We start from the raw sequence: 144,179 nt of genomic DNA, 5'->3' as shown, positions 1-144,179 counted from the left end.
ATTACAAATTTAATGCTTTGCTCACATGCTGGCTTCCTTTTCAACAGTTTGCAAAAAAATAGTTTGAAGAGAGAGGCTACTTCTGTTCCAGTTGTTCCCAAAGTTTTAGTCCTGCGGTTTCTGTGGTTGTATTATTGCTTCACCCCAGTCACTTGCATCCTTATTCCTTCTCCCTTAAGCAGTAATCCCTTCATTGCAAGCCTCCCTCCTGTCTGGACAGTGTGCACTCTTCACTAAAATTTTTGGCCACTTCACTATTATGCAACTGATTGTTTTCACCTCTGATTCCAATACAAAAGTATTAAAAGAGCAAGTATAGAATGGCCATGAGTTCTCTGTGTTCACAGGCCGTGAGCCTGCTTTGCTGTTCAACGTGGAACACTGGATACACAGGCAAGGAAAGGAACAAAGTCTATTACAAGAGATCACCAACGGTATCATACATTTAATAAATGAACTGGGTTCCATACACCAGAACAGAACAGTGTGTACATAATGAAGTGGAAAGTAAAAACACTACCTTTCTTGCTAGTTATTTTTTTCCCTACAGTATACCAAGTTATGCAATATATTTATAGGTTACTTCCAAAATGTTTTAAACATCTAAATTTTGCATTCCCTTGCATTAAAAAAATTACATATTAATTACTCGGGAAAGTTTCTGAATTCTGTTTAGCAGCAAATCTCCTTTCTTGATGGTTTCTTGGTACTGCCAATTCTTGCTATCAGGCCTAGGAATAATGAGGGAAAAAAAAAAGGGGCGGTTAGAACTGAGAATATGATTTATACCAAAGCATTAAACATTTCTGTAGTAAATGTCATCAAAATATATAGAATTCAACTGGTCTGTTAAAAACAACCTCTAGGAATTGTTACATACCTGTTAGTTTCTACAATCTCGTTTACTTTGTCTATTTTGCAGTGCAATCGCCCAGCTGCAATAAATCTTGAAAGCTCCCTAAATAAAGAAAAAAAGTTAGTTAAATCCTGTTTCACCAGGGACTTGTAGACCTAAGAGCACTGAAACTGCTGTTACACCTATGGATCTTCATCAGGTACCTTATGCATCCTTTGGAGATTGCACCCAAAAATAATCCTTTTAGTGACCTGAATACCAAACCTCTTAGTTCTTTCTTCTCAGGCCAAAGTGTTGTACTTGACTTAATAAAACTTATCACTGAGTTTTGTATCAACTACTCTTCAAATCCAAAGGCAGCAGTAATGCAGCGTGGCTATTTGGAATTTATCCTGAGGTATCTTCATGCCAGTCAATTAATTAGAAAAGTATCTCAGTAATATTTAATTTTTAAAATGCTTTTAAAAAATGTATTATTATTGTTTTGTTTATTCAACTGGTGGTCTACAGCACTGATGGTAGAAGAAAATATTCCTGTGCTCAACAGTAAGGTAAGTTACAACTCATAATAAATTACTGGGAAGCATAAGCATTAGCATGACTTTAAAAAATTACTTTTGAATTAAATGGTATTTGGTTTCTCTTGAAACACTTATTAATTTCTGAATATTTCAAGCAGTTTCATATTTCGGTAAGTCTTCAATGTTAGAAAATCTGAAACCTCTCTGAAACAAGAATAAGTCTTGTGAAAGCATTTGAAAATAATGTGCTTCATGTACACAGAGTAAAAGTTTCTCACTTCACTCACCACTTCGTTCTTATCATGATCTAAATCTGCTCGTTTTATTCTAGAAAATAATTTCAAATGGGGACTGCAGAGTATTTAAGTAAGTAAGATTTAAGTAAGATTTAAGTAAGTAAGATTTAAGTAAGATTTAAGTGAAAAATATCAGATCCTGTCCTCATAACAGAAACCAAGCAAAATGAGACAGGGAGACTGGCAGAGTACAAAAAAATGTGCAGACCCCCGAAGCTGGAACAGCTCAGCTTTTGCATAGCTGTGAATGAACTAAGCTGTCTAAAATGTAAAGTTTCCTAGCACATGGAGGTCAATAAATACAGCAATATAAAGAACAAAGTAATTAATAAAATACCAGCTTCTCATACTCTTCCATAGAAATGTAACTTGGCATATTTAGAATACAAGTGAACAAAGATTTTTACTCATAATGAGATCACCATAAATATTTAAAAGGTATAAAGGGGGATGTCTATGAACTAGAAAAGCCAAGGAACTTACTGATCTATGAATTCTACACTGACTCCAAAGGCTTCTGCCATGTACCCTAACGTCAAGGACCGGTAGGACTCGAGGAGCTGGCTGTAGGCGTGGATTCGCATTTCCCGTACGTAGTATCGGTAGTGAGGTGCAAACAGCCAGTCTTTCTTCATCTCTTGCTCTACAATAGCTGAAAAGAAAAAGAAAAAAGCAAAATAAAGGAAGTCAGTAATTTCTAAGAAATGTCATATATCATTTATGTAAATAAAACACACGGCATCAGTTAATAAGTAATAGGTGTGACCGTAACTCCATTGTATTCTTGCACTCCTCAGGATATGAAAGGGATTCTGCACTAACAGAAGTAAATTCATGTAATCTGTATCAGTTCTGGAACCAGGAGCATAAGAAAATGCAAACAATATTGTGGCAGAGCTAATGGGAGCCTCTAAAAATGGACAGCATCCTTCTTTTGGGGGGAGAGGGTTCACCTCGCTGACGCTGAAGGCAAGAGCTGGAACTGCTGCCCAAAGAGCTGGGTAACAAGAAGAATTCGGTATGTAACTTCTTGAAGAAACATTGTTACCCACTCCTGACACAACATTAATTTTTTGCTACTAGCTCTTAAATTAGTTACAAGGATTTCCGAGCACTGAAGTGATTTTTTTTCCCCTGACAGCGTTGGTTCTCAGCTTGGGATGAGGCTGGCAATAGGAAGATGCTGCTGTTTAACTCAGTCTCATCAGGCCTAGCCTTCCACAAAATCAATTGTGGATTGATTTTCAATCCTTGATTTTTCTAAATATCTCATTTTCTTGTATTCTCTCACAGAAGAGAAACAAGCAGTCTGAGAACCGGCAAGAATGAGGGTTTTCTGAAGAGCTTTTCTTTGGTGTCACCCTTTTACACAGCAAGCTTTCAGATCTTTCCTGATCTGGCTCTTCAGGTAAGATGGTGTTTCATAGCCATTTTCAAAGTGCTTTTCACCTAATCAGATGTGACCTTTCACAAGGCTCATTGGATGAGAAATTTGTCTTTCTTTCTTTGAAAAATCAAAGCCAAAAATTTTAGGTCACTGTTAAAAAAAAATCTCTACAGTTTGTTTTTTCTGCACATAGTTCTAATTCTAGACTGTAGCTACTCCACAAAAGTTGTGTATGATCCGAAACAAACTCTATAGTTTGTTTTCTCTGCACGTAGCTCTAGTTCCAGACTGTAGCTACTCCACAGAAGTTGTGTATGATCTGAAAGAGTGTTGAGGGACACAGCCCAGGCTTACCTAGCGACTGGAAAAAGGCTGCATACCGACACTCGTAAAGAGAGAAGAGATACTGCCGTACAGCTGGCAAACTGTGCAAGGCTTCCAGGATCTCTGCTCCTTTAATCACCTGAAAGCAAACACACATCTTTAACCACCACCCCTTTCAGCCTCGAGATGAACAGCTTAAGGAAAGGCTCTGTCAGGTTGCACCAGTGCTTCCATGGGCTTTTCTCACCTTCTCCCTCAGGTCAGGCCTGTCCAGGGCAATCATGCTGACATAGACAGTGTATGTTACAAATGTTTTGTAATCCATCAGTTCATAGGATGTAAACGTGGAAACTGTATCAAGGAAGAGCTCTGCTGCTTGTTTGAAGTCTCGAATGGCTACACAGTAAAGGCCCTGGTACACCTTGAGACGGTTTCTTCTGTCCCAGTCTCCTCCTTCTTCTATTAGACTTAAAATAGACCAAAGAATATTTACTTGTGATAAATGTGTCATGTAATAAGTTATATGAAACAAGTACAAATCAACTGATACCATGAGATCAGAGAAAGAATAACTTGGTTTATGTTACAGCTTGCTGAAACATCCCAGGCTTTGTACACCTGTTGGTGTAGGAAAGTGGCTTCCTTGGGACAGGAGAGGCCAGAGGCTTTTACACAGTGCAAGTTTCAGCTGACAGAAAAAGTTTACAGCCTTTTCAGCTGTGACAACAGTCTCTGTGGATGTGTAGGTAAATATTACTGTCAGCCTGGACTGTGGCAACAGATTTCCACTGCCTTTGCTACTAAAATCAAAGCTGCAGTATAGAAAAAAGATACAGGTTGCCACTTTTTAAGGATCTGCACAAAACTGGTGTGGCTGTAAGAAGGGCAGGGATGAGACAAAACTGCTGAGAAGGCAACACAAAATATCCCTGCCCGAGAACAAGGGAAGTGGGAACCTCCTCTGCCTTGGTGTCTCATGGCAGCAGCAGAGAGACTGGAACCACAGCTTTCTACAGGAACTGCTGAGGTTCAAAACACTGGGAGCACAGAGACACTGAAGCTACCAGTGGCACCAAAACACACCATGCCACTCCTGCTTCAAGAGGGAAAGCTCCCTCTCTACACAGCCAGCTGGGTGCCACTGGGAGCAGTCACATCCCAAGTGGGAGTGGGAGCTGGACTACAAATACAAATGGAGCCAGCTCCTAGAAAACAGCTACCACAAAATCTTAACCGTTCTCTTCCCCCCATAAAAAAATCCAGGAGCAGGAAGTGCTCTAAAACAAAATAACACCCACCCATCACTCTAATTCTCTCTCACAATAGTCCAAGTCATTTCTGGACAGAAAAGTATTTATCTTCCATTTCTTTTGTTACAGCTTGTTTCAAAAATGCTTTAGTTCACTCAGACAACCCAAGCAGTACCTTTTTGCCTTTTCAATGTTCCTTGTGATGAGGTCATTGTCCATATAAAACAAGCCAATCCTTAGCAGGTAGAACACGATATCCAGGCGATGTCCCAAGGCCACAGTTTTGTCGTAAGTCTTGCGGAATGCAGTCAGAGCTCCCTCCTGGCAAAACAGTATTTGCTGCTGTAAGAATGTTAAAAGCACCCAGAACACTCACAAAATACCTGTTGTAAGAACTAGTGTAGTCCCCCACTGGTAGTTGTGAGTTTCACATTATGCATTCTGAATAATCTTAACGTATCCAAGTATAAATCAAGTTAGAAAAGCTGTTCCTCATGTATCTTTTAAAGCTGAAGACTATGAAAATCTGCTCTGAAACCTGAAATTCAGCTGCACGGTCTAAATAGCTTGGAAAAGTCTAAAGGTGTAAGGAAAGTAAATAACGGTGTCTGCAAACTTTTCCCATTGTCAAGAAAAAAAATTTTCTTTCAAGGACTGTTTTGCTTCTAGATAATTTATATTTCAGTAAGACCTTCCCCTGTCTGCCAGCCATGTGTGAGCTGTGCCATAGAGAAAATGCTCTGCAAGTCCCCCAGCGCTCACTGGGACCTGCCCAGCTAACAGGGTTCCCATGCAGTGTTTTCTACGAGTCCATAAAGCCTCTGTGTCACCAACCTTGTCCCCAATCCTGCACAGGTACTCAGCCTTGGCCATCATTGCATCCCGGATTTCGCTCTCCCCCAGGATCTTTTCTGCATCCTCTAATTCGTTGTCAAGACGTTTCAGTTCCTCCTCATTGGCTTTCTTCATTTTGTTCAGCAGATCCGTGTCCATCTGCCACTCAAGAGACTTGCACAGGGCTTCGTAGTACGGAGCCATGTCTGAAAGAGAAGCAGGAAGGGTTCTGCTGTTCATTGCTGCAACAAGAGTGTGTTTGCTCCTAAAAGGACAACAGGACTGTCAACGCCAGAGATGTCCCTTCTGTGACCAGGTACCTGCTGAATCCAGACACAGCACAGCCACTGTTCCTGCAGGCCTTGCCCCTCATGCTTCCTTTCACTGATCCTTTTTCATCACTACTCTTTACACTGCTCCCATTTGCACTTTCCCTGCCTTGCACTGGGGTGGCCTCACCTCGAGTTCTGGGGGCAGTTTTGGGCACCACGATACCAGAAGGACATTAAGGTGTTAAAAGGCATCCAAAGGAGGGACATGAAGATGATGAAGGGTCTGGAGGGGATGTATAAGGAGCAGCTGAGGGCACTTGGTGTGTTCAGCCTAGAGAAGAGGAGACTGAGGGGAGATCTCAAAGCTGTCTAAAACTTCCTCATGAGACAAAGTGGAGGGTCAGGCGCTGATCTCTGCTCTCTGGAAACCAGTGACAGCACCTGAGTAAACAGCACGGAGCTGTGTCAGGGGAGGTTTTGGCTGGATATCAGGAGAAGGTTCTTCCCCCAGAGGGTGGTCGGGCACTGAACAGGCTCCCCAGGGCACAGCTCATGGAGCATTTGGACAATGCTCTCAGGCAGAGTGGAGCATCCTGTGCAGGACCAAGAGCTGGACTTTGATGATCCAAGTGGGTCCCTTCCAACTCAGGATGTTCTGTGACTCTCTTTATCCCGCTGTGAGCACAGCAGCCCGCGGTGCTCCCCGCACAGCTCCTGCAGTCCCAGCAGGATGTAAGAGCTGTCGGAGCTGGGGACAGGGCCCTCGCCCTGCCCCGCTGGGCTGTCCGTGTCCCGGGGGAGTCGGTCCCGGGGCAGAGCGGTGCCGAACTGCGGCACAACTCCCTGCCCGGGGATCCATGACCACGGACGGTCACACGGCTGCTCCACAGACACACGGTCGGAGCCGGGGCCGGCGAGCAGACAGACAGACCCCCCCCCACACGCACAGAGCCTCCCCAGGCCCCACTCACTGTGCAGCCGCACCGCCGCCATCAGCTCGTCGCGCGCGGCGGGGTCGGGCGCGCGGGGCCGCAGGCTGAGCAGGAAGCGGAGCTGGGCGATGCGGAGGTCGGGGTTCTTGGGCAGCCCCTCCTCCTCCAGGTTCTCCAGCGGCATGGCGGCGGCGGGACGGGGGCCGCGGGGCCGGGGCTCGGCAGGACGGGCGGCTCTGGGCAGCGGGAGGGCGGCGCGGCGCAGTGACTCAGCCGCGACGGGCGGAAGCGGCCGCGCGTTTCCGCCGCGCGGCGCCCCCTGGCGGCGCGGAGGCCCCTGGCGGCGGCGGCGCGGGGCGGGCCTGGCGGAGGGCGGCGGGGACGGGCCTGGCACTGACGCGGCGACATGGGGACACAAACACGGACACAGCCGCTAAATCGCGGAGTCACAGCCGCAGGTTGCCCAGGGAAAAAGTGGAGGCTCCATCCCTGGAAGTGTCCAAAGCCAGGCTGGAAGGGGCTCCTGGTCTAGTGGCAGGTGTTCCTTCCTCATGGCAGGGGGTTGGAACTGGGTGATCTTCAAAATGCCCTTCCAACCAAAACCATTCTATGATCCCAGAGCACACGGTGCACGGCTGTGTTCAGACAATTCTGGAATGTTTCTAGCGAGGGACGCTCCACAGCCTCTCTGGACAATCTGTTCCTGTGTGCAGTCACTGCACAGGAAAGTTTTTCCTCATCTTGAGGTGAAACCTCCTGTGCATCGCTTCGTGCCCGTTGTCACTTGTCCTGTTGCTTGGCAGCACTGAGCAGAGCCTGGTTCACCTTCTCGGCAGCCTCCCTGCAGACGCTGGCAGGCAGTGATGAGGTGCCCTCTCAGTGGTCTCTCCTCAAGGCTGAACAGGCCTGGGAAGGGCCTGTCTGGTGTTTGAGCACAGGGGTAGGACACAGACCTAGAAGGGGTCACAGGAGAAAGTGGGTCTGTAGCCTTTATTGTTTCAGAAAGGAGCTCGAATGTGTTACACCAGAGCTTGTGCCTCAAAACAAGTAGATGACAAATAAAGGGGGCTCTAAACATCCCTGGTTTCAGTTATATTTCATCCAGGACGGTGGGAAGGTCATTCCTGACTCTGGCCTGTGTTCATCTACTTCTCATTTTGCTTTTCTTGATGTTTGTCCATCTGTTTGTTAGATATATTTGATTTTGTCTCTCCTGACCTCACACAGCAAACTGTGTGTGACCTCACACAGCGCTGCCAGTGCTGCAGTGTGTCCCCTCCCTTGGGAATGTCAAGTGGAGACGGTGGCAGAAGGGCTGGGTGGTCCCCACATGTCCCCATGGCCCTGGTCCTGCCCTGCTCTCCCTCCTCACCAGGGCTGCCCACAAATTGTCTGTGCCATATGTTACGGATGGGACATCGCCTGTGCCTCCATAGCCCTGTGTGTGGAGTCCTTGAGGTTCATCCCCAGTTGATACCTGAAGTCAAACCCTTTTTTTATCCTTACAACTCCATCTATATCAGCCACTGTATTCTCTTGGAAGCTGGCAATGGGATAAAAACATAGTTGGTGCTTTTGGAGTGGAACACGGCTGGGTGGTTGGGCAGGCACAGGGTGCTTGGCTCCTGCAAAGGGCATTTTTGCATGCCCAGGGCTATCCTGTGGGATGCAGGATCCCACCCAACCTCCTGGACCATGCTTGCTGAGCTGAGCTCCTCCAGACACGTTTTGGTGTTATTTGTTGGAACTGGGGTTTAAGTACAATACCGTTGGCCGGTGCCTCTGTTTTGGAGTTGTACTTTGCATCTGGGTGATGGGAGAAACAGTTCCCTTGACTGTTTTGGCACTGTGTATTCCCAAGATTTGCTTCTGTATATTGGGCATGAATTATTGAGGAGATTGCTGGAAGAAACAGTTGCCTGCTGTGTTTTTGATAAGTGCTAGTATTTTTTACATTGATTCTGACTTCCCCCCCTTCATTTATTGGCTTGTAGTTACAGTATTTTAGAATAAAATAAAGAGAAAAGTGTGTTTTAAGTCGGGCAGTTCCTTTGTTTCTTTAGGAGCAGTCATTTTTTCCTTTGTCTTCTGTTTCTCTTTTGGAGCCACAATCACTTTTGTATCGATTGCACAAGGAGCAATGGCTTTGATGCTTTGCAGGGAACAGCACGCTGATCTCTTGCAGCAGTGTTTATGTTATTTGCCTCTTGGCCTTTGCATTTGCTCACAGGCATATTAATTAGTTTTATTTATGACAGACATTTTTAGGCATCTTGCATGGTTGTTTATTTTGTTTTTTACATCTTGTCCCCAGCTCTATTCCTTAGGCAGCGTGCTCTGGAGCTAAGGAATGCTGTTTATTCTTTGCATGCCTTCTTTGGGAAGAAAAGGATGGTTGGGGTTTTTTCTGCTAAGTAAGGCTGATGTTCCAAGTGCTCAGGCATTGCACACACGGGTCAGTGTTGCTTGTGTGAGTGGCTGAGCTGGGATTAGCTCACAAAAATTGAAGACGGAAAAAATTGAACCAGCTCCAACATACAGTTATTGCAGACAGTCCCTCCAGCGACGGGTGGAAGGTGGAAAGAATGTGCAGTTCCCTTGTAAGCAGATAACCTGGCTGTCACCGTAGCTCTTTTCCTAATCCCTAATAAAGATTGGTTTGCAGCCACAGCTGGAGGTCTGCCCTCTTCCAAAATTCACATCATTCGTAACCATTATAGTTCTGGCCATTCTCACTGTCCATAGAAACACCCACACCCTGTCAGCCTCACTGGATTTGTTATCCTCAGCTCATTGTGGCAGTAAAAGCCACAGATTCATTATGTACTGTGGGAGAAAAATTTCTTCGTTCTCCCATTTCTGGATTTGCCACTTTTTAATTGGCTAAAAAATAAAGTGCTAGGTGTGAGAAGAGTAAGGGAACTGAGTTTTAATTTTCCTGGGTTTAGTTATTACTGAAATGTCGTGTTTTGGTTTGTAACCATATGAAACCTAGTTAATTACCCCACACAGCATTTATTGCCTGTAAATATCTGCCTGTATTTTCATATTTATGTGTATTTCAGCAGTAACAGGGAGAAAAGGATCTGGGTACACACATGTGACATTCATTACTAAATGTGGAAAAAAAATTCAGGGAGAATACTTATGTCTCAAATATTAAAATGATGAAATAAGACCTTGTGGTGACCATAATTTAATGTGGTCTTACAGGATTCAAAAGGATCCAAATATTTTTTCTTTTTCAAAAAGGGATCTCAAATGATTGTTTCCTTCCTTACAAGATGCATCAGGGCAGTGAGGAGCCCTGTGAACATCCCTAGTATCTCTTTCTTGAAGAGTGACAGTATGGATGTGCTGCAGGTAGGTCCAGACCCCTCGCTGCCCTGGTGATCCTCACATGCATCAAGAGCTTTGTTTACTCCTTGCAGTTTCCTGGGTTGGACACATCTGGTGTGGTCAGTGCCCCAGACAGTGATCATGGGCATCCCACATAATGCCACTCTCTTTGTTATCATTTTTGTAGCTGTGGGAGGCCACAAACAGGGCTGAAATGCAACTGCAGATTCCAGATCTCCTCCTTCCCCAGTAGCAGCTGTTAGTTACTAAATGCTACCCAGAGCAAGGTGGCTTTCTATGCATCTGTGTGATGTTGTTCCTGCTTGTGTCCTGGCTCTTGGAGCCGTGCCCAGGCCACCCCAATGTCCAGCAGGACAGTCAGACACAGAGTATCCAGCTGCAGCTGAGCTGCCACAAGGTGCCAGTGTTTCAGAGCAGTAACTACACGGTGTCTCTGCCTTCTGAATGCTTTGCTGGGCCTTTCCCCCCTCAGGGTGACAAGTGAAGCCCTGCTTCAACAGCATTCAACATTGTTGAATGTTGACTGACGTCTTTGGGGACTGCCAGCCTTCTGCAGGGCCACAGACCACCCAAAACCAGCTGTGTGCCCTCCACAGCCACTGCCTGGTTTGCAGACCCCTGTGTCCAGCCAGACACCGCTTTGCTGCTGGCAGGGATGTATAACATACCCATTATGGCAGTGTCAGGAGCTGAGTATTTTGCTTGCCAGTGTCATCAAGGGAGCCAAGGACTTTGTCACCAATCCCTCTGCTTGTCCAGCCCTGCTGAGTGCAGGGGCTCCTCTCTCCCAGCCCATAAAGGGATAAGCTCCCATCACTCAGGGTATGTGGCACTTTCCAGCAGCAGGTCACAGAGTGCTCCCCTTTCCTCTCCAAGGAGGTCCTGCAGCCCTACCTGGCTCTCCCAGGCCTCAGAGACAGGAGCCACCTTGGCACTGTGAGCATCCTCTGCCAGCAGATCAGGATCTGCTGCAGGACCCAGGATTGCACCCAAGTGCTGCCGAGTGACTTTAACTCCCATTGCAGAATGCATGAAGGGCCCTGGGAGCTGTTCGATCTGTCCATGCTGTAAGAAAAAGCTCTGTGTGCACAGCCACCATGCTGTGAGCTGCAGGCTCACCTCAGCAATACCAATTATGCTTTCATACCTTGCTGTCATGCTCAGGCATCTTCAAGGCCGGTGCATTTGTTTCATTTGCAGGGCTGGTTTAACTGAACTTGGGAAAAGATGGCACTTGAATCACGTCTGGCTTCATTCTTCGCCCTTCAGTAGTGGAAGTGTTGACAGCAATACTCACAGTGGCACTGTATAAGCATACAAGTGTTAGGCATTGATTTCTTCTGAATAAGCTCCTAGAAGTTGCCTGTTTTCCTAGGTAATTATTGTTGGCATAGGTATGGCTGTTGTCTCAGGAAGTCTGGCTCTCAGAAACTACGGTCTGTTGTCAGCAGGAAATGAAAAGCACAGGGTCGAGCTCTCTGCTAGTACAGCTCCATGGGCTGTCTGGTGTTAAACAAGCCCTGGCATCACCATAAGAACAGCTAGAAAAATGCCCTTGGAGTGGGATTTCTGCATCTCTTGAACTTCTCTGATAGTCTTTTGTCATCCTTTCTGTGTTATCAATTGCATCTGATCAGTCAAGTATTTGTTTCACAGCAATTAGTGTCTTTTCTTCCCTTGCATATTTTCAAATCAGTAAATCCTTGTTTTGAAGGACAACATTTTACGTAGTGTCCAAATTAAGTCTTTTGCAGCATTAGAGTCAGGGCGTTCCAACAAACAGACATGCTGGGAGAGTTTATTACCCTGGGAAGAGAGGGCTCCTGCATCATTACTTAGAGATCTGAGAAGCTATTAATGTGTAATGGCCATGAGAAATCAAACTGACAGGTAGGGGCAGTGGAGGAGCCTCTTCCTTTGCTCCAAACCTCTGGCAGCCCTGGGTGCAGGGAAGGGTGATAGCATACTGCTGCCTGAGGCTGGATATATTTAACACCATTGCCTCAGGAAATCTCAGGGGAGAGTCTCTTTCTGAACAAGTGAGAACCCAGTGGATTTGGTGCCATGAAGACATGCAGCAAGTGACAGCTAATGGGTGAAATGGCTGTAATGGGGAGTGGGAGAGAAGTCTGCTGGAACAGGGGAGTGAAATCCTGCTCAGTGTCTGTCCCATCATCAAACCAAGAGACACTGAAATGACATATATGGAGATGTATAAATATACACACACAGAAATGTTTTATGCTTGAGCCTTTTGTTTCAGATCCTGTGTTCCAGCTCGCCTGTTACAATGCAGAAAGGAGGGTCCATGGGAGATGGTAGCCTGCAACCCTGAAATCAAAGTGAGGTCTGTTTGTTGCATCTTGTCTCCTAAGTATCAATTTAGTTTCAGAAAACAGATACTCTAGACCAACCCACTGATGTATTTGTTTAATACACAGCAACAGCACCCAGTATTTCCCTGATAAATGGTGTCAATATTATCACAGGCTGGTGCTGGATCTGGCCCGCATAGAGCACAAATATTGATACCTCCTCCAGACTGATGTGACAGTTTTAGGGGGGTACCATGCATAGGATAAGGTGTGCTGCTGTTTAAGGTATCCTATTATGCGTAGAAATCCACAAATCTGCATTAATTAGGTGGCTCCAGCTATGTGTCAGTGTCTGCCTTTGTTTTTTGGGTAATTTGTGCTGTACACTTTCACCCCATGGTTACTTTTATTGTATATGGATCCTTCTGTTGGGCACTTCTCTGTTGACTATGATTACTACCACATCAACTGAAAACGCTCCTGTACTGTATAATTAACTTTATCTGCTTTGCTACAATGCCTCTCACTGGTAATTACACACACACTTCAGCTCTTTCACTACATTTTTAAGAAGTGCTGATTACTCTTGCCCAGCCTCTGTCCAAACTGGAGGGGTTTTACATGCCTAAAATGATATTGTTTTCCTTTCAGCAGCCCTGGCATAATCTGGATATTGATTGTAGTACATATAATGTGATCTTTAAATAAACCATCTGTTTGGAATACCCTAGGGTTTATAAGTGCTGGTGGCAAAAAGCTTGTTTAAATCCTCAGGTTGTTGGTGGATTGATGTGATAGTTATTAGTTTACTGACATAATTTGAAATGAATAGCAAGGAATTTGAAATCTTTCAGTCACTTGGGAAGCTACTCCATTTTCTTCCTCCTTAGCTCAGCCCTCTCAGCCTTCCCTGCTCTTCCAGAGTGACTTTTGTCCTTTGATGATTTTTTTAAGCCTGTTTTTCTCAAGTAATAGTCTCATGCGATTACACCCTCTGCCATCAGCCTGTGTTTCTGTGCTCTAATGCCTTTGAAGCCCTTGGTCAGCTTGAACCAAATCTGATCGATGTCATGAGCTCTTAGTAAGGTCCAATTCCTCAAAGGTACGTGAGATCAGGGAGGGCAGATCCAAACTGGGAGGATTAGCCATTCTGCTAACCCACACCATCCTGCCCTGCAGTGAGGGGATTCCTGTGCCTTTTGCTCAGCTGGTGCTTAGGGAATGTGACCAGCAGTGAAGATTGCTGCGTGGCCATTGCAGGGTGCATGGAGGGATGGGAAATACATAGGAGTGAGGAGCAGAGGAAGGAAGAGCTGGGAGTGTCACTGTAGTAGTGGGGATGGGGCAGAGTGGGGAGAAGGGATACGGGATCCATGGAAAAGCAGCCTTTATCCCTGACTGCTCACATAGCAGCAGCTGTCACTGTAATTGCAAATATTGATGTATTTTCCACTGCTTCTCTTCAAACACACAGCCTGGGGTTTTTTGTTTGGGGGTTTTTTTTCACTCTTTATAACACAAGTGATTTTCACATCATGCAAGGAAAAGCACTTGGCTGAGAAGTGTTGTGTAATTTCTATTGAGATCTCACAGCAAACCAAGCACACATTTATTAATTAAGGCAAAGGGTGTTTGACACAAACAATAGTGTGATGATTTAATATTGTGTTGTCTTCTAAAATAAACACAGCACTGAAGTGACCACAGTCTGAACATCCTGGTAAGTTCAGAGGACAAGGCATTTCTTTAAAACATGTGGGAATTTAGCTCTGACTGTTTCTGCAGACTGTTGGAATACCTGGAGAGCACCTGCAAGATGCCCATAGACTTGAACACCAGTTAACCTGAGGAAGGTGCTCTTGTTTCCTTCTCCTGAGTGCACCTTTGAGTCCCAGAACGAGTGGGATTTCAGGGTACACACAGTGCCATGCCCTTGTGCCCAGGCACTGATCTCCCTAAATGTTTTGATTTTACTAATGGGCAAGTTGCTAGCCTGAGAAACTTAAGTTTTGGTGAAAAAAGCTGGATTGTTACTTTAGGGGATTTAATGTTGTTTTTAATAAGTGAGCAGAAAATTCAAACCATCTGGAATTGAGAGTCTATCTCTGTGCAGTGCTAGAGGATCCTCCTCAACTGATGGAAAGAATTCTGCCATTGCACAGAGTGACTTTGGGAATAAGAGAACTCAGGTGCCCTGAAAGAGAAATATCTCCAGTGTATTTCTTTCTTTTATTTGCAAGACTAACTCTGCTTTCACAAAGTAGGAATATCCTTCACCTAGTAGAGGTGAAGAAAACTCTCCAGATGATTTACATGAAGTCTCAAGATCAAACCTTCAAAGGTCAGAGAGAAAGGCCTTAAGCAAGGAAACTGTGATTTAACCCTCTATAAATGCTACTGTTATTAGTGGCATTACGTCAATGTAGGTAACTCCTGGTTGCATATTTAATCTTCCTGAGCTGTGACTTGACATTACCGAGTAAAAAATCCCATTTTGGTATCTTTCTATGTTGCAACCACTCAGAAGTAAAGAAACCTGTGCCTCATGGTATTTCATAAATACCTGGTTCATGCCCTGTAAAGCTCTGACTGGCTACAGCATCCAGCTTCTGCTGCTGTGCAGTTTTCCTCCTGTCCCCACGGCACACTGCTCTGCAGCTGGGGCTGTGTTGAATTCTCTCTCCCTGTAGCTGATTAGAATTGCCTCTCAGCTAGTGCTACTATTCTCTCCATTTCCATTCTCCTCTCCCTTGACCTTCCTCTCCTCTTCTTTTGCTCTCTGGACCTTTTTTATCCCCCAGTTCCTTGCACTTGGGAGTAGCAATCACCTCTAGTGAATGAAATGGTTCTGCTGTTGCCTCCTTTTGGGGTGTCACTTGAGTTACTTATTGATTATTAAATTTTATATGGTGTGAATATGATCAACTATCTTGGTTTGAAAGACAGGTGTGTTTGCCTAGGAAGGTGGGAACCTCCCTTGAAATGGAAAATATGACCCCCTTCCCTCCAAATTACTATAACTTTGAAATTAAGGGGCTTTCAGGCAAAGATATAGAAATAGGAACAACAGTTCTTTACGAGTGTGCAGATGTATAGCGAGGCAAACCCACAAAGAGAGCCCCGGCAGCCCCAAAGAGAGCCCCAGCCCGGCCCGGCCTCGCCCGGCCGCAGGCGCGTTCCCCTTCCGCGCAGTTCCGGGCACGGCCAGCAGGGGCGCTGCTGGCTCCCGGCTGGACACGGGGTGCGATGATTCCCCCGCGCCTGCAGGGGGCGCTGTGGCGCGGGCTCGGCCGCCTCCCTCACACAGCAATGGCGGGCACAGCCGGCCGAGGAGATGGAAGAAGGCGCAGCAGCAGGACCCTCGGAGCGGACAGCAGAGGCAGGCACACCCTGCAGAAAGGTAACCAAAAACTCCGCAGCCTTAGCTGGAGCCGTGGGGGTCGGGTGCACACGGGGTGGTGGGTTAGAGTGCAGCAAAAAAGCCCGAGGCAGCGCGGAAAGCAGCGGGGCTGGGCAGCGGCAGCCAGGCTTCTCCATAGCAGGTGCCGCGCACACACGGGGAGGGGGTCGGGGTCCCAGGTTTTTCTCCTAAGGTGCCCAAATAGATGGTGAGAGTCCTTTCCAGTCAGATCGGGTGTTAATAAGGTCCCAGTGCAACGGCTGCTTGCTCTGTACCGGGTGGTGGCAGTGAATTCTCCCTGCAGTAAGCAACAGCTCCACCAATTCCGAGAGCGAGACAGAGTTTGGAGCTGTGCCCAGCCCTTTCCCCCCATGTTGTAGATGTCGGAATGTGCTTGCCACACCCCCAGACCAAAATCTCACAGTATTTCTGCCCTTCCCAAGGGAATGCTCCTCATCTATAGTGCAGCCAGCTACACTCCTCCCTCTCCCCCTTAGATACATCTTTTGTCTCTCTTAAGTACGGGTCGTTATTATCTCTTAGTAACATGTGGAACATAATTCCATGAGAGAAAGAAACATAAGGAAAAATCCTAACCCCCATCACTAACCTCTAAAATCCCCTCCACAACTCATGTGAACCTGCTGCAATGCCAGAACACCTCTGGTACTCACCTTGAAATATTTTTGTCTTGCCTGCTGAAACATGGTGCTTGGCACTTACTAGGGCATATATACAATTTGCTGTTGCAGGATTATTCCTGGTTAATTCACTGTTTACTCCAGTGTGGCACAAGAACTGGGGTGGGATTATCCTGGCCCCAGCCAGCAGCAAATACTGCTGAATGATGTAACATATATTCTGCTGCTTCTCACATCTTCCAGCTAACACTTTTCTCTGTTACAACACAATTCATTCCTCTCCAGGTGCATAAACCACCCTTTAATGTTTTTCCGGTGTGGCCTGCATGACAGTACCTCCACATCTCACCTGCTTTCCTCTGTGTTCACGCTGAATCCTGCCCTGTCATTCCCAGCACCATTACATGAGGTTGTACCTGCTGCTCCACTTTCTGGACTGGCACCCCTGCTCCTTCCCCTGTGCTTGCAGCTCCTTGTACCAGCAGTTTTGGCTGGAAGAATATCCCTGGATGTGCCACCATCTGACCGGCACAGGGAGGTGTTCCTCGGAGCAAGGAAAAGGCACTTTGTGAAATGCAGTTTGCTGCTTTTTTGAGCAGAGACGAAGGTGTCTGGTTTGTGGCCATCTCTGCTTGCTGGGAATTGCCGACTGCCTCCTGTTGGCTGGAGGCTCTCTGGCACAAATCCATTCTGCTGTCGGGTGCTGGATCTCACCCTCTCTCTATGTTTTCTGGTCACAGGCATCCTTGGGCAGATGCCATTTAGACACTGGTCCAGCTCATCAGACAACTTGCTTTCCTGCTCAAGGCCTTGGACTTCAGTCAAGTTAACCTCTGAGAAACCCTCTCATCTTCAGCTGGATGCAGGAAGGATTTCATTTGTGCTGCTTTTTTTCCCTGTAATGTATATATATTGCGTATGCACACTCTATGTACTTAAAAATACACACTCTGTGCTCCATGTAATCACACACACATGCATTAGTTTATCTGTCTGTCTATACATATGTGTATTGTAAATCTTGTAGGAGTCATACTTGCACTCATTTTTATCTCAGAGATTTTTTTTTCCTGGAGTGTTCCCTGAGCCACAGTTTTGTGGTTTGCCCCATTTTTCCTTTTAAAATCCATTTTCCAAGAACATCTAAAATTACTAGGCTGTTTATTCAGTTGCCTTTTAATGTCTAGAACCTTTGCAAAGAAATATTCCAGAGCAGCTATTTTCAGCTACCTTTTTCATACCTACTTGTGTTTTGTGCTACTTGTAATTTCCATGACAATTATCCCCAGAGTTAGAGGCAGCCTTGCCCTCCATTGCTGTTTTGCAAAGCAGCCATTGCTCTTGCTCATCTGAGACTCTGAGTGCAGAAGTTCATGTTTAATGTAAGTTTTTATTTCCATAGCTTCTCTATATCCCACTAGCACTTCTTGGGTTGTGCAGGTTGTTGTAATATATACTGCATCCTGCCTATTTGCCATGGGAATGATCTGGAGGGCAGAGACATCCCATCCTCAAAAGGAGAAGCATAACCTGGTGGTGGAAGTGGACACATTGTCCACAGAAGGACTCACACAAAGCATTAGCTTCACCTGGTGCAAGGTAACCCACTGCCCCACAGTGCAGTGAAGCCAGGTTTGGTTCCTGGTAGGATGGAAGAGGAGGGTGGGCACAGTGGGTTTGTGCCATGTGTGGTGCTGGTTTGTGCAGAACCTGAGCCCTGGCTGCCTCCTGCCCCCCATTCCCCAACACCAGCTCCCCACCGGGCACAGCCTCTGTTTGGCCACATCCTCCCTCCTGGGCACAGGATGCCACTTTCTTCCTGCACAGTTGTTCAAACATGAAAATAACGTACTTTTAATATTTTGAACTGTATACTGTTCAATATATATTCCAATATCTTTTAATGTTGTTATCATTCTGGTGTTTTTCTCCCGTTCATTCTCCTTTTCCTGTTTTCCCCATCCCACCTCTAGTGACTCACAGCAGTTTTTGAAGTGCCCAGCAGCAATCCTTTGATATATTATCCTTATACATTTCCTTATTATCTTTATCTATTCAGTCTGGTACATGTAACTGACCTTTCTGTATGATCTACTCTCAATCCTGCCAGTACCTCCTCACCCTTTCTGTGCATCTTTTTTTTTTTCTTTAGTTGACTGTTTCCTTCCAATTTTCCATGTGCTGCCTCCTTTCATTCTTACCTACTTGCATCCTTTCCACCCACCACCCCCAGTTTCCTCTCCTGAATCCACTTAAGTGTAATCTAAAACATACTGCTTGAAAGTGGAAGCCCAGAGAAATATTTGCTCTGGCTCTCACTAGCACCTCTCAATGCCAGTGAGCTCTGGGACAGTGGATTCTCAGCCCTGCGGTAAAATGAGCTTTTCCTGTAAGTTTAAAATTTGATTCTTTCTCACAAACTACAGTCAAAGTGATTGTCAACTCAAAAAGTACCTTTTAACTAAATCCAAAGGAATGCATTCAGAGCAGATTTTTGAATTTCCACATGATAAAACTAATTACAATTAGCAGCTTGTTACTGAAACAGAAGACATCCAGAATGCCACAACATTTGAAGTTATATCTTAAGGAAAAAGCACTGATCAGAGAAAAAAGCTTCAAAGTCCAAACTGATTATCTTCTTAAAGAGTCTTAATTGTTTGTAAGATAAATGGGAATGAAGAACTAGAGGAAAGAAAGCTCTTACAGAGAGAGTGTGATCTTCCACAGCACATGAGCTGTGAGTGATTCAGTACTGAATAGCTCCAAATTACCAACCCAGCCACCCAAATGGCACCACTGACCAATGGACTGACTTGGCTTGGAGGGTGGCAAGGGAGACTGAGAGCTCCCATTTCAGGTGGCTATGGGATAATGAATGCAGCTGCTGGTTACTGAGAGCAGCTCTTCAAAGCTCCTGAAATGGTTGTTCATCCTTGTATTTGCTGTTACTCATCTCATCCTTAGTCAGATGAAATGCAGGGTTTTGCAGTCATGTGGGGTGAATTGCTGGCTAAGTTCCTTGACTTGTTCCACTGGATGCTGGAGGTGATCTGCATAGATGCACTTTGTCTGTCTGATCCTTGCACTGTGTATTGCTCACTGTGAGATCCAGCCCAGCTGCAGCAGGGTTTGAGGCAATATTCCTTGTCTGATGTGCCTCACCAGAGAAATCCCCTTGTGGGTACCTTTGGAAGTAAGGGGTTAACCTCCCTTTCCTGAGGATCACTCGTGTTTGATGTTCTCCTGTCCCCATGCTCTGCTCTGTATCCAGCCCCAGCTCCTTGGTACAACCTTGGAAAGAGCTCCATTTCCAAAATGCCCCATGCTCAGGGCTGTACCCAGCAGCACAGCAGCTGGTTGTGCCAGGATGCCCAGCTGGACTCCTCCATGGGCAGTGAGTGGCTGGTTGCCTGATTTGACACCTCTTCCCAGCTCAGCCTGGGTTGTTGGATGGGCTATGGGGAAGTACAAGCAGTAGCAGAAGAAATTAGAGGAAAGAAGGAGTGGAGGACCAACCTGTACATTGACCAGCCCCTACCATGCACCACAGATTTGTCTCAAAGCATTAGCCAGGAGTGGGGCTGGGACCCCTAAAAAAAGGGCTAGGGTGAGTAACGGGGAGACAAGGAAGAGAAGGGGAAGGTAGCCAGGCTGGTGAGGTGGGCCTGGAAATTGCATCTGGAACTGAAGCTCCCAGACTGCATCTTTCCCTCTGTGGTTGGACTTGCCACAGTGCCCCAGGGATGTGGATTTTGGAGGCAGTCATGCCTCTTCTCGAGCTGGGGTGTTTATGGCCTGCTGTGGTTTTGGCACACAGTTGCTGTTTCTGCTTCTCCCCAGAGGCATGGTTTGGGTATGAAGGTTCCCTGTGGCACGGGGGTCTGCTCCCAAAGTCTGAGGGCTGCATGGGCATCGTCACTGGTGACTTTTCCAGAATTCCTTTCTAATGAAGATGGAGCCAAGGTATGGCTGGCCTGCAGTCCCTTCTGTTGGTACAAGGCAGCTAATATTTTATTCCAAGTTGGCCTAATGATGAAAATGTGCTGGACACTGGAAAGAGATGTCTTGAGCACACAAAGCAGCTTACAAGCCTGAGAAGCAAGGAGGGAATTTTTCATTTGGCAGAATAACATGCATAGCGAGCACTCTTGTTTTTAATAAGCTCACAAAGCTTTCTTGAAAGCCAGGGATTTTTTTTCCATCCTGAACACATGAAGTATTTTCATTTCATAATGAATATATGTTACGTCCAACTTCCAGAAAGCCTTTCACATGAAAAAAAAAAAATAGCGAAGAATATTTCAGATGCTGAAGTGAACAGGGTGTAAGTAATCATGAAACAAAATGCTGGAATATTTGCTCTGTGCTCAGAGATTGTGTGGCATCTTGTATTGTCTGAAACAACACCAGATAATAATCGTAGGTGCAAATCTCTCAGACTGGGGCAACAGGGAGAAGAGCCAATCTCTGTGTCTCCATAGAGCTGGAAGAAATTTCAGATATTTCTGTTTGTCTGCAGAACAGCTGGGGACTTCTCAGACATGAATCTAATTAAGCATATTCCTTGCTACAAACACTTCAAGTCCTATTTCTGAGATCCAAATGTCTTTCCGAAATGAAGCCGTAGGAATATTGCTTTCATGCAGCCTCTTTTTTCTAATTGGGTCTGGGCAAAATTAAATTACAGTTATAAGCTCAGAGGAGAATTTACTGAAGTCAATAATATTGATTGATATTTGGGTATCAGCATAATGCCATGCATTAGTGGTAGCTGAATTTAATCCACAGGCCCACGAGGGTTGCCAGCAGCAATGTGGGTATTGGATTGGACAGGCTGGGTGACATTTGACATGCCAGGTGACATTTGACATGCCTGGTCCCCTCCATCCAGCGATGGGTTCCTCCTCACCCACCATTTGGTACTAGTGCCTGTTCCTGCCTCCTGCCCTGCCCTGGGTTTGCAGGTGGTTGGGCTAGGACCAAACTCAAATATTAAACCTTTTTTTTTTTTTTTTTGTTCCATCTGTTTCCCAAATCCCAAGGTTTAAAATAGAGCATTTATTTTCTCAATAGAGAAAAGGACTTGCCACAGCAAAGGGCTTAACTGGAGCCACTTCATTCTGCTGGGATGTGAAGTGGTGCAAGCCCGGCTGCCTGAGCACAGTGTGAGCAGCTGGGGCTCCAGCCTGCAGCATGTCCCTGCTCCCTCTGGCACTGGGCATCCCGACATCCTTCAGCTGTTTTCATGGCACAAAGCCCTCGTGGCACAAACTCTCCTGCATGGCTCTGTGGACTGGCTGCTCATCCAGTAAGTATGCCCAGAACACAGGGCAACAATGCCCAAATCAGCCCTGCCAGCCCCTCGATGAGACCCTGCAGGAGCCCCAGCCCCACTACAGCTCTGCAAACCATTAACTTCCAATCTGCAGCCACTTTGTTTTAAACTTTGGGTTTCAAACCAATTCAGAAAAGAAAGAACATTCATTCCTGCTTGCTTTCTTCTGCTTGTTTTGTGGCACAAGATTGCCACTGACTTCTCTGCTGCGTGTGGAAGCCCTCTCTGGAATTCTTGCAGATTTGAAGGAATCTTTTCCTGCTGATATTGCAGGGAATACACTAATCTGAGCAAAAATCCCAGTATTGATGTATTCATTAGAGTCTTCATCTTTTTCTTACTGTATTTACTCCTCTCTTAATCCAGCTGAAGCCAAGCATGACCCTTGCAGGAGGCTGGTCCTAGGCTTCAGGTCCTGCTCTCTGATGCAGGTCACAGCCATGGCAAAGCTCATTGGCAAAGCCACATTTCCTCAGACCATCTCATGCAGCTGGAAAAAACAGATAAGCTTTCAGTCACATAAGCTTGGGTCTCTTTATATGCAAAGTTATTTGTCTGTGCTCCTCAGAGAGTTTGATTTGTGTTCATTTGCATGTACCAAGTATAGTGAAACCCAGTGAATTCTCCTGACATGTTTTCACTCCTGCAAGAAACATGATGGGAAGTGGAAGATACAATCATTTCCCTCCCTAGTGGCATCAGTAAGTATCACACATATCAGAGTAAACCTTTGACATTTTTTCCAACAGTGTGAAATTTGCTTGAAGATGCTGGAAAATGAGTTATAGATGTGAAAGCAAGTCTTGGAATATGAATGCAAACATGTTAACCCTAAAACCAGTGTAATTTGCTTTTCCTGAAATCCTGGTTTGTGGAGCTGGAGGAGCTGGCAGGGAGAACTCCCACCACAGAGCCTGGGGGTGAGTAAGATGTGGGACAGAAATGAGACATGAGACAGAAATGCCTTTTGCTTCCTGAGTAGTGATGGATAGCTAAATCCTGCCCAGTGATCCTCAGGGATGCACCCCAGCAGTGAGGGGGGTCATCACTTGGGGGTGCCTGAGTGGTGTCAGGTGTACTCCTGCCCCAAAACTGGGTGCAAACTCCAGTGTCATTGTGGCTCCTGAGGAGAGCTGCCCAGCAGCTTTGCATGAGAAAAAAAATACACTTTTCACTTAGCTGAAAAGATAAAATCCCCTAGGTGTTGCTGCAGTATGATCATCCACCTGTGAAAGATTTCAGGAAAGATGCAGGTTGGTCGGAGATTTGAGGTGCTCTTATGGGCAGAACTGAGCCTTTGATGTAGAATTTAAGTCAGGACTCTTTTATGTCTTACAATGTGACTGGTTTAAGGGTTTTTACTGCAAAAACTCCCCAGTAGGTTTTCAGTGACATCTCCCCCTGACATGCTGAATTTGAAAGGCACACTAGGGTAATGATTTAGGATTTTCCATGCTTGCATTTGGGATCTGTCATGTTCTGATGGTGAAACCTCATCCTGGTAGAATAACCACATTTGAGCATGGCACATCCCACTCAGTCCCTGTCTTGGGGATGGCTTATTATCCCATACTATTTTTAGGGTTTTTGATCTGTTTTGTTTTGTTTGTGCCATGCCTCTACTGCTGCTCTGTTTTATTGCTACGCTGGAGCTGTTTCACCTTCTGCCTGCCAGGAGGTCCCTCAGTCTGGGTACAGCTGCAGACTTTCTGCTGCCTCTCGCTTGCTGCCCTGAGGGAGACCACTCTGCCATTCCAGCTTGCTGCTTTAAACGTTTTTTGCTACAGCCCCTTTCGCTGTCCAGAGGGGCACTGGGACCAGCTGTCCCTGTGAGCTGTAAAGGCAGCCCCCAGTTGTAAAGGCTGTGCCCGCCATTGCTGTGTGAGGGAGGCGGCCGAGCCCGCGCCACAGCGCCCCCTGCAGGCGCGGGGGAATCATCGCACCCCGTGTCCGGCCGGGAGCCAGCAGCGCCCCTGCTGGCCGTGCCCGGAACTGCACGGAAGGGGAACGCGCCTGCGGCCGGGCGAGGCCGGGCTGGGTTTGTGGAGGGGGGTAAGGTTCCACAGTCTCAATAGTTAGCATTTGTTCAATTATTTGTTGTTAATAAACAGTTGATTTTCTTCACTTTCACCCCCTGTTATCTATTTCTCTCATTGGCAGAAGAAAAAAGAGATATTGAAGCCCTTTCTCCTTAGAGGAAATGCTCATTCCAGGGCATTTCCCCCTGAAATTTGTCTTGAAACTGAGACAGTCCCCTTCTGCCTCCTCCATGGATATGCACAGGGCAGCAGTGAGCAGCAGCAGCAGAACAAAAGCTGAGAGACACAAGAAATATTGTGCATTTTAGGGAACAGACTAATTGTAATCCAGAGGAATTGTTGAGGCAATTACACTGTTCAAAGTGGTTTCAATGCCTCTTAATAATTTCTTCTGCATTATCCTCTTGCTCCCTTGGAGATGACCAAGACAGAAGTTGATTGCAACTGCTGCTTGTGAGAGTGCAGCGGTTCCTTGGGAGCCATTAGGGATACGGCATCTGCTGGAGTTGCCATGGAGATGCCAAGACTGATTGTAAGCCAGGTGAAGTGCTCCTGCTGCTGCTGGCTCATCCCTCCTGGGGGACATGGCCACACAGCCTGACACTGGGGTGGGAGGAACAGCAGCCTCAGCCTGAGTACTTGTGCTGCAGGGAGGGATCAAAGCCAGGTGCTGGTGGCTGGAGCAGGACCCATCACCAGAGTGGTGAAGCTGTTGGGAGCAATACAGACATGTTTGAGATTTATATTTGCAAAAGGAGATTGGCCACAGGAAGGGTTTGCTACACCAGATCTCTGTCCCAAATATCCTGGGTCCAGGTTCTCTCTGGTTGGTCTCACTGACCTGGCCAGGAGTTGCTCCAAGGGAGCTGTGGCTGTCACTGGGTGTTCATACTCAGAGGGGGAGGAGGTAACTGCTTTTGGGGTTGTGTTGTAGCAGTGAGAAATCCTGTCTTTCAAAATCTGGCAAGCAAAGTGTGACTTGAAGTACAGTCTGAGTATAAATTAGCTGTGAACACATTTGTGTGTGGCGGAGGGAAGGTGGCTCTTTGGCAGCAGGTGGCTTGGCTTGCTTTTATGCAACAGATAGTCTGTCTTCACTTAATAAATAGATAAAAGGGTGATGCAGTTGACATCAGGCTCATCTATTCTGAGATCTGGCATTTGGGAACATGGTTTCACTGTCTGGATTTGCCTGGAAGCATGTACCATTTCACAGGCAGGAAGGTCCTTCACTGTTAATAAATTCTGACTGAGATTTCATTGCAAGATAAGCAGGTGCCCTCTGTGCCCCAGCTTTTCACTGCAGCCACTGCTTGCATTTGTGGTTTGCCCAAAAAATCAGATTTGCACCCAGTACTGCCCTCTCCTTTCAGGGTCCAATTTCCAGACCACTGGGGCACTGACTGGGATGTACCTGCTCTGTGGATGCCATTATTTTATACACATCCCACTTTTTATCTATCTATCTATCTATCTATCTATCTATCTATCTATCATCATCTCTGTATATCTGCATATATATATATATATATATATATATATATATATATCCTACTTTATAGATATCCTACCCTGACACTATGATCACCTTCTTTGAAAGTTTAAAACAGTTCTTACATATTTCAGGCATCAGAATGAAGGTCAAGAATCCTTTTTTTTTTTTGCTCTTCTTTTGAGAATGGTAATGGAAAAAAAAATATTACCAGATATGAAAACAGGGTCAAAAAGCTGCAGATAAATGGGACAGAGCATCAAGTGAAGTGACAGGAGACCTAATTACAGGATTGAAGCTGTGGCATGAAATAGGTAAAAATCTCCCAGGAATTTGTATCTCCTTTTCTTGTTTTTTTTTTTTTTCAAAGAACTTTAAATGCTCTTTTCTTTTCTCACCTGAGCCTTTTAGAAATCAGTATATTTTTAGCTCAAAGTTGGAGACAAGGACCAAATGGCCTTGGCATAAAATGTTTCAGTTGTCCAAAAACAGTTGGAGAGGTGTTCGCATTTCCCTCCTGGTATTCAGGACTGGGTGACTGACCTTGGAAATGTGGGTGAAGTCAAGGAAAGCCATTGGGCTTTTTCCCTACCATTTTAAATTGGAGTTTATAATCACCACCACCACACATCCAGTTTACTTTATACCAGCTGCTCATTTCATGTGCTTAATTTAGAAGGGGAAAATACTGTGGCACCAAAATATTATACCATGATTGCAGCTGTCAGTTCATCCTTGCTGTGTGTGGCTGGGATGGGCCATGTGGACCTCTGGTGGGAGGTGTTCCATGGCAGGGGAAGTGGAACTGGATGATCTTTGAGGTCCTTTACAGCCCAAACCATTCTAAGATTCTGTGTTTGCAGGGTCATGTTTGCACACCCATTCATGCCCAAGTGCCTGCCCGTCCAAAGGTTCCAACTTGCTGGTGCAAGTGGCATTTGACAGCATAGATGGGTCAGCCAGCCACAAACATCAGAAATTCAGGCTTCTGAAATAGAGACACACAGACTGAGGGAGGAAATTAGCAATCAGGTTAAGGTGGAGAAAATGCCCCCCATGCCTTGTGCTGTGTTGAGAGAAGAATAAGAAGCATGTGCTCTGCAGGTGGGCAGAGGCCTGGGAAGATGCTGGTGGGCAATGCATTTGCACAGTCCTGTGCTGGGAAAGTGATGGTAACACATCAGTGAGAGGGAAATATTAAATTGTGGGTATGTAGTGTCCTCCCACTGCTCCTGAGGCTCCTCATTTCCCAAGGTGCCATGAATAAATAATGCAGTATGAAAATACAGGCAAGGTGTTTATCAGGGCTGTTAGATGGAAGCACATCTGGAGCTGATTTGGAACTGGCTGTTCTGCCTATGGGTTAATGTAGTGGCTTTTGGGAACATCACCTCTCTGGAAAACCATGCATGCTGGTGGGGAGAGGGTATCATGCTGGTCCCAGAACATGCTTATCTTTAGGAAAGAGTGCTGGGAAATCTTTCTTCACTTTGGTGAAATGATTACTGCCTTATCATTCAGAGCTTGAGGGATATATCCATGCTGTTATTATAATACATTATTTCTTCACAGTTCCTTGTATAAATGATGGAGGCTGTGATGTCTGTGTGTGTATGTGCAGGAGAGAGACTCATGCCTCTGTAAATGAAAATCTATCTGTTTTCTGTGCGGGAGGTGGATGCTCAGAGGCAGAGGCTGCTTGCTCTGGTGGTCAAAGTGAGCAATGGTCAGTTGAAGGTGTAAAGCTGCAGGCACCAGGAGGGAGGAACTTGCTGTACCTGTTTGAGGACAGAGATGTGGCTCCTCTGGCAACCTGCCAGATTCTAAAGCTGGCCAAAGCAGCAGCTTGGGGTACCTGGGAGGTTCCCTGTTTCTGCTGCAGAGCTTGTTGCTGGTTCTGTGGGGAGAGAATCCAGATGGAGACAAACAAGGGCCATGCTGGGGTGCTTACACCACTGTTCCAGTCCACAGAACAGGACCTTGGGCAGCCTCCTCCCGCTGGCTCATGGAGAAACACTGGCCCCAGGACAGACCCTCAAACCAGTTTCTTTATTCCCAGCAAACCTGGGGGTTTGAACTCCACTTTGATGCCAACAGACAGGGAACCTGCTGATGGTGCTGGAGGAGATCCACATCCCAATCCTCCCAGTCTCTATCCACACGTGGAGCTGGAGGTGCCGTTTTTGTTGGCAGCTGGGCTGAAGTCTTTCAGGCTTTAGCAACTTCCTTAATGACAAGTGAGTGGGTCAGTGGGGATTTATTGGGAGATGGAACCTTCTCTGCCAAGAGCAGAGTGACAGCCCCTCACAGAGACCCAGAGGAACATCATGAGCTCTCCATCTAGCAGGTTGTTAAAAAATAATTTTCATGAGAAAGCAGAAATCCTGCTCTTAGAAAGACTGTGTCACTTGCTAACCAGTGTTTTCCATTTCCAGCCAACCCATGTCACGTGGAGGATGCTCTGATTGTCTTGCCAAAAGATAGACCCAGGCCACACCAAGGGGAAAGTGTTCCTGTAGGCACCAGCACTTTTTTGTTTTTATAATGAACAAAACCTCAGACTTCTGGGGTCCATATGTGCAGGGACAATGGCACATTTTCCTCTCTGGAAAAAAGATTTACCTCCTGGAGAGGACCCTATTCCCAAGCACTTGGTGCTTACAGCATCTCTGGAAGTGTTTGATCTTGGAGTCTCACTTGCTGCCTTCAAGCCTTGGCACAAACTCCTACTCAATTTTCTATTATTTTTGCCCATTCTTTTGTTTCATTCCTCATCCCAGTTTTCTCCTGTACATGTGATTGAATCTAATACTGTTCCCTGCCCAATTATGGAGATCTGGAATATTGCACTGAACTCTGATTTTAAAACTGTCACCTGGAAAAAAAAAATGCATTACACGTGGAAATAAAATCAAAATTTAAATTTCATTGAAAGGAAAAATGAGGAGTGAGCAATTTTCATTGTAATCTTCATGTCTTAAACCAATCTCACTATTATAGCAATAATTTTGGCTTGTTTTGACCTGAAAGAATCAAAGTCTTTCTTTTCTGACAAGGCTGACAGATGCTTTGACTGATGACAGCAAAAATCAGGTCTTTTAGTCTAAGAAATGTTACAACATGATTTGCATACAAACAGGGACTGAGACAAGCTCTTGAAAAATCTCTTGCACTTGCAAATCCTGACATTGGAGATGAATAAAAGGAATTTTATTCCCTGAGCCCAGTGGATGCTCAGCAATAATGACATTGTCATAAACATTGGTTTGAAACTCCAAATTATGAAAGTGAAACTGGGAGATTTTTGCCTTTTTCCCCCTAGACAGGCTCTCCCCACCCTCTCCCAGCTGTTAACAATCCAGGAGCATTAAATGCAGGGATCTCTGGGGCTGCAGTAAAGCCCTGTGGGGAGCCAGGCTTGTTTGCTCCAGTTCTCTGTGCATCCCAAATCTACTTCTCCTCTTTGTATCTTTTGCTGTAAACAATTATGTTCATAAATATGCAAAGATTTGCTTCCTCTGAGCAAAACCCTCTACTGTCACAACTGGGCCAGGTTGTGAAGCCAGGCACATTTATTCCCAGCACTGTGAATTCCAAAATGAACTGCTAGAAGGCCAAGTGTTGGGAGAGGAGGCTGCTCTAGTGCGCCTGCCCAGGGGCTGCCTTGCTGTATGCCCAGCGAGGAGAAAGCTTCTCCCCTTCCCCTTTCACTTCCTCTTCTCCTTTGCCTTTCTGCTTTTCTCTTGCCCATTTATTTTTCCCTTTTGCCCTTTTCCGTTTGCATTCCTTTTCCTTTTCCTTTTCCTTTCCTTTTCCTTTTCCTTTTCCTTTCCTTTCCTTTTCCTTTCCTTTTCCTTTTCCTTTTCCTTTTCCTTTTCCTTTTCCTTTTCCTTTTCCTTTTCCTTTTCCCCTTCCCTTTTTTCCTTTCCCTTCAGGCTGGCAGACCCACCAGTGCTGCCAGCTGTGCCATCTCCACTCCAGGTTGGGGCCATGTCAGCACTTTCGGAGGGTCTTATTGAGGTTCCCCACACTCAAATGCTGCTGTGCTGAGACCTGGTCTTCCTGGCATATAAAAAAATTGCCATTTCATCCATGTGTTACCCAAGGATGAAGTTTTAATTTAACTCCTCAGTGGTGGGTGAGCAGAGGGGCGTAAAGCTGCAGGGGAGGCACAGGGCAGCATCGCATCTATTGGACCAAAATCTTGAAAATTTTCATCTAAGCCACGAGGATTTTGCAGTGATGCTCCCTGAATCCCCTTTGCTCCCCTGTGGCCACATGAACAGTGAGCAGTGTGAGATGCAAGTGTTTCACTCAACATTTTAAAACTGTTTGCTACAGGAGTCTACGAATTTAGTAAAACTTCCTAAATATTCACAAACTGCTCAGCAGGCACATGATGAAGGATGGAGTGGATTGAGGGAGCAGGATTTACTATTTTGAAGAGTCATCACATAAATTATTCAGCAACCCTAATGTGCCCAGCTGTGTTTACTGTCCTGGGCCAGGAGCTCCAGAGGCTGCTGCTCCCAACAACGAGCAATTTTGCTGCTTTGGCTTTTGGTGGGGAGTGAAGGTCAGACCTAAGCCAGGCAGATGGAGCAGGAGGATGTGGCGGGTGGGAGGGCTCATTGGAAGCATCTGACAGGAAAAATCTCCATTGGGCCAATATATGAATGGCCTCTCCAACAGGCACTCTGTGCATTGTGAATGAGCAGTGATAATTATAGAATTGCAGTGGCTCCAGATGTTTTGTGTATGTTTCAGTCTTCATTTACTTGTTTTCTGTGCCGAGTTACTTGGGATACTGAAAAATGTAAATAATGAATATGTGATGAGCAGCAAGAATGAATCCCTGCCCTGCCTCCCTCTTCCAATAAAGCTAATTAATCCAAGTACCAAAATAAAAACTGCTTGAGTGTGCTCCAGCATCAGCCATGAAAGCATTCTCATGAGCAGATAATTGACAATTAAGGCCCAACTTACAGAAAAGAAGAAAAAAACCCAAGTTGTATAGAGCTAAAGTTCTAAAGAATCTAAGGGAGGAAACAACTCTGATAGAAATTCCTGGCATGCAGTGCCAACAAAGCTGGCTCAAACCCTGAGCCACTGGTTTAAATCAGAACTCCTTTGCCAGCCTCCTTCACCCCAGATTTTAAGTTCCTTGTTGTTAAAAGCATGATTGTGGTGGAGGTTTGGACATGGGGAAACTGAGGCATGGAGCACACCCAGGCTGGCAGCCGAAAGGATCCCTGTGTTTGGGGTGGGAGTGGATTGCCTGGCTGGGTTTGTTAGAGAGCAGGGCATGTGCTGATATATTCATTGCCTAATGCACAGCCAGCCTGGCTCAGGCTGGCTTTCTCCTGGGTGTTGGTATGGCATCCCAGTCCAGAGGGCTGTGCTTTTGGCTGCAGGAATTACATGGGATATATATACATATACATATATACTGTGATCTGATGTGTGCTCTTCAGAGTGTAATGCTTTATTTAGACTGAATTAACTTGCTTCACAGGGCTTTGTTTATCCATTTTAATAAATCATCTCTTTCAGCTAAATCTTGCCTTAAGAGTTGATCATATCCAGAGCCTCTAAGAGCACAGCAGATATAAATATTTGCTTTTACAAGGGGAAAACTCTCCTGAGAATGCTTTAGCAACTGACTGGGTTTGCCTAGAACAAGGGAACGTAATTTGCTGAGTGCATAATAAGAAGTGAAGAAGCAGAAAGGTGGAGCTACCTTTGGTCACTGACCCAAGGGCCAGTGTCCCATAGGTGGGTAAAGCCTGTGACCTGGCTTCCTCTGCTCCTCCCAGCTGAGGATGAAGCCTGGCTGCAGATGAAGCTGATGCTTTAACATGGAGGGAACACACAGCACAACACTGAAGTCCATTGTTGAGGGGCAGAGGCAACAAATTCAAATAATTTGAACTTTAATTTTTTTCCCCCTCTTCAGAGATTCAGACAAGCATTCTTGTCATTAGAAATGACTATAATAGTGTATTCCTTCCTTCCTTCCTTCCTTCCTTCCTTCCGCAACTTCCGCAACTTCCGCAACTTCCGCAACTTCCTTCCTTCCGCAACTTCCTTCTGCAACTTCCTTCCTTCCTTCTGCAACTTCCTTCCTTCCTGCCTTCCTGCCTTCCTGCCTTCCTTCCTCTCCCCTGCACTAAAATGTCACCACTTGTGGATGCTTTTGGAAAGGGGCCCCAGCTCTCCAGTGCCTCCTCTTTGTAATCAAACTGAATCTGAATTCCTAAATAGTTCTAAGGATCTAGGTTAAAAGTGTGTTGCATGGAAAAAAAAAAAAAAAAAATAACCTTTAAAATAAAATCCTCTGGAATTACTCTAAGTTAATGAGCTTTTCTAGACATGAAGGATGGTCATCTAATAGGTGGCAGATAATCTTCAGGAGAACGAGGACAGCCTAGATTTCAAGAATAGCGTAATTGTATGTAAATGCAAGGAACTGGGAGCTTTTTTTAGCCTGAAAGAGCAAAGTTCATCAGATACCAGGGCAGTTCAAAGCCCAGGAGCCCAGACTACCTGAGAGCTGGGGAAAGGGCACAGCAGCAGTGCCAGGTGGGTGCTGCCAGCCCATACTGCACAGGCATGGATTTTTAGGGTATCAAATTGTGAGGGTAAACATGTGTCTGTTTCTCAGGAGCAGTCGGTCTTTGCCAAGCTGATGTAATTTATTAACCCTCCACTCAGCAATGCTGTCCCTCTCTTCAAAAGCAACTGGGTTTTCAAAGCCAGTGAGTGCTTTGGGCTAGCCAGAGCCACTTGGGCCTTTAGCAAATGTGGGATTATCTGTGGATCATCATTTCCAGACAAGGTGCTGCTGAACATTTCTAACTTTACACTTCTGATCTTTCTGCAGAGGCTTTGCTCATCTCATTAATGATGTATCTGCCAGGTTCAAGGCTGTGTGGCTTTTGGCTTCTTGAAAAACAAGCCTTAGTGTGCTGGAAGCTTCTCTGCACAGTTTTAGTGGCTTTTGGGCCAACATGTTGTCCTGGGGCATTTCAGGTGTTGCAGGGACCTTAGGGAGCCCCCCATGTCTGCTGGGGAACATGGATGTGAAGGATGCTGTGCTCCCACCATCACACGCCTCACAGCCAAGTGTTTGATGTGAACCTTGGCTTTGCAATGGAAGTTAACACCAGCCCATCCCATGGTAACACTGGGTGGGTTTTGCCAAGGACTTTCTGGAGAAAAAAAAGGGGGATAAAAGAGATATTTTACAGAAGAAAATTGTGGTAGCAATAGATCTTAGCAATCAGATTTAATTATTTTTGTAAGCAACAATGACAGTGTGCCAGGCTGGCTCTGCAGCACAGCTGTCTGGAGGAGCCCAGCAAAAAGCTTCCTGCTTGGCCAAACCAGGGAAACTGCAGGTGACCCCAGGGAAACTGGGAACCACTGACACTCACCCCAAGCTTTAGGTGGTGTCACCTTCAGCAGTTCTGGAGACGCAAAAGCAAACGTCAGCACATGGGCCCCGCTTCCACGTGCAGTGGGCACAGAGAGGAGAATCAGCAGGGCCAGATGGCAATGGAGCAAGATTTTACAGACTTGTAGCTCCATCCCTCAAGCTCAGTGGGTTTGTCAGAAATGGTTAATCATACTCCAACTGGGCTAAGCAGAAAAAAAAAAAAAACAACCCAAAAAAACCCCCCTTCTATTTTCTTTTTCAATCACGTGCTTCAAAGTGTACTGGACTTCTGGAGCCCATATGAAAAATCAAAAGTGTTTGGAAGCTGCATTTGCCTTTATTGCTGAAATTTGTACCAACTCTGACTTTCCTAGAAAATGTGATCTGCCACTTTTCTGAGGTGCTGGTGAAGGGTCCATCCGAGGGGAGCATCACCCGAGAGACTCTTTTCTCCCCTGTTTTGTTGCCCATCTGTTCCAATTCCAGCACTGCTTTAAAACTGGAGTGCATTGCAGAGATGCAGAGATGCTCTGCAGTGAGAACGAAATTTTGAAGAGTTGCTTCCAGCAGCAAAACCATCATGTGAACAGATGCACTGTGCCTGGGATTTTAGTACAAAAATTGCATGTGCAGAGTGCTGCAATTCTGCTGCGAGGAGTCACTGAACTTGTTCTGTTACCCCTGGTGAGAGGCAGCAAGCAGGGAAAGGGGAAAGGCTGGGGATTAGTTTTTTACCATTTGCTGAGCAATCCAAGCTCCTGCTGCACAAGAGCAGCTCAGCTGTACCAGAGCTGACAGACATTGGTTGTGCTTTTAATCACAGACAATAAATTAAACTGTACATATTAAATTCCAATTAGATAATAACCTGTAGTTACAGTGTCATATTTGTTGTTGTAAGCAATACCCCTATCCAGCTTAACAGGTCTGTTTTAGAAAACATGGGAAAATCTGTGAACTTCTAAGAAAAGGCTGTTATTTATGCATTTCAGGTTGATAGTCTCCCCCAGTATGCCAAAGGCCCAGCAGGGATTTCAGCTGAGCTGTGCTGGCTTTTACCAGGTGAAGATTTCAAAAGCTGTGTGGATATGGCTCTTGAGAATATCCTTTAGTGGTGAACATAGTGGTGCTTGGTTGTTCTTGCTCAATGATTTTAGAGTTTTTTTCCAGCCTAGATGAATCTATGATGTAGCTTTTTTAACAAGAAGTAATGGGTCCAGATGTTACCACAGCAGGTCACCAACCCTGGGGAAGGTGTGTGGTGTGCAGGAGAAGCTCTTCCACCAGCTTTCCCTGCCCACCAAAACCATGCCAACGATGGAGCTGAGCTGGTTTTTGTGCTTTTATTGCAAGACCAGCTCAGTAAAAATCAAGTCTTCTACTCACAATTAACCAACACTCCTTAAGAGCAAAAAATGTACACAAGACTCTTCCCTTTGGATGAATATTTCCATTTATTCCAACTGGAAAAAACATTTTTTTAAATATATTTAAGTATCATTTATTTTTTTTTCTTTTTAAAGGAATAATAATTATCACATTGTCCTTTACAAACAACAAAAAAATTCCTAGCAATAGTCTGTGGTATGGAGACATCCATCTTCTAGATTTTTCTGCATCTGCTGCTTTGGGTAGGCATGGGGGTGTCCCTGTGTGTGCCCAGGGCTGCCAGTGCCATCCCTGCAGGGATCCACGTTCCCAGCGTGCAGGGAGGGGCTGGCCTCAAGGTGCAGGGACACCCTGAGGTGCCAGCAGCACATGGGCCGAGGGCAATACAGCTGGTTAAGCTCTCAGCCCTCCTGTGGCTCAAAGCCCAGCCTTATCTGAACCCCCACAGGTGCTTTGGGTGCCAAGAGCCCCTTTTGCAAACTTGCTCCTTTATGGGAAGCACTGGGACAACCTGGCCTTGGCTTGCAGCTGGGATGGCAGAACCCCAATGGATTAAAGCACACAGAGAACAAACTCACATCCACCAGAATACAACACAGCTGAGCCCTATGTAGGGGCCCTCTGCCGCAGCAAGGGGCTGGGCTGAGCCCCCCAGGGGACGAGCCCTGGCCACAAACAACCCCAGAGGGGCGAGGGCATCTTGCCAGGCAGGAGGGGCCCATGGGGAGCAGTTTGCAGGTGTTCTCATATGTCGTAGGCAGGAGGCAATACTGAGACTTCCACTTGGTAATGAACAGCAGTTAACCCAGGAGACTAGAGCACCATAAGACAAGTCTATATTCAAAACAACGTCATGCTGACATCACACAATTGCACCATTTACACTTTATTTACTCCAAATAATAGTTCAATGTTTAGTAACTTCAGCGTTCTCTACAGAGGTGTGAAATTCCTTCTCCAGCTTTGGTAATTTACAATGTTGCAGACATTTGGTAGTTCTGGTCTTTCCTATTTAGTAATAGTAATAATTTTAAAAAAAAGGCCCTTTTGCAGCTGTCAGAGGTTCCTGTATCTGACTGATGGAGTGTACCTGCAAATCATAGGCTTCAAAATGCCACTGAGGCTTGTCAAGATTTAATGAATCAAAAAACATTCTGTTTATTGACCAGGATCAAAACAAATAAACAGAAAAAAAGGGTTAAAACAAAAAAAAACCCTCAAAACCAATGAAAACTCAGACTCTCACTGATAAACTTAAGTGATGATGAAATGGAAAGGGGGTTCCAAAGTACTGTTTGGTTAGCTCTGACCAAAAACAATTCTGAACGTGTATGCATTTTCCCAGTGACTCCTAAGATATAGAAATTCCTCTGATATTACAAAATACAAAAATATTTTCTCCAAACTCTCATTTACATTGCATTTACAACAATCATGGAAATAACTTAGGCTCCCACACTGTCCAAGAGACAAATCACCTACCAACATGGCTAATGGAAAACAAAAATGTGGTGGAAAGCAAAACCTACCAGCAAACTGATGCTGAGAGTCAACAGTGGCAACCAAAACATACGGACAAACAGAGCTCAAGAGAGTGGCAGTATCTGGGAGAAGGAAGAGAAACTACTGGGTAAATATTACAGGCTAAAGTGAACTTTTAAAATTTTTATCTCCAAAGTTAGATGTGCAAAATATATTCACTGTGCCCAGGATTATGACTATTTATAGAAGCCGGTCTATAACCTTCTTAACAAATCCCTACTCTTCGGGCCTTTTTTTTGTTACAATAAAAGCACTTACATGATCTAAAACAGTGCAAGATCGTGAGTTAATTTACATTCTCCCAAGGTGCCTGGCAAGGATGCCATTAGGATATGATACAGTTCTTGCTCTTCTGTCTTTTCCGGCTGTGCAACTGTCCCCTGGCCCCCACCGTGGAAGACTTGGGCATGCTGTACGAGCCGTACTTGTGCAGCAGCTCCTCGCTGGTCACGTACCGGAGGCGGGCAGGCTGCGGGATCGGCTCCCCGAGGAAATAGCCCTCGTTGTCGGACTCCGAGGAGGAGGAGCAGGTGGAGCACCAGTCGTATTCGGCAAAGTAGGGCCCCCATCTCTCGCCCAAGTGGTTCTGCAAGGCAAGATCCGACACCGTCCGGGGACAGTGGCCGTAGACATCCCTGCAGGGACCCTGCTCCATCGTCTCCCTGCAGCTCCTCTGGTGCATGAACGGGTCGTAGTCGTCCCTGGCTCGGAGTGAGGGTCTCTCCTTCAGGCGGTAGCACTGCTCGCTGGCCAGGTGCAGGGCGTTGTCTGAGCGGGAGCGCCGGGAGCGCCGGGGCCGGTGCGGGCGGTAGTGCCGGTCGTCGTCGCGGAGCACGGTTCTCCGGCGCGTGCGCTCGCTCATGGGGGCGTGCCTCGGGATCTCCTGCGCCCCCAGCTTGCCCCCGGGCACCCCGCTGCCGTAGTCGAAGCTCTGGTGCATCCGCCCGTGCGACGGCCGCTCTTGGTAGCCGAGGGGGCTGGCGAGGTCGTGCAGGGTGGGCTCCATGTCCTGGTACTGCTGCACTGACAGCAGGCTGCGCACGGACTCGGCGCTGCGGAACTGCATGGAGGAGTTCAGGGTGCCCATGTTGCTCATCTTCTCCGAGACGTTCATGCCCGAGTCTTTGCTCAGGTCAGGCATGGAGAACCTGGAGAGGTGCTCCTGGCGCTTGGCTCCACCGTCTGCTGAGAGGCCTTTGCATGAAAAGGGCAAAGGGGGAAAAAAAAAGAAGTTAAGAAAGAGAATTTTCTGTCAGCCAAGATGCAGGGTGGAGGCTGGTTTTGGCCCAAGACTTTTGCTTTAAAAAGTAACTCAGTGGTATTGATCCTGTCCTAAAGAGCCCTTTTTAAGAGGAGGACTTTAATTTTTTTATAAAGAGCAGGCAGTTCCTCTGGGGAAATCACACCAATTTAAGGTGTTTTGAGTTGGATTCCAAGCTGCTTTTCACGACTTCCTTTCCCATATGTCTACACTGTCTGCGACTTGATAGGAATAACCAACGATGCCAGGGAGAAATCATGCGTCAGAGGTAACCTGAGGCCTCCTGCACACCGAGCTAACTAGGGTGCCATGATCCAGCACTCACACCTTCTGCAATGACAACACATTTTGGAGGACTAAACAACGTCAGTGGCAGATGAAAACACAGCCACTGACTTAATTCAGGGTTCTCACTATGCAGCACCTCAGAGGTCCCCTGAATGATACCCGTGGAGAGGCCAAAGCTGCAGCTGGGTTTCCCAGGAAGGAAGGAAACGCCCGAGCACCAGAGGGTCTGCTGGAGCTCCCTGTGAGCAGCAAAATAGTGGGAGGGTCAGACTATCCCTGCAGATATCCAAGGAGTTGTGCATGGGCAGGAGCCAGAAGCGTGAGCTCCAACTTGATGGGCTGCCCTGCTTGGGAATGTGACCCATTAGATCTCTCCAATGTGCCAGCGAGCCCTGAGCTCCTGCAAGGTGCTTTCCTTCAGCCCAGGAAGCCTTCACCTGGCGGCAGGGAAGAAGTGGGGTGTCTGCTCAGCACCTGCCTGTCAACAAGAAACTCAATGCACCCCACAGTGCCCTAGTCCTTGGCTTGTTTCATGGGTGTTTCCTGACTATTTTCTGACTATCTCCCCGTTGGCTTGACAACTGGCAGCAGTCACTGGTTGCATTGCAAGCTCAGGACAAGATGTTTCGCAAGTTATTTCAAAGAAAATCTGTTCCATCCCAAATCAAATGTGGAATGTTTGCTTTGGCAGCCTTCTCCCCGTCCCTTCTCCGACAACATCCCAGTGCAGACCCAACACTGTGCATCGTCAGCAGAATTTCCAACATGACGCACAGCCTTTATGCAATCACTAACCATTTATGACTTTGTAAATTAATTATAAAAAATAACAACCCAGCCCACAATTCAAGAATAAAGCCTTTTTTCCCTTAACAAAAGCTGCTTGCATTTCATCAAGAGCTTGGCTCCTTTCGCATTAGCTGCTGCTGCTAAACCTGAACAAGAACAAGGGTTGCTGTCACTAACCCCATTCATGAGCTGCTTCAGGGTTTCCTTGGGCTCAGCCTTGAAAAGATCAACAGAACCTGCAAAGCTGGACAGAGTCTTCCAAACCCTGCTTTCGGTGCCATCATGGAGAGCTTTAGCCTGGCCCTCACAGGGTTTGGTTTTGCTCCCCGAGTCCCAGCTTCTTTGCTTTTCTGTTGTTAATGGGGATGTTTTTGGAGTTTATGATTACAGAGGAAGGTAAAGTGAAGGCGATCCCTGAACACCACAAGAAGAGGGAGAGGCTGGGTTAAAAAGAAGGGAAAGCCATGGTTTTTTTGACTTTTTAAGTCAACTTCATGCTTACTTTTTTCCTCCTTAAGTCACACTGACTTTGAGTGAGCAAGCCCAACCCCACTCATTGCCCTTTGGAAAAAGCCCTGTGGATGGGCTTCCTGTCCCCTTTGAAGACCTGCCCACCCACACTCCACACTCCCATTATGTTTCTCCTTCTCGCTGGAGCTGCGATTTTCTGCCTGTGAAGCCAGTGAAGGCATCTGTCACATCAGGCACTGCTCCCCATGCACTGTGGAGGAGCCCAGCAGCACCTGGGGAGGGAAAAGCAACTTGGTAACATGTGCAAGACTTCCTGAAAAGCCGGAGCAACAGCGGGACTCTGCTGGCAGAGCTGATCACAATGAGAATCATGGCTGTTGACAGCCCAATGTGGCCTTAATCACATCTGTCAGACAATAGCTGACACCAAGGAAAATGAGCCCTCGGTGACATTTATGCAGCACTTCATTAAGGGAGCCGGTGCAGCTCTACAATAAGAACGAGCAACAGCAGTGCTGTGCAGAAATACAGCTCCAACACCACAGGATACTTCTGTGCCATCAACACATTGATTTTGGCAGCATCATTAAAAAGGGGCTGACCTTGCCTCACTCACAGGGGTGTGGCATGAGCTGGTGCTTTGCTCCCAGTGCCAGCCATATCAGATGGTACCTGTGTGTCTCAGCTGCCCCTCACAGCCATCTCCCTCCTCTGCTCCTGCATCCAGCAAGAATAAAACAAGTGTCTGGGCACAGGCTCTGGAGACATGGCAAGAGTGAAACAGTATTTTTGAATTAAACAAGACATATCTGCATCCTTCACATCACAGACAGGAATGATGTGGCCAAGATCAAGCAGGACGACCAGGAGGGAAACCTGTTTCATTTTGTGTAAAGCAAGATGTGATAAATGAGGTGCTTCGGCTTGGGAAGGGCACAGCCAGAGCTTCACTGCTTTAGTTGGTGCAGGACAAGTGTCTGCAGCCCCTCATACACCTCCAGCAGACAACCATGAGTGCTTTAGTCTCTTCCCCTTAGAAGACAGCACGGGGCAGTGAGTTCAGACAAGGATCCTGTGACCACATGAATGGCTCATGCTCAGAGTGCGAGGTTTAATCAGTCATGGGGATGCTTCTGGCTGCTCATTCAGACAGCTTGATTGTAATGAAGCACAAATATTCTGAGATCTTGATTCGCTGGGAAAATGCTGATTGTAAGAGGAATCCAGTACTGAACATGTCCATCGCTATTGCCAGCGCACAGAACTTGGGTTGATGGAACCTGTGCTCAGGAGGCTCTGATGCAAAGCCAGTCCAATATCCAGTGGCTTCATCTCTCCATATGACAGAGTGGAAAAGGCTCTATGCTGTGTCTTCCCAGGTAGACTGGGCAGGCTGCACATGCACAAGCCTTTTTTTTGGGAGCCCCGCTTGGAAGTGACCCAGCAAGCTGTGCAGTTGGGAGAGGGAAACTATCTGCTGAAGGTGACAGTGGAGGATTTATTCCACTCGCTCAGGAGCAAAGCTTTGCTTTTCCAGCTGAAGGCACTGAGAGCTCTGCACGGCTCTTATAGTGCCCACAGCAGATTACAGGTCCAGGATGCAATTCAGAATCCTTGCAAAACACAAAGGTGTCTCCAGGCTGAAGTTAACATTTATGCCAAGGCATCATGAGCAGGGCTAGGCCCAGATTAGTCTTTCTAAGGTCTCAAAATATTCCTCTATGGCTCTCTGTGGAGCCACAAGACCTCAGGAGGCATAGTGGGAACAAGCCAAAAGTGCTCCAGTCTGACCGCAGTGAGATCAGGGGATAGCAATAACCATTTGTCTAAAAAAATTTCATCTAGAAAACATGACCTGGGAATAAAGTTTTAAAGAGCAGAGGTTGTTTAGTCTAGAGGAGAGAAAGCTGAAGGGGATATAGTAACAACCTTCAAAGGCAGAAAAAAATGCTTGCAAAGAGGAGCAAACACATTACTCTCCAGGTCTGCTGACTCCTGCAACAAAAGTTTCAGACTGGAGAAGAAGAAAACCCTTCCTGTGTAATCACAGCAGAAGGTGACTCGGGCAGGCTCTGGCACCAGCGGGTTTCCCTGGCACCCAAAGGCAGTGGGTGCCCAGGCACATGCAGGGTGTCTCCAGATTCCTGGTCCCACACTGCCCTGGGTGGGGCGAAGGTGGCACCAACCCCTGTCTCCTGAGGTCATTTGCCATTCCAGAGCTACACCCATCCATGAGGCCCCATCTTCCTGAGCTGCCAGTATTTATGTGCAGCTGTTGCAGCTCCTGCTTAATGAAGTGTTTCATCTGGGAAGACAGCTAATAACCCAAGAGAGCTGCAGTCTGGAAGAGCACATGAGGTGAGACCCCACCATGCAGCCCTGACTTTCTCCCAACAAAGAAATGTGAGAATCTGTTTCCCAAGGCCATCCAAGGGAGCAGGAGCCCTGCGGTGTGGGATGGTTGTTACCATGTCACCAAGACCATTCCAAGGGTGCAAACCCAGGTATAACATGCTGACCCCACCAAAATTTACTTCTGCATGATGCTCTGAGACTCTGAGCACATCCACTGTTGGCTGCCCCAGAGGCTCATGCACTGGAAGAGATGTCACTGCTGCCTCCAGCACGGTGCTTCGGCCAGTGGCCGTCCTGGAGCCAGTCTGGTGCCAGCACCACAGCACACGTAGACACAGCAGGTTTTTCTGCTGCTGCTCTCCACTGCATGGGGCTGCCAGGCTCAGTATTTCACCCTGCAGCCATGGAAACATGTGCTTTTCCAATGGGCTCAAGGGAAAGCTGCAGCTCGGCTCTGGGTGCTCGATAAAGAAGTGGAGCTAGCTGCAGCACCAAGAAAACCAAGCAGGTTTCTGGTTAACATTCAGGTTTGCTAAGAACACCCTGTACCATCCCCTCTGAAGTCTGTCTCCACCCCTCCTGAGAACCATGTTTATCCCATAAACACTGCCAAGGGAATTAACATCCAAATAAGCAAAGCCACAGCACAAAGATACGCCTGGTGAACATCACCTCTACAACCTTGCCACAACAAAGCACTCGGAGGCGCTTCAGTCCCGCCGTGTGCTTTGCTAAACGGGGGCTGCAAGTTGCACGATGAATTATTAAAGCACTCGGCAAATGACAGCAGAGAGGCCCCGGAGAGCGCGTGGGCTGGGTGTGAGGCTGGGAATGGAGCCCCCCATGAGGGGAAGCAGCTCCCAGCCCCCATTAAATCAAACTCCCCGTGAAGCTGTGCTAACACGGGGTGAGCCAGCATCGCACTGCAGGAGAGCACCAGCCAGGGAATGCAAAATATCCTGACATAGGATATTGCAAACAACTAGGGCTATGCTGACGCTTGCTTCTTGCCTTAACATTTATCACAGCAGACACACACATCTGTGCATCACAGCTCTCACCACAGAGCCCCACAGAGGTGCCTGGCAGCACCAAAACCCAGCACCCAACCCCGACAGCCAGTGTTTAAATGCAGCTAGAGATGCACAGGAGGGTACAGCACAGTGTCTCTTGTGTCCAGTCCCCTATGCCAGAGCCTTCTCTCTCATACAGCACCAGGCATCCTCAGCACCCCTCAAACAGGGTTTATTTCAAGGTCAATCTGTAGAACTAAAAAGAAATTTAAGAAGAAACAGCTTGCACAGAGCTTTGTTTATAGCTCAGCCCTGTCTCACTTCTGAGCGACCTCAGGGCATGCAGAAATAAAGCAGAACCTTCATGTAACTGGAAATCATGGAAAATAAACAATTTGGGGGAAGGCACAGCCCCCACCAAGTGGGTCACAGTCCCACCAGCCTCCCATGGTATGTCCCCATGCGTGACCCATGACTGTCATTGGGTATTTCCCACCCAATCAGTCCTTTCCAGCTTGGTGGAAGAAGTCCCTCGCTGCTTGGAAAAGAGTTGGATTTTAACCTAGAAGTCCCCCTATAGCTCCTTTATCAGCACTCCAATCTCCTGCATCCTCCCCAGCTGATGGCCAACAAGCCATGTTGGGGATGATGCCTCCACCAATAACATCTTCCAGAAGTCAATTTTGGTTGTCCCTCTGGTTTGCATTACCCCACCTGCTCTGCACTGTCCATGTGTGACACTGAAGGGGTGAGGACGTGCACGAGGTTGGCCCCCGCAGCAGGCACACCAAACCTCCCACTGTTGAGTGGCAAAAGGTAAGTGAGGGGGAGAAGAAATGTTCCTGACAGCTTTACAGTGGTTTGGCATTGGGCCTTTGGGGTGGAAAACCTCTATCTTCACATCGGCTTTGAAATGATCTGTTTTGGATTAAGAAATGTTATACCTGTGCCTCAAAATTGCAAGAATTCCCCCCAGGGATCTGATCTTCCAGCTTGGAAGTAGTTTTGTGCTGGCTGTGTCTGGGAGAAAGAGAGTGATAAGAACATGGTGAAGAGCTGGGAGCCTCCTTTTTTCATAGAAAAACTCAGGAACAGCCAATGTTTCACTTTCTGGATTGCATAACTCAGCTGGAGCACTTGGGGCACCTGCCCCTCTCCAGCACAGGGGGAAGGAGACCAGCATCCAGACCCCTCACTGCCATCCCTGAGGGTGTTCAGGAGCTGCTCCTAAGCCCCCAGTGCAGGAGAGGCTGGCTTAATTAATGTCTCTCCAGAAAATATAATCCTGGTCCTTAGTCAGGGCTTGTTCTTACCCTCACTTGCCCTGCAGCTTTTAGCTCCTCTGCAGGCAGAGGAAGAAAAGGGACTGGAGACAGATGATGCTGCCAGGTCACTCTGCAGCTCAGACATGCAGGGATCAGCCCTGTTCTCTCCTCTTTCTGGTTATGTCACAGTTGTCTAGTCTGGAAAAATAAACTATTTGGGGCCTTTGGGCATCACACAACACATGATGACAAGCACAAGTGTGTGCCATACAAATGAAATCACATCTCACCCTGTAACAGCACCAGTTTAACATATTTTTAAACTGGATTTATGCCTGTTACAGATGTTCCCCTCACCCAAACTCATTTTCTCAAGGAATCCTTAAAATCTGTTTCTCCTTTTGCACACAGCAGTGTCACCATTCAATGTGACTTCTACCTCCAAAAGGCTCCTGGTCTCTGCAAGCAGCACACAAAGGGACTGTTCCTACAGAACAACATTTAGCCTGCAGGTATTTTCTTAAGTGGGCTATTTGACCAGCTGTCCTTTTGTGGAAATAACTGTTTGGAATCAGCAGAGTTCAGCTCCTGATTTCTAATTCCACTGCCAGGCACATGCAGTGACTGCAAAACCTTTCTGGAGGGAAACACAAACACAGGGAGCAGGGCTGATGGGCCAAGTGTCTTTTGGGAAGTGATTAACCTCTGGTAAGATCAGGCTTCTCATCATGAGAAAACCTTCCTGGACAAATTCCATCTTAGCACTGTCCCTGCTTAATGCAGGGAGCTACAAGGCAAACATTGCTACAGGATCCACTGGTTTTTGTTCTTGTTACTGCCATTAAAAAACCCCAACAATCCAAAACCCCCAAAAATAGACAATGGAAGCACAACATAAAAGATAATAGAAAATCAGCAAAAATGAGTTCTCTCTCAGAAAAGCTGAGAAATACTGTTCCCTTTTGCTTCTCCATCTAATGGCCACGTATTGCAGGAGGATACAGTCTCTAAGAAGCCGTAGCAGACTGGAGTCTGTTGTAGCCTTCAGCTGATGGCAGAATAGGGATTTTCAAATAGAAACGTGGAATGCAAGGAGAGATGCCCTCCACCAGCAGGAGACACTGCCCTTTGCCACTGGATGTGCTTAAATCCCATCAGCATTTGTGACAAATACACACGCACAAACCAGAGGACAGCAGAGACACTCCCACCTAATTCCAGCCCCAACACAGAGCACAAGCAGGGTCACAGCCACCTCTGCCACTCACATGTCTGCTGTTGCAGTACTGCCCATGGTGACAGCAGAGCACAACCCAGCACTGTAAGGGCACGTGCCCAGGATTAACATGGTGTCTCACCTCTTTACTAACCCGTGGGGAATTGGCTTTAAAGCGATTAAATAGAGCCTTTTGGTAAGGTAGAAACCTGGGGTCTTGCAGGAGATTGGGGTCACGTAGATCTTGACCCACACAATGGCTGACCATGAAATATTACAGGGAACAACATCTGCTCACGGCAGGCAGCCTTCCGGCCAAAGGACAGGGATTACTGCTGCACAGCCCTGAGTTATCTGCATTACTGACTGTATCTGGCTAATTAGCAGTTAAGTCTTAGTAGAAACATCACAGCAAAATCTGCTGCCAGGGAGGTACCAGCTTTTAACATGTGCTCTCCAGGTCAGGGACTGTTTGCCCTTCAGCTCCCTATAAAAAACAGACTGTTTTCAGCGATGCCATAAAACCTTAGATGGATGCGGTGTTAATTATTTCAAAGTGAAAGGTGGAGCAACTGCGCAGCATTGGTAGCTCAAAGGGACTTTGTATGTGGATGCCTGGGAGGTTCTGGTAAAGCAGAACTGGAGGATGCAGGGTGGAGGACATGGGGCGAGCCAGAACCCCAGGCTGTGGTGGGGGGGAGCTCTGTGGGGAGCTTGATCAAACACAGCAGGGAGTGCAGGGACAGGGAAAGCCAGGCAGCGGGACGCTGTGCCCTGACATCACTAGACCAAAAACCTGCTCTCTCACAGACCTCATCCAGGTCACCAAACCTCCCTGTCCTCAAAACACTGCCAATTAAATGGGATGATAATTGTGTCCTCCATAATTGCAGACATGGCCCTGGGGGAGCTGCCTGTTGCTGCTGCAGTGCCCCTAGCTCAGCTGAGCCAGCTCCCAGAGCAAGGAAAATTATTAGAACCTTACACATTAATAAAAATATTATCACCTCACTCTGCAGAGGAATGATGAACATTCACTGCAAGCCTCATCACGCTGAGCATCTGCTCCAGAAAGCTGGAACACAGCGAGACATTAAGGCAGTCACTGCCCCTGAGAAAACTCAAACTCTGGCTCTGTATGGTAGACAGATGCCTTTGGGAGGTTTCCCTCCCACCATTTTAAAAAGGGGTTTCTAAAATAAAAGGCAGAATGATTTTCACTTTGATATGGAGGCCTTGCCATATTTTCTGTGTCTTGACCTATATCCCCAATAATATGTTACACTTCAGCTCCAAAGCATGCAACAACCTCTCCACTGCTCAGGGATTGCTCATCCAAGCTTGGTGTTGCTCAAGACTTTTTGTACTGATGGGGTTTACACAATACAAGTTTTCAGGAACACAAGAAGCTTTGGAAATGTGGAGATTTGCTTAGGGAAACCCTGTTTTGGAGAGCAATTCCCAATTCCCTCGCCATTTCACATCTATTTTTCCTCTGTGTATATCTGAGACTGTTTAAGCAAAACCCTTCCTAGCTCATTAGCTTCTCCTCTCCCTCCCCTGCTTTTCCACTTGCTGGATAGGGAGATCCTGGCTGAAACAGAGATCATTTCACATCTTGGCATGGGGCTGGCAGCTTCCCTAAACAAACACACCAAACCCCAGATGAGGAGGAATGGGCACAGCAGTGCAAACCTGTCCATCCAGGCAGGGCAGAGCCCAGAACTGGGATTCAGGAGGGCTTAGCTCTCTGTGGACTTGGCAATCCTCACCACCCATTGACAGGAACCTGTGGGGGATCCTCAGGACCAGGCACAAACACCCCACAGGCCACTCCCTGCCAGCAAATAAGGCAGAAAGGCTCCATTTTGCAGGGGTTCAGATGCAGGACCTGGCCAAATCCAAGCAATGACTGGCTGGAACAGAGGAAAGCCAGGGGAGACGCAAAGAAAAAGCAAGGCAGCTTCTCTGGTGAACAAACCAGGCTCAGTATTCTCTTTTCTGAGTAGTTCTGTGCTGAGGGACATGGGAGCTGTGGTGGGCGAGCGAAGCAGAGCAGGCTGCAGGAAGGACAGAGCCTGCCCAGCGCCAGCTGCAGACCAGAGCCGCACACAGACACCTCCGTGCACACACACACCCACCCCTGCAGCCACGAGTGAAACCCAAACATGTTTAGGGTGAGAGGACTGAGAAATATGACCCTGGGATGTGCTCGTGAGAAACAAGCTCAGCCTGATGGGGCAAGCATCTTGCCTGGCTTTTCCCTGCAGTTTCTACCAAGGGGCTGGGGAAAAGGAATTAAAGAGCTGTGCAGAGAGGGGGAGGAACTTCTTTTAACTAGTCACGTGTTTGAGGACTGCATAACATTCAAAAGGGGTTAACTGGGCCTATTTCAAGGCATTCAAAAATATTTTTAGCTTGCAAGGGCAGCTGACAGCAGTCCTTCAAGTGCTGAAAACTGGAATCTGCCTCTGTGTTAGCAGTTGGCCTTGATTTTCCCCCTCTCTTCACAAAAGAGAGGATTAAAGACTTTGAAAACATTTGTTTTGAGCTGCACAGAAAGGCCACCTATCTATAAAGCTCTGCATTTGGTAAACAAGCAAGCAAATGGAGAGGAACTGTCAGGCTTGTCAGGACCAGGCAGACAAGTCTGTGTCACTGAGCAGTGGTCCCCAAGCTTGGTTACCCTCATATTGGGAAGACACCAGAACACAAGGGATTCAACTGCATGGAGGGTGTGCCGGGGTGGTCTCAGGGTGGCAGGAGCAGGGGTGACATACCTGTAGCATTGGAGAGTGCCAGGGACTCCATGGAGCCCCGGGGAGTCTGCTCGGTGGGTGTCAGGTCCTCTGTGAACTTGAGGGCACTGATGGGGTGACGTGTGCGGCACTGTGATGCTGGCATCCCACCCTCCTCTTCCTCTTCATACTTGGGGACTTTGACACTTCCTCTGGTCTCTGGGAAGCTCTGGTTGGACATGTCACTGTAGCTCTCCTGCGAGCGGAGCCTCCCTGAGTAGTAGTCCTCTCTGCAGTCCTGGATGAAGCTGCCACCATGGCTCTTCATGGCCAATGAGGAGCTCCTCTTTTGGTTGCTGAAGTGTTTTGCCCATAAATCCGACTGCGAGCCTGGGACCTGGGTGGGGTTATAGGAGGTTCTTATGTTGCACTGGCTGAGAAGCTGCAAGGGGGTTTGGGACTGGCTTTGCTCCATTTTGCCCCCATAGTGATAGAGCTCATCCCGGCTCCTCCACAAGTGGTCCCTGTTGAGGCTCGGTGTCTGGCTGGCCAGGCTCAGCAGATCCATCTGCAGGGACAGCGGGTCCACATCGGTGGAGAGGCGGTTGGAGGTGACCTGCAGCTGGTTGCAGGGGCTGCGCGCCCCCTCCTCGCCCTTCCCCTTGTTCTTGCCGATCTTGGCGCTGCGGCGGGATTCCTTGGCTCGCGCGCTCTGGAAAGCCGAGTCGGAGGAGTCGGAGCCGTTGGGGTCATCACCAATGCTGCAGGCCCTGGAGCAGAAGATCTGGCCCTGCTTGGGCAGGAAGGGCCGTCCCAGCAGCGACTTCTTGCACTGGGCGCAGCAGAAGCAGGTCTCGGTGGCGTGCCAGTGCTGGCCGTCGTATGTCATCTGGCCCTGGTCAATGCCTTGAGGGAGAAGATCACAGTGTCAGGGCCATCTAGCACTGCACTTAACACCTGCATCAAGGCCAGGCTGGATGGGCTCTTGAGCAATCTGGTCTAGTGGAAAGTGTCCCTGCTGATGGTGGGTGGCTGGAATGAGTTGACCTCTAAGGTTCCTTTCTATGACTCTATGATCCCCTGTGAGTGACATGCACTCAGCCTCGCTCTTGAAAGCCCTTTTTCAGGGTTTCTCTGATGCATGAAGTTAATCTCATTTTTAATTCTTCCCAATTCTAATTCCAGGCCTTTGCTTGGGAGTTACTCAGTGTTGGGAAAGGCAGCAGACCCATGCCTCAAGCTATTTTGTATTAAATGGGGATATTTCCGATCATAAAGCAAAGGAATGCAAGAAGTTCTCCATAAAGTCCTTGAAGTAAAAGCAATATGCTGCTTATTAAAAAAAAAAAAAAAAAAAGCCTCCAGCTAAACCGTAATGAGGAATTTGTGCTGCCTTGGTTAAGTATGTAACAGAGCAGATGACAACCCTGTCCCTTGCTGCTACTGTGGTCCCATCCTAACTTTATTTTGGCTTCAAAAGAGCTGGCCCCAGGGGTCGAGCACACACCCTTGCCTTGCACCCAGCCACATTTCCTGGGTTGCTTCACCAGGCCCCCCTTGGGTTCAGTAAAGGAATTGATACAGACAGTCTGTCTCCCTCCAGCCAAACCCCAGGGAGCAACATCTGCACAGTGCTCTCAGTCAGAGCTGTGAGCAAACCTCCTGAGGTTTCAATTATAACATTTACACACTTGTTTAAGCTGCTGCTCCTGGCTAAAGCCCTCGCTGCCTCTGTTCCCTAAGAAACTGCCACGCACAGTGTGGGCTGGCTGGCACGGCGGGTGCTACACCACATGTGCACAGCACGTGCCTGCTCACCCGCTGTGGGGCCAAGTGCTGCCAGGTAACTTATAAATGAGCAGTATGTTAATGGTCTGTTTTATTCCAAGCTAAATTAGGTTTGGTATAATCGGTTTTTTCCTCCCCTTATAGTGAGCAAAATGCTTTTATACAATGGGAGTGCTACACTTGTGAGCAAAAGAGAGACAAGACGGTGGGTGGGATTTTATCAGCTCCTTTTCCACTGCCCAAAGCCATCTTGCAGGGGAAGGAGTGCAGCCTCTTTACTCCATCCTCACCTACCAAACGCAAGCCTTACAAGGCTTCATCACATGCTTACCTCTGATTTATGTACCTTGTCAGCACAGTGCCTTGTTCACCACTATGAGCGACTTGCAGCAAAATGGTTGCAGTCCCTCCTTTGCTAGAAATGTGCAAATATGCACCAAGCCAGACATTTTGCCCTGAAAACCTGACAGTCAGCAGGCTCCAGTGGGCCAGCTGGAGTGAAGGACAGCAGATGGGGGAAGCGTAAGAGAAGGGACCATGCAAGAAACATTATCAGCTGCTTCTTCACCTTTCTGCAGCTGAGATTTTGGGAAGGATGTGCTGCAGGTCACAGTAGATGCATCCTCCAAGTGCTTCACTGAAAACCCTGTGTTTCCCCTCCCTGTGCCATCTGGCTGCTGCATGGGAGCAAAATGTTTGTTTTTTTTTTCCTCTGCAACATATGAAGTATTTGAACATGTGAGCTCACCTCCATGGCAAAGGAAGGGCTGTCTGCATGCTCGCTGTGCTCAGCCAAGGGGCAAAGAGGGCTGGGGAGAGCAGCAAGGGGCTTCCCAGCCCACCCAGCTTGGGGACAGCGAGCCCCCTGACTGAAGTGCATTTTAAATCACTGCTCTAGAAACATAAATTGACCCTGATGCATTATTTCTTTCTGTCTGAGAACATCTATCTGCAAGTTGATTGAAAAAGGCTCAGAAACAATAATGATGCCTAATGAACAAGCATCTTTTCTGACAGTAGCTCATCAAATCATGTGATCCTTTGCCAAGCTTGGATGGGAAAAATCTGAGTTGAAGAGCCAGGCTGTTTACAAGAAAATGAGATTTAAAGGGAAAAAAATGTGCCAGAGAAATTTTATTACGCCAGAGAAAGCTTTCCCTAGCTGCCATTGCTCCTGAAGTTGCCCTATGATAATCCTCCCCTCTCTGACTACCAAAAGGGATAAACAGCAGTTTAACCAAATAAATCACCATGTTACCTCCTTGGTGGGATGGGAGAGAGTCACAAGCACATTTGGTCGCCCCAGCCATGCACAGTCCTGCCCGCAGCCCCGCGGTGCTGTCAAGGACTTAAAGCACCAGCTCTCGTCAGAAGCAAGCTCCCAGCGGGGCCGTGCCCTCGCGCACGTACCGATGTGCTGGGCGCAGGTGTCGCAGTACTCGGCGTACAGGGACTCGAAGCAGCTGCAGCAGTAGGGCCTCCCGTCCTTCATGATGTAGCGCTGCCCCCCCAGAACCGTCTCGCACTCGAAGCAGCAGAAATGCTTCATGTGCCAGTGCCGCCCTTCGGCCTCAGTGCACTCGTCGGCAAAAATGATCTGCGGGAAGAAACGCGAGCGTGGAGAGGGGTTGGTCAGAAAAGGGACCCGGGATGCAGACGCCAATCTTTGTGTCTCCTACCCTGCATGGCACATGTGCCCCTTTGTTGGTGCAACCTCCAAATTTTACAGCTAACTCCCCCAGTCCTGCATGAGAAACTCCCATGGTTTGGTTTGTGGCAGGGGCACCCATAATTTCTTAGGAAAATCTATTAAAATGTAAATTCCTCAGAAGCATGTTAGTGCCCAGACTACAAAGTGTTAAGGCAGAGCTGCTGTAATATGCTTGTAAGCTCACCCATCAAACAGAGAGGTCGATCAGGGTAATAAACACACTTATATACAACCTATCGATCTGGTGGACTTCTGAAGAACAGAGCAGCCGCTTACTGGAACACATTTTCTCATCTCTGAAACAGGGACCTGACCACAAAGGATGAGAAAAAACACAAGGAAAAGTGGCAGCTCTCTAGAGAGGAGAAAAGATGGAGCTACCTTGGCTCCACATCTTGCTCCTACCCCAGTCTGGGTGTCTATAAAAGTGATTGCAGTCATTATGCTAGTGAGGAAACTGAGGCACAGAACGCTGTTAAGGATGAGTTGGAGAAGCAGCCATCTAAAATGTCTTCAGCAGATGCTTTCTTGCTGTGTCTTCTTCTCATCCCCACCCCATCTCAACTCCCAAAGCCAAGGGAGCCAGCAGCCCCAGATCTGCTCCCTGGTTCTCTACATTGGCACAGGGTACACCAAAAGCTTTTCCCTTGCAGATCCTCCTACCCCTGAATTACTGTTTCTCACAATTAGTACTTGATGTTTTAGGGGAAGAAAAGCATGCTGAAGAATGGGCTGAATGAAAGAATTAAACGAGAATTTGCAGGGATAAAAAATACATGAAAAAAAAATTAGCCAGCCTAAGCTACAAAGAAATAGATCCAGTTGAAAGGTTAGGGTTGTCTGTCACTGGTAACACTACAAATTTAATTGGACACATACGTCAATGCTCTTTATACTGAAGTGCATACAGCCTTGGATATTTACTATTACATGCTTACAAGGATGGGACATGGTATTTTATAGTACAGACAGTTTTCTACACTATGGTTTTCATAACTTTAAAAACCAGAGCAATTTCCTTCACAAGCCTTTTAAACAGAGATTGACACTTGAGAAGTGCTCAGAGGCGACTCTGTATGGTTTTCTATCTCAGTTTTGTATTCTATTTGTTCAGCTTCCTATAGCCTGTTAATCGCCTCTCTCAAAGCCTATTTCAGCTCGGCGTGTACTCAGACATGACCAACTTGTAAGAAATACAGCACTCATCCCACCAGGGGCTTCTTCTGGGGAAGTGGAGGAGAAGGGCAGATCACCACACCCAGCTGGGCTAAACACACAAAGCCAGGGGGCTGTGCTTCTACTGGAAACACTCATGGAAACCCCCCAGCTTCCTGTGTGTAGATGAGGACTTAAACTCATAACAGTCCTAGGCAGACTGCAACTAAGAATATCTGAAACCTCAGGAAAAGCTTGCTTGAGCCCTTGGCAAAGCCAAGCCATCGGTTTGGTGTGTATGCCTCCAAGAAAAAGTCAGGGATGGAGGGGAAATGCCACCCAACTCTCCTGTGCCACCCCAGTGGGCAGCAGCTCATGGTAGATGCTGTCTCCTACCTCATCGCATGCGGCGCAGCGGGGCTTGAGGCACTCGGCGTGGTGCCTGCCACAGTAGATCTTCCCATCCTGGTAGAAGTAGATCAGGTCAACCAGCAGCTCGTTGCAGACACTGCAGATGAAGCAGGGAGGGTGCCAGCAGACGCCGTGTCCTGCTCGTGAGGCGAAGACGGCCATGTCCCCTCCATTGATCTGGCCGCCGCACTGTCAGAAAAGCCGGGGATTAACGGAGACGTGTGAGTGACCCCACTGCCACCAACAGGATGCTCTCACAATCACTGCCCTGCATAATGCCAGGAGATGGATTGACAAGTCCATGTCAAATATCCTGAAAGGTGCCCTGACAGACCCCAGCACTCACACCTGGCAGGGCCACAGGCAGATGTTTCTTTCGTGTCATTAAATCATGGGATGGTGGGACTTGGAAGGGACCTGAAGATCATCCAGTTCCAATCCCCCTGCCACGGGCAAGGACACTTTCCACTAGACCAGGTTCCTCAAAGCCTCATCTAATCTGGCCTGAACACTTCCAGGGATGAAGTAGCCAACTTCCCTAGGCAACCTGTGCGAGTGCCTCAACACCCTCACAGGGAAGAATTTCTTTCTAATATCTCATCCAAACATGCCCTCTGTCAGTTTAAAGCCATTCCCTCTATCAATATAGGCCCTTGTAAAAAGTCCCTGTTCTGCTCTCATGTAGTCCCTTTAGGTACTGGAAAGGTTTTTAAGGCACCCCAGAACCTTCTCTTCTCCAGGGTGAACAGCCCTAGCTCTCTCAGCCTGTCTTCAGAGGAGATGTGTTTCACTTGAGTGATGCAAGTACCAGTTCATCAGCCACTACCCACCTGCTCACAGATGGCTCCTGTCATGGTTACAGGGAATGGCCGAACATTGCCTCTCCCTAAATTTTCCCTCTTCCTCTGGTTGCTGAAGAGTTTGAGCTCCCTCTTCTCTTCCTCATCCAATGAGTTGCAATAGCGAACCTAAAAAACACAAGTGATGCTCAGTGCCTGGGGTGTCCCTGGCTTGCCACCATTCCATGGGCCCTGCAAACCTCTGCCCTTGGATGTGGGGAGGCTGGAGAAACAATGGGCTTCAGAAATCTGGGGTTTGGTCAGAATTTCAAGAGGTTGAGATGAGAAAAAAGGGCAGGAGGATTGTTGCTCTTTGGGCGCTCAATTTGTAGAAAAGTCTTAAAAGTTGGGTTCTCAGAGTTGCACCCAGAGCAGCAATTGGACTGATGGTTTTCCTGCTTTCTCCATCAGCCTCCTGTGGCAGAGGTCTTCATAATATTACAGTGGCATTTCTAGAGCACAGACCCTTTTCTCTGCACAAAAGACAGAGTTCCAGTGACTTGTAAACTATTTTTCCAGCACAGGATCAAGCTTGCTCATTTGCAAAACCTCTGCATTGGAAGGTAATAAGGAAATAAGTAAAATAAAAGGATACAAACAATGAATGATGCAATTTCCCTGAAGCTTATAAAACTCTGAGGTTTTCCTGGCTATTTCCATCCTGCAGGCTTAGCTCTTGGCTGGTTGCTTTTCAATGGGGAATACAACTGAAGAGCCAGGGAGGTCAAATGTAGCACCAGCACACAATCCACCCTCCGTTACTTGGGAGAGCAGGCTCATGGAACTGAGCAGGGCTATTGACATGATCAACCAGCACACCTTGAATGTTAAAAGGAGTAAAACTGAGCATAAAGGGAAACTGGATCTAAAATCTGCCAATTTGCAGAAAATACACATAGACCTGCAAGTCCAGCTTGCAGGAAAACAGGCTGCAGTAGCAGCATTTGTGTGTATTTATTCTTATGTTTTTTGGCTGTCAGAGGCCGTAGGTTTCCAGCAGCTGCCAGGGAAGCAGGCAGGCAGGTTGGGACCCAAGGGTGTACGGGAAGAAGTCCCTTCTTTGTGCCTGGAGCTCCCCTCATGCTGACAGTGCTGTGCCCATGGCACCCAGCCACATGCAGGCAAACTTGTAAAAATCTGACTGAGATCAAACAAGTTACCTGCACGTATTTCCCAGAGCGGCTTCTTCAGAAAGCAGCATGAAAATAATTTTTTTGTTTACACAGGGAAATTTTGTGGGCTACCAGAAGCCAGTGTTCTCACTGGTGAGATCAAGACGTCAAAGACCAGACCCTTTTTGCTGCCTCACATCATTCCTGTGAGAGGTAAGAAGGTTTATTTTGCTCTGACTGGTTTTGACTCAACCTGCGGCCTCGCAGGCTCTCCCAGCTCGTGAGGCTCAGCCCAGAAAGCCCCTCCTTAGCACACTTACTCCCACTCCAAGGTGAGTCGGAAGCAGCTGGGAAAAGGCTTTTGCAACTTTGGATCTGTCTCTAGATAATCTCAACAGCATTCCAAGCCACTTTTAACAGGGCCTTGGCCTCCAAGGGCTGAGAAAATGCTTTTATTTCAGACAGCTGAAGAAACATGACTTAAAAAAAAATTAACTTCAGAAACAAACAACTCCCTACCGCCAACAATCAAAGCAGGAAGCAAATATGGCAACTTAAATAGCAACATGACCGAAATTCAAGTATATTCTCCTGAAAAGCAAAAGGAGTTGAGAAAGGAAAGCCACGCTTCCCACAAACAACCCCAGGAGGAGCGTCCATTCCCCACCCGCAGCCGTGCTGATGTCCAAGGACATTTTCTGGATACTGACCTCATTGTCATGTGGTGGCAGCTGGTGAAGAAGTTGCTTTATGCGAGATTTTTCCCCCGGGCTGTTGACATAGGGAACCTTGTCCTCGGGCAGGCAGCTGTAGTACTGGTGCACCTAGGGAGCAAGAGAGGGGACTGCAGTGGTGTTCCCTGGCCGAGCCCATGCCCCTGTGCCCGGCCAGCAGCCACCCCCTGAGGCAGCAAGCGCTGGGTCTTCCCCAAGATTCTGAGCAGGGAAACACTGCCAGGAACTGCTTCAGGTTTGTTTTCTTTTGTCCTCCAAGGCAGAGGGGTGGCAGCCCCGGCGAGGTGGGCACGTTACCGTTTGCTCTGTCAGCCTCCATAGCGTGAGCATTGCGCCGGCTGCGGGGATGTGTCGGCACCTGCCTCGGCAGGGAGGTTAAAAAGGCTGCGCCCCAGCAGTCTCTGTGTTGCCGGCTATCTCAGCCTCCACCTCCATCAAACCCCTCCGGGCCTTTTTCTGCAGCAATTTGTGGAAATAAACAGCAGATAAAATCTGTTGGAAGGCTTAGTTTTTCTCTTTCGTCTCAGAGCGTGTAATTAAAATCAGCTATTAAAAAGGCTGAGGAGCAGCGTGCCCGACGCTGGGAGCGCAGTGCAGCCCGGAGAGGAAGCACACCCTGAACCCCAGCATCTCTCCTCCGACTGCCACACCTGGGATGTGCACTCAAGGGCCGGGCCAGCACCGGGAGGAGACTCGCTGGCTGAGGATCCGCTCTGAAATGGCCAGCTTGGGAAGAACCAGGAGAAGGTAAAGGTAAGCTCAGCTGGGACTGGGATTCACTGCAGCCCCAGATGTCTCCAGATGCTTGGGCAGAAGCAGAGGGCTGGCTGGCTTCCTTAAATCTGCTCTTGGCTGGAGAGATGCAGGCTGTTCTCCCAGTGCACACAGCTTTCTGCCTTTGCCATGGTGGGATTAGCCCTGAGGTGCTCCCTAAGCTATCAGCAATTCATTTTGGAGTGCTGCACTGCCTGCAGCTTTCACAGGGCTTTCCCAAATAACACTTCCTTTGCAGTAGTTTCTGATCAGCTTTTCCCCTTGCTGTGTGCTTTGGACTTTGGCCTAGAAAGCATCACCTGGGCCAGCTCTCTCCAGAGAAGCCCTCCCTGCCTGCACAGCCCCACGGCATCTGTGGATGACAGGGTGCTGTGGGTCACTGGGAGGAATGGTCACACAGGGCTGGCTGGCAGGGGAGCTCACCCCATGGGCTCGCAGGCTGACGGGGGTGGCTCACACGCAGTTATCTTCTACAGAAAGAAATATCCTTTTATTCCAGAATAACGATCCAAACCTAGCTTTATTCAGGGATAATTGCTCTGCATTCATCTCACTCCCTGCTCTCATTCAGAACTACCTGAGAGCAAGAGCTGCTTCAGTGGTTTTCTCAATTTATGGTTCCTCCCAAACCGATGTCACCATCCTCCTTCCCCCATCATCAGGTTTTCCAGAAAGGGAGATTTTAGCAGATTTCCACACGCAGGTCTGCAGTGCTGATGACAAGGGAACTGCTTGTGTTGCAAAGCTGAGGAACATGCTGAGCATATGCCACTGCAAAACCCTAAATTTGTTTTGCTAAGGCACAGCAGAAACAGACCCACCAGCTATGGAAACTGTCAAAGAAAGAATGGCTGCAAAGTATTTTGTTATGTTAAAAAGAAAACAAACTGCATACATTAGAATACTTACTTTGCATTTATAGAGCATCCTTCATCCAGGAACATCAAAGCACATTAAAAACACTAAAATTCTTATGACATGCTACACAAGGTAGCAAATATACACATTGCAAAGGACTAATTGCAGCATCATGATGTTAAATGAGCTCCCTAAGTTCATGCAGCAAGTCTGCAGCAGAGTTTGCAGTTGAAAATCTCCCAGCAATGCCCCAGCTGCCACACCAGACCCTCTCCTGGGCTGCCAGGCTTCCACACGGCCACGCTGTGCGTGCCTGGCCAGCACACACTCCTGTGGCTTCTCCTGCCAAATTCCCCACGTGCAGAGAGGCTGTTCACTGTGCCCTGTGCTCACATTGGTTAGCTTGTGTTTTGATTTCTTGCAATGAAGTTTTTTTGCCCACCCAGTCCTTGAAGTTGGTGGAGACCATAAATTACTTTTTTTTTTGAAGAGCCGCCAAGTTACTAAAGTGATGAACCCCAAGACGCTCACCCTGGGCAAAAACCAAGGATGGGAGCTCTTCCTTCAGCTGCCTGGGTGCTGCCTTCCCGGAGCACAATCCAGCAGGACGTACGTGCCCAGCTCCGCTCCTGCTTCCGCTGGGAAGTTTTCCATTTATTCCCAGCAGGACTGCAGGAACTGGTTCCCATCACACCAGCAAAATAGCTTGGCAGGGATGGGCAATTTGGTTTGAGAAGCAAAACAAAATAAATACAACAGGCTCCAACCTGTGTTCCATTGCCTGAAATAACCTGAAAGGGTTTGCTTTGGATCTGCATCAGCCACAGGGACCTTCTAGAGGAGTGTTCATGGAGAGGATGGAGCAGAGGCAGCCGCTAATCCTTGTCCAGTACCTGTGGAACATCTCATGAGGAGAAAATCCTTAGCCTGCCAACGACTTTCTGCAGCCACCATCCCCTTGAACCAGAGGGATGCACAGATCCTTTCACCCAGGACATCACTTCTATCCCAAAAGATCCACCCAGAGGGCAGATGAAGAGCAGAAGGACAGCCCTTGCCCAGGCTGACATTAGGCCACGCCTGTGCATATAACACTCTCTCATCCATCACCTGTTCTCATGGCATGAACCCAGCTCCTTGGATGGGAGACCCAAGACTGGGAGGGACAGGGTCACAGGCTGCCCGTGTCCCTGCCTCTGTGCCCAGCTGGCTGCCCACAGCATTTCTGACCTGGCGTGGGAGCAGCTGGCAGCTGGGCTGGAACAGGCCTGCATGATGCCCAAAAATAAAGAAGGAAAAAGGGATTCTTAGATCAACCTGGCTTTTCAGGGAAAAAGCCTGCAGAAAGTGTTAACTTGCTGGGAAACCAAAACTGCTCAGTCTGCACTTTGCTTTTGTATAAAAGGTCACTGCTTTATGCTAAAGTAACTCCTCCTCCATCCAGCTCTGTGTTGCAGCACGCACAAGCCTCGGAGCTGGTGAGCCTTGCAGGGCCAGGGCCAGACCCCCCACGTGCCTGCTGATGGCTCCTCACTGCCCTTACAGGCTCTGCAACCCAGATAAGGATAACAGTGCAGGCAGTGACCCCGGAGAGATAACATTTCCTCTTTAAACTGTGCAGTATCGCTAACTGTTTTATTATTAAATACTTCTGCTGTACAACACAGCAGCTCTGCATCCTCCTACTGCCCCTCGCAGCAGATCTGCTCTGCCCCTGGTTACCCCAACAAACATTATTAACACACAGGAGCCCCTTGTGGGGCTGGACTAGGTTTTATCCTCAGTTTTCCCACTTGTTCCACTTCACTCTGACTTCTGCATGAGAGAAATCCCAGAAGAGACTGAAAAACATCATGCTGAGTTAAAGTAAAGCTTCACACAACATCTCAAGGTCGCAGATGCCATGGGCATGGTCTGGCCAGTACACTGGATGTGGGGAGAGCTGTGGGTGCTAGGTGCCATGGGATACTGGCAGGCTGGGCAAGCTCCATCCTGCCCCAGGGAGGTCCCACTTGGACAGGCTCCATGCTACCAGAACCTAGCACAGCAGATTCCCAAGGTGTTATTCTCACCTTCACAAGGAAAATGTCCAAACACCAGGTTTTGCTAACAAAAACTGATACGCATTTTGGAAATTAACAGCTGCTTGATGCTAAAATGGAGGAGGGGAAGAGGGGGAGGTAGGAATTAAAAAAGTAACAAACCAGGAGAAAGGAAAGAACATAATGTAAAAACAGGGTAGGAAAAAGCCTTTAAACTGGAGCCAACTTTATTCAAAGGCACTGAGGAGAGTAATTACATTAGTTTACAAATGCCTTTGTGTTCTGTGGTCTTCTTAGGTTTGGAGTATGTTTCCAGTTAAACTTTGACAGTTTACAAACCTACTCTGGCCCTGCTAAATAAAGGCAGGACTAGAGCTTGTCCTGGCGGTCCCAGGGTGACCAAAGACAAAACCCACATGAGCATATCTGTGAGCAAAGCCTTACACCTCCTAGAAGGAAAAGTTTGCAAACATCCTGTAAATTCAAACTATTGGTGAAGGATCTCTTTGATCAATGAATTAAAGGAGGTGGAGGGGAAATTTCATATTTCTTACGCCACAAATTGCTGTTGGGAAGTAGCATTTGGCTGTACTCGCCCTGAGCACAACACCCCTTCCTAAAGCACCCACCAAACCGGGCTGTTTGGGATGACTGTATGGCTGGGATGGACTACAAAGGAGCTCACGGTGTCCTGGCACGGGTGCCGACTTGCTCAGCCCTCACAGCTCCAGCACAGCCTGCCTGGCTCTCCTGAAACCAAACCAACTGCAAAACCAACTGCAAGGCTTTTGCAAAGAGCCCTGTGAGGGCAGGACGTGCTGGCCTGTGTGCAGTGGGGTGCCTGAACATGGATGTTCCCAAAAAGGGGATCTTGGTGAGTCAGCCAGCACTCAGGCACAGTGCAGTAAAGCATCACACACAGCAGAGTCTGTTCAAAATACAGCGTTCCCCAGTGTCCCCCCATGCCCAGGACAGCATCATTACCCCTGGGAACATGCCAGGGTACCACAGCCCTGGCAGCCCATTCCATGACAGCCAGGGATGTCCTGTGGCAGCACAGGGAGCTGGTGGCACATTGATGTGTGTGTGCTCAATTGTGGCCCCTTCTCCTGGCTCACTGCTGCGTGCAAACTCCCACGGGATTTGGCTGCTGAGGGAAGAAGGCAGCCAGTGGCTCCGACAAGCCTGTGCTGGCCTGGGCGAGCAGGGCTGCTCCTGTGGCTTGCCTGCTCCTCCCCAGTGCCAGCTTCTGAACAGCACACGTCAGGCTTTAATGATCCTTTACAATGAGCACTTAAAATTGACAGACAAACGTACCTGATGCTTTGTATGTCTCTCATTCCTGCTGGCTCCCTTGCAAAAGCAAGGGGGGAAAAAAAAATCCCAAACAAACCACATGCAAATAACCTTCCCAATATGTCTGTGAAACATTGCAAGTGCTTGTACACGTTGACTCACACACAAGCTCCACAGATGACAGCACGTGTGAGCCTGGAAAACGGGTTCAGTGTGCTTTGGCCTGAGTCTGGCACGTCCTCCTTTTCCAAGGCCATTAGGATACAAAACACTGATTTATTTTTTTGAAGCAAAACAATCCTTACAGCAGGGCCAGATGCTCTGAAATGAAGAGTGGGAACTGCTGGCTGGCTCTGCCAAGCACGGGGGTGCAGGCAGGCACGCACCATGGAGGGATCCAGAGTGTCCCCTGGGAGCCCAAAGCCCCAGCTGGGAGCAGGCCTGTCACCCCCAGACCTGCGAGCGCCCATCGCCGGCGCAGCAGCGGGAGGCAGATGCAGTCCTGGCGCCGGGCAGTCCGGCATCCCGCAACGCTGCGCTTGCTCTTGGAAACCCGCTCCTAAGTCAGAGGGACACGGGCAGGGAACAAAGGAAAAATCGTTTTTCTAAGTGCTATTTGTTCTGGCACGCTCTGCGGCTTTCCGCACGCTCCTCTCCCACGGCAGCTGAGGCGTCGGAGCGCTGCTGCTCCCCAGTCGAGAACGACATCCATCCCTGCCAAGCCTTTGGAGCAGCTCTCGGGCTGCGAGAGATCCCGCGGAAGCGCTGCTTCCTGCTGGCATCAAAGAGAACGTTTGAATGAAGGCCCTACGTCCACACGTTTTAGACTTGTGAAAGCCTATGACATGATTTTTCGTTTTTTTAAGCAGGAATTTAATTTGGATTAAAAAGAGCCAGATCAGTGCTTTCAACAGCATGGAGAGCAGGCTATGCTGTGAGGTCCATGCAGGGCTCAGGGTCCCCTGGAGCACCAGGAATGATGATGATCATGTGCTGCATTGATCATCACCGATCATTCCCCTGGGTATCCCACATAACATGCTCTTGGATTTCTAAGGCATGGGGTAGCACACTTGCATAACACCGCAACTCAGAAAAGCTGTAATTGCACACTGGAATAAAGCTCCAGGAGAAGTTTCTATTGGGTAGTCCAGGGTTTTCAGTTTCCTTTTCCACTCCCTGCTCCTCCCCTGCCTCTCACCTCTGCTGACCTCCATATATATTCTTCAAATTTCAGAATCAAGCAAACCATGTCAGGCGAGTGGTTTCTGTGACCCACCAAGAGTAGCTGATTCCCTCCCTGATAATAAGATTGTTCAAGTATTAAGTAATTTTGACAGCTTCCATTGGCTCATGACGCTCAGGGCAACACCCCAGGATACAGAAATGGAGCAAATGTCCAGACACGTGGTTTTGCCATGGGCTCTTTTGCAGCATGGGATGTCCTCACACATCTCCATCCACTCTGTTCCAGGGCAGGGGAACAGCTCCAGGACCTCCTACCCCACTCCAGCTGCCCCCAAGTCATGCATCACTGGCATCACACGCAGAAAAAGCATTCCATGTGCGGGACTGCTGCTCCATTCAGCAGCTGGGAAGCATTCGGCACAGTCTGATGCCTGGAGGCTGGATTTAGACAGCTCCAGCCTTGAAATAAGAGCCGCTAACTGCCGGGCTATTTAGATACTGAGAGAGTTCACCTGGGAGGTGATGGACTGACCCTACCTCAAAGTGAAACTGGAGAGCTTTTGAAAATGTGCTGAAAGGCAGCTTTTGGGTAAAATACTCCAGCGTGCACGTGTGTAAGTGGGCAAAATGAGAGGCAGCTGCAGCTCCTGGGAGCAGGGTACACGAGGGACAGCTTCTCCGCAGGGTCCTCAGCTTTCCATCCACACTGCTCTGCTCTCAGGATCAGGATCTACCAGGAAGGAAGAGCTCTTCATGGTCCTTTTGTCCTGCCTCTACCAGGTTGTAAATTAGCTTGTCTCTTTCCCACTACTACACAGGTAGTAGTGTGTAGTACTACACACTGTACTGTGGGGCACAGGGTTGCTCTGGTCTCTTTTACTCCTTCCTTGCTGCCTGCAAGACTTCAGTCTCTTGAGGAGTGAAACAGTTTGCTGAACTCAGAAGGCTCAAGAAAGAACAAGATGGTACAACGACCGTGACACACAGGCACAGGTGAGACACATGTCCCCCAGAGATGCATGGCCCACATAATGTACTTTCTGCCTCACCAGAATGGTGAAAATCTTTATGTAAGGTGTAAAGGCATGTTCCATGTAGGTTCATCTCCGCTCTCCTTTCCTCGCTTTGTGACCTGAACAGCAACTGATGAAACTTGGAGGTTTTATAACTCAAGCCCTAGCAACAAGTCTTGCAAAATATCCAGAAGAAGGATTAACATGTGTGTTAGCCCCTGAATAAATTCCTTGTGACAGCTACAAGTTTCACACCACTGCAAAACTCTTGAGGTCCAAGTTCTAATGGCTGCCTTAGAGAAAAATAGTCCCCTGAACCTTCATGCTGCTCATTTTAGCTCAGATGAGATTTTCATAACTTTTTAAGGGATTCGACCAGAGCAACTGTGTTGACAAGGGGGAATTAAGTTCTTACGGCACATGCAAGATTCTCAGATGCTGGCATGCCAGAGCCATACAAAAAAGCCACAGCGAGGCTGAAGTAGAGCCCCATCTTTTGTTTAATTGGAAATTTCTGCCCATAACCAGCTGCTCCTAATACTGAGACACAAGCTTTGCCTAAAAATGTGAAAAACACATCACAAAAGGACTTATTTTCAAGCATCTGCCCTCAAACTTATGTCAGTGCAAGGAGGATCAGCTGTCAGACTGCCAGCCCCAGCAGACAAACTGGCTCCCAAAGATGTCTTCCTCTGTCTCTGCAGCCAGGCTCAGCCTGGGATTTTGCTTTACTGAGGACACACTTCTAAAGGTGTTTGCCCATTTCAAAACTTTGACACTTATTTCTTTATCCAATCATTGAACTGCAGGCAGAAAAAAAGAGCGTTTCACAAAGCCCATGTCCCTGCTTCTGTACACCCATCTCTGCCATTCCCATCTGCATCCCTATCTTCCAGAAGAGAAGTCCCTCTTTTGCCATAAGACAACTTCTCATTGAATCCAATCCAAGTGGGATTAGACCCCACAGAAGCCTCCTGGCCATCCTGTGTAGCTGATTGCTACTACAAGAAACTCTATTTCCTTATCACATTGTGATTTATGGAGCTCAGTCCTAGGTTTTTACCTGTCACTTTCCTGGCTGGCAGGTTGTCTCTGAGCCTTACACCTCTGATAGTCTCAAACCTCTTCCAATTTCCTGCCTGAATGCATTTGGAGACAGTTTATGTCCATGTTCTTGGGCTAAAGTTGGAGCTTGATAACTGCTCTTCCCTCTCTAAGGAACAGGGGGAAGAACAATTCTAATGAACAATTTGCTAGGCTGGACAAACTAAGCTCTTGTAGGCTTCTCAATGAAATAACATTTCCAGTGCCCTTCCAGTTTATACCCCACTTTCTTGATACATTTTAGTTGGTTTACCAGAAAAAAATTTATCGTACCTTATGCAGGGGTGGTGCTATCAATTTTTAAATTACTATCCTAATATCCCTGTGTATTTAGAAATATATTGCATTTATGGCTTTTGAGTAAAGCCCTTTTTAGCCTTACACACTGATGAGCCATAATATAAGGGATAACTTCCAGCTCCACTCCTCATTACAATGTTTGGATCAGTATCTGTGAACATTGGACCAATGCTTTTTTTGTCTTCAGGACTGGGCATTGGGTAACCAACATGATTTTCACTAGTGACATGTACCACAGACCAGCTGAGGCCGGAGTCAGTGTCCAGGAGTACACTGAGACCTTATAGGTTTGAGTCAATTCCCCTCTAGATGACAGTAATTTAAGCTTTGGATTGAAGGGACTCTTCAAATACTGAAATGACCTTTGAACACTGCCAAAACACAATGTCACGTTTGCAGGCCAACTCCTTCCCACTGAAATCCTGTAAATTGCTGTGTTGAGTGAGCCATGAGCGCTGTCTCCCAAGAATAGTGAAGCAGGGAGGCTGTCGTCCAAGTAAAATAAGAAAATTGCATTAGTCTTTCAGGGGAACACTTACCTCCCCAGTTCATATACTGCTCTGAGATTTTAATAAAGTAGAATATTGCGGAAAAAGTTGTTTCATTTAATCTGTTTCACATCCAAAAAAATACAACAGCGGAACAGCAGGAGGCAGAGAAAAATTCCTTGCCTGTTAATCTGTATTTTCAGCCCAGCCTGACAGCATTACCCTCAGCCAAGGCAGAGCCCACCAGCTGCCCCATGGCAGGCACCAGCCTGGCAGAGGCTGCACATCACGTGCACACACCTGACTCATTGACCAAAAAGCCACACATCTGCCTGCAGACTGGCACATCCCCAGTGAGATGCTGCAGAGGCATTTCCTCTGCAGCACGGGATGTAAATTGCTCCTCCTGCACTATGGGGCATCCCCAGCCACGGGACAACCATTCTGTGAGTCCATGAAATTCAGGGTGCTGCTCTTCACCCAGGGACAAACCCAGGCCTGCAGTGTGGCTCTTGCACAGCCCAGGGAAGTCACTCCTCGCTTTTGTCATCTTAGTGGCTCATCTAACGTGAAAAGTCATGACAGGGCTGGCAGATGAGCTCTGCTGGATGGATTTCAGGGACTGTCTCTGGCTCTGCTTATGGCTGCTCTTTTTCTCCATTGTGATTAGAGACAGGTCTGAAGTGGCAAATTTGCTGAAAGGCCCAGTGATGCAGACTGAGGAGTGTACTGAGAAAAGGAGTATTTGGACTGAGGAGCACCACGACCTTTGCAAGAAATAGATGCTGGAAGAACCTAAAATCACATTAATCTGAGTAATGCATGAGATGTCAATAGCTACTGGTAGAGATAATGGACTTCTATTTCCTCCTGAGCATCCCCAACTCCCTGATGCTACACTTAAAGAGCACCTAAGGGATCAAAGAAGCACACAGGTCTCCTGGAATATGTCACCACCATGCTGAAAGAGGGTTTCAATCACTGCCCATGCCATGATGTACTCATTAGAGACCATGTCTACCTGGTCAGGTGCCACCTGTCACTAAATACCTGTATTTCCACCCAAAGCTACAGGAACATGGGCCAGCTTGAGCTCCAGAAGCTGCTGACACGCCTGGCCAGAAACCAGCAATGAGAGCAGGTGGCACCAGCTTGGGTATGGTCCTCCAACGGGACCCCCCAAACCCAACCAGTTCATGTTGCCACAGCACGAAGGACCAGCAGAGCCACTTCAGAACCATCTGCATTTCTCCACACACCACATCTTGTACCTCCTGCGAGGCAAAAAGAGAGCCTCTGACATAAGGAAGGCGACAGAAAACAAGGCTGCTGCCTGATTTGCACGGTTGGATGGCACCAAATGAAACACATGGTGCTGTGGAGTTTCAAGTGAACACTGAGCAAGGCTTATAAAGACAAGGAAAAAAAAAAGAAACAAGCACCAACCAACTGGATTTTCTCTAATCAGACAGATAATATTTACAGCCTACGGGTGGTGCCAAAATATTTCAGGAAATTCCTAAGCCTGTCTGAATAAAAGCACAGGAAAACACAGTACTTAAGGACAGCAACTATGGCAGTAAGAATGAAAGCTTTCCACCCCCTTCCAGCCTCCTTACACAGTTTAAAATTATTGCCATATCATATCATACTGCAATTATCAAGGCTAAGCTCATTTTGCCACCTCCACTGCAAATGAAGTTCTGACTTGAACATATAAAGGACCAGTGTAAAAGTCAAAGGAATCATGTAAACTGGAAGGAGCAGAATCAATGCATGCTGCACAGAGCACACTGAGGTCTAATCCGTCCCACTCAATCCTGCACCAAGAGACTTGAGCTTTATTTAAGCTATTCCTTCCAGCAAGGCATAAACATCATGCTTGGAAAACCCAAACCACAAAGCTTTTGGCTCATTTTTCAGAGTTATCTACCAGCTTTGACTGTCTGCCCTGGACTTACCACAAAGAACAGTGCAGGAGGGCAGAACACAAGCACTGAGCCCCTGGGAAACACTTGAGTCCCATCGCTTCTTTCCCAGTGAAACATTAGATACATCTTTTCCCTTGCACAACCACAAGAAATCCCATCCTGAAGGTATTTTGTTTCCCCCCTCTCAATTACCAATTACATCCACAGACGCAGAAAACCACAGGTCCTGCAAGGATCACGTGTCTGTTTTGTTCCATTTGAGCATTCAGACCCTGCAAAGTCTCTCTAGTGCACCCAGACACAGCCACACGCAACAAGTGCTCGCACCTCTAGAAGAAAAATCAGGTAAACTATTTCCAAAGAACATGCAAAACCAACTATTTTCTGGTAGCTGGGTGGTGTCATCATTACCTGCTCAGGCTTCAGGCCGGGGGGGACCCAGGCGTACTCCTCCAAAGCACAGCCCGAGTCGTCGTCAGAAGTTGAATTCCTCTGGAAGTCAAACATGAGCTTCGTGACTGTCTTCTCCATCTCCAGAGGCATAACTGTTACAATGTGCTCTTCCTGGGAGCACTTACAGTGAAGGCAAATCTTCCTGTAAGGTGAGGAGAGAGAAAAAGAGATGCCCCGGTGAGCAGTGCTTTACATGAGAAAGCGATTCCTGCCACTCATTGGCCTGCAGAGACTAAACTCAACGCTTTCTTATGCTCAGGCATTTTCTAACACAGGATTTGTCTCTCTTATGAGGGGGAAATAAGAGTCCATATTTGCTGTAACAACACTTGGCAATCCATCTGAGTCAGACTGCCCAAAGTTTGGGGATATGCAATTGCTTGTCCCTTTACTGCACCACAAAGAGTATTTCCAGGGCCCAGCACAGGCACAGGCCATGCCTGGTGGGGGCTGACTTACCAGCCAGAACTGTAGAGTCATTACCAAATTTAGGACAACTGAGCACTTTGCTAAAATGGGAAATGATGGATTGACTGGGAAGCTGTGAATGACAAGTCTCTTTAGCACGCTAACAGCATAAATTTGCTTATTAAAGTAGCATAAAAATTGATTATAATCTGAACATTCAAAGCTAAATTAAATTAAGGGAGGCTACAAAACCCACACTCACACTGCAGTGGAGTCTTAACCACCTGGCTCGGTGGCACATGCCACAGCTCAGTAGCTCTGGGAGGAAAGCACAAGAACTGAAAGAACAGCCCACAGAGGCTGCAATTCAACAGCCATCAGCTTAATTCACTGCAAGAATCTGTTAACGCTTCTTTAAAGGGGCTGTTCCTCCAGCTTGTGGCCTGTGACAGATTTTCTTCACAGGCTTGAACCTGAACTTTTATCTGCAGGGCTGCCAGGACAGTACAGGCTCATAGAATGGTTTGGGTTGAAAGGAACCTTAAGGGTCATTCAGTTCCAACATCCCCTGCCATGGGCAGGGACAACTTCCACTAGACTGGGTTGCTTACAGCTCCATCCAGCCTGGCCTTGAACACTTCAAGGGATGGGACATCTGCAAGTTCTCCGGGCAATCTGTGCCAGGGCCTCACCCCTCTCACAGTAAAGAATGCCTTCCTAATATCCAATCTAAACTTACTGTCTCAGTTTAAATCCATCTCCCCTTGTCCTAACACCATATGCCCTTGTAAAAAGTCCTTCTCCAGCAATCCTGTAGGCTCCTCCAGGTACTGAAAGGCTGATAAGGTCACCAAAGAGCCTTCTCTTCTCCAGGCTGAACAATCCCAACTGTCTCAGCCTTTCCTCACAGGACAGGTGTTTCATCCCTCTAATCATCACACCCCTTCACCACAGTAACAGCGAAGGACAAACCTGTCTGAAAACATCTCCTGACAAAGAAAAAGAGGTTAAAGGGAATGCTGATAAATTGGCTTCTATTTCTGAAAACTCAATGCTTTTCCACAGGCTGGGTCAATGGTATCTATTTTAGAGCAACCACACAGGATTCTGAATTAATTTGCACTAATGAAGCACCACTGACTTCTGAGGAATGAGATAAGGTTCCACTTGGGTAGCAGAAGGGAGAAATCTCAGAAATAAGAAGGTACCACACAAAATCAAGGGAAAATGTACAGTTGCTATTGCAGGTATCTCTGCTCTGCGGTAAAGCAAAGAAATTTAGAGGGAAGCAATAGTTAAACCTGGGGGTTGGAATTTTTAAACACCTTTCCTTCTCTTTCACTGCTGTGTACAAGCCAGCTAAGCATAGCAGTGCTCGGATCCAGCTTCAAGTCTAAATTTCCATTTGGCCATTACAGCACAAAAAACGCACTCTAGCAAAAGTCAAGAGGCTCCGTTAAGTCAAGCCAGGGAGATTTGCCAGATTTTCCCATTTCCTGCCTTTCATCAGATCTAAACCACACAGCAACCCCCACACACTCCAGCGTCTGGTTTGCGTCCAGTCGGAGAGTCTCGGCATCACCTTTGGCTGTTTCCTTAAAAAATAATCAAGGTACCATTTCATGTGAATATTTTAATCAATCAGCTACCGTGGAAGGGTGTGGAATGGGTATTCTGCCTCAGCAAAGTCACTGGTACTATTGCTGTTTCCATCTCATTTCATGATACGATTAAAAGCAACTTAATATGAAACAAGATTTTAAGAATAACTCATAGAGCCCCAGATTTGTCACTAGAGTTAGTTATTCTAAGGGAGTTCAGGAACTTAACCAAATTTTGACTTCTGGGATATTGATCATGTGCTTCAAAGGGGGACAAACCCAACAGTCCAGTGGGAGCATGAGCACTACGATGGGGAAAAAGCCAGCCACAGGCTTCCTCCTCCTTCCCACTCTAAATATATCCCCTTCAGGAGATGGGACATGGCAGAAGAGCACCAGACATCTTGTCTTTTAATAAATTAAATAAATCAGGACTTGTAATAACAGTGTCAAAGACTGAATAGGTGAGATGTATAATCAGTTAGACTCCAGAGATCACTCCCACCCCCCAGCTCACACACGTGCAGCCAGCAGCCTGAGGACCACATCAGGAAGCTGGTTTACCCCACCCTCCCTCCTGCCCCATCCCAGGCAAGTGAGTACTGCTGGTGGGTGGCTTCCCTGGTCAGAAAAGCAAAGGATGAAAACAACATGGGTAGCTTATCTACTCAGTAGTGATGTCCCCAGGCCAGGACAATTTTGCGCCATTAAAATTTGACCATCTCCAGGCATGGTGTTTCTGCCACATCCCTGGGCTAAGTACAAAATTCAGGATCTTGTCTCTGAGATACTCAGCTTTTTCCCCCTCATTAAAAGCAGATGATTAACAGCTTTAATTACAATTTTCTTTACATTAGGATATGTTGTTTCATGGGAACAATACCCAGTGTCCTAGGAGTGTCTTTCCACTTCTATGATCAGGTTTCCATGACTTCTTCACATAGGTCCCACTTACTCAACTTTATTTTATCATCTTCCAGCTCACTATAATTAAAAATAATTCCCCATAGCAAAAATTTAATATCAGAATGTACATTTCAAATGTGTGATGAAATTGAAAAAAACATTTTCCCCTGCCGCACTCAGAGCAGCGCGGCACAAAGCGAGACAACGCACGTGTCAGCGCTCGCCTGTGCCTGCAGTGACCACAGTGACAATGTGGGTGCCACAGCGGCACGCTGGTGGCTGTTGGAGTGGAGCAGGGCCATGGCTGGCAGCCTGCCTGGCTGCTCCTGCCAGCAGCAGCTCCTCAGCCCCTGCCACGAGAAGTGCAGCAGAGCCTGCAGATGCTCAGCACGTTGGTGTGTCACACACCTTATCCTGGACAAGGAGCTGCAGCCCATGTGGGGTGGCACCTCCTCCGAAGGGAAACCCATTAGCTTGGCTCTGGCCAAGCCTCACCACCACCAAAGCCTCAGCAACAAGAACCTCTGCTGCCTGTGCAGCCTTGCACGATTTCAGAAGAGTGCAGGCAGCCAGTTTTTTTTTTTTAGCAAGAATAAATTAACACCAATCACTGTCTGGAAATCCCGTCTTCATTCATGAGCCTTTCCATCTTGCTCCCATCCCAGGTCTGCAGGCTTGTCTCAGGGAAGAATCTGCCCCGGTGACTCAGAGATATCACCAGCACTGGGGTGAAAACAACGAAGCAAGGATGGCTGACAGCATGCCTGCCTTGAGCACAGAGGGTGAATAAAGGAGCTTTTAAGCAGCTGTAGCTTGTGGACAGGGAGGAAAGGCAAGCAGGAGCCAGCCGGCAGCCAGGCTGCTGCAGGAGGCACGGGCTGGGGAGCATCGGCAGGGCTGCTCTGCACAGAGCTGCACACAGAGCTGTCCTGTACTGGGGCCAGGACGGCGGGAAGCAAATGGGGAGAAAAAGAACATTTCCTGGTGTCAGATTTAGCTGGAAAGGAGCCTGCCTTGAATTGACTTCACATGGTACAAAGCAGCAACGTCTCAGAAACAGACTGAAAAATTTCTTCTCCTCAAGGCCAGCGAAGTTACAAGATGGATGTGTTTTATTTTGCATTGGCTGCTTTTACATGGTGCTCCTGGCACAGTGGGCAAGTCCTCTCCTCAGAGGAGACCTTAAGTCCATTTCCAGTCACATCTTTACCCACATACTGGTGCAGGAAGAAGGTGCAAATAGATCCACCACCCCACACCAGCCCTTTTCTCCCTACAGATGAAAACAGGCACACAAAGGAAATCTGAAGCAAACAAGAACCCAACACACCAAGCAGAGAACATGGCTTCAAAGTACCTCTTGCTTGGGATGCTGAAGTACACTCCCAGCTTTGGTTCACCCACATGGATCTTGACATGAAGCCACTTGACCTGCGAGGTCTCTGGGACGAGGCAGTCCCTTGTTGTACAACCCTGTTAGCAAAGCACAGCCTCTGCCATCTCTGGAGCCTCCCGCAGCCCTTTCAGCTCAGCAATGGCACCAACAAAAAGCTAAACCATGCTGAAAACACTAGTGCTGTGCAAGAGGCTCCTGAGAGAGCTGCGAGCGTGACCCCAGCTTTCTGAAGAGAGATGAGGTCTCCCTGCTGTGAAAAACCAGCAGACTCCAACTGGGGAGAGCATGAGCAGAGCTGAAAAGTCAGGGAAGAGAGATGGAGGGCAGCCTGTCACCAAGGCAAAGGGGGTCCTTGCCAATAGTGTGTAGCTCCAGCAAAGGAGCCAGGTAAGCTGGCCTCTCCCAGGGAGAGCCTGCCTGTCTGGCTTTTGGGATAGGACCCCCTAAGATGTTGAAGGCATCACACCCCTTCCTGCAGGAAAACCTCCTGACCACAGGGTTCTTCTCTTCCTGTTCAGCGGGTGGGCATGCAGAACATAACACAGCAAAGAGCACCAAGGCAAAGCCTGCCCAGGCTGGGATCCACAGATATTCTGAGAAAGGGCAGAGCCCAACACCTCCTGGCAACAGCAGGGACAGAAGGCAGAGTTTAAAATTGTGGCAGGAATGTTAAAATTCCTCTCAGACAAAGAAGGAACTCAGTAAACAGCCCTTATCACCCACCAGCGAGTCCTTATCTCTGCTTCTCACTTGTTTCTTCTGGGATGGAAATAAATGGGCTGTATCAGGGAGCAGCTCCCTCTCCAGACAAAGCGAGACGCCGGAATGCCATGGCCGTGCACGGCCATGCGACGGCTCTGCTGTGCTCCCTAATACAGGATTTGCATGCATTTGTGCACACATTAACATGCAAGGTTTGGAATCCCTCAAAAAGCAATTGTCTGCTCCGCTCAGATGGGGTGTGTAAATGCAGATGGACAATTCCCTTCTCACTTGGCTTAAGACATACGTGGCAGCCTGATCTCTTTCCAGCATTGTGCCATCATTCTGACTGCAGTAAGGCTTTGGGGTCAGCTGTCAGTCAGTAAATGACAAAACCCTAAGACCTCTTGGAAAAGGGAGAGGAGGCTCAGGATTTGGGGCAGCTTCTATGACCCCTGAGTCTCTTAACAAGGGTGTCTTAATATCCCTGCCTGTTATCTCCTCCCCTCAATTGAGAGTTAATGAGGCATCTTCCCATCCCAAGTGAGCTCCAGCTATACAGACCTGTTTCTCCAGACCCCAGAGGCAGGGCAAATATTTACTTAAATGGAAAAATTAACAACCCTTCACTGCCACAGGGAGAGCCCAGTAGTTCTTCTCCAGCACAGGGAAACTGAGGCATGGAGCAACCACAAACAGCACCCAGCTGTGGCTTCCCCATGGACTTCCTAAACATCAGAGGAGCCCCAAGCTTTTGTGCTCAAAACAGACAGTTCAGGCTGAAGTTCTGCCTCTTTCCCCAACTTCTCTAACATTGCCTTTTGTACCAAATGGCCCCAGCAGCCCCCATCCAGCTGCTGCCCATGGCCTCCGGGCCCATGGATCTCAGTGACAAAGGGGCATCTCTCCAGACAAAACACTTCTGCAACTTCCTAGCTCTTCCAGTCACTGCAGATGAAAAAAAAAAAAACCCAACCTATCAGTGGGAATGAACTGCAAAGACTCTGTGTTACCTGGGTTGAAAAGGAAGCTTAGAAAAAGCTTTTACCTGCCCACTGTAGAGGTAAGAGGAGGTGAATTAGACATGGGTACCTATAATAGCAGGAATTCAAAGTCTGAGGACAAGGTGCCCTTGGTGGCCTGCAAGGACAGTCAAGGGATGCCAACATTCACTTGACACAACATGTTGTGGGAACAGCTGGCCTGATAGATCAACATCAGGTGGTAGCAACAGAGTTGGCAGAACAATAGTGCCAGGAAACCAAGGAAGAGAGAAATAATCCAGCAACCAAACCGGTTGCATCCTACAGATACAAGTCTCTCAGATCCCAAAGGCCACAGGAAAAGCACGTGTAGCCACCCATCTGCATATCCACATTAGGTGGGGAAACACTAAGAGGGTGGAGGAGTTGCAAATCAGACTCTTCTCCATCTTCCCCAGTCATGTTTTTGTCTCCCCCCTCAATTTGCTCAAGGCAAGTCAACTTTCTTTACAGTATTGTTTTACTTGTACTTCTCCCTTGACCCCTGCAGTGCCCACAGCAGCAGTTGTGAAGGCATCCAGGATGGCATTGAAGCTTTTATGACAAAGCCCATTTCCACTCCTGGAGAAATTCTCCTCTCTAGCTGATTTGTCCATGCTTGGCCTCAGGCTGCAGACTAATTTTAATTTAAAAACTCATCCTTTACCAATGCAACAGCTATTCTTGCTTAATTAAGAAAAAGAAGAATAAAAAAAAAACTATCCCCAGTACTGCCAGTTGCAGCCAAATATGAGCACAAGCAGCCTTTGAGGATTTTCCATTTGTTCTGCTTCCATCCTGAATCAGGACCATCCCTTTCACGAGCAGGTAGAACATCTGCCCGTGGGTTCCACTGCCCTGTCCCCAAACCACTGCTTCCCTGAGGCACAGCCTGGGGCAGCCTCCAGGCTGCTCCCAGTCCTGCTGTGGTCTGAGGCACCACATGGCAGAGAACAACCACCAGCACACCAGAGGCAGACCAAGAAATTAGAACAAAACACAACACAATGCACAAACCCCCCAAATTCCTCATCTGATCTGTCTGGTGCCCTCTTGGGCAAACAAGGAATCACAGAACCACAGGCCAAAGCTGTGGCCAGACTTTTCAGCAACACCCGAGGATGAGAATGAAAACAGGACCAATCTTTCCAGTCTGTGGCTAAGCCACAGTGGGGGATCTGGGGTGCATCACAGGCCATTTTGGAGAGCCCGGGGCACCCCAGTGCTCTGCAGTGAACACAGGGCCCTGCTTGGGCTCCAGTTTCTCCTTGTGAGCTGGGTAAGAGCAGCAGGGTGTTGAAACACCCTCTTGACCTGAGCCACAGTGCCAGGCTGCTCCCATGAGCCACAACCCCTGACACAAACTGTGAAAATTCTGACGCATAACGATGAGATGGTTAAATTAAAGGATATTAATAACTCAGCAGCTCTCAGAAGAACCCTCAACTTGGATCTCTCAGGATATTTTGCAAAAGATTCAATGATTTTTTTTTTTTCATAATAGAGGTTAGACAGAAGTGGGCAAAGTGCTACACCCATGTGAGCTGCAGATCAAGAAAAGGGGAGAGAGAGAGAAGAGGCAAAAGAAGTTGCAGTGAGTTCCAGCTTGTTGCCCAGCCATGCTACCAGGAGAAAAGGCATCCAACAGGCTGCTCCCTCACATCCAAGATGATGGAGGCAGTCTGCCAGCTCACAGGCTTACCCCTAGTCTCAGCATATTTATATTAGGGTTGTTGTTTTTCCCCTTAAAGGTCCAGCTCTTAGCATACAGAAATAATAATAACCACATATTTTTCCACAGTCATGGAGAAGAAATGCAAACCACTAGTTTACAAGTTGAAGAGAAGAGCAGGTTCAGCGGCAGCAGTAATAACCCTGAAGCTGGTGGGCAAACAATGCTGAAGCCAAGCTCATGATTATAGAAGGCAGAAGGTACAAGACGGGCAGATGCAGGGGCTGTGGACACTCAAGAGTTTGGTGTCCCCCATGGCAGGACAACCCCAACCCCACGGATCCCAGAGACCAAAGGGGCCTCTGGCTGATGGGGTGGGACAGGGGAGGTAGTGGAGGAGCAGGCACAGCTGGGCCCTGAGGAACTCTCTCTCTGGGCTCCCCATCCAAGAGCCAATGTGGGTCTGTGTGACAAAGGCCTGCCCTACCCTGAGGGTTATCTTGTCAGATTTTAATGATAGCATTGTGTGGCTTTTCAGCCCAACAAGATGCAGAGATGTATCACAGGAGGTCCTTTCTGCTTTGTTCTTAACTGAAGATGGAAATTCGAAGCCTGGGGTTCTGGATCCAAACCCAGCTGTCCACTGAGAAACCCATCTCTGTTCAGCATGCAGATCTTCACTGTTTTCTCATGTTTTAATAACTCTGGGCTCTCCACAGACAGTATTTATCTTCCTGCCCCACTCTTTCCCCCATCCCATTCCAGGCTCCAAGCCATCACTCCAGAGGAGCTAAGCTAAGTGAGTTCCCAGCATCCTGCCCCAGGGCTGTACACGCTCTTTTAAGGGCCTTCACTTGTATTTGCAGCATGACAAGCAGAAACCACGGGAACCGGTAAACATGCTGCAATCCAAGCATCTCGCAGGCCATACATCCTAAAGGGAGAAAAAACCTGGCTGATGGGCAAAGCGCTCAGAAGCAGGATGAGCCAGGCTGAAAATTGTCATTATTTCAGAAGTTAAGGCTCACACGGTGTCCCCTGAGGCTGGCAATACTGACCCGTGTGAAAACAAACACTGCCAGCCTGATCCCTGCCCGTGCTGGCTGAGCCCGAGCCAGGCTGCCAACAGCAAATGCGCAAGGCTGGGTCATTCTGTTAAACCGAGTCTGGCTGGCAGAAAACACACAAGGGGAGAAGATTAAAATACGAAGCAAAACATAATCTTGTTAGCTGCAGACAGTTTTACTTTACAAATCTTTATCACAGGCTCAAGCCGGCACCCTTATAAACACAATGCAGTGATGCGAGACACGTAAGTGCTCCCACAGCAGGCAAAATAATCGCCGAATGAAAATAAGTCAGATAAGTTACAAGATAAGAGAGCTAAAACTGAAAGGATGACACTGCATCTGGTGCAAATAATTATTTTGGCATTATTCTGTCCAGCGCTAATCCTCAACTGCTCAAAAAGATTCAATCACTGCTTAGCACCGCCAAGGAATCATGACTAGAAAACAAAGAATAACTGGATTAAAATCTTTCCACGGTCACAGGTCACGTCTGTGTCACATCTGCTTAAAATGTTCCTTCAAGGGACAAGAAAAGAAAGGAAATTGGACTTGAAAAGATTGCACTGAAAAACATAACCCCCAGGTTGCAGTTCTAGGTTGGTTTATAGTTTGCTATTCTGGCATGAACAACAAGGGCTTAGAAAGATTATTACTTTAAAACTTCCTATTCTCAGGAAGGTAAAACCACTAAAATAAACATCTGAACGGCAACGTCCTCATTCACAACCCCAGCCTCCACGCAGTCTGCTCAGAAAATGTGCAGAGAACCCAGGCTTCGCGGGGCTGAATTTACCAGAGCAATACAATTAACACGGAGAGATGAAGATTTTTTAACTCCTATTAGAGCCAGCTGAGCTTTCCTGATTATTTTTAAAATGAGAACTCCATTACAATAGCATCAGCATTTCACCCTGACATCCTGCAGCTGCAGAAATACAATTTAACAATTAACCTTTTACATCCATAAACACAGAGAAGAGAACAGCAAAGGCTGGAAAAACAGCGCAGTCCCTCGCAGCTCACCACCAGCAGCACACTGAGCAAAGTTAGCGCTGCGTGCATCCATGGAATGCTCCTTATTCCTCCTCCTCCTCCCTTCTACTTTCTATCCCTTCTAAAAATCCACGACACATCTGAAGTCGCTGGCCAAAGGCAGTTCCTTACCTGTTCCCACTGGCGATGAGAGCGCAGGAGGGAAGGATCTCTGGAGCTGCCCAGCTGTCCTAGCTGTGCCCGGTGCCTGCGGGCTGCTCGCAGGACCAGCCGGAGCACCGCAGTGCCATAAAGCATCCCTCGCTCCCGGCTCTGGCCAGCGCCGGGGGGCCGCTCGGGGCTTTGTGGAAGCCTTGCCGAGCAGGCACACACCGACCGCGGCTCGTTCCCGAAGCAAACCTGCCCTGGAGAAACGAGCCTTTCCTGCCCCGCGTCTGCAGCTTTCGCGTCAATTGCCTTGCTCTGAGATCCGGCTCCGGAGGGTCCCTCCCTCTCTGCTCCCAATCCGAACGGATCCAGCAGCTCCCCCCTCCAGCCTGCCTTTCACTAAGTGACCCTCGGAGGTGGCGAGAGGATGTCCAATTTGCTCGCCGAGCGCAAGACATTAACGAGGAGCGATGCAGCCCATGGAGAATAATTGGCGGCGCGGGAGCGGCGCGGGGCTCTGCTGTTGCATTGCTCTCCTCTCCTGCATGTTAATGAGCAATGATGTCAGCAAGCCAAAGTCACCGCATCCCACCCGGACCGGCGCCACGGCCCGGCCACCCGCCCCTTTATTTACATGGAAATCAGCCCGCTCTCCGAAATCAATAAATCCCGTAGGCTGCTTGGGCAATGGGAGAGGGAAAAAAAAAAAATCCTCCCCGCTCGCTTGCGTGTTTCAAAGAGTTGGCTGCGCACCAGCAGCCTAAATGGAATGGTTTGAAGACACTAATTATCCTTCCCTTCTTATTTGATGCTGACCGAACCTCAACTTGCTGTCAAACTTCAGGTAATGCTTCTTAGGTACGCAGGCTATTAACGCAATGATCCGCTGGCTCCGAGCAACGGATCATTTTTCTCCTGGCTTTCAATGCCCTCTCAATTATCTTCTACACTAGTTGGATTCCCTACTGGTTTTCAGGCGCAGCATGTTTGTGACCAGCAGGGCTACATATTCTGGGGAATACAAGTTATTAGCGTGGCATTTTGGTCACTGCATATTTTAATGCGTTTTCTCTCACACGGCCACGACAGATGAACGATTCACACCTTTTTATGTGTGTCTCAGGTGAGTACTGCAAGCCCCAGGAATATACCACCTCAACGGGGATGCTAAGCCTCTTCCCCCTGTGCTTCCTTCCCCTTGGAAAAGAAAACGCAGAGAAGGAGCTACGCTGCCAAATCTCTTCTGCTGCTCTTTAAGTCCGTTGTTTGGGAATTCGGTGGTCACAAATGAATCATTCCAGTCGTCTGGAGGACAGCGTATTTCTCAGATTTCAGCATCTGCAAAAAGTGCATGAAATTCAAAAAACTCCTTTCTGTGGACTAAAAAAAAACCCCACAGAAAGCAACTAAAACTTTCCCAACACTTAGCGCTTCTTGTTAAGGAATACACTTGGTCCAGGTAGCTGGGCTCGCAAACTGCAGATTGAGATGGAGATTGAAATGCACTTTAAACTCTGGGTGGGACCCCGAGACAAGAGGCCATGAACTACCAACCTTTGGGATAACAAAGGACATGATGGGGGATGCCAGCCAGGAGAATGGATATTGAGAGACACTGCAGGAACTGGGAATTGCTGACCTTTTGGATAACAAAGGCGTTGAAGACCAGTGATGCTAGGGAGGTGGGTGGACAGGAAAAGGAGAGCAGGACCTGGAAGATGACTGGGGGGAAGGGCTAGACTTTTGCCTGGGTAGACTGGGAGAGGATAAAAGCCCAGGAGTTCCTTTCTTGGAGGGTTCTCAGAGGCACCAGCTTAGGCTACATCTGTGTTGCTGATCCGGGAATAAATGGCTTTATGGAACAGGACATCTGAGACTGCTATGACAAACCTGGGGCTGAACCGGTGAGGAAACTTGGTCTGGCTGTGAGTGGGGTGTGTGGGGAAGCCAAGCAGGGCTCTAGGCTCACTGGAGCTGCCACCATGAAGGGATTTCAGTTCCAGAAGTCAAAATTTCTGGCCTTGGGACTGTGACTGCCAGAGAGTCTCCTGAATGGTCAGGCTGGGAAGTTGCCTTAACATTCTGTAGCACGCTCCTGACTTTTGATGCCTGACTCCAGATTTCAGAGCCCTTGATTTTGGCAATATTAACTATGTTTACAGAACACAGAAGGATGCAGAAACTACAGCTGTGAGTCTTTCTGCAGCCTCAAATGCCTTAAATTGTTATTATTAAGGCTCATAAATTAGGTTTAATTACATGGAATTACACTCAAAATCTCAAGGATGAGATCTGCAGCTGGGACAAACCAGCCCAGCTCTAAGAGCCTCCCCAACTTACTCGGCCAAGTGGGACAAACCAAGAATTTGCAGTGATCTGAACTCTCTTTTTTATTTATATTAAGTCTGAGCAGCAAGTTCAAGAGTTGAGCACTGACTCTTAGTGCATCCAGCCAGATCAGACCTTCCTTTCACAGAGCAGAGGCTTCTGCTAGAGATGGCTGAAGTGCTGAGGAGGGTCTCCTTCAACTCCTCCAACTACAAAGAGCAATAGAACTTGTAGGAAAAAATCTTCCCTGATCCTTCAGCTTCCTAAACTGGCCCATTTTGCCCCTTCCAGTCTGAATCAGCACTGCAGGCAGGCTGTCAATCTTGCCTCTCTGTGGTTAATGTGCCATGGCCCCAAGATGATTTACTTTTCCTCTTACACTCAGAACATGTTAATTACAACACAAAGGGAATGAGACAAAACTGAATTGGGCAGAAGCAAATAAAGAAGCCTGCATATAAAATGATAATGTTGAGCAGAAATGCTGTAGAGCAGAAATTACATGTGTTCCTTGGAAACACATCCCTAAAAGCACTCAGCAGTGACTCAGGGCTACAAAAGGTACAAGGAACATGTCCTACTCCATAGGGCATGTCCTGTAGGCACTCATTTTCACCCAACATGAATAAGAATGCCTGACTTTATCAACATTAACTTCTAAGGAGGAAAGGCCCTTTACCTGCAAATACTCTTCTCTATTCGTGCTCCAAGGGTCTCCATCAGCCGGCCTCACCCTTGGGAAAGGTTGGCAAGGCATGAGTGTCTAACCCCACACTTCTTGTACAACACCCTCTGTGCCACCATCTACAGCACCTTCAGTCACCCTGCACCAGCCTGACATGATCCCAACCCAGGGCACGTGGCAGTGTCATCTCCACACAACCAACCACCCTAAAGGTGAATTCTGCTTGGCTTTCTTGGCCAACTGATCATCTACACAAAGGGATCATACCAGGAACTGCAAACTTTTCAGTCTAAGTTCATCCACAAAGATAAAACTGGTGTGAGAATGACAAACTAAAGTAAAAGATTAGTAAAAGACCAATGTGTCTGTAACACTTCAGCTGCAGGGCTAGCTGTGAGCAGAAGAGCTTTGTGTCTCCAAACAGAGTCTATGACTGTCATTGCTTCTGACAGACTTCTTGTTCCAATACTTGCAAATCTAAATATTCACAAAATCCAACAAACAGCCTCTTCTGAGACAAGAAATCAGATCAGAAGCTGTGTAACGTTTGGACACGCAACTGTCTCAGGGAAATGGAAATGAGCCTTCCTGCTTTGAAAGCTGCCGGTTTGCTGGCAATTGCTCCATATTACCGTTACCTACTGTGAGGCTTGTGAAAAGGTCATGTGTTGGAATAACTCCAGAAGGCACACAAGATTTCTTGACGGATTCTGCACATTATGCAGGTGAAATGGGTGTTTCATTAGGCAGCAAGGAGAATACTGAGCTGGTGGGGCACATTATCAAAGGTTAGGTGAAGGACTTGCACCATTACAAGGATAGATACTGACAACTGCCAGCAATGAAGCAAACGACCAGAAGTAAAAAGCTACTAAAATAAAGAAAGATCAAGAGCAGGAAGCCCCAGCTCCAATTCAAGGGTGTAGAGAGACAGCTCTGCTTGTAAATGTAGCACCATCTTTCTTCCCTTTGTTGCTAGTTTTAATGACAAGGAGCCAAACCCAGTCAACTCTAAACTTTCTGCCACTTGCACAAACTCAGACCTATGGCTAATTTAACAAATCATTGCAAGAGCCTATGTTTCATAAATGCTGTGTTTTATCATCTTGATGTATTGATTGTCTGTCAGTCAATAGAGTTCCACGTGACAATGTTGACTCTCCTGATGACAATGGGCTGCACAGCAGAGCCACACGCAGCAATAGCAGACTGCTGTCCTCAAGGTCACTGGGCTACTAACCTGATGAATGTCAGATCAAGTGGCCTTTCTGAATTACTTAGTGAGCATCCTCTGCTGCAGCATACCAGCACACTGCACAGCACTGCTACTTTGGGATGTCACAAGAGGCTTCAGACTCTGCCACCCCAAAATGCTGCCCACAGGGACACAGACTGTCCCTTGTATGTCACACACCACCAGCCTGTCCTGGACCAGGGGGGTTGCAGGTCCCCACCACCACCACCACTAAGCCCATCCTGGCTCACAGCCACAGGCATGGTAAGAGATTACTTTCCCATAGCTCTTTCTGACCACAGAAATGCAGAATTGGACACTACAGTGGTTTTTTTCTGTACTGTTCCCACACTCATCCTATAATTTGCAGAGCAATCCCCACTGGCAGAGCCAGTGATCCCAGCCCAGTGCCAGCATAGGATGAGCCCAGTGTGGTCCCTGGGCACAAGGCAGTGATAAGCAGCAGAACAGCAGGCTGGAGAGGGCACAGCTTTGCAAACATTGGATGGGAAAGGCAAGATGACTGCAAAAAGCTGTGAGTGACAGGGAAGGGAAATGACCCTATGTGGCAGGGTACAGCCCCACTGTGCCCAGCCAAATACCTGGCTCTTCAGGAGACACACAAGCATGTTCCCAAGGTGTGGGGAAAGCTCCTTGGAGAATCTGAGTCATGAAATACAGGTCAGGACTTCAAATGTGGATGAGCTTTGTTTTTTCTTTATTCTTTTTGAGCAAGGCAGCAAATGCTTCCTCACGGCTCTCAGTGCTAGAAGCAGGGATGCCTTATCACAAAGAAAAATGGGATAGACAGAGAGGCAGAGAGACCAACATGAGATGCAGATCATTAATCCCCAGACTTGGCCTCCTCCACTTTTCCTCAGGGTTGCCATTTGTACCTTCACGTGGCTGCTGCCTGAGACCAACCACAACAGACCCAGTCTCTGGCTGTCACCACTGCTGCCTTCCACTCATTTTTGGCAGAGCTATGGGTAAGGATCTGTGCTGTCATTCTGCAAGGAGGAATTTAGTTTTTAAAACACCATCAAGCCCAGCAGTAGCTGACGCAGAAGGGGAGGTACAGCTCATACACACTGCAGCTGATTCTGGAGACAATTTTCTGTGTTTCCTACCAACTCACCCAGCAAGACAGGCCTGACCCTGGCTGGCACCCTGCAATGGTGCACAGCCAGAGCTGGACAGTGAGGTGTGGCCATGAGCTCATGCAGTGCTGCCCAGGTCCTCTGGCAGCACTGAACCACACAAATGCAGGGATGATCAGCACACTGTTGATCATCCCTGCATTTGAGCATTGCACTGAGCATCACTGCCTGGTACCCCAATCCCCTCCATGGCAAGGCACCCCAAAAGGACCCTCACCCACCGACCATCCCTACCCCAGCTCTGCATGCCCTGGTGTGACACACAGAGCCCACCAACAACAGGGTTTCATCAATCACTATCTCTTCCTTTCTCTCTCTTTTTTTTTTAATCACCTTAATGTAAGAAGCTTTAGAGAGCTTAACACAATAAGGCTTTCATAGCCTCCAGCTTCAACTTGGCACTAATATGTTTTTTTACTTTTATATGTTGAAATCAAATTTGTAACTGAATGTGAAGAATCCAGATGCTCCTGTGGTTTTCTCCCCTTTGCTAGCCTGATAGGCTTCTCATCTGAAGACTTTAATTATGTCCTTTAATGATGTCTACAAAAGCCTCATTAAAGCAGTCTATTGTAATTTAAGCTAAATAAACTCAACACAGTTATTTTTTTCACATATCTTTTTCTTGGGTCCTTTCCACAAACAATAAAGTGTTCACTGAAAATACCTTACAAAGGAAATGCATAAATCTTCAGCTTATCTGGTGGTATGTTGTCCAAAGATCTAAACCTTTGATCAGCAACAAATTAATTTTCCATTTACATAAAATGGAAGATGTATTTTCAGGATAACCAACTAACCCTGCAAGTCTGCATTGACATGTGCCTTGGCAGCAGCTCAGGACTCCCTCGCTGCCTCCCTTCTCACTGCCTGACACTGTCAGGGTCGCTGTCACATCAGATGATTTTTATTTTATTTTTTGGCTTCAAACCTGTCTAACAGGGTGTTTCGGGTCAGTGGTTATGTACTGAGGATTTCTTGCCTTAAGTCACTGAGCTCTCCTCTGCACTAGTCATGCACTGCCTGGCCCCTCCACCAAAGCTGTGCATTCCCCAGCACCAGGGGAAGTGACCATCTCCATGCTCAGAGGCCAGTCTTGAGCCAGCCCAGTCCTGGACAAGTGACACAAGCCTGGTTTTTACCTCCTTAAACCAGGCTGTGCACATCTTCCCTGGCTGCCAGCAGGATTTCAGTGCTTCCCTCACTTTGGCTGGCACCACATGAGCCCCTGCTCCCAGTCATGTCCTGCAGGGCTGCACAAACCTCTGCCTCCTGACACCAGCGAAGGTCTGAGATGGCCATGCTTCTACTCCCACCCAGGAGCCAACTAAGAGAAAAGACCTGTTTGCTGCTTGCACCCAAACTGTGTTAAATACATGGGGAGGTAGCAAATTCAGCACATTTTTGGATCTAGCCAATTCTCTCATATGATGTCAGGGAGGGAATCATGCACGCTGGGTCATGAACAGGAAGGGGCTTTTGCAATGTCTTCAAGTGTTAAATTTCCCAGTATATCTGCAAGCACAGGGAGATCAGACATGGTCAGGAATGCACCTGGCTCCTCACCTCCCAATAGAGCAGTAGGAAAAAGGGTGCCCAAATGGGTTTTTATTTCACAGCTTAGAGCAAGTGGCCTTGGATGATACAAAACCAGCTAGTGCCAGCAGATGGACTGGCATGTGCTGTTTCAGTACACCCTAAACTCCAACCTTGATTTAGAAAAAAACCCTCCAAAACATAGAAAACAGTAAAATGCTGAAAAGTGGCATCTCTATTTAAGCTTGGGTGGTTTCCTAGCCCCAGCCCACTTAGGATCATGGCCCAGTGCCCCTCCTGGAATTCACAGAGAGGGTCGTCCTGTCTTAGGCAATGGCAAGGTTCCCAGCCTGGCTGTCCCACTGGTTGAAGCTGGATAGAGCTCCAGTGTCCTCCAGACAGCCTGGCAACTGCACACACATGACAGGAGATGTTTGCTATTCTTCCCTTTGTTTTAATTAGTAATAACAACTTGTTATCGTGGCTTGACATTTGTTCATACTTAGGAATAAATTGCTTCCTTGAATGATATGCTGAGATTACAACAGGCTTTCTGTGTTTCTGTTGGTTTTAGTAGCTCATAACAAACCATGAAATTCATTACTCTTGCCACAAGCACCCATGAGATGTGCCAACCAGGGTGTGATTTATACACAGCTCAACTCATGGAAATTAAAAGCTTTTAATGTTGCCTGCAAGAAGTCCAGGGTTTGAAATTTTATACAGCTGAATTACAGAAAAAGAGAATCCCAGATGCAAGCCACTGCATTGTTTTATCTGCCTCAGGACTCAACATTAAAGTCAGAGTAAAAATAATTCACTAAATATTAATTAAGTGTGTAATTTGGACAGCCTTTTTAGTGATAAGCCTTCTGGCCTGCAAGTTACTTCATTCTCATCTGTTTTTAACTGCTTTGAAGCTATTAAAAGGATGGTATTTAACAGCAAAACTTCTCTGCTGCAATATAATTCGTCAAAGCATTCTCACTGAAAGGAATCACTAGAGAACAGCCCGTGCCTCACCATCCTTAATGGGAATGGGCTGTCAGTCATACTCCAGTCCCATCTCTCCATGCCATGTCAAGCCTTGTACATCAAACCCAATACACAAATCGCCAGCTCCATCAAGATCATTAGAGCTGCTCAGCCCGTCAGGGAAAGGTCAGCGCGTCACTGCCTGCTCCAAACACAGCATCAATCACAGCCCTCATCAAAGGGGGCCTGGTGGCAGCTGGGAACCTGCATCCCTTCCTCCTGCAGCAGCTTGTCATCCCCTAAACCTGCTTCTCTTCTTGTAGAACACGGCCAGGCTTTTATCTTATCATCATCTATAGGGAAATGCAACTATATAGTCTGCTGTGGGAAAAGGGGGATCAGTGGGAATCAGCACCTGCAGGGAGGGATTAAGACTGGATCAGGAGAGGGCTGGCCAGAAACGTGGCCACTGACTCCTACACTGGCTCCCTCCTCCACGGGGTCCCACAGTGTCCCCACTCCCCTGGATGGGTCCAATGCAGGCAGTGTCACAAGAGCATCACTTCTCACTGTGCCAGACCTGGAAACAGTCCTAGGGAAGGTTCAAAGCCATCCTGTAAGATGCTGTTGTTTCCATCATAGCCACACTGAGGCATGGCTTGCAGAGACCACATTACCCTGCCAGGCTGCTGCTGCCCTTCCACCAGCCTGAGCCTCAGCTGTGGGGCTTATGTGAGCCCACGAGGGCATCCTGCCCACAGCTCAAGCACCAGGAGGGGTGGAGAAACCCAACTGCTGGCAATTAACAGGGGACACCAGCATTATTGAATGCTATGGCTCCCACCAGCCACTGCTCATTAAACGTGATGAAACTATAGGCCATTTCTTCCTCTTTTTTCTCCTACCAAGCTGTGTCGAACACGCAACATTATCTTCAAAGGGCAAAGCAGAGACGTTTGCTAAACACGAGCAGATTAAATACATCAGCCTTTTAGAAGCAACTATTGCTGCTGGAGACTTAGTGAGTCCCATTGTTTTGTGGCTCAGCCGGCTTCTTTGGAAGCCGAGCTTCTTTGGGCTGTTCTGCAAAGCCAGCACCTTGTGACAAGGCGTAACCCATCCCCAGGGAAATAAAAAACAGGTTGGCATCCAAGGAGTGGGGCTTTCTTTCTGCTGAGTGTTTAACTTACAGTGTCTCCTTGCAACAAAACAACAGCAGTTTGGGGTCAGCTCAGCAGCTGACTGAAGGCAGGGTTAGCCAGGCTCCTCCAGCAGAGATCTGAGGCTATTTCTGGAACACCATGGATGGGTTAAAGCTGGGAACCTTCCTGTAGCATGCCCTGACTGGAGGGGATTGCTCTGACCAGTAGTTAGCCTGGTTGTAGTGGTATAGGGCAAAAGAAAAAAAGTAGGAAGAAATTCCTCTTCCCTCCATCCCAAACAAGCTGGCATGCTCCAGACCAGGGTAGCACACCTGGCTGTGACTTTCAGAAACATGGAGTTGCAGAGTAAGGGCAACACCTCCCCTTTCCATTGCCTTAATTCAATGCAAACAGCTCAACCCCCAAAATCCCTTCTCGGTACAAACTGCGATCATTCCCTTGTGTCAGCAGGGAGAAGCAGAGCGGGAGCACAGTCAGGCTCTCTGGGGTAATAAGCGCTTCAAACGTCTCTCAAAGAGATGAGCAACCATGGATGGCCAACCCGACAGATGGGGGAAGGAGAAGGGGAGCTCAGATACCAGCGAGACGATTGTAATTAGTGTAATAAGCAGCAATCGCAGCCCAACAGCTGCCTTGCCCTCCCCGAGCGTCTGCTGCACGCACAAACCATGGCCAAGGACTTTGACACTTGCTGCACTCTGAACGTCTCCGCTGTGAAAAAAGTTCTGACTTTCATAGTTTTCATTCACTTGCACAAGACACAGAGCAGAACACGTACGTGCTTTTCCAGCCTCTCCACCTCCACCTGAGTGAGCAGCACTGAGTGCTGACAGAAGGGACATGAAATTGGGTTTAGTTTTGATGTCAACTATGATTTTGCCTGTGACTTTGACCAAAACATTGTTTCCTCTGTGTTGAGGCAAACCTGCCATACTCAACTTTCTGAAGTGCCTGAACCCTCACAGACAAGCTGTTCTACACAAAATGGCAAAACATGACAAATACAATTTTTGGTGGGCATATACAACCATCCTCCACTGGTGGGTATTTGTCTAATGTCCTTCCCTGACACATCTTTAAGCTAAATTCCCTGCAGCACAACAAAGTTGGCAGTGAGCACATAGTACAGAAAAAACGATGCTCTTCCACCAGTTTTAGGGGCTGGATCAACATCCACAGTCAGCACAAAGGTTGCAAATCTGCTGATGTGGCAAGCTACAGGACCTAAATTGCAAAAATATGCCGTGGCTTAGACTCAGACTAATTCTGAGTAATTTCTGGTGCTCAAGCTCCAGGAGGGAAAGCTCATCTCACTTCCTTTCTGCTATCCCTTGGTCTAATGGAGGTGGTCAGGGGAAGCAGTCAGCTCCTCAGGGTATCTGCATATTTTGGCAGTAGTTAAGGATTCAGATCCCAATGATTTTTAGTGGGTGTTAAGACACTCAGAAAGTATCTGCTGTGAACATGGTTGGAGGTGTGAGCTCTAAGCTCTTCAAGCAAGGGACTGTTTCCTGCAGTGCTTAAGAAAATGATAGTATGAAAACAACAAATAAGGACAAGCTCAGAGAGCAGAAAATGTTTATGTTGAGTAAATTTACCCTCTCATGAAAGGAAGAAACCCAGGCTGGGCGGGAGAGTTCAGGAATAACTGCAACCAGGAGGTTTGAATGACCAGTTAGGCAGTGAAAAGTCAGAGGCAAATTAATCAAAGCCATCTACGTGGGGTGCCACAAGGCATTGCTTCATGCACAGTGAAAAACAGGACAAACCAGAGGCTGAGGCCCAGTGAGAGCTCTGTGTGCTGCACACCTGGCACAAACCACACAACTGTCCTGACTGCCATCAGGATCTCCTTTCTCATACAAAGGACAGGGGAAAGGTGTCAGGAAGCCAAGAGCATGGCTACAGTCAGACCTTTTCACTTGCTGCTCTGCTGAATGGCTCCAGTGGAAATCAATGGGGGTTTCAAGTACATAAATGGATCACAGAAACATCCATATTGAATCCATTTGCTAATTAGTCAGGATTAACATTTATTTTATCCAACAGGCATTTAGGTAAAGGAGGTAATTTTCTCTCTGTATGTCCCTTTTACACTTGTTATAAAGTAGGACAAAGCTGTCTCCTGATGACAGTAATCCTAAAAGGAACTTTCTCTCCAGCAGGGGAGGTGCCTGTGGGCATAGCTTGATCTGGGCATGTCACTTGCTGTGGCTGGACAGGGCCAGCATCATGGACCTTTGGCCCCTAATCCCAAATCTAGCAGACCTGTGCAACCACTACAGATTTTGACACGAGCCTGAGGCCAGTCTTGGGCTCACAGTACTGGTCCAGAACAAGGCATCCTAAAATCTAACACAAGATCCCATGTCACCTCAAAGGAAAATTTAAACCATCAGGCTGCTACTGCTTCAGACCTTCCATTAACACTGTGGGAAATCTAATACACTTTGCTGTGATCCTGTATCTGAGGATGCATTGGCGAGCAAGTAAATGTATTTCAACCATTTAAATAGCTTCACTTAACAAATATAAGAAACACTTTTGACTTAGAGCACCAGAGTAATTTGATACCTGCTATGCTGTTAATGAAGCAAGCATTAATACCATTTTATCATCAGTTCTAATCTTCCTGGCATCATTTCATGCCCACAGAAAACTCACTCCATAACTCTGTACCTACAGCTCATGTTGGATGAGGCCCCTGGCCACAGCTGGTTTCCAGCACTCTGAGAACTCAATCTCTGCTAATCCCAGCCCTTTACATCAACTCAGAGCAATCTAAAAAGGAGACACATGAAGTCACTTAGGCTTATCTCTCTAATTGCCTGCCTGTGAACCAGGGGTTTGGTGTCAGCCACTTGCACTCTCGTAATACACGGCAGCCAGAAAAATCAGACCTAAAATATTCACCACAAGCATTTTGAGAATGGTAAGTGAAACTACTGAAATCCTGCTTACTGCTGCAGCTCCAAATGCAATGCCAGCTGCTAGGGACACATCTGGTAACAAAGCCAGCGTTCATGCCTCTCCTCTGCTGCAGCCCTTTCCAGGTCTGTGGCTGTGCAACACAGACTCCAATTCTCTCGGCAGCTTTCTTAACTGCCCAGTGCCAACAGAGTGAAAATGTTAATGAATACTGTCCCATAAATACTTAATGCACATTTTCCTCCGAGTCCTGCTGTGATTAAATAGCCACCTCATTACTCAGTACCATCTTTCCTTCTTTTTTATCTTTGCATAAAATACCGAGAGTTGGAATTATACCCATACAATCGAGCTGCTGGAAACATCACTGCATAAACCAACACCAACAGGGCAAAATCCAAACACAGATTTCCAAGGAATGCAAAGAGAAATTGAACCCTGTTAAGAGCAAATATTTCCTCTCAGCTACCTCCTCCCAGGATCAGCAGAGGAAGAAAAGCAGAGGGAACAAGCCTGCAATATATTTTCTTCTTGAGTCTAGCTTATTTGGTTTTACTGTCTTTTTCCATTGCATTTGGAGGTCCTTGTGACAGTGGGGGTCCACTGCAGGTATCCTCCGGATACATGAATCCCTGGGTACCACTCTGGGGCTGGCTCTGCTCTGACACCAACTCCTGAACAGCTGCAACAGGAACTCTGCTGTTCTCCCGCCTCTGCAGCTTGGAGGGTGTCCATGATTTGTCCAAGGTTACACAAGCAATCCAGGACAGACATGTAAGGGAACATGGATCACCCAGAGGCACTGCTGAATCAGTGACTGTGCTGTCCAAAGCACAGCTGACCACAAGATCCACAACGCCTGCTAGCACAACATCAGGACAATCATTTAGGAATCACGACATAGAAATATTAGGATATTGTTTTCTGGGCCATTACAATTCCTGTATTTGACTCCTTCCCACCAACCCTAAGCTATTTCAAAAATCAACCCAAAAGCTGCAATTCCCCTGGGATACCCAAGACCACAAGAGTAACGCTGAGAGCCCAGAGTCAGCTGGGGTTGGCAGCACTGGGGCTGGGGGTTTGTGTGTGCTGCCAAATGTGACACGTGGGATTTCCAGCACTGCCATCCAAGCAGGTCCCAGCTGGAGTGAGTGCTGGTGCTGGAGACATGTCTGTGCTGCTCCCTGTGGTTTTGCTTTGCAGGGCAATGCTCAGCCTTTCACATGGGCCATGGGAAATGTTTCCTCTGACAGAGGGAAGTCGTACAGTCCAAATTCATTCCAAACGGCTAAAAATGTAGAAGACTCAAAGGACTAAAGCTTGTGTACATCAGAACTTTTGGTGATTCCTCCCAAATACATAATTTTTTGGCACAGATGCTTCAATGTAACTGAAGGGCAAGCATTTAGTTCTATTTTAGCTGGGAGAGTCCCAGCTCTTGTCCCTCTGATTTAAATATGGAAGCAGGCTCATTATGCAATATGTGTTTCAGCGAGTTCTGCACCAGGGAGAGTGTGAAGCTAAGGCTAACGAAGAGAACATCATTAAAGTAATAAACAGTACTAAAGCAGGACTGGTCTGAAGCACGGGCTGCTGCCACATGTATCACAAGGAGTCTCCAAAGAGAAACATTTGAGTTTCTTTGAGATTCAGGAAAAAGCGCAGCAGAGGATGGTGGGGAATACTGGTGAGGAGCTGGTGCCAGCTAGAGAGGTTGATTTTGAAGTGCTGTGTGGAGACTGTGGGTGTTCAACACAGTGCCATGTGCTAATGTATGGGAAATGTAAAGAACCCCTGGCGATTAAAATCCCCTTCAGAACTGCTCCTGAGACATAACCCAGCCTCCGTCCAGCTAATACACACAAGCAGGGCTTTCAAAGGATCACTTCAACTCATTTTGTTTGTCTGCTTAACACAGATGCCAGGAATAAATGTACATCTACATCTCATTTCAAATTTGTGCTGCCAGGAGAGTCAGCCCACAAGAAGCACCAACATCTCCTGGAGTCAGAACCGCACATGCCGGCACATTTCCACTGCCACCCTTTAAGAGGGGAAAAATAAAGAACTTTTCCCCCCTTCTCTGTGTGAACAAATAGAGTAATTTAAGGTGTAAGTAGATGAAGTAGCTAATTAAGGAAATAACTGATAACTTAAATCAAGATCATTAGAGCAAGCAGCATGTTGCTGCCATTACTTAAATGGCAGCTGAGCTAAAACATGCTCATGCAACCTGAAACTTCAAAATCTACAGTCAGCCTGATCCACACACAGGGAGAGCTTCCCATGTCACACCACCACTAGGGCAAAGCCACTGAGCAAAACACTCAAATCTCCTGGTAATTTCCTACAGTCTGAACATTTAATCATCCCCAGCCTTCACCATAAAAATCCCAAGTGAATGATTCACATGTTGAGAGAAATTCACAATAAGCAGCAGCAGCAGGGTCTTCTCCCCTAAGAAGCAGCCTCTGCCTATTTTTGGCAGCGGGGAGAACAAACCCTCTGCAGAAATGAAGTCAAATACATTGGGCCATATGAATTTTGCTTCTGGCATCTTGTGCTGACTGTGCTCCTCAGCCAGCTGCTCCCAGGATGGACTCTGGGATTTCTCTACCCACTCCCAAGGGGTGTTTGCACACCAGTGCCACATCTCTCACTAATTATTCCACCAGTTGCACAGACAAAACATCTGCTCAAGGAGAGAAGGAATCCTAAAGTACACAAATAATTTGCACTGCCTAAACAAAGGCAAATAGAGGATGCTGTTAAACCCCCACCCCCCTGCCTAGCAAACAGACCCAGGAACTCTGCCCGCAGGCTGCGGCTTCCTCTGCCTTCTCCAGCAGGAATGAATCCTTGTTTCCAACCAAAACCGCAGTTTGTTACTAACAGAGCCTCCTTCTGTTTAATTCCTAAATTATCCTAAAGCAACTGAATTCGGCAAGTTGATTAAGTACTTAAAACACTTTGTTTCCTTCAAAAGAAGCTTTTGTTTTGCCTGAAAGAAAATTGGAGTTTTTCTCCTGAATTCATATTAACAAAGGCATAAGAAATCCAACATCCCAAAGTTAAAATACCCCTTTATCCTGCATTAAACACAGCTGCCAAAGACCCAAAATCCGCATTCTGTCACTCCACGCATATCCTTGCAACAGCTGAGAAGACACACAGCACGTCTGGAAAGCCAGAGCTGAAGATAAGCTGCAGCCTCCCGCGGGGTTTTACTCTTCATGGGTTTTAAAGAGAGTGAAAACGCAGGAGCAGCTCAGGGACTGGCGACAGAAGTCATGTCTGCATCAAGGAAAAGTTTTACTGTGTCCAGATATTAAGCCAAATATTAGCAGAGGATACGGCACAACCCTGCTCCTGTGCCTGGCCCCCGACAGCCCTTGCCTGCCCCTGGACTCTGCCTGCGAAGGGAACCGATGGTCGCAAAGGCAGGCAGGAATCAGAGCTGAAAAAGAAAACCATTCCCTAATGCAAACATTTGCAGAGCATTAAAGCCACTTATACTTTCAGGTGCTGTAAATGGGGCGCGATTACTTACCCCGGCTAAACAGGCATTCACAGGCTGGAAAAGCCCCATGGAACGGGTGAGGGCAGAAGGAAGGAGCGGCAGGACAGACCCTGGAGCATCCTCGGCGATGGCAGAAGCCGGAGCTGGGGCTGTGTGCGCCCTGCCGGTGGCTGTGGTCATCTGGGGAGGGCAGGACCCTGGCGGCTGCCCCGGCTGCCGGAGCGACGCCCACCGCAGCTTTAGCTTATTGGTGAAAATCCTAAACCCTGATCCAATCCTGTCCCTTTACCCAAATGTAGTTCTCTGCAGAGGCAACATCCTTTCCAGTTTTGACTAGCGGTATGAAAGCAAAGTTACCTTGCCAATGTAAAAATCACACAAGGAGAAGCAAAAAAAAAAAAAAAAAAAAAAAACACCCCCATGCTCAATTTTATTTTACCTCTTTCTCACAAAACAAGTTTCTTATTTACTTACTTGGAGCAACAGCCATGTGAGAGCATTGAAGAAAGCTGGCAACTCTCAGCCTGTATCACCAGATCAAAAATCAGTATGGTAAATATCAGGATGCCAATAAAAGGCTATTTGTAAGAAAGCCTACCAGTGCTCCTGTCACATCTGGGGCAGGACTGTAACACGAACAGAGAAGGTTTGCAGAAACCGTCAGCACATGGGTCCTGAAGTTCTACTGAATTTCACAAAGGTAACTACTGAATCATAATGTGCTGCTGGCAAACAGCCTGGCTGACCAAAACACACGGTTTGCCTTTTTCTTTTGTCAGCTTGGTGCAGACATTGACTGTAGAGAAACGACTTTCTCTGCTATACACACACCTAGATGCTTGACCCTGATTGACACTCTGGCTGCCCGGGTTCTGTGTTTCTGGTCTCAGAAAGCACAGGGCTACACTGTGGGCAGCTGCCTGCTGCAGGCAGCGACCTGGAAACCTGCATTCATTTGCAAACAACCGACAGGCAGGGATAAAAGCCTCTCGTGCAACTGCACATTGCTGCACTCACTTACAGATGTGCAACCCTGGAGCAGCTCCAGAGCATGGGCTGGCATCTGGGTGACCTCTGAATGTGCTCACACAGCTCCTCCAAGCGAGGGGGGAGCCAGCCAGTGGTCTGCACTCCAGGTGTCCCGGCCGACAGGCAGCAGAATCCAGATGTGGGCAAGCTGCCCCAGCCCTAGCACGGGCTGGGGATTCAATGAGGTCTATTCATGGAGGAGCGAGCAGGGCTTCCAGGAGCACAGAGGAAGCATTTCGGAGGAGTATTCCCATTGCAAGTCCAGTAAGCCTCTTTGCATTCTAACCCCACCACCATTGCAAGCTTTAAATATAGAAGTAATCAAAACGTACATTAAAAGAAGAACTTAGAACTTGGCAGTGTTAATCTAAGAAACATTCCACTGGGGAGCGGGGCTCGGAGAGCACCGGCAGCCTCGGGGAGGGCTGAGCCTGGCTCTCCAGGAACAAAAGCAGCTTACAAACCAGGTTTGCCACGTGAGAGCCTAATTAGAGACCGAAGCCCACACAGCAAACAGACAGACTACAGAGGAAATTGGAGCCTAATTTACATGGAGAACGATTACTTACTGCAACCAATTAGTGTCAAGCTGACTGACAGACTACCCAAAATATATTCTCCCCACCCTCCCCTGCAAGTCTGAGTTTTCCCCGCTGTGTTATTTAACCTGGGTTGTTCGGTAGGTGAGCAGTAGCACCTCACCACTAGACATGGGACAGCAAACAGGGACCTTCTGAGCTTCCCCATAACACAGATAAAGCCACCCTTGTGCCACCTGGTGCTAGCCTCAGCTGAGCCAGAGACAGCACAATCAGAGATCAGTGTAATGTATTTCCCCCCCCAGTCTTAAATCCTTGAATGACATCCTGAAGATCCCAAAATTAATTATTTTGGAAAGGCACTCACCCTTTCCTGACCAAGTATTCTGCACAGGGACTTCCACACCCTCATTTGCAACCACAGAGTAGAACTTCGGTAAAGGCTGTGTCCACACAGCCTTTGCAACGTGCTCAGGCTGTGGGTTTTGTGTCCCAACCCATGTTCCTGGTCTCTGTCACAGGAAAGCACCATCCTACAGTGTTGCTGCTTCTACTCATGACACAGCTCCATGCACCTGCTCATGAAACAGCCCTTTATTTCCAAACCAGCCTTTCCTCTCCGGCCGTGCTGTTCCCCATGCACTGGCAGGACCATGGCTGCTCTCTGGGGAAATAGGGAATCCCACTGCTGCTGGAGGGAGCCATGTGGACAGAGAAACTCCTCTTGGCTGGCACAGCATAGGGGTGCCCACGGTCCCATCAGTGCCTGTGCTGGGCGAGGACATCACCTTCACTGAGGGCATCTCTCTTCAGCTGCCCTGAAAGGATTACTTCATCACGCTTCCCAAAGTACAAGCCTGCTGCTACTTCTGCATTAAACCTGCCCCTCCTTCCTATCAATTAGTACCCAAACTGATAAACAGAATTTAAATACACCTGAAGTGCACACATGGAACTGACCAAATGCCATTTACCTTCCTTTTGCTGTTACAAAAGAAACAACTCATTCTATCATCATTTTTCCCTTCCCAGCACCATACTCATTATTAACAGGACTGACTAATTGCTGTCCTCTCTTCCACACCCTGGCACGTGCATTTGAAATGCACAATGACAACAGCATTTCAATGCAACTTGCTGTGTTATTCTTCACAAATTCCTAAGTATGGTCTGCCTGAGCAGCCTCTCTGACTACTCATCAGAGAGCTCTTTGTACACACACTCAGGCACACAATGATCACATTCTGGATATTTGAGACCAGATAATCAGCCCTTCCTTTGAGAAACACCAATATAAAGCATATTTAAAGACTTTATTAGTCTTCTGCATGGATGAGATAAACATTTTTTTTATCTCTGTAGGCTGCATGGATATATGGCATTTTAAATGCAAGTTATCCTAAAAAGAAAACTTGGAGTAAATGCTTGGTGAAATTTATCTAGTAGCTATTTGCTAATATCTGCAGATAGTCAGGACCTCAGATAGGGTAAAACATCAGCAGGAATCCTTTGAATTTCACTTCACATCAACGGTGCTAAATCAACTTACACCACAGAAGTCCCATCAAGAGAGGTAATGCAGGATCATCCCACCTGGCTCTCTTTTGGATACAGACACCAGAAAGGCTGCAAATCCTGGCAGCTCTGGTCTCCCTCTTGGCTAAATTAAAAGTCTCTGTTAGTTACCAAGTAGATGCAATGAAAATGCATGTGTGCTCATGCTCCTGAGAATTAGGCTGTTAATCTGGTGTTTGTGCTCCTGGAGTTTATCTCCTCCACACCTCCCTTCTCCCCAGGGAACAGCCTTGCTGCCACTTTATCTGCATCTCTAAGGACAACACATGCTGCTTCATTTCTGAATTCCCCTCCAGTGCTATCCCTGAACCTAGCTCTTCAGAGAGGGGGGCTCCAGCAGCTGTAATTCCCCTTAATTCCCCTTATGATTAACAGGTCAGCTCACTCCACCCTGATGACAGTGGGCTTCAGAAGTCTAACTCCATCAAAATTATCTATGCATAAAAGACAATCATTACAGGAACAAACGCCTCACTGAGACTTTTATCAGCTGTGTGCTCGCTGCTCGCTGTTGTGCCACTAATTTAGAGGGGCACAGGCTTTAGAGAGAGTGGGGAAGGCTTCAGCCTCACTGCTCTGCAGTGGCTACAGGCACAGGAACCTCTCTTCTGTGGTTTTGATGTTGATTATAAAGCTGTGGAGGCAATCACTCCTAGAGAGGGGCAAGGGCAGGTGGGAGTGCAGGGAAATTACAGAAACGTTCTTCTGAGTGCATCCCATTAGGGCTGGTGGCAATTACACATGCTGATCAAGGAGGCGGGCTTCCCAGAACTGAAATTACCGGGCTCTGAAATTACCAGGAGGGAAGGGAAGGTGAGAGAAAAAAGGAAAAAAAGCCAGAAGCAGCAAAATAACCCTCAACAACGGCCACAGACATCCCCTGGCTGCCTGGGAGCAGGGACAGCAGAGCCACCTCCTCCCTGCAGGCAACCCCTGCTGGTAGTCACTCAGGGAAGAGCCACAGAGATAAAAGGCAGTAAGGCCAGCTGAAAAATGCTTGTAAAAACACTAATGGTCTCAGGTCCTTCTGAGCCACCTCAAGCACTGCTAAATCACTTTTACTTGCTTTCTGGTGGGTTTTGCTTAGATTTATGCTAATGCACTGCACATCCCCATGTGCAGGTCAAAACCTGCGTGGATCCACTAGCCAACCCACAATGCAGGCATCACTGCCAGGCTCTGCAGGTTGTTCTCCCTCTCATCTTTCTACTTTTTTCACTAGTTCCAGAGGAATAAATGAAGAAACCAACTTAACAACATCTTCCTTTCAATACGCACTATTGGGAGTTATTGCAGTAATAAAAACCAGAAGGAAAAGGCAAGAATTTTCATTGCAACCACTGTGCAGCCTTGCAGTCCTGACCCTGGAACTCCTGACAATGTGTCACCTCACATTATTAAGAAATATTCATATTAATCCCAACTGTAAAGCTCTACTTTCAGCCAATTAAACTGCCTGAGCAGCTGAGCTCTCCTGGAGACCTTTGTACTCTCCTTTTTATTTTTTTAAAAAATGCTCTCTTAGGGGAAGAAATAGTTTCTGCAGAGATGAGCCACCCAGCTCCTTCCAGCCCCGCCGTGTGTGTATAAAACGTTCTTGGCTGCTTTGAAACACTGCACATTAATCTGTGCTATGGAACCTGTCTCCTTCAGTGTTCCATCATTTCTCTTCGAGACGGGTGAGACAGAGCTGTTCCACTTGGCATCACATACCCTCCCTGCCCCCTTCCCAGGGCTTTTTCCCTTTGTTTTGTTTGTTTGTAGCTTTGTTTGGTTTGGGTTTTTTTTTTTTTTTTTTTTTTTTTTTTTTTTTTTTTTTTTGTATTTCTAGTATAGCTCCCAAGCTATCACCCCTGGCATGTCTGGACCTGAAGAAGAATATATTGCTGCAGCAGCCCACAGATATATGAGACAGCCAGGGTGCTCAGAACTGAAAGATTATGGTTTTAGCACTTAAAATTATGAAAAATACCAGTGCTCCCTTCCTCCAGCTTAGGACACATAAGTTCTTTCTCCCCCTGCCAGTTCTTTGCCGATGTCTCAACCTGGAGGGACAGAAACTGTTTCTTGAGTTAAGGGCTGCTGGAAACAAACCCCAGACAGGTGTCTCAGTAGTGATGACCGGGATTTGTTTGTGAGCAATGTGAGCCCCACTGTCCCACCTTGACAAGCTCTTGCACTAATAAATCAGAGCATGTCCCACACACAAAGGGCTATCTGATACAAAGCCAAGTATTTTTACTAACCCCGCTCCTGAGACGTGGATTTTCATGCCTGCCTGCCCAAAATTTGCCCATGTGAGGATGCCTGTTGCTCAGGCTATGCCAGCCAGGCACCTCCCTTGCTGCTCCCATGTGTGACCCCTACCACAGCCAAAGTACCTTCTGAACTACCCACGTGCCACCAAAGCCTCACAACATTTCTTCAAGTCTTTATTAAATACTAAAATGTTCTGTAGTTGTAGCCAATAGGGTTCCCCCCAGAGGAGCTTCAGCTGCAGCCTTGTCTGCTGGGAAGCACAACCTTGGCTGTGCCTCACACAGAGGAGATGCACTCATTGCTGGCCCAAGTGGTTCCTTGCCACGAGTTATGAAGGACAATTCCCTTCTTCATCCTCCTCTCATCACCTCGGGTACTGCACTCCATGGAAACACCCAGAGCCTGAGGAATGGAGCAGAAGCTGAGCAGAGAAGGACCACAGACCTCCTTCATGCCCAGTGCCAACTGCTCGACCACACCCGAGTTCACCACAAAAGGGATGAGTGCCTCTTCCATAGATGGGGCTTCCCAGGAGGGCAAATGGATGTGAAGGATCAGAGCTGCCTAAGGATGCATGAGCATCCTAAACCCTGCCATTTGCTGGCAATCCAGCAGCCACAGGCATCTGCAGCACTTCTCGTGTTTTGGAAGCTGCAATGGGAACACCATGCACTATCCCTTTTTTCCAAGCATCTCTAAATCCTTGGCTCCCAGCATTTCTACAGTGATTAAACACACAGTTCTCAACATTGAAACCCCATAAAAACAAAAATCCATATGGGGAGTGTCCCCATAAACCAGCTGATACCTGCCAGCAGCTGTAATCTTGGTGCCATCAGATCTGCACAATAAATGAGTTCATTTACTAGGGTAGGGTTTTTTTACAAAAGAGAAATCAAAATTGGCTTGTGAAGATGAACGATGCCTGTGAAACTTTTTTGCTGCACTTGATTAAATACACACAACAAACCCATTTTTTTTCCACTTGAACGATAAACTCAATAGTCTAAAATTAAGCCCAGCAGGGTAAGATCCTGTATAGATTTCAACAGATACTATCATTTTTTTTTTAAACCTGACTGTAATGTATACACATTGAAAAAATCACTTGAGTACCTCTGGCACCAAATATAAACACAGGGAAAGCTAAAAATCATGCTGCATTTTTATCTCAATACATCCTGCACCGCAAAGTACAGCCCTGGTTTGCCATTTCATGATAAACCCAGCCTTTGCTTTTGATCACTTTAGTGTGTAACCATGGATGTGAATGTACATTAGTATCATGAAAAGGGGAAGAAAAAGTCCAATCACAGAAGCACACCAACCTGAACCACATGCTTCCCAACCAAAGGGTATTTGTAGATACCAGAATTACCATTTCTCTTCAAGACAACTGATCCTTTTAATGAAAATATAAGAAGCCCTAGAGAAATGCTGGTTGATCGTTATTAAATGCACAGACCTCATGCTTTTTTTTTTCCAGGAAAATGACTGAACCTTGGCTTTAGCATAATTCTGACGATTATTTACATCTTCTGTATTTTTTTCCACTGCTGCTGAATAATCAAGGCTCCTTAGAAAATCACTGCCAGAGAAACATAAGTATTTTTTTCCTCTTCATTTTCTCTCTTTTACCTGCTTTTATACATTCTTTCTTGCACAGGAGCAGTGAGGAGGTGTTGGAGGTTAGGATTTTTCCTTTTTTTTCCCCTTTATCTCAGGGAATTTTGTCCCATTTGTTGCCTAAGAGATGATAACGACCGGTAACTTAAGAGACAAAAGATGTGGCTGGGAGGGAGAAGGGGGAAGGCTGCAGCTGGCTACTCTCTTTTCTGGGGGGGTTGTCTGGGGAAAGGCAGAGACACCTCGAGATTTTGGCAAGCAGACATGACAGAAACCCCTGGGGAGCAGCTAGGAATGGGCAGTGCACACACTGTCCCTCTCCTCAATCCCCACCTTCCAGACATTTGATGAAGGGGAGCTCAGGTCGCCTCTCAAACATTTTTTTCTTAGCAAAAAACCTAAGAGAGGAAAAAATGGTGGCTCCTCAGAAGGCCATGGAAGGAGCTGTCTTTCCTCTTTGGAGGAAAGGGCTCCAAAACACTGCAGGTTCCCTGAATATTGGGATGCTTTGGAGGGGGAATCTTACAGGGATGCTTCAAGACAAGAACTTTGCTTTCTGCCTCAGCATTTTTTATTATTTTCCATCACACAACCTCCCTTCCTCTCCTGCTTCTGCCCTATCCACTCAAACGGCTGTGCACAGGGGATGAAAACAATTAAATACTCCTAAACAGGCAGGGCTGCAACTGGCATGGTAATGAGGTCATTATGCACCTAAATATGCCTTCTAAAAATAAATTACATCCAGGTATAGAGATCTCCTGGCTGCACTGTGCCCAGGGAATTATCTTAATGCAAAGTCTCTAACAGCCTGGTCTGGTTTGGTTATTTCAAAGCAAACCTGGCCTCATCAGGACAATAACAAGGGCTTGGCTGATGTGCAGCATCACAAATTTGGGCTCCTCTTGGGTCAAGGGGAAGCCAAGAGAGCCAGAGCTCTGCAGGGCAGAGCCTGTGTTAGAGCCAGGGGTCACCTCCCAACCCACCAGGGCACAGCCAGGCTAAGGGAGCTCTGCTCCACAACCAGGTGCCATCACAGGTCAGGACCAACACCTCGTCCTGCTTGTGTGACATGCTGCCTGTCACCAGTGTGGGGACAGACACTGCCAAGGTCTTGCCTAGAAAGGATCCCATCTGGCGAGCAGACTTGGTCAGAATTACACAGCAGCCTGGGCTGCAGGAGGCTCATTTGTAGTAATTAGAAGCATGATATGGGCACATGGGAGGACATCAAAGGACACTGGTAGCCTCGATAGCACAAGACTCTATTTTTAGTGGTCAACAGGCAAAAACTCTCCTGTACCTATGAGCTTCTCTTAATAAACCAAAATTTTACAGAATTCTTTTTTTTGGCGGGGTAACCAGACAAGTCACTACAAAACCCACTCCAGAGGAAAATTAAAGGTCAACATTTTTATTTTAATATGTGCAATTCACAGAATCATTTAGGTTGGAAAAGACCTCTAAGATCATCGAGTCCACCCATTAACCAGTAATACCACATCCACCACTGAACTCTGTTTTGAAGTGCCACAAGAGACCTGTGCATGTGTATGCACAGACACACACATTCCCTGCTCCAGTGCACAGCCATATGGGCTGCTTTGCTTCCCCAGCCTCCCAAACTGAATACAAACAAGGCTTCATGTATATTGGAATCTGTAGGAAGCTTAACATTTACTTGGCTTTTATGTAAACACTTACGTGAATTACACAAGTTTCAGCCAAGAGTCTCAGCACCCCGCTGTGCTGAGCCAGATAATTCATTACAATTAAAAGCAGGAGAGGGAGGCAATCAGGCTCAGGATATGGATTTGCTCTCCCAAATGGTTTCCAATTTGTCTTCTGGAGGAAACCCCACTGGTATTCGCATGGGACTGCTGCTCCTGCACCCCAGGGCCAGGCTGTGTGAGCAGGACTCCCAGCCACCAAGGGAGGACGTTTTGGGCTGTGCCTGTGTGTGCACCACCAGTGAGGCAGCAGCTGCTGAAACCCACCTTGCAGGCAGGTGAGCACTGCCCTGGGTACACATACAGAGCATCACACCCTGACAAAAGTACTTCAACAATAACAATACTGATACTACTACTAGTAATAATAATAATAAACAAAAAGGCATGTGGATTTTGCTGGGGATAAGGTTTAGTGCTGAGTTAACTGTTTGACTCGTAATCTTAGAGGTCTTTTCCAAATTTAAGGATTTTATAAATAAAAGAACTCCCCTGCCATAAGCACATGTATTACCCCCAACTGCAAGGTAGCATCTATTTCCCAGATCTGCCTTTCTCATCAGTGTCCATAATATGCTAAGCTATTAAACTATCCTATGGAAAGTGCCGTGGCTTACAGTGCTGAAGACAAGTGGTGTTATCATTTGGTATTTCTTCTCTTCTTATTACAGTGAATCTTCACTACAGCTCTGAAAATAATCCAATTATTGCTTACCACTGGTAAGGTCACTGTTGCTTTGAACAGAGATTTGGGTAATACTCTGATTACTCTTAAGCAAATATTGCTGAGACTTGGGCAGAAATTTCAGAGAGATTGAAAATCCATTTAACTGGAAACCACAGATGGGAAAATAGTCACACTCTAGTGGATATAAACAACAAAAAGAAGGTATCATTTCTCTGTCTTATTAAAAAATATTGGTTTATCTGAAATCAACAGCACAGATATATTCAGCTATTAAACAATATATGATTTCTCATATCATATAACCTTCAAAATACAGCAATCATTGAGTCTTTATTAAATGTTCCCATATGGGCTTCCAAAGGTATTGAACTACTTAAGTGTAATATATGGAAAACAGCAAAAGGTTTGTATCACTTGTGGGAATAAAAGCTCCTGAAGAAAAGCAGATATCAAAGATCAATCTGTAATAAGGAAAGGAAGTTAACATTCCTTACAGCGGTCTTGGAGATAATTTTTCTGCATGGAGCCAACGAGATAACAGCAAAATCATACGAAATACAGATGGTGCCAAAAAAAGGTGTCTATTATAATTCCTTTGGTGCAATTAATCATAGGTTCTTTACTGTCAGACCATCTCCAGGTAATGGCAAAAAAAACAGGGGAAAAAATACCCAACTCTTTTTGTTATTTTTTCTTAAGAAGGAATTAATCATATTGTCACTGGAAGATGCTTTTTCTGACATTGCTTTACTTGAACTGGCCAACTGATTAAAAACAAAACACAGCAAGGACTTGCTGTCCTTCTGCTGAAAGAGTGGAGAAATGCTGAGATTAACCCCCGAGTGTCCTGACAGCTAGGAATGACCCAGCTCAGCAATAGCACTAGAAAATCCAAACAAGCGTCCCTGGACAGGGGGAAGGATGAAAAATTCCAACAGCTCTGGGGGTGGCCAGGGCTGCCTGACCCATGGATGGCTTCTTATCCTCTCCTTGAAACCACATTGTTTGCTGGAGAGTTTCCTCTCAACACCCCCACAACACATCTTCATCCCACAGCAGGGATCTGTACCAGGGTCTGGGCTGAACTGCTCAGCCTTGGTGGGTTTGGCACAGTGACACCCCTATAACCCTTTTAGAGCTGCATCTTTTTTTTCTCTCCACGCTCTTCCACCCTCACGAGGTTTCCAGCACCGCAGGCCGATAACGCCAGGGAGGGATGTCACAGTGCTGTGCCAGGAGTGAGACAGCCAGTGACATGCCCCTGGGGACACAGACGGGTGAGCAGGCACAGTGCTGCACCGTCTCTCTGCTAGGAAACCTTTCCCGCCTGCCTCACACGCGCCAAAATCCCAAGGGGATAGTGAACAGTGGAAATCGCATCAAGAAAACCTATTTAAAGTGATACCCCACTGTCATGCAGCACAGGAAAAATGTGTGCTCAGCTTTCCAGATGACTCTATTCCCTCCAGAGAGCTGCCTGTGAGCAAGCTGCCTGCCCAGCACCAATGAATGATATGGCAGCACTATCACAAAGCCTAACCCTGCCTTTGTCCTGCCAGTCTTTGCCTCCTGCCTGCCCATCTTGGACCAAGAAGGGGACAAAGAGGGCCTGGAGAGGAGAGAACCACTGCAGGGCAGCCATTGCCTAGTAAAAACACATGGGGAACAGGATGCTCAGGGAATGAGGATGCCCAGGGGATGAGTGAGATCCCAGACACGGCTAATTCCTCACTGATGGCTAACGAGGACAGTGGGGCTCCCACTCATCTCCCAGCACGGGCTTCTCCCCTCTCCCCCCACAGCAGGAGGCAGCGAGGGGCTGCACAGGGATTCAGGCATGTTTTGCAGCAGGAGGCAATGCTCTCATCCATCCACACACTTCACATCTTTTCTGTTTTGAACCTCAGTCCCAATGCCTTTCTCCCGGTTGCTTCTTAATGCTTTCCTCATCAATGTCCTCACCCACTCTGTGGCACAGACACCTGCAGGCTTTTAATTGCTCCTGGATTGCCTTGATTAGATGCTTTCGGGGACCTTTGACTTTTCTCTCAAGAGGTATCCAAGAGACAGGCATAAACTCACAGTGCCAGCCCAGAGTGCTGGGCTCTGTTTTCTCTTGTACATACACAGCAGCCAGGGCTTGGGTCTGCTTACACCATCCTTGGGCATCTACAGTGCTATGAAATCAGCATGCAAGGGGTATAAAATACTGTCTAGCAGCAGCTACACTTCCACTGGGCTACGGACTCGTGCCTCATGGGCTCATTTCTACAAAAACCTAAGTATGTTGCCAGCTAATCCCCTCTTTCCTACATAGTAACTATATCTGGTTTTTATTTTGCAGCTCTTTCTCTGAAAATCTGTTTCTTCAGAGAAAAAGCAGCAGCCTGAAAAACTGAAAACTGACTATTTTAGAAATAAATTGTATTGGTGCCTTAGGAAGAACATGGTCTATTTTAAGCACATTAGACCGTTATGTTAAATAATAGCAAACAGAGGAAGAAAAAACCAACAGTTTTGTGCTTCTTGTTAATGGCACTAATCCCCAGCACACAGGAAAGCCCATGGGATAGGATTTTAAAAACCATTCTGTGAGCTGCAGAATAACCTCCAGGTTAAAAGTGCATTAAGACAATTATAATCAAAACACCTCTGTCAAGGGTGGATCTCAAATCCCTGTTGAGGGACAGGTTTAACTTCTCAGCAAGTGAACACAACCAAACCACACCATTGTTTTGCTGCTAGTGGCTGGAGTAAGTTATCCTGCCACCTCGCTGGGGCTGGCACTGGCACAGGGACCCAGGATCTGCTGCTGCAGGATGCAGGCACTGTGGGGGAGCCTGGCACGCCAAGGGAGCCCAGCATGTCAAAATGCACAGGCTCCTCACAGCATCCCCCTTCCAAAAAGTAGTCTGGGTGAGACAGGCTGAGACATGATGGACAGCTCTGAGATAAATGAACAGATGCAGCATCCGAGGAGAGGCAGGGCAAAATGCAGAGCCAGGTAGCAAGCACAGCCTGTGACTATGCTGGCACAGTCCAGCCTTGATGCTGCCAGGGTTTCCAAGGAAGAAATAAAAAAAAATAGTAATTATAAAACCCCCTAACTCAGCTGGCAGACCGCTTTTACAGACATTTGCATAGACACTGGAGGAATATCCAAAGTACAGTTGTGTTTAATATTGTACATTTACAAACAGCACCTGATAATGCTGACTTGAGTAGAGCACTTCCCAAATAAACTTTACAGTCAGGAGGACCAAGAGAGGACACACTCCAACCTGCTTTTAGCCAGGGCTGTCTAAATGTGAGGAGCCTGGGGAGGCTGCAAGCAGGAAAACAAAACAGTAAGGGTGGATTTAATGCAGAAAACCGAGCTGGCTCATTAGTGTGGAAGCAGCTGTCCAAGAGCTCAGGTCTGCACCAAAACACCTACCTGGCCAACAGAGCCCAGCTATTTAACCCAGAGTGAATGAGACTTCACTGGTGGTACTGTGCCACCACACAGACCAAGGCAGCTGAAACAGCCAGCCAACACCATGTGCGGTGGGATTTCATAAATCCAGTCCAATAACCAGTTGCACAGAGCAAATGCACATGGAAATAATGTCACTTGCAATATCAAGGTTCTCATCAGGGACAAGTATGTCATGAATCACTGCTGAAGCCAAATTTAAAAGGATATTGATGCCTAGGCATCCCATTTGGTGCTCATATAACATATGGCACATGTGAATTTTATAGCTTTTGTATTAATCTGCCCAGAATGCCATCACTTTGTGAGATTTCATGAAATATTAAAATTAATGAGGATAATTTATTTTACAACTCTCAGCAAAGGCCCTGGGAATGATGAGAACCTCTCCATTAAATTCACTCAGGTTTGTGACTCGCAGCCCTAATATCTGGCATCTGTTTGCCAAGTGAGAGAAGGACACGATGTTTTTCAAGCTGGTTATTTGATGGATTGGCCTGAATTTATTTATTAAGATTTCTACAATCAATTATCACTGCAGGAAACAGAAAGGGAGGGATGATAAACTAAGCATGTTTATCAAGTCACATAAAATCTACAGAGACATTCAAAACAATTCTCTAGCCACTGCAGGAAAGTGTCAAGCATGTTTATTGATACCCCAACTGTGCACTGAACAGTTGGCTTTCAAAAACCCAACAGAAGACTATGATGTATAAGGACAATATAAAAAAAGGCTGTTTTTTCATGTCTTGTGATGAACACAACACTGCTAGAGTCATTTCTAAAAGAACTCTGTCCACCTGTGTACAAAACAGTATTTGAGATATCAGCAGGTGGCAAAATGCACACCACAAACCAGGCAGTGACAGCCTTGGAAAGCAGCTGGGGCCAAGATATTCCCTGCTACAATGATTACTGTGGAAAAGAGTCGTTTCTGCAATGTGTATCTGGGAGATTCAAAGCCAAGAGCTGCTGGGAACTTTGAACAACCACAGAATTGAATAGCAAATGTCTGATGAATGGTTAACACCTTGCAAATCTTTTAAAGAGCAGGGAATGGTATCTAACTGGTAGCCTGCTGCAAAACTATGTGCGCACAAGATACAAAGTCAATGTTTCGACCAATAATGAGAAAAGAAGGGTTCATGCAAGGTCCCTTAGTCCAACCACCTGCCCAAGAGGTAGGGGAATTGATTGTGTGAGTAATCGTGTGCGTCTTGGACCTTGGCTACCTCTGTGCATGCAGGAAGAGGCAGCGGAAGAAATCAAGTGCAGCAGGATATTGTTGTGTGTAACAGCCTCGGCTGTGCTCATGTCTGAAAAAACAGTTAGCAATCCCTGTACCTGAAACAGATCACGCACCAGCTTCTGCAAAGTTTATTATTCTCTTATTTCCTATTGCAAATTGGTTGACTGAAATTCTCTGAGCTTCACAAGCAAAAAATCATCCTAATAAACACAAACTGAAGGGAATGGGTGGAGACACATCTGCTTAAATGAGCACACAACCGGTAGTTACTGAACAGACAGCTATGAAAACTTGAGTCTGTGTCTACAGAGATGTTTCCCATTAAAAAACATCTTGTTAATACAAATACTCTTGGACTACTTCTCCACAATGTAAAATATCATGTGAAAAATTACATTCTGCTTCCAAGACACCATACACACGAACAGCAGAAAAACAATATTATGAAAAAGGAATTTCCCAGTTCATGCTATGGTGCCAAAATAGCTGCACTGCGACCAAACACACCAACCACACCATCCACAAAAGAGCCAATATCTGCCCAACAGCAGCTCACAGTCAGAATCACAATTGATAAGGACGATGATGATGATAAATGAAATTGGACCAACAACAACTGGCTCTGAATTACACTTTGATTGTATTATTTCCATCTCCCAAGACACACATGCTCACTATATTGAGAACATATGGTGACATGGTGACACGTGGATTTGAATCTATTTCAAAGGTATGTGGAGTCATATAAGCAGAGCAGGAACGTGTGCTTGCTCCAGCCAAGATACTCATTTATTCTTCATATGCATTTATGTGTGGGAATGGGCTCATCAGCAGTGCTGCTTGGTTCATCCATAATTAACATCTGGATGCCAAAAAGAATGAAAGCTGACACAAGATCCAAGTATTCCAAAACTCTGCAAACTCTCTGGATAGTTGAAAATTAAAGAAATATCTTGACCTGAAAAGGAGACTTTCCATTCCCAGTTTAAACATGTGCTAAATTGCACAAACATGTTGGTCCAGGGTGTTGACCCCATGTCTCAGCTGACGAGGGATGACCTTGCAAGGTGGAGTGATCACAGAGTAATGCAGAAACAAGAAGAGATTTTGCTTTCAGAAATGTTTTTTCAGAAATGATCAAGTGGAATCACAGAATCACAAAATTAACGAGGTCGGAAAAGATCTTTGAGATCACCAAGTCCAACCTATGACCTCACCTAACACCTCCTCATCAACTAAACCATCCAGTCTTTTTTTAAACACGTCCAGGGATGGTGACTCCACCACCTCCCTGGGCAGACGATTCCCTTGCCCAATCACTCTTTCAGTGCTGACATCTAACCTAAACTTCCCCTTCCAGCCTGTGCAGGTCCCTTTGCAGGGCCTTCCTCCCCTCCAACAGATAGACACATGCTCCCAGCTTGGTGGCATCTGCAAATTTACTGCTGGTAGACTTAATCCCCTCGTCCAGATCATCAGTGAAGATATTAATCAGGAGTGGCCCCAACACAGATGCCTGGAAAGAGTGCCATTAAATTAAGGGGGGCTGGTGAGTAAAAAACAGGGAGGGGAGAAAAAACAATACAAAAGAGCTTTCATGCACCACCAAAACACGGTAAGGATGCAGATGGCCATGCCTTGCTCCTACAAGGGGGTTTGCTGGAGAAACATCCCCTGAGAGATACCTCAAGTCCCTGCTTATCACACCCCACACTGGGGGCCTGTTCTCTTCTCAGGGCAATCACAGCGCTCAACTGGCTGTGATGTAAAATTTTGACTGGAACCAAAGAATCTTGAATTGGCTTTGCAATTTTGTTTCTGGAAACCTCCGAGCAGCTCTGTCCTTTCCTGTTAGGCAGCCCCATGCTGCTTGTGTATGGTTGCACTGAGTCTCCTTGCTTTTAAAGGTCCATCAGACATAACTAGGACCAGGAAATGGACAAATACACTTGTAAGAAGTCCTTAAAATACTTGTAATGTGCCTTTAAACATTCACTGCTGAGCTTTACTGGAGGACACCACATGTCCTCTGTGTGCTGTGACTTCTACCAAAGAAAGTAATACTGGTTATTCTAGGCTTTAACCCACAGCAAATCAATATGGATCACCACATTATACCTGTCCCTAGAAATAAGGATGCATTTCTCCAGGCCACTACCTTCTCCTCCACTAAACCCCTCTGGGATACCCATTGGCAGACTGGCTGGCTCAGGGTGTTTTTACACTTTTTTATTTTTTACAGCTTTTTTCAGAGGATGTGGGCAGAGTTTAGATGCTGACTGAGCTAACATGAAACCCTCAGTCACCACCTCTGCAGTACTAGGACTTGCACATCCATGCAGTGCACCAGCAAGGTGGGGTTATCTGTGGTATAACTGACTCAGGAGCAGATATGATCCCTGCTCAGCCCTTGGTGAGGTGAGAGGCTGAGGCTGGAGGACAGTTTGCTTTCACCTCAGAGAATGGAGGTGAAATCATCATGAAGCAGAGGCACTGTGGTAACTGTGAGGTGAAATATACAACCCCCTGTGAATCCTCAGCCACGTTTTTATGCCAAGCATTTAGGGATAGACTCCTTTCACCATAAACATGCTTCTTGTTTGCAAACAAAACTAATGCCACAGCAGAATCTCCTTACAGAACGTCAACACGAGTCTGAGATATGTTTTCTCCCCCTACAAAGAGAATATTAACCACAGTACTTTTGGCAAATCACATTTCAATTAATAAGAGCACTATCTTATGAATAAACCCAATTATCAACTATCAAAATCCAAAGTTTTCTACAAGAGGGGATTAATCAAATGAGAAAAACAAAGACTCACTTGCTGTTAGCAGAAGGATGGTCCATCTTTACCTTCCCAGATGCTCTGGGCATTTGGCATCACAGCCACAACACAGTAAATCAATAGACATTATATATATTACATATGTTATTTATCAGTACTTTGGGTCTCCAAAGGCATAGGAACACAGAGCACTCATCAACAGCAAAGCTTATGTGTGCTATTATCCACGTAGTTCATGTTTCCAATCTGCCTAGTGTAACTGTCTTGGGTGATTTAAATATGAACTGAAAATCTTCCCACAAAACTGAAGCAGCACCATCGAATTCGTAAATACCTTGGGCTCCACAGAAGGATGTTAATGCTAATACAAGGAATACGATGCAAATGAAAAATTAAAAAAAAAAAACCCTCATTACAGAGTTTCTTGTAATGACAGTGCTCAAATATAACCACAACAGTCTGCTTTTGATTAGAGCAAGCCATTTAGTGCCGCCGTTATTATTTGTTGTTTCTATGGTTCTTTGGGTGCACATCATTCCTCCCAGACAAACACAGAGGCTCAAAAGCTTCTTCACTGAGATAACAAATCCTGCTGGATTTCAGTAAGGTTGAGCTCATGCACACCTTTGCCCTCCTCCCGGTTCTAGCAGGGCTTTCCATATGGACTTGACTTCTCTTTCCTCCTTTTTGGAGGAGTGGGGTTCTTTACACATTGAGCTGCACTGGGAACTTTCCATGTTTTCTTATCCATCAGCAGAAAAAGTTCTCACTTTTATTACATCTGGAAAAAAGTCATTCCCACCTTAAGGAAAATTGTTTGGAGTTCATTTAAATCTGCTTAGTGACATGGATGCCAAAAAAAGGGCCCCAGGTGAGCACCTCAAAGCACATGATCCCCATCCCATTGCCTCCAAGATACGTCTACATGCCCAGCACACAGTGACCCTTCAGCCATCACAGAAGTACCCCTCCTTCAGACTTCTCATATGAGGCTTATTTTGATTTTTTTTTTTTTTTTTTTAAAAAGCCCAGAAAACAAAAAACCTCCAGCAATCTGTTGGGTCAGAGGGTTAGAAAATGGGAGTCCAACTTTAATTAGGCTGTGGTGGTTAATGGCCCTGTAAGTCCTTATTTTTACACAGCATGCCCAGATTTGTGACCTGGGCTCCCTGGCACGTGCCTTCGTTTGCCTGCAGGAGGTGACACCAGGCACACAAAAGCAGCTCCACAGCTACAGGGTCAGTTGGTGCAGCATTAATGAGGCAATATAGATGATAAGAAATACATCCAGTGCCTGGATATACAGAATGCCCAGGGGAACTGGGCTCATATTAAACAACAAAATAGTGATCTGTTGCGTAGGGATGGAGGCCTGAAAGAATGGTTTCCAGATGAGACCACACCACTGGTAAAGAGAGATTGAAAAAACCTCTCTTTTAAAATAAAACAGAATAAAAAGAATAGTATCTACACACACAGTATACCTATAGCACACATATATCTTGCTTACATTTTTCCAAGAAGCCCTTATGACAGCTCTCCTATAATTTGTGCCTCTTTTGTACCAAGATTTATCTTTTAAGCGTAAGGTATTTTATTGATGCAAAATGGGGCCTCCTACTTTAGAAAATAATTTGAATGAGAATGGCCACACCTTGCTTTTGCCCTCCCCACAAATTCTCCCAGCTCTGGATGGCTGGGATGTACTATGAGACTGGAGCTCAGACAGCAAGAAAAACAAAGGTTTTAACTTTTATAGTACTTCCATGTGCAGTACATAAACCCCTATTGAGCGTAAAGAAACCTATCGTGGAGCTGGAGGGAGAGATAACCAGAGTACAGAGATCTCAATAAATACATCAAACTATCAAACTGTCAGATTTGGCTCTTTTCTATTTCAAAAGCACCAAACAAACACTTGGGATTAATAAAATATCATTTAGAAAGGCCATATAATAACGAGGCTGGTAATAAATCACATTAGGAAATCATCCTAGTACAAACTTGTGTGTTAGAGCAATAGATCCTGGGAGTATAACACTGTTCTCCACTCCTCATTATTAAAAACTTGCATTGTTGCCATCAACATGCTGTTCTCAAAGCTGTTGAAAAATTTCCTGCTTCTCAGTGATTTTAAAGAAATGTTCACTATGGGTTGAAATTCCCATCTGAAGCTGCTTGGGTTGCTGTGGGGGAGGTCACCACGTGCCTGCTCCTCCTGTCTGCCTGGATGCTGGACCAGAGGAGGAGGGGAACTAGGACACTAAATCCTGACAATATCTTACCTATTGTTACACGGTTTGATTTCTACTCCACTTCTCACATCTGTTTGCCAAATCCAGCTATTTGCTTATCCATTTCATTTAAACATTATTTTCCTCTTTGACATAAACAGTTTATCAGTGGAGAGCTACTCTACATCAGACGAGGGCTGTGAGCAATATTCCACCCTCTTACTTATGTAAATCCTGTTTATTAATGACAGACACAGAGTGCAACACCTGAACCAAGGCCTGTGAAACTTTGCAGCCACACTTTGGCAGAAAATCTGAGAAATGCGGGAAGGTTTGATGGGGTGTAAATCAAAGGGAACCCCAGCTTGCTACCAGGGAGTTGTTGGAGCTCTGAGCACCTTGCCATGCCAGGGAAGGCTCTTAATGCACCACGAGCCAGCCCTAAATCCAAACCCATTTTTATGCAAGTCCGAAGAGGTTCTAAAAAGGCACATTTTTCTGAGGGGAAATGTCTGACTGTGGCAAGGTCAGGACAGATTTTTGCTTTGTTGTCACCACTTTACCCCACAGTTGGAGGGAATCCTGCCAGAGGAATCGAGTGAAATGGTAGTTGCACTACTACAGCAAGAGATTTGCACCACAGATCAGCAGCTGATGTGATGGAAACCAATATTCCCCAGTAAAATGGTATTCCCTGAATGACTGACCAGGCAACTCAAATGAGTTTAGTACAAAAAAAAAGAAAAAAATCTACACAATCAAATTATCTAAAATCCTGTCTAACCCTTCACTAATGACAACAAAATCTCTCACTTTTCATCTGCATTACTTCAGCTGTTTATCAGAATTTCAATAAAGATTCTTTTTATTATTCTGTTTACTTCAATTTTCTATTTAGAGATTTCAGACTTCAGCTTTGAACATTGGCTCCACTCTGCTGCTTTTCATCTTGCACCAGCAGACTTGCAGCCAATTGAAATAAGGTTACTTCTCTGCTTGTCCCTGGGCAGAGCCCAGGGCAAGGTGCAACTCCCTGGATAAACACCCTGTGAGCCACTTCGTTACTGAGGCTCGGTACAAGCTAATTAATTAACTTTATCTGTTCCTCTGTACTGTATTTATTCAAGGCAGCCCCCCCAGAAAGGCTGGCTGCCTCGCAGTTACAGCATTCAGATGTTATAAGTTCATGAACCAGAATCAGTAAACATGATGCAATTATAAAAATAAGTTGGTGTGGAAAATCAATTTAAAGGGTCCTCGAGAGAAAAAGCACTTCTAGATAAAAAGCCTCATAAAAATGCACATAACAGCACCCTGGCTGCGGCACAACCAACAATCCAGGACTGCATTTTCACACTGGGTGAGTTACACCCCAAGACAGATATCTGACTCTGCCTTTCCCATCCAGTCATGTATCCAAGGTCCACAGCCCTGGATCTGCTCCCGTTTCCCAAGCAGCTTTGACTGGACCACACCAAGCACTCAGCCATTTGGCAGACTGACACGATGGGTCTACTCCTCTTGTACTTCTTACTGTTTCCCAGGGTTTCTTCTGATTTTACTGTCACGTTAATTCCCCTGAAATCCTGTGATAATCACCCTTAATCCAGCTGTCAGCATCCCAGCATTTGTTACCTTGCATTTAGTCCAAGGAAGGTGTGAAGGTGTTTTATACAACCGAGTCACAGACAGATGAACTTCTAATTGCAGAACTGTTTCTCCTTGCCAACCAATTTCCATAAGGGAGATGAGAAAGCCTTTGCACCACCCCGCACTTTCACAAGGTCAGCACATTCTATTGGCTCTCCTGGTAGCTCACAAAAACACTGTCCACCAGCTTCACTGCCTGCCTGCAGGACTGGACAAGAGAGGACAAGTCTGTTCACCAGTGGCTTCCTCCTTCTTCAGAGGTCTCAAGAAATTCAAGTGGTTAAATATCTAATCTCATCAGAGGGCTCTGGTGAATCATGTCCTCTCACAGTCTGAGGTCATCAACATGTTCTCAGTTGCAAGACCATCTCTTCAGGACACTCTGCCCTACATCTCCAATAGCTGGTGCATGGGCAGAAGGAAGGACACCCACACACCTTGGGAAAAAAGCCCAGCTGCAAAGCAGGCACCAAACAAACATGTGCCCATGGTGCTTGTAATCATCTCAAGGAGAGAACAAGTTTACAGAATTACAGAATTATTTAGGTCAGAAAAGACTTTCAAGATCATCAAGTCCAACCATTAACCCAGCACTGCCAAGCCCACCACTAAAACATATCCCTGAGTGCCTCTTCTAGTCTGCTTTTAAATACCTTCACAGATGATGACTCAACCACTTCTCTGGGCAGCCTGTTCAACCCTTGACAATCCTTTCAGTGAACAATTACTTCCTAATATCCAGTCTAAACCTCTCCTGGTGCAGCTTGAGGCCCATTTCCTCTTGTCTTCTTGCTTGCTGCCTGGGAGAAGAGGCTGACTCTCACTTCACTACATCCTTTCAGGGAATTGTAGAGAGTGAGCCTCTCTGAGCCACCTTTTCTCCAGGCTGAGCCCCGCCAGCTCACTCACCAATCCTCATAAGTCCTTGGAAGTGCTCCTCCCTTTAATTTCTACCAGCATCTTCTGAGAGAGCCCTGTGAGGAACCTCACCTTGTTGAAGCCAGGACTACACCTTCCTCACCCTCAGCTCAACAACAGCAGGAAGAGCTGTCAGGGTGTGCAGAGAGACACTGACACAGTGACTGCACAGTGAGCACCACTACAGCCACATGGGTTGGGTTGATGCGTGATGCCTTGAGGGGTCCTGGGGCAGGTGCTGCAGAAGAACACAAGTTTTGGAATCCCCTGGTAGAGAATCATCCCTGTGCCCCTTCCTGGGCTCCAAGCAATGAGACAAACTGTCTGAGCATTTGGGCAGAGTGCTATCCCAGCCCTCATGCCAACATGTGCCAGATGCCATGGCAACTGGTGCACTGAGCTAATGCTGTCTGGCCACAATTACATCATTACACAGTTACCTCATTAGAAAGCCTCTGCCTGGCATTGCCCTCTCTCCCTCTTCTGCCTTCAAGGGGAAGAGAGCACTTCAGCCATTGCACTGCAGGGCCCTTCCAGCCCCTCCTTCCAGCAAAAGTGACAGGCTCCCCACGAGGTGATGGAGCAGCACCTGGCAGACTCTCCACTGCTCTTCTACGACAAACTCCATTCCATGGGGAAAACAGAGGTGGGCGAGCTAGAGAGGCAATATATCCAGCATGGCCCCTTCCCTTTGCCTCTCCCCACATGTGGGGTGTTTAAGGCAGCTCAGCAAAGCATCCCTGACTTGGGGCTGGCTCCCACCCACCGGTATCCACACAGGACCCTGCTTGGCTGGACTGGCCAGCACCATTTCTGTGGTCTCTGTGTGTGGTCCCTGATCAAGCACCATCTGTCTTGAGTTTAGCACAACAATGCTGCAGCCCCACCAATTAAAACAGGCCGCAGAGTTTTAAATCCTGAATAAATGTGAAGTAAATGATCAGCAGTGAAGATAAATAGCACAGCGATGGGTCTGGCATTGAGGTGGGAGGCAGAGGGGCTGGAACACCACAGAAGGTGATGGCACGGTCTCCAAACTGACCCCAGGTAGAGCCAGTCCCCATCCTGACCCTTAGACTGGTGACAGTGACACCAGGTCACCGCTCACTTTCTTTAATGCAGACTTAACTGTTCATTTTCTGCTGCATGGCACCTCACTACTACAGTGTCAGGTGAAAATGCAGTTATTATCCAGCCTGCCTGGCATCCTCCCCATTCCAACCATTCCATGTCATGCTGGAGAACAGGGTGGGATGTTCCCAGTGCCTGCATCCAGCCCTGCACGTGACAGCCTCTGTGAGGCACCGAGCCCTGCAGGTCCTGCCTGCTGTCCCAGTACTGTATCTACCAAGGGTTTTAGTAGATGCAGGAGCTCTAAGATGCTCTCAGAGGAGCAGCTCTGTATCATGCCCCTGGGGATGCCCATCTACCCCATGGGCACATTCTACCAATACCACTGGAGAGGGCCTGCTGGCTCCAGTGGGAAGGGGACCATTTCTAAACCTAGAGGACGCAGGTGGAAGCTACTCAGTGGGGATAGTTTAGATAAGCATCATATAAAATAGCTGAATCCCAGTTCCTGTGCAGAAATGTATCTGCTTGTATTTACCACCCACATACTATTTTATTAAGACATAATCTCAAACAAGAATTGTTGCCATTGCTGAAGCTTATTTTAACATATGGCCAACTGAGCCTAAGAAAAACACGTAAAATACATTTTAATATGCTATTCTTGCCTAATGGTTTTTATAATTTTTTTAATGTGCAATATATAGTTATACATTCCAAACATTTGGGGAGGTGTACATTAAAAAATTATATCAGTCACAAGCTGATTGTTAAATGAAAAAAAGTACTATGAAAAAAAGTACTGTGGTTCCTTTGTGTTAGTCCAAAACCACTAGCATTGCATTAATTTTCAATGGGTAAAAGGTAATTTGTGGCTTCATAAATTCTCTTCAAGACATGGTAATTCTTACCTGGTCACAGCTGTCAGACATTGATAGGCTATACCATGTTGATGGGTTTTTAAAACCAGAGATGGATGTCTTGTGAAAATCCTTATGTATTTAAAAGGCTGAAAAATTCTTTCAGTCCAGAAAAAGCCCAGCTGAAGTCCTGGCTGGGGTTAGCTGCTTTCTCTACAATTCAACAAGGCACTGAAACACATGCCTAATACCGACTACAGGAGTCAGTTCTGCTGCCTTTGATAAACCATTCATGCATACAACTTTAAGCACACAATTTGCCACATAATCAGGGATATCAGGACCCCATTAACTGACAACCATTGGCAGAATGAGCATCCTTAGGGTTTCCAGCTCCCTCATCCCATCTGCACACAGGTATGGTGCAGGCACCCATCCCACTCCTGCAAATCGGGAATGCTGCTTGCCTCACTCCCAAAGTATTCCCCCAGGCCTTAAAAGAGTGTCCAGCGGTGCTGATCATCCCCACAAAAGCGAAGGTCAGTAACACATCAAACCACCCTTGGGCTGCCCTGGATAGAAAGCATTCCGCTACCCAGGTTGTTCAGTCGCTCGCTCCCATGGAGGAGCATCCTGACAAGGATGTGCCAGAGGGATGCTGGAGCCTCAGAGGGTGCAGCCCATGGAGAGAGACCACAAGGCAGCCCAGGATCCCCCAGCAAAGGCCTTGAGCTGCTGTGACCCACCAGTTCCCACATTGGTTTCTCATCCATGTGATGCAGACCCAACCAAGGGTGGCAATCACAGAATCATTTCGGCTGGAGAAGACCCTTAAGATCATCAACTCCAAGCATAAATTTAACAAAATGAGCCTTGCTCCTTCCATGATGCCATATAACCAGAACATGCCAGCCACTCCCTGGTGGAAGACAGGCTCCCAGCTCGTCAGTGACCACACCCAGGGCTGGAAAAAGTCCTTGTCAAAACCATGGATGAAGTTACAGCTAAACACCTCTTCATCAGTCCCTGCTTCTCATGCTTGAAGGGACATGGCACTGAATGTATTTATCCTCACATGAAAGCCCACTCTGCAGAATTTAATTGGATACATTCTAAAATATCAGCTTTGTTTCTTCACCAATAAACCAGAAAGCTGCTCTCTCACATGTTTATTTGAAACAGGGATTTAGCAAGTATTAAACGCTCTCCTCTTAGCTACAGTTCCAGGCCAGGATTTAAATATCTGTGTTACAAGACGAATTCTAGCCTTAAACCATAGTAAGCACATTCTAAAAATGGAATAAAATAATAAATTCCATGTGCAAATCTCTGCTCTCCTGGTAACCTTCCTGACCCAAATACAGCCAATGCTCTGACCGGCATGGGATGGTCCCCTTGCTGTATGCATCAAGGAAACCAGAAAGCCAAGGCACAAAACGCTCCCTAATTTTTGCAGTTTTCAGCTATTGCCCTCAAAGGACAGAGGGTTGGGGAGGATGAACTCTGAGACCATTTGCAAAGGCCACTCTGCACACACGCAGCATTCTTTATTCAGCATTTACATATTGACTCGCATCCTGTTTTGTTGTAAACCATAATATTATTTCACTGCTGTCTGAAAAATGCAAATTCCAGCAGATCTGGCAAAACACTTTAGCCAACTGCTTAGCTTCCAGTCCAGCAGTTGCTCAATGGGGCTATTCATAAGCCCTGCACAGACTTTAATCCTTTCTGCACCAAGCGGTGCTGAGCTCTTTGCCTGGCTGCAATCTGGAGTTCCCGGCAGGAGATATTTTCACTTCTGCCCTCTGGTTTTATCTCCTCTCTCCGTGCTGCACATGATGCAACAGCCAAAAAACCGAACAGCCCAAACCAAACAAACAAAACCAAACAAAAAATCTCCGAAAATCAAATCAAACCAAACCCAACCCTCCCTCCCTCAAGAAAATCATAGAGAATGCAATGACTTTGATTTGTTTTCAGTGCTGGCCTGAAGGCAGCCATGGTTCAGCACAAGCAGTGGGCAGCAAAGGATGGTATTGCTGATCCCAGCCTGGCTCACCACTACAGACACAGCAGAACTGTCATGTTCTATATTTCTAGGATACCACTCATACTCTAAACATTCAACATTAACCTCACATTAGGAAAGGGGTTATCATTTTATGAAATGCATTTTTAATTCCTATTTTTTAAAGAGAAAAGGGAGAATCATATAGCATTTTACATCCAGTGAATCAAACTCCTTATAATTAGGACTGCTGGTTTCCTAGGTAACAAGGATCCAACTCTTTTATGTGAAGTAAAAATAAAGAATAGCTCCATCCAGCTACCATAGTGGTGTGGGCACTTTAAGCCAGTGACGGGATGGTGCTGCAGACGTGGTGAAGCTTGGAGCACCCAGGGCAGTTCTGCTCTGCTGCCAGAGCCACCACACTGGAGGAGGAACACACAGCAGAATACTGTCTCCAATCCAGCCAAAATCATGGACATGGACAAGGTGTAGACAGGGATTTCTCCAGCCTTCCCACTAGTGCCTGTGTCCCCTTGGCCCAGGATTCCACCATCCCTCTTTCTGCAAGAGCAGCATCGCCCACACCCCTCCCCAAGGGCTACAGCCTCCTCTGTGATGACTTCACCTCTAATAATAACTTCCAGAGCCCCATGGACTCCAGAGGAAAATAAACTCCAGTTACTTTTCCCTTTTACACTCCTCTTATTTTAGGAATTTGATGTGGGTGTAAAAGAAAAAAGACACACCTATCATAGCTGGAAAAAAGCACTGTGGGTATGATGTGACTCTGGCAAGCACAAAAGTGAATCACAGGAGGATCTGCACTGACTTTCGAAAGCAGTAATTTGCCTGGACCAGGCTTCCGTAACAGATGTTGCCATTTATAGATGTAATTTAGTATTGCTTTTTCAAATATATAAGAGGAAAATGTGTGTGAGCATGTCTATGTGTTAGTGTGTAACTCTGTGTGTTTGTGAGTGTTTGAGTGTGCAAGAGTGTGTGAGAGTGTGGCACAGTCATTACAAAAGTCAGCACTTTTGCACCAAGGCCTGGGCACGTGGAGAGCTCAGATGTTACAAAGCCCACCAGTCACTGGTATAAAATGGTTATTTTCTAGATGGTTTCTCCCTCTTCCCCTGCTTCTGGCAACCCAGAGCCAGAGCCTGCCTCGAGAGCAGCTGAAGGGACACAGCCAAAGGGACAGCCCCTCTCACAGACAGCTTGACTTTGTACACCCCATGTAACTTGTAGGAAGTTCCTGGCCTCCCTCTGTTACCAAAATCTGGGAGATCATTTTCAATCAAAGCACCATGGACTTCTGCAGCCCTCAATATACTGTATTCCACTGCAGATGTCAGGTCAGAGTCATTCATGCAGTCAAAAAACTTGGCTACATCCACAAACCATCTAAGCATCTGTGCTATCAGGATGACTTTTGAACAAAACAAACCCAATTATTTGCACAACATTGGACAGGGGGTTGTTCACTTCTGCAGAAGAATGTCTGTGATGTTTAAATGCTTTCCAAGAAAACCCTTTTCCTTTTTTTGCTTTACATCCAACCACAAAGCTTCTTCCTTATCTATTAGGAATCTTTATTACAGATAAACTGATGAGAGAATGAGATAGGCTGAGTAAATTTGCAACTGCTGTTATGCTATGAGCCAATACTGGAAGAGATTTCCAAGTACTGCTTTGAGAAGAAATGTGGCCATCAGTGCAGCTCTGGTGCTGGCAAGGGCCTGTGGGCAGTCTGGGAAGGTCCTTCCCCCCCTTCTGCTTCCCCACCTGGATGGTGTGACCTTGCTGAAGGAAGTTACCTGGGTTCAGAGCAACCTCAGCAAGGTGGTCCCCCATGCAGGGGCACCGAGCCACGGTGAGTGATGCTGTGGATGCCACAAGTCCACGTGGGCTCAAAGGAAGGAGATAACTTATAGGACAGAAAGGCACCCAGGGACACCTAATACCTGGAACTCACCATGACTTAGAAAGTCTCCAAACTGGAAATACTTTGGGTGTGGGAACACATGTGAGAGACCGACACTGTTCTCTCCCCAGCACTGCCACAGACACTCCCCATTACCTGACTCACCCCCTTCCTCTCCACTCTCAGGTTGTGTTCACCGCTGCATTCCAAGAACCAGAGCATCCTGTAAACCACCAAATTAATGTCTGCTTGTCTGGTTTTTTAGTTAAAAACATAGAAATGCTACATTTGACGAGTCACTCCTTTTGCTTCCGGACACTTTTCAGACCTGTTTCCCCAATTCTCCCCCACATGCTTTGGCCGGTTATAAGCACCAAGGAAGTTTTACCAAGGAGGTTTTCAACCCAAGTCTAATATTAAATAAAGCTCAGATTCATGGAACACTACATAAACCCAGTAGAGCCATAACGTGGCATGAGGCGTTTGCAGAATTCACTTTGGAATTCCACAGAGGTGCTTAAAAAGACATCTACCCTGATCAAAGTGATTTATATTTTTCATGAGTGAGCAATTTGCTTACTAGGAAAAAGACAAATTTAATTTTTAATTTGATCCCCATCAAAACAATATTTTCTTGTTGCTATGACAGCTGAAAGGAAAACCTCTTTGCTTGGCAAGAGCCAGCTAACAGCACTGCCGCACATCCCCCAGCAGCAGCTCTGGGAGGGAACACAACCATGTGCATAATTTTTGGCTCTTGGTGGCTTTGATTTGATGGGACTTTTTAAAAGGACATTCTGAAGGCAGGAAGTAGAAAGTGTCTTTGAAGAGACTGAGGGGAAAGAGCTACAAAACATGGGAGCCTCGTAACGCCTGTGGGACCATGGACTCTCTAAAGCCCTGCAGATAATCCCAGGGACCCTCTGGGTTTCACACCAGGCTCCTCAGACCAGCTGCCCTGCACCATAACCCAAACTGCACCTCTAATCCAAGACGCACAATGCTGGGAGGGGAGAAAAAAGACATCTGCTGACCATCAGCAGATATGGCAAGAGGCCAACAACAATAACAGAAAGGGCTCAATATATAACCGTTCTTTTCCTTCCACTCCTCCTCCATGGCTACCATCCTCACAGCACTGAAGAAGTGCCCTGATGAATAAATATCTTCTTTGCCTTAGCAACAGTTAGCAACAGAGTCATGTTTTTTTTGCCTTGCTCAAAAGAAACACATCTCAAACTAACATAGATGATTTAAACGGCAATAAATATAGGACGTGGGTGTAATCAAAAATCGCTGAAATGCAGATCACACTTTTTAGCCTGGGTTATTTTAAAGCATGAGCAGAACTGCCAATGATCTGTAGAAAGAGCAAGGAGAGGGCTAAAAGAGAAAGGAAAATCACAGCAAGACTTGAGGAGGACAGAGATACACTGTCCATTCCTCCTGAGTGAAGCTGAGGCCAGGAACAGTGATGAAACCTGAGGTTTGCCTTCAGTCTTGAAACAATTTGAGTTTCTGCAGCAGATTTCACTTTTTACAAACTGCAAAGGTCGCATATAGTAAAAAAATCTGTTAAATCCATAACCCCAGTGCACAGCAAACGTATTCTTTTCACGGCTCTATTCCTTTAACAGTTCATTTAAGATGTCTGCCTTGCATTTTTCCATTTGGTGTTGGGAAAATGTTTTCTTTCACCTGGCATAGAGCCCAATTCAACAGAAAAAGAAAGCCCTCCCCGTTTCCATGGGGCCCTGCAGTACAAGACATGGGACTGATTTTACCTTTAACCAGGCTACTTTCAGCTCTGCCACCAGTATTTTGGCCCCTTCCCTTTAACCCCAGCTCTTTTCCTGCCAGTCAGTTAGAGGATGAGTTAATCCTCTGCTGGTTCCTTGCTTCTACCTACCATCAAGGGCAATTGCCTACCACCACCTCTGCTCCTCTAAGGGCTGTCATCACCATCTCCACCACGATCCATGAGAGCCAACTCCCTGCAGCCCTTTCCATCCCACATCCTCAAGCCTCGGTCCCAAAGAATGCAAAGCTCTACTGCCACCAGCGAAGTGTCACAAGACATGGGTCTAGCTGGGGTGTTGGTGACACCTCTGTGCTCTTTCTCCACCAAGAGAAATATTCCTGATTTCCATACAGACCACAACAGGAATCACAGCTGGACCACAGAACTCAGCCTGGTTTCTACCCAAAACCGAACAATGCCAAATGTCACTAACTGCAAACCAAAACCACAGCATGGTCCTGCTGATAGGGCACTGCTAAGGGGTAGCCTCAGGGTCCAGCAGTTCCATGGGAAAGAGAAGATCTTTGGGATGCCTGGCTCTCATGGATACAGGGGGAATGGCAATTGGAGCCAGACAGTTCCAATGTGTCCTGATTTTATCTCTCTAGAGAGAAATAAAATATGTCACAGGTAAAAAAAATATCTCAGGGAGATAACAGCCTTTGGTTCCTGCTGAGTTTTTCAGGACAAAAACTGGTTGATTTTTTTTTTTTTTTTTTTTTTTTTTTTTTGATTTCAGACTGAAGCTGGAGATGGCAGAAGGCATCTCTGCAGCCAAGGAAGCCCAGCTTCCCAGCTGACACTGTGCAATGCCACATCCCCTTCCTCATCCTGTTCTACCCCAACAAATGAAAACCTGTTAGGTGCTTTTATCTAATCACCTATTGAGTTCAGAGAAGCAGCCCCCTACTCAGTGATGAACTGAGGAACGATTCCCATGCCACACTCCGTCAGGACAGTGCGCTGCAACGCGCGTCACAGGGCTGTGCCGTATGGATTTGTAGCTGAAATGACTCAGTAGAATGATGCCAGCTGTGCTGACTGAGAATTGGGCTGCTACGTGGCTTTCTATTGTACGTAGATGTCTAAATCCCTAAGCCTGAAGTAAAATAATTTATAAGCTTCAGGTAAAAAAGATCTACTCCCAAATCCTCATCACTTTTCAATCCTGGTCTCTAACATACTATATTCTTTCTGCGTTTAATGCGCCCTTAAGGTGGGGATTAGGCAGACATTTGATTACATCCTTTATGTTTATGGCAATTCATTTCCAAACCTTTACAAACTTTAATTAAATGCTACATTTTTACCGCCTCATCCTGAATTGAGAGAGAACAGCAGAGGAAAATCTGTCTTCAAACAGAATTTACATTTCTAAAGCACCTTTTTCTGTGCAAGCACCTTAGGGCTACTGCATAAAATCATCCTGAGCTGCCTTAAGATGTATCAGTGCAGACATCAAAGCAGCTCTAATACCCAGCCTCACGCAGACCTGCACACAGCTGAGATCACTGTGTTTCCAAGCACAAAATAAAACAGTTCCTGCCAAAACCAACCATCAATCCCCTCAAGAGGTGGCCATGGGGAAAGTGAGAGCAGCAGCCAAGCTCCAGCAGTAAAACCCAACCTTTGCCTTTGAGAAGGCTCACAGGAAGGGGCCTGGTAGCCAAATGATGGCAACTTAATTCAGTCCCACATCCCCTTTTTTTGAGCATCTCTGTCCACAAGAGGAGACACTGTTGTGTTCCCATGAAGCTGAAGGGGAGCTCAGCATTCCCAGTGAGGAGATCTTAGCAAAGCCAGCTCTCCAGAACTGGGAAAGACCAAATCATCACCAAAGGTAATCCTCCCTTGACTATAAAGACTTCCAGAGACTGGGAAATGTAATGCCATTTCCTTAAAATCTGGACTCTTCTCTTGGGTTGCAGTTGGGGTCACCCCATCCCTGGCTCACTGAAAGGCCAGGCACCTGCATGCATTGTCTCCGTGGTCATTGTGCAGAGGGAGACAACCCAAAATTTGTCACTGCTCAGCATTTAGGACCAAAGACATTGACTTTGAAGCCAAAGTTAATTGCAGGTTGGAAACTGGGAATTTGTCCTATTTTAAAGTCTGGGTGCAGCAGAAACCCTTCTCAGAAGATGTCAGATCAATAAGACAGGGAATTTTCTAAGATTGACTGAGCTCTGAAGCTTTGCTCTTTGGGGCCAAGACAGAAGAAATGCAATAAAATTTTTATCAGTTAAGAAACTCAAGCCTGGCTTGAGCACCACCACATCACTGCAGTCCATCAGAATAAATTCAAACTACATAAGGAGAATACTAAGAAAGGTTTAGTTGAAAATCTCACAGGTTGTCTAGCATCAAGATCGAAGCTGCAGACACTCCTGTGCAGACACAGAAAACAATGAATCAATAGCAAGATCCTTGTTTTCTGCTTTCCTGCAGCTCTCTGCCCATCCTTTCAATGCCACATCCAGTGATGCTGTGCCTCACTTGCTGCCTCCCCATCCTACAGCATTCAGGATGGCATGGTGAGATGAGATCTCTGCAGCTACAGATGGTGCCACCTGAGGTGGCAGGGCACCCCAGCTCCCTGTGCTACAGCCAGCTTCAAACCCTTTAAACAGCTTGGGAGAGGTGGGATTTAAATCATTGATCACCTCTGTGCCCTCTGTGCCAGGCTGAAATTTCACCCCTTGGGTTGCCATCATTGGAAGCACCGCGCGTGCACGCAGCATCCCACTCTGCAAACTCGCTCATTGCTCACATCCAACAGCTTCACTTTTCCTGGATCACACAAAGGCATTTCCCAGCAATAACCATGGTCAGGCCAAATGTTGGCCTTCCAGCTGCTGCTGTTGCCATCAAAGAGCATTAAGATGTAAAGCTGTGTTTCACATTGCCTAAAAAAAATCCCACAAAGGCCAGACAGATTTTATTCGAAGACTGTTATCACAGGTCTTGCACTGATGACCACTTTCTTGGTCCCTGGGAAATTCATGACATGACTTCCCCAAGGTCAGGATTTCACTCCAAACTTGGAAGAGTTCAGGTCAAAAGGAAAGTTTCGGCAGTTGCTGCGTGCGCTCCAAGGAGCGGCTGGAGCAGGAAGCCAGTGTTTAACAGCACTTGCAGCCCTGCAAAATTTTACAAGACACAACCCTCGCATTAGAGGATCCATTTCTTTCTTCATAAAATATATTGGGCCTTTCCACAAACTCCTTTTATTGGTCCATTTGGCTACTCACTCCGTTTATGAACTACTCAAGCTCCTGGATCATCTGGAAAAGCCAAAGGAGATGGCGGAGCTGAATCACTACGATGTGCTAGCCATGGCTAGCAATCCTTTCTGCTACCAGGGCTCGGGCACTGTGTGCCAGCACGCAGGGCAGCTGGATTTCATCCCCTGAAAGGAAGAATGCAGCATCTTTTTAACACATTTCTTCTCACTGCCTACAAGATTTTGGAGTCCCAAAGTGGAGATAAATCCCCCAAACCCAGGTGCCTTTATGCCTTTCACTTCAGACCAAAATCTACTTGGCAGCAAACAAGCAGTTAAGACTGGGATTTTTTTTTAACCAGCCTCCTACATCTCTTCCATGGGGGTCCTTTAATTGATCTAGTTAGAGAGCAAGCTTGCATGGAGGTCCACATGCTAACATAACAACATATTTTAATTGTGTATTTAAATAGTTTCATTTCTATTGACACTGGCTAAGGTGAGTCACAAGGCTTGCTGGTCTCCAGCACAAGGCTGGACAATTCAGGAGTGCAGCTTTTCAAGTTCTGCATTGCCACATCTCTGTTAACAGCAACAAAACGTTTCACAACCACTGTTTCCCAAGGAGACAAGTACCTGAGGCACTCTGTGTGCTAAGTCCAGTGCTTTGTGGCATGGTCAGCACTGAAAAAAGACCAGCAAATCCTTACAAGAAAGGAAAAGCCAAACAGCACGAGCAGATACGTGCCTGGCTCTACACATGTGCTCCTGCCCAAAAACCTGTAGCCAGAAGGGCAGAACCAGGATCCTGTGCTCCAGGCTGTGGTGTTACAACTTGCTTTTGGTCCCAATCCCAGAACTGCAACATTTTATTCCCAGCAGCGTTTTCCCAGTACTTCCCAGCAGAAGGCAGGAGCATTTAACTGGTGGTGGCAGCACCATATTGTTCTCACAGCCCCAAAACCACCAGGAACCAAACCAGGAACCACCATAATGGGACAAAACACCACATCCCAGAGCCCAGCTCCAGTGACACCTCCAGAAAAGTAATTATCCAGGCACAATGATATAACAGCATCTTTATGCTAGTGAGAAGGTGCTTTGCAGCACGTGGGCCAGCTTGTATCCTTGAAATTACTCACATATGTCATGTCTGAGCTGTACCAAGCGCTTGTGAAATAACCAGCCAAGGGCGAACGCTGCTTGCGACAATCCCATGGAGAGACTGTTTTAAGCCATGTAACAAGGAGCTCTGCTGCCCTCCCAAATAGCAGGAGCTACTTTAAAAGAAAACCTTACTATTGTAATCTTGGATTACTCCCTACCACCCAAATCCATTTCATCATAATTAGCACCCATTATTATAAAGCCCCTCTGGCATTTTCATATTTCTCTGATCATTATACTCCACAGATACTCTCTAGCAAAATCTACCCAGCTGTGTATTTTGCATAAACTGGTTATCTTGAACCACATGCACCCTCATTCTTGTTACCAGACCCATATTTTATACAACAGCGTTGACATTTCCAGACTCTTGCAGGAGCCCTGCTTTGAGAGATTTAGATTAAGCCCAACGCAAGCAGCTCACTGGGGGAGACAGGAGGAAATCTGAATTCCTCTTGAATTAATTACTAAAATCTGACAATTCAGCATGGCATTATATGGTTTTTACCATGAAACACATCACCCAAAGCATAGCACAAAATCCAACTGCACAGAATACTTTAACAGCACTAAAATGCCGCCAAAAGCTGATCAAGGACTTGGCTTTGGAGTTCTTTATTCCCTCTTAAAAGAAAAACACAAGGTGCACTAAGAGTTAAACTGGAAACACACCTTGGCAGTACCTTGGCAGTGTCTAAGCAATTAGCTAAAGGGAACAAAATGAAAAAAGCCCATTTTTGTTGGAAAAAACTTATTACAGAAGATGAGATGGCACCAATCTCTGTGATCATCTCTGGACCTTGAAGCACACACCTCTGTACCTCCAGGATGGGGTCCCTCCTCCAGCAAGCAGGTGCTTCATCTTCCAACCAACAACACTCCAGCCAGCATCCAGCCCTTACACAGCATCCTCAGGGCTAGGGCTGCTTCTGCTCCAGGCACAAACCTCAATATATTAAATCTCCTTACACAGATACTTATACAGTAAAGATAAGAACAATCCCAGGGACTTTCACAAGAGCCTTGCAGCTCCACAAGCTTTGGTGCTGCTGGGAACGAGACCTCAGCACTGCAAACTCCAGCACAGAACCCCCAAGCTCCCAGATCTACTGCTTTTATACACAGAAGGACTCTTAATTCTTCACCCTCCAATATTATCCATCTTTCAAGATGTTTCCTTTGCTTAGGTAGTTCCCAACATCCTAGGCTATCTCCAGACTCTGTGCCCTCAAGAAGATGAAGACTGCAACCCTTCATTAGCCAGGGCCTCTTCATTTTCTCCTCTCACACTTCAGTCCCCTCTGAAGCTCAGCACAACAGCAGGCAGAGCATTAATCAACACAACATGTGCTTCACCTAACTTCAGCAACCACTAAGAATATTTAAGTTTTACATTATGGGCTGGGATTATTTTTATATATACGCCACCCTGCGTCTTTTTATATACACACTCACACCCCTCTATAAGCAAACACACAGAGAGTATTTCATTTCTTCAAACTATAATTTAAGCACAGGGATTTTTTTCCCCCTTTGGGCAGCTGGAGCAGCAGCCGAGTAGTACAGCAGCGATGCCGAGTGCCCTCTGCTGTACATGAGACAAATTCTTCTTTGTTTAAAAATATTCTTTAAATACTTATAACTTTTCTTAGGAAAATATTTATTAACATTACATTTGATCATTTCGAGCGCAACATGCAATAATGATGCCACCTGATTTCTCCTGTCAGACTAAAAGATTCATGTCCCTTCCAAGTTACATCAGCAGAAAGTAAATAAGTCTGGGCTGGAACTGCACGGGGTCCAATGTGAAAATGCTTTATTTATACACTTGAAAATGACAAAGGGAGATCAGAACAAACAATATAGGTTTATTATTCATGCATTTATCAGATAGCCTTCACACTTCAGCAAATCACACGTCTATTAGAGGTACAAGCTGAAACTGTCACGTGGCAATATGAAATCATTTTTCTATTGTAAAGCAGCATTGTTCCTGCTACTGAAAGGAAAGATAATATTAAATCATATTCAAATATATGTATTTCGAACTGCTACACCTTGTAATAAATTATGCACTTGATATTAAAAATCCAAGCTATGCTGCACAAACCTGACTTTAGAATATTAACTTTTATTGTCTTCTCACGTCCCAGTTCTTCTCACATCTGACATTTAAAGGGGCTGCACTTTAAACACGTGGCCTTTATGGCATCAAATGCAGGTACTAGGGCCCAGCCACAGCAATGTGATGAGTGCTCCCACTGTTTGACAGGTGAGAGGAGAAAGGGAATCAGCCTTGTCCCCATCCTGCTTCCACTTCTTCAAATGTGTAATTTCAAGCAAAAGTCTGACTTTGGTAGAGTTGGAGTTTTGCAAAAACAGGTATTAAATCATCTGCTAAGAGTCAGGGCAAGACAGGGGACACCAAGCTCAGCAGCATCCCTGCACAGGGCTCCACCTCCACCCAAGGCAGATGGGTCAAAGAGCAGCCAGGTCTCTCTCCACAGAGCAAACCCTGCCATGACAAGCACCCAACAGCCTGGAGAGGTCAGAGCAGCACTGTCTGCTACACAAGCATCAAAATCCCAGTTCCTGGCACCACAATGTATTTTCTCCCTCTCTGTGTCATGCTCCCACAGAAGGAGACATCTTTTTTTAACCTGTCTCTCTGCAATACCTTGGCACTGCAAGCAGGGCCCATCTGCTCTGCAGAGCTCCGTGAGGACACCTCCACACTGCCCTTGGAGGGAGGGAGACAGGGGGATCCAAGCACCCTTGGGTGCTGGCTTGAGATGCCCAAGCCCTCAGGTGCTTCCACACAGTCACTTTGTCCTGGCAGGTCAAAGAGCTGGCTGTCATCAGCACAGTCACACCAGAACAACTGGTTCCTCATCCCTTCCAGTGACTCACTGCAAAACCTCTCAATTTCCAGCATTTGTATTCACTTCACAGCTTGGATTTCCTAGAGGAGGCACTACCCAGGAAAACAAGCCTCCTCTTACACCCTCCTGTAAATGTGTCCACATGAAGCTAATCAAAAATATTCCAGATTATTTTTTTAAACAAAATCTTTTACCAGCATTTTTTTCCGCCAACAAAATGCTGTGGTTTTTTATAACTTCTCATCTTGCTCTTCTCAGAGCATTCAGGGATTCTTGTCCTAGATTCCCTGTCTTGGTTGAAGGCCAAGCATCACTAGCTGAGCCAGAGGGAATATAAAAGTATCTTTCTAAGGCGCTATAGAAAAGAAGAAGAATTGGACCCTGGGAGACAATTCGCTTTTATGCCTTGGGTATTTAAGGATCAAATGCACATTTGTGAGCTGACACCAGGTAAAGAAGTGGCTTTGAGACTTTATGGCATCTAAAGAAGCCTCTCAAAGCATCTTTTTACCAACTAGAGCAAAAGAGAAATCAAGGAGCAGTGACACAACCCCTAGTGTGGCTGCCAAGACCCTGGGGACAGCAGGGCCCATGGGCCACTCCTGGTGACACCAGGGGCACTTGCAACCACTGCTCCGCTTGCAAAGCAAACAGATGAAGGCAGGGAAACAGGAACCACCCAAGACATGCTGAGGAGGTTTCCTATGGTTACTGCTGCCATGGAAAATTTTTTTTGTTGTTGTTGGCTTGATCTAAATAATCTCTGGATCCTTGGCTGCAGTATGCTTCCTGCAAAGTTGGGTTGGATCCTTAGACCTTCACCTTGCCGCTTGTGGCCACCTTTGAGCTGGTCCAGGAGCATCTCAAACCTGAACTGCTTGAGCTCTCCTCTGGACTCCTTGGAGCCTGTGACTTGGTTTCAAAGAGAAGAGGAGGAAAGAAAGTGGAGGGAGGGAGGAAGACATCCTTTACTAATTGCTCACAGCTGTGTCCAAGCAGCTCCCACTTCAGCTGCCAGGAGCTGCAGGCTCATGCTCTCCCCAACAGGCTCCAGAGCAACAGGAACTCCTCACAGGGAGAGGGACTCTCCATCCATCCACAGAGCTCTGCATAGGGATTTCAGTAATTATACTTACACACTCCCCTTATCAGCAAAAGCAGCCATTATGTTTTTTATCACCTCAGAGGCAGCATCCACACAAGGGCAATGGATAGGGGATGAAATACTTGCTGCAATGGCTGAGTACAAAGTGTCTCGCTGCGCAGTGAGAATAATTGTCACACTGAGCTCTCCAAGTGATAAGCTCTGGTATCAGGGTCCTGTGAAGAGCAGAGCCGCACGTGGGAACCAACAGCCTCTCCAGCAGCAGAGAGGAGCACCCTGAGTTTTCTGTACACCTCTCGACCCAAGCACTGGGGAACTGAGAAAGGTTCTGGCCATTGGGACTGCACTGAAGCATGTCTGGGGTCTGCAAGCATGAGAAAAATGTTCTTTACAGCCATGCTCATGAGGTTTACCCTGAAATTAGTTTTCCTCACATCAGACAATTCTGCTAATGTTACAAATTCCTTCAACATTAGATAGTGACCGCAGAGATGCTACAAGCACAGGAAGGGTCCGGCTTTCCACCACCAGGGCTGGGAGATTATTCATTGGAGAAAAAAGCAAATAGCCAAATGAGCACCACAAACTGCAAAGCCAGCTGCCAAAGGTCTCAGCTGATACTATCGGCCATCCTTAAACTCGGTGATAGACTTAGGAGCCAGACAATGAAAACGCAATTCATTTATTTGAAGAGTGACTCGCTGGTGTAATAAGGATGGATTACTGGAGGGGGTGGGGAATGAGTGGGGGAGAATGTCTTTGAAAAAGTCTAAAAGACTGCAGATTGACTTCTGAAAGGCAAACAGAAAAAGGACAAAACCAAAGAAAAACTCTTGAAAACACTGAACAGACTCTCTACAGCCGAGAGCAACAAAGAGGAGGGCAGCGCGCAGTGGGCGTCAACCAAATAGCTGCGCCCGGCCCCTCCAGCGGGGACGCCGGGTTCCAGCCTTTATCCCACCAAAGCGGTGGCTGCCAGCTTTTTCTTTCACGCCACACCACGCTGGTGGACAAAGGCCTGTTGCAAACCCTCTAATAAAGCAGTAGGAGTTTTCCTGCCTGCCCAGCACAGGCCACACGCAGCACAGCATCCCCGGGGGAGCGCGGATCCGTGCGGCCGGCCAGGGGCACCGGCGGGACGGCTCGGGAAGGGGATAAGGATGACAGCTCAGCTTTGCATGTCACAGGACCAGGGCAACTCTGCATCTCCCACCTCCTCCCTCTCATCAGCTCAGCAGAGGCTTCAACGAGCGATTTAACCCATTTCCCTGGGCTGGGGTGGGTGCACAGGGAGCTGAGGACATTATACATCCTGCAGCACTGCGCTGTTCAATCATACACCACGTCCCACTAAATCACAGCCTACACAGTTCCCAAATCCACGGCTGCAGCCCCCAGCACCAACAGCTGTCTGCTTCTAGGAGATCTCAGTGCAAGCCAACCCATCCTGCTTCCAAGTTTTGTGGGTCTCTCCTGGGCAAATCCATCTCGAAAGGCTCCATGAGGGAATTGTGCTTTGCCAGTGTCCGGCAGCACAGCCCCGTGGCTGAGGCACCAGCAAAGTTCTCGCCAGCCAAATTCTGCCTTCGGGATGCCAAACCCCACTGTGTCGTACCAGGCAGGTAAACTTCTACTCTTTGCATACCAAGAAGCAGTTGTAGTCACTTTCCAAAAAAGATCAGTGCAAAAAAAAAAAAAAAAAAAAAAAAAAAACCCAAGCCGACCAAATTTTAAAATTATTTGTTTAGAAGTAAAATATCACACAAACTCAGAATTCAGTGTGTCTGCTCTGCAGACAGCTATCCATCATCAGTGTAATTCACAATCACACCAGATACAGAATAAACCCCACAAAATCAGCTCAAATCCTGCAACAGCTTATAAGTGTTTTTTCACACCATTCATAAAAATAGAATTGCACAAGGCTGCTTCAAAACAGACAGAAAATCTACCCACATTGCCTGTTCCCTAGGAGAAATTCTGCTTTTCTGGCTTTTGCCAGCGGCTCAGTGGCAATGGAGCTAGGCAGAGCAGCTCCAGTTAGAGCAGCTGCAGAACAGGGCTCTGTGCTCAGCTGAAATTCAATCAACAAGTGTCCAAACGCCTTTGAGTTCTTGCAATACAATCCTGAGTGGCTTGTAAAGGACTTCAAACAGGCTCCCTGGGCTTGCCCGGAAACAAATACATACCTCACCTGCTCTTTTGTACATCGCATACAAAAAATTAAAGAATTTATTTTAGGCTTTTTGCCAGGGACAACACTGCCTCTGACACTGTAATGCTCTGGTAATGTGGATACTGTGTCTCCCAGCCAACACAAACAGGATACCTTATCAGTCTTGGCTGTCTTAAGTGCTGTTTCAAGTGCTGTTTCAGCAGCAGGGCACAAAGAAATGGAACCCACAAGTCAGGAAAAATGGTTGGGAGTTCCTTAAATGTAACTGTGCACTCAACATTTAGGAAAAGAATTGTCCCAGGGCAGGGCAAAGCTGATAACTACACCACAATCCACCCAAACCCCCATCCCAGTGGCCCAGCTGCCCCTGGTAAAGCTGCTATTGGAACAGTGGGAGCAGCACGAGCCATCATTCATTACCCTTGCTCTCCCTACTACTATGGGGGTGAAAGGCCCCCCCAGAAAAGTAGACCTGATTTTCCAAACACTTACACAAGTGTTTAATCTCTCAGGTGTAAGAAAATAGGACAGCTGAAGTCATTGATGCCAAGCCAAGTGCACAGTGCAGCATCCCCCTGAGCTGAGCCCCAGTGCACACAGCCACCCACACCAAACCACCCTGGGCACAGGGGCTGAAGGGCACTGACTGTCACTGAAGAACCTGGCAGGGAGTGGCTTCTCCTTTCTGAACCTGTGACCAAATAAGCACACAAGAAATAAATTAAAAACAAGCTAATGATACCAACCGCTTTGTGAAAGGCTTTAAAATCAGCAAACAAAACCAGCCTTTGATTTTTTGTTGCATCCCCTCTGCCAGGGTGAGGGTATCTATGGGAAGCAGGTGACTTCTGCCCAGCCCTAGGGACAGGAACAGGTCCCCCAGGGACAGCAGCCCCTGGGGACTCACCTCAGGAGTGCTGTGATGGATCTGCACTGGGCTAGACCTGCACTGGCTGAATTCTGCCCATTTCAGCAGGTTCCCAACTGCAAAATGATGAATTTTCTAAAACCTTCCAGGCCAGTACAATTCACCATGGCAGTGACAGGAACATCAGACTATTCAAGATAAGGTATTGCTATTCTCACATCTCCAAATCCTTTCAAATAAACATGCAAGGAAGTGTGGAATAGCTGAATCCTAAAGAAGAGAGGCACAAAGCCTGTTATTCATGCCAGGGAAAAGCTGGGAGTGTGTATGTGGAAGAGACATAACCTATGAGAAATGCTGAAAACATATGGAAGCAATAATCTGTACTATTTTTTTTTTTTGGGAGTAGAAACAAATGCTTCAGAATTTGGTGTTATTTGTTCATGTGCTGTGTTACAAATATTTTTGTTTCTGCTCTCTGGATGAGGAACTAGGCAGCAAACTGGAGATCCAAAGGCACCCAGGGATGTATACAGGAGCCTGCTGGGGTGTACCTCCCATGGGCCGGATCAGAGCCCTAGGAATGCAGACAAAGGCTGCAGACACACAGAATTTCTCACTGCTCGTGCACAGCAATCTCCAGAGCACTGAACAAACTCACAAACAAAACAAATATCCACTGCCACGAGCAACTCCCTGCCTACAGTCAACAAGGCAGAGAAGGGAGTTGCAAAATGACTTGTGCACCATCACCCAACAACATCAAACATCACAGGGCTTCTGGTCCACCACCACATTTTGGGTCACTGTCTCATGAGACACGTCTCTTTTCCTTTGTCCGTAGGTTTCTGTGATCCAGTGGTCAATCACAACCTTTTGGGCTGATCACCTGGGATCTCCAGGCAGCTCTCTCCTGAGAAGATGAGAAGTTTGTCTTTGCAGATGCTCCCTGATCCAACAAGGCCAGATGAGATCAGACTTCAGCAGGACCAACTGCAGTAGATTATAGCAAGATGCTGAGTTATGGAAATAAATAAATAAATGCTCGAAACAACTGTGTGCAGCAAAATTTGCTAATATGGAATATCACTGAATACTACATCAGGTCACTTAAATTTGCCCTGAAAGGCAAGGGCCAGGCACTGTGTGCTGTACAAACACACACCACTGATATTAAGAGCACAACCTGTGACAGCAATGTATGAAGAGAAGCAGATCTCTTCCCTGGCAAAATGTGATTCCGAGGGACAAAGATTGTGTGACGTATGCAAGGAAAAAGATGCTCCCAGAAAAGATGTAAGACATAATCTCAAATTGAAACTAAAACCCTGGCAAACCAGTCTTTGTCTTCATGTCATGTTTATTACTGCTTTTCAAATGCTTCTGCAAACCAGAAGAATAACTATGGCAACAAAGACTTCTCCAAAGGGTTTCAGACTCTATTTTTAAAATTGTCTTCTCTGTCACAGTATCCAAATTCCTTCCCTCAGAAACCAGCCGTATGCCACTGCCTCTGCAGGCTTTGCAAACCAGGTGGCACATCCCCCCTTCCTCACACCAAGCTCAAACACCATCCTGAGACCTGGGTGTCCTGCATCTATCTTTTTAGTTGGTGGGTTTGGAGAAGGCAGGGAGCAGGGAACAGCAAGGTCTGCTGAACTGCAGGAGTATTTTGGCTTTCTCCAGGAGCAAACAAACCATGGTTCCGTGTGCTAAACACATGCCAATCTCCCAACACGAAGGCTCCACTATTTTAACTGAGGCACTAAGGCTGTAATTTTACTTCACCCAGAATAAACCTGAAATTAGTTCTTCACAGTAAGCTTAACAGCAGCAAAAGTGAACCATTTGTCACCTTTAAGGTTTGCATATTCACACTAATTGCACCGGGACTAGGTTATAAATTCCCTTCCCTGCTCCTGGACCACCTCCCTCGAAGGCTTTTCTCTGCAAGACATTATGCAAAAGACACTGCTAATGGCTATTCATTCACCAAACTCCAGTGACAGCTTTATTTAATGCCAAAGCTTGTTAACAAGCTGAATGGCACACAGTTTAATGTAATGCAGATCTGATTAGAAAACAGCAACTCCAAAGGAGTTCAATTTTTATTGAATTTGATTTCCCTTTTTCCACACAAAGCCACCTTTATTAATGAGGATTTGGTTACGTACACGCCATTTCCATTTTCTAGACTGGAGCCCACACAGATGAACTCAGTCCTTTGGCACTTTGCTGACAACCCACCACAGCAGAAAGTGATGAGACGAGAGGAAGGAGTCGTTTTTCTGCTCAGCCCGTGAGAAATTCAGGGTTTTACTGGTTATAGTTTGATAGCTGTGTCTTCATGGACTTCGCCCCCAAACCTTCTCGGAAAAACCAGTTTCTTTTTCCTCTTTGGGACTAAATGTTTTAAAACTAAAAATTGAATTTCTGCCTCCCAACGAGAGGCAGAGATCTGTGGCATGCAGAAGAGAGCTTTTTGAGGGAGTAAGATGTAGGCTCTAGATGGGTTCTAGTTTAACTGAGGTGTTTTCAATTCCTTGCTTCCATCACATTAGCATTAAATATACTGACACTGCTACAGGATCATTCACCCACTACCTTGAATGTGGGATTATAATTTCAGAATAAAATTACAAAGATTCCACAAACTTCAAAAACCAGGGACGTTATTTAATTATTTAACAATCCCCTGTCATCTTTTTGCACATCACCTACACTACAGAGACCAGGCATATTCTGAAAAGAGTTCTGCAGAATACAATTTATTTTCAAGAGGTTTCCCTGTCTCAGGAAGTATGCCTGTGCTTCTAGGAATGATAAATTCAACGAATGCTCAGAGCCATCTCCGAGAATAGTGGCTGTTAAGGAAACAGAGGAACACAGGAATCTTCATCATCTAACAAAGCAATCTGCTTCCTTCAGGGAGTGCCTGCACAGATCACACCTAAAATCACAGGTAAGTAGAAAATACACAGTCCAGCATCATTAGGTATAGACCATGCCTGTCTCAGCAATGGCTTCAGTGTCTGCAAGTTTATAAATTCCCTATAGCATTATCACCACTCTGCATCTTTGAAGCAAAAACCGCCCCATTTACATTTATCAGCAAAACTCTGCCGTCATAGGATTATAAAAAGCCTTACAAATCTCTACTGGTCAATTGATCTGGATTTATACCCCTAATCTGAGGATCTCCTTGCAAACCCTTGTTTTTTTCAGTCTCATTCAGGTGAGCAGCCCCACCAATCCGTGACTCCAACATCTCCTGCACAGAGAGGGCACAGGCTCCTCAGCATGTATTCAACCTACAAACTACTGGGAATAATTTGTCTGCTTACCTATTCCTGGCATTAATAGACCACTGGCTAGTTAAAAAATGAACACATTTCCTCTCTATTGTGTTCTGGCAAATAGACTGCCTTTATTTGGTTTAATTGCGTAATTACTCTTACATCAAGGCAATTAAATGGGAATGTCTGCAGGAGGGCTTTCAGCTAATCGAGTCCTGGTGTAAGGAAACTCGGTGTAAGGTCTAACCGGCTCAGTGGGATGCAAAGCTGGAGCACAAAGGCTGCAATGCCTCTGGGGGCTGACCCCACCCATACCCAAAGGGAACCCATCCTTCTCCTGCCCCAGGGGACATAACCACTTCTTTCCTGCGAGAAAGCTGCTGGAAAAATCCACACTGTTTTAGCAAAAATCCTCTCCCATGTCTGGGGGCCCTCAGCAAAGGAGATGGTTATGGGTAGTCCTGGCAGGCTGGAGGCTCCTGCACATGGGGTTTGGCAGGATCTGGCCTAGAGGCACAGTGTGCCAACGCAGAGAGCACAATCTGAAAAGAGCTGCAACATCCCTCTCATCTGACACTCCCCAGGCAGTGGTGTGCCCCTTCTGCTGGGCCATTTGGCCTCTGGTGGGATCCTATCAAAATTCACTTAATTCTTCAAAAGCTACTGTACAGATGTGCTCTCTGACATAAGGAAACATGAAGCACAGCACAGCACATCACAAGTCCTTGGAGCAAGGGAGAAATACTGTTGGTGACCACGGCTTTTTATCCTGCATTTGAAAGTTCTCCTTGGCACTTTTAAGGATTACAAAGCGGCTCTGCAGGGACATGAGGAAATCCAGGACAGCCAGAGGACCACGGCCAGCCCCACCTGCTGCTGTGAATCCCTCAGGGCAGACCTCAGCCTATGGAACCCGTCCCACCACACCCTGGGGCAAATGCCGAAGGGAACAATGATTTGCAAGGCTAAACATTAAGATTCAACTCAACAGGAATATATCAATCCCCATCCTTGCTCTGAATCCAAGCTCTAATCTGGTGAGACACAGCTCTGAGAAGTAGGGCAGAGGCTGGAGGAACGCCAAGCACAGCAGATGCTGGAGAAAAGGGTAAACCCTGAAAATAAGGTTAAAAGGTCGCCAAGGGCTCCCTGGCCTACTAAGGCTGTGTAGAGCTCCCAGGAGCAACAGCCCAGATTTAATATCACCAAGTCCCAGATCGCACACCAACAGGAACTCATTTCGACGCAGCAGAACTTGGGGAGGGGAGAAAGGGCTGACCCAGGAGAAGGCCAGGGCTTGCTGCGCTTAGCAGGCACCGGCACTGTCAGGTTTGTAAAGAGACACAACAGAAATAACCAAAAATACCATTTTTGCCGGAGTTTCACGCAGCGGTTTGGTGCAGACCGCAAGAACCCCTTCAGCCTCATTTTTCCCACCCCACCCAGGTTGTCCCTGACAGGTGAGGGCGGCTTCAGCCCCTGGCATGACCCGGAGCAGCAGGACGAGCTCCTGACCGCACTGGAGAAGCTGCGAGTTGGTAATTGCCAAACCAGTTACCCCGGTCCCGCATCTGGATCCTGCTGCGCCCCGCACCGGCGGCGGCCACGGGCATACCTGTGTGGGGGTAGCCCACCCGTGTCCCCAGAACCCCCACCGTGGGTGGGCAACGCGCTTCGGACTAACACAAGCCCTCCCAAAGCAGCCACACCTGCACGCCGGATGCGCACGGAACTGGGAGGGCGCCGCAAAGCCCCGGGAAGGGAGAACCGCGATGGGACGGGGGCGATGGGCCGGGGGAAAGGCGGGGGTCTCGCCGGGGCTTACCTCCACTTGTGCAGGGCGAAGCCCGGGCACTGGTCCCCGCAGGTGTTGCAGGGCTGGCCCCGCTCCGGCTCCCCCGACGCCGTCAGCTGCAAGGAACAGCAGAGTCAGCGCCGGCTGCGGGACGAGGGCGACGGGAACAGGCACCCGGGGGACAGGAAAGGGGCACGCCCGGGGGAAAGGCACCCGCACGGCTGGGAGAGCGCAGGGGAAGGGCTGGAGCGGGGACGCACCCCAAGCAAGCGGCACATGGGGGCGGCGGGGACCTGCCGGAGCGGGCGGCGGGACACAGCCACAGGTTGGAGCGGGGCGGGGCGGGGGGCGAAGGGCGAGGGACCCCCCCCCCGGCACTCACCGAGCGGCTGGAGAGCCGCTTGCGGGAGCCGCGGCCGAACATGGCAGCGCTCCCGGCGCGGAGCCCGGCGCAGCCCAGCCCGAGTGCGCGGCAGCAGCGGCCGCCCCGTCCGGGCCCGTCCCGCCCCCCCGGCGGCCGCCCCTAGGCCGCGCTCCCGCCCCTCACCCGCCCCTCGGCCCGGCAGGCGCCGCCCCGGCAGCGACCGGCTGCCCCCGCCCGCTGCCGGCGCTCCCGTCGGGGTTAGCTCGATCCCCGAGCCCCGGCCGCGCTCGGCCGGGTGTGCAGCGGGCAGCGCGATGTCCTCGTTATCAGAGCTGCGTGGCGATAAAGAAGTTGAGCTCGCCAAGGGCAGAGGTGGGGCTCTGCAGGGCGCACGCTGAGGTTACCTGCGCCCTGCAGGGGGGTTTTACTGGCCCAGGCAGGGAGCGATCATCCCGGGTTCCTGCCGGGCGTCTGATCCCCTCCTCAAGGAGAACAGATTTAGCCCACAAACACGAGCAGGGTGCAGGAAGAACACTGTCGCAGGAAATATGTTCGCGGCCTGAGGTGCTGGAGCGGGACACAGAGCACCTGTTACAGCCCCGGAGCTCACGGTGCTCCCAGAGCTACTTGTGGGCCAGCAGGGCTGGGAGCTGTGATCCTGGGATCCATGGGGCTGGGAGTCTGGGATTCATGGGGCTGAGAGCTGTGATCCCAGGATCCATGGGGCCGGGAGCTGTGATCCTGGAATCCATGGGGCTGGGAGTCTGGGATTCATGGGGCTGAGAGCTGTGATCCCAGGATCCATGGGGCCGGGAGCTGTGATCCTGAGATCCATGGGGCTGGGAGTCTGGGATTCATGGGGCTGAGAGCTGTGATCCCAGGATCCATGGGGCTGGGAGCTGTGATCCTGGAATCCATGGGGCTGGGAGCCGTGGGGTTGCCCATGCATCAGCCCACTCTTGTCATACATACAGTGCACTAAAAGCAACGCCCCCCCACGCCCCTGAGGTTTGCAATCAAACAGCACATCTGGCGCAAGGCAGAGCGAAATGAACCGTGGGGAGAGGAGGAGCAGCGAACGCTTCACAGGGCACAGGGCTCCTCCGAAACTCTTCCCCAGTGGGGCTGGAGCGGCTTCGCCATTAGCATTTCACAGCTTCACCCAGGGTTGTGGTTGTTTGCAGATCCTGTCAGCTCCTTCCCCTCCTTCCCTGCCTCTTTGTTCCCTTGCCTTGCTGCCTCACAGCTGGTTAAAATGGTAACCCTTTGATAATTTCTTTCTTTCATTTAGTCAGTTCTCATTTTTGTCAATTCTTCTCTTGTATCTTCTTCCCTGGGAGGCTGAAATGAGGCTGGGAGCTGTGTAGCTGAGGTGGCCTTTTGAAGAGTCTCAGACAAAAAGTTTCAGGGAGATTTTCACTCTTTCCTGCCATAAATACTGTGCTTCCTTAAAAAACAAAACAAAAAAAAAAAGCCTCCAACAAACCAAAAACAGACAAACAAACAAAAAAAACCCAAATAAAACAAACAAACCCAACCTAAGGAAAAAAAAAAACCCTCCACATAGAGAATTTTATCATGGAGAAAATTTCCTTCTTCATGGGCTTTCTTCATGGCACTGAGAAAATATTAAATACTCCCTGCTCTGTTTTTCTGTGGTTGCTATTTTTACCTTTCCAAAACCCTCCAAGCTTCCCTCTATTGCTCCCTTCTGCTAAAGTTCCTCATCATTTTCCTTCTTGGTTTCTCTCCCAGTTTCCAACTCATACAGTGGTGCATGAATATATTATAAACTCTCAAGGGAAGAGGCAATCTCTCCAAGTATACATTTCATCACACAGTGGGCAACTGGCTGCAGACGGGTTTGACCTCATATTGAAACATCTCAAGCCTGTATCCAATGTCTAATACAATATCAGGGTGCTGAGTTACTGTTAGCTCTACAGAAGGACAATGGGATTTCAAGGAGCGGCTGTCATGCAAGAGAAGGCCTGAAAATCTCCAGCACTTTGAGTGTCTTGCATAAGATTCAGAATATTTAAAACTCCAATTAAAACTGCTGAAATAAAAGCAGTATTGGATACAGGACTTATAACAAGATTCAACGTGCTGTGGGAAATGCTTTAAAGGTGACCTGCAAATCCTCTTTAATTGCTCTGCTGTTGCATGAGATGCTGTGCGCCCTCAATAACAGGGCTGGTGAGGACATCTGCTATGAGTTTAAAACAGCAAATGTAAGTCAAAGTTGGAGGATAAATTCCTTGGAGGTGTGGCTGTACTGAATCACAGCTCCAGTCTTCTGATGAAGATGCAAGTCCTAAATTGCTACCTAAAACAAGGCTGGCTGGTTCCCTCCCAAGCTGTCCATGAAGCTGCCAAACTTCCCTGTCACCCTGCTTGCTTGTGTCCTCCCGGCTCATGCCAGCAGATAGTGCAGGCACAGGGGAGGATCTGAACATCAAGGCTTGCATCAGCGTGTTCAGAAGAGGGAAAATGAGGGCTCAGCCTGGGAGTGCAGAAGATGCAGATAAGAGGGGTGAGGGGTGCTCACTGCTTCTGCTCTGCTGTGCCTGCAGAGGGGTCTGGGGGAATCAGGTCCACGCAGAGCCATAAAAATGTTCGGGTAGCACAGACCCCAGTGAAGTCAGGTCTTTAGGGACTCCTGGGCACCTAAGTATCTCCTGGGAACAACAATTTCTCTCTGGTCTGAGACATCCAGGGCTATTCGGGAGGACCCCATCCAATTTTAGGGATGCTCAGATGCTCCATCTCTGTAAGGAAACAAGCCAGGCCAGAACATCATCTCTGGGATGCATTCGGGAAAGGGAGGGGATACATTATCTCATTGGCCTGAATGCTCCTCTTCTCTTTCCTCCCCCAGAAAAGCTGCCAAGAGTAAAGATCTCTCAGGAAATAAACTCCCACTCCCTTGTTCTCACCATGTGCAAAGGGGATGATGCACCATCCTGGCATGGCTGGGTAGGCAGGGGACAGCAACACAGCTCCAGCCCTACCTGTGCTACCATGAGAGCTACTTTCAAAAGGGGATTTTGCATGATTATTTTTATAGATATGGAGATCTTCCTCTTGAGTGGAGGCAGACTCAGCTTGGAGGTGGGGGGTGTCAGATACTGCTGTCAAATAGGCTCAGAAACAGACACACATGTATAATACATGCTAGACAGTTTGGCTGACAAATTATTGTTTCTGCTGTCACTTAAATTGTTCCATGCGTGATCTTCCACTCCCATTTCTGTTTCAATCAAACCTGCCTAGGGATGACTCTCCTTCCAGCCCTTCTCATGACTAAACCAGTTTAAAACCCAGTTTGCTCCATTCATGCACTGTGAGTTGGACCCATTTCCCTTTTGAAGTTGTGGAGGGAAATTACAGGGATGCTCTTTGCTTCCTGCTTCCTGTTGTACCTGATACTACCAAAATAATTATGATGAAAATCAAAGAGCTCAGGGAGAGGTAAAATACAGCTCCTGCATTAGCTTTTGGTCACAAGGTAGGTGGAACAGGGACTGGCATGGGATAGATCTGTGCAGAAGAGCAGCCTGGGATGCAGGGCAGAGCTGTCATTAGGGCTCTGTTCTCCTGGTGGCCTCCATCCCGTGTGGGACACCAGCATGTGCAATAGCAGCAGTGATTGTGTCCAAGCCCAGTGGGCAGTCCTTACCACCTGGGAAGAGGAGCTGCAGGTCCACAGCAGTAGCTGCAACCAGGGGATGGGAAATATGGGGATGACTTGTGCCACCAAAGACCATGGAAAGTCTGCCTCCAGCTCTGGTCCAGCAGCTCTGGATGGGAGTTAGCTGGCAGACAAAACAGTTTTGTGTTTGAAGCCAGGAAAATTTGCTAGTCTTTCCAGGAAAGTGCCCCTGACTTTTCTATCCTGCAAACCATGTCTCATGTCAGGAAATCACCTCCAAAATACTCACATGCAGGAAGCTCTCAGCATCCCTCCATCAGCTCTGACACCCCTGTGCCTCTTACAGTCCAGCCCTGACCATCAGCACCAAGGCAGGGGTAGCACCAACAGCAAGCAGTGGAGTAAGGCAGAAAGCAGCTCTCATTTTTATGCTGGACCCATCCATTTCTCCCCTCTGTGATGTCAAGGTGAATTTGGCTGTTACAGACCGAGTCTGTTCCCTCATGGTTCCTCCTGCCAGCAGCCTGTGCAGGTGAATTACAGCTCAACATGAATCCTGTCTCCATCTAGCACCCTGAAGGTAATAAATGTCTGACTGTTATTAGGAAGTTATTGTCTGAAGCCTTTCAAACAGCAAAAGGAGGGTTTAAAAATACCTCTAAGTGCCACAGCTGCTGAAGGAGTGCGATGGGGACTACACATCTGATTTGCTGCATCATTCCTCCACCAAGCCTCCTTCTTCCTGGGTAAATGTGCCCCCATGAGGGTCTTTTAGGAGTTCTCAGTGTTTCCACTCATTCCAGCTCCAAGATTTGCGATTACTGCAGGCAGAAAAGGCTGTACATAAACCCAAATTTGAGGTGGGGATATGGAATTTCAATCTGTGCTGTGCATAACAGGAACCCAGGCCGGGATGAATCATGCTATGTTACTTTGGTTTTAAATTTTTTTTGCACTGCGTAGGATTTTCTGGGGCATATTCCATCAGGCACTTAATGGTCAGATTCACTTGGAACGTTTATTACACGGATACTTTGCAGTACACACACTTCAAATGTCACAAATGGCAACAAAGTGGGCTTAGCAACTTAACAAACCCTTCTACAAGTTCTTAGATCACCATACATTTTCTCAGTGCTCTTTATCACAGCCATTTGACTATTACTTTTTTTGTTAGATTTCTCTGTTCTGAGGTATTTTGATTAAAAAAGTACTGAGTAATTGCACCTTTTTTCTTTCATCAATACACTCATTTGTAAATATCCCAGGAATTTTTTTTGTGTCCTCCCACCCAGGAATGCAAATGGCCATTATGTGCTCCCCAAGGTATCTCCAAATAACCCTTCTCCTTTTAACCTTAGGATTTTATTGTGTTAGTTGCTAGGTAACTGAGTAAGATTTATAGCCATCTATTGTTAATTTTGAAGGCGGTCTTCAATTTCCCTGTAAATAGCATTTGGGAGTTGGGAGTCCACACCAATAAAAACTTGGAGCCCAGTCCCACTCTGTGGAGAGGAGCACCTGCTATGAAATGCAGAGTCAAGTGGAGACATAAAACTTACCCTCTCAAAAAGGGACCTGCCCCTTTCAGACTGGGCAGGCTGGGCATTGCTGAGGTGCTGGAGGGACCCTGGCCTCTGATGCCAGCGTGGCAGAGTGTCACAGGCCCCCTTCCCTCCTTCCTGCTCCTTTCCAACCCCTCTGCTCATCCGTCAGGCTGTTGATCTCCAGAATGAAATGCCAGTGCTTCAGCTTTTCCCAGATCTGTATTTCTCTGCTGTCAAGCTCAGGAACCCCTCAGCACAGCTCCCCCAGCCTCTCTGACAAAGGGGGTGGGAGATGGCCCCGATTCACGTGGTTGCTTAATGCCTTTCAATTTGAGGCTAAACAAAGCAATCAGGTGGGACTCCGCCAATTTGCACACAACATCCTAGTGCTATAGCAACAAGTAACTTTCTACTATCTCCCCTCACTCCCTGGGGCTCTCTTTGGTGCAGCAGAATGATTTGCTTTATGCTGTAAATTCACACTTCTGCCATGCTACTTTGACTTTTCAGGAACATTTATGAAGACAAGGAAAAACAAACCAATTTAGGGCAACTGGCAGAGAGGCAGGTGTCAGCAGGCACGGCAGGAGGTGAGCTGGCAGGAGTGAAGCCATCCTGCCCCTTCCCTTGCCACAGCACTGGAAATGTCACAGATGTCCTGCAATCCCTCACATTAATCATTAATTTGCCACCCTGCAGGTGGAAAGGTCCTTTTACTCATGTTTTTAAAGCTGATTTATTGTCTCTTTTAATTGAGAGAAAAGAAAAGAGTCTTTTACTTACCATTTTACAGGGTTGAAACCTGCTTATAAATAGGGGAGAGAAATGCCTAGCAAAACCAGGCTGCTGGTGGTAGCTCAGATCATGAGAAATTAGGTAGCTGGCCAAAGGGAAAAATCAGAAAACTGTCTGTGGCCCTGAGATGCCAGAGATTGTTTCTTTTCTAGACACTAATGTTATCAGGTTTTATATAGGTACTATTTTTGCCTGCTG

At 47.1% G+C, this 144,179-nt stretch overlaps 2 protein-coding genes across 3 annotated transcripts; both read right to left on the bottom strand.

Annotated features, from left to right (window-relative positions):
• Window positions 1-425: 425 nt before the first annotated feature.
• Window positions 426-6,955, bottom strand: PSMD6 (proteasome 26S subunit, non-ATPase 6). Its single transcript, XM_053954000.1, has 8 exons — window positions 6,712-6,955; window positions 5,469-5,674; window positions 4,810-4,955; window positions 3,632-3,851; window positions 3,415-3,523; window positions 2,157-2,325; window positions 881-958; window positions 426-731 (listed from the first exon to the last, which is right to left on the bottom strand). Exons 1-8 carry the CDS (start codon window positions 6,854-6,856, stop codon window positions 635-637), a joined length of 1,170 nt encoding a protein of 389 aa, XP_053809975.1. The 5' UTR covers window positions 6,857-6,955; the 3' UTR covers window positions 426-634.
• Window positions 6,956-34,130: 27,175 nt separating this feature from the next.
• On the bottom strand, window positions 34,131-138,077 carry PRICKLE2 (prickle planar cell polarity protein 2). Of its 2 annotated transcripts, XM_053954028.1 has the most exons (9): window positions 138,003-138,077; window positions 137,651-137,736; window positions 66,178-66,361; window positions 54,749-54,862; window positions 52,918-53,055; window positions 52,073-52,276; window positions 50,221-50,407; window positions 47,065-47,928; window positions 34,131-36,820 (listed from the first exon to the last, which is right to left on the bottom strand). In XM_053954028.1, exons 1-9 carry the CDS (start codon window positions 138,042-138,044, stop codon window positions 35,952-35,954), a joined length of 2,688 nt encoding a protein of 895 aa, XP_053810003.1. In that variant the 5' UTR covers window positions 138,045-138,077; the 3' UTR covers window positions 34,131-35,951. The 2 variants fall into 2 exon arrangements, with proteins under 2 accessions (XP_053810003.1, XP_053810004.1); XM_053954029.1 differs by lacking the exons at window positions 137,651-137,736; window positions 138,003-138,077 and adding an exon at window positions 76,161-76,249.
• Between the last annotated feature and the right edge of the window lie 6,102 nt (window positions 138,078-144,179).

This window comes from Vidua chalybeata, chromosome 12 (assembly GCF_026979565.1).
Source record: "Vidua chalybeata isolate OUT-0048 chromosome 12, bVidCha1 merged haplotype, whole genome shotgun sequence".
NCBI lineage: Eukaryota > Metazoa > Chordata > Aves > Passeriformes > Viduidae > Vidua > Vidua chalybeata.
The sequence above is the reverse complement of the archived record's forward strand: the minus strand, read 5'-3'. Positions and strand labels throughout refer to the sequence as shown.

What these genes read in the sequence shown, in the direction of transcription:
- PSMD6 (XM_053954000.1), bottom strand. Translation starts at nt 6,856, where the DNA reads ATGCCGCTGGAGAACCTGGAGGAGGAGGGGCTGCCCAAGAACCCCGAC. An exon ending in GGCCTGACCTGAGGGAGAAG is followed by an intron (nt 3,524 to 3,631) that starts GTGAGAAAAGCC and finishes GTTTGCTTTCAG; the next exon opens with GTGATTAAAGGAGCAGAGAT. An exon ending in GAGATTGTAGAAACTAACAG is followed by an intron (nt 732 to 880) that starts GTATGTAACAAT and finishes CATTATTCCTAG; the next exon opens with GCCTGATAGCAAGAATTGGC.
- PRICKLE2 (XM_053954028.1), bottom strand. Translation starts at nt 138,044, where the DNA reads ATGTTCGGCCGCGGCTCCCGCAAGCGGCTCTCCAGCCGCTCG. An exon ending in TGCCACCACATGACAATGAG is followed by an intron (nt 53,056 to 54,748) that starts GTCAGTATCCAG and finishes TGTGTTTTTTAG; the next exon opens with GTTCGCTATTGCAACTCATT. An exon ending in GGCACTCTCCAATGCTACAG is followed by an intron (nt 36,821 to 47,064) that starts GTATGTCACCCC and finishes TTTCATGCAAAG; the next exon opens with GCCTCTCAGCAGACGGTGGA.